This window comes from Malaclemys terrapin, chromosome 9 (assembly GCF_027887155.1).
Source record: "Malaclemys terrapin pileata isolate rMalTer1 chromosome 9, rMalTer1.hap1, whole genome shotgun sequence".
Lineage (NCBI taxonomy): Eukaryota > Metazoa > Chordata > Testudines > Emydidae > Malaclemys > Malaclemys terrapin.
Window position 1 is genome coordinate 60,806,230 of NC_071513.1, and position 115,686 is coordinate 60,921,915.

At 43.1% G+C, this 115,686-nt stretch overlaps 4 protein-coding genes across 5 annotated transcripts; 1 reads left to right on the forward strand and 3 right to left on the reverse strand.

The window, feature by feature from the left end:
• Window positions 1-3,496: 3,496 nt before the first annotated feature.
• MAP6D1 (MAP6 domain containing 1) lies at window positions 3,497-35,780 on the reverse strand. Its single transcript, XM_054039561.1, has 3 exons — window positions 35,211-35,780; window positions 11,339-11,456; window positions 3,497-5,784 (listed from the first exon to the last, which is right to left on the reverse strand). Exons 1-3 carry the CDS (start codon window positions 35,726-35,728, stop codon window positions 5,707-5,709), a joined length of 714 nt encoding a protein of 237 aa, XP_053895536.1. The 5' UTR covers window positions 35,729-35,780; the 3' UTR covers window positions 3,497-5,706.
• Window positions 35,781-39,537: 3,757 nt separating this feature from the next.
• On the reverse strand, window positions 39,538-61,531 carry PARL (presenilin associated rhomboid like). The gene is made up of 10 exons (XM_054039560.1): window positions 61,331-61,531; window positions 60,020-60,212; window positions 58,645-58,785; window positions 55,547-55,595; window positions 53,006-53,101; window positions 51,584-51,733; window positions 50,944-51,014; window positions 48,620-48,721; window positions 46,045-46,142; window positions 39,538-45,017 (listed from the first exon to the last, which is right to left on the reverse strand). Exons 1-10 carry the CDS (start codon window positions 61,399-61,401, stop codon window positions 44,903-44,905), a joined length of 1,086 nt encoding a protein of 361 aa, XP_053895535.1. The 5' UTR covers window positions 61,402-61,531; the 3' UTR covers window positions 39,538-44,902.
• An 8,625-nt stretch (window positions 61,532-70,156) lies between these two features.
• LOC128842729 (claudin-15-like) lies at window positions 70,157-103,847 on the forward strand. Of its 2 annotated transcripts, XM_054038871.1 has the most exons (6): window positions 70,157-70,246; window positions 70,683-70,947; window positions 95,042-95,206; window positions 95,377-95,458; window positions 102,354-102,464; window positions 103,673-103,847. In XM_054038871.1, exons 2-6 carry the CDS (start codon window positions 70,728-70,730, stop codon window positions 103,770-103,772), a joined length of 678 nt encoding a protein of 225 aa, XP_053894846.1. In that variant the 5' UTR covers window positions 70,157-70,246; window positions 70,683-70,727; the 3' UTR covers window positions 103,773-103,847. The 2 variants fall into 2 exon arrangements, with proteins under 2 accessions (XP_053894846.1, XP_053894847.1); XM_054038872.1 differs by lacking the exons at window positions 70,157-70,246; window positions 70,683-70,947 and adding an exon at window positions 81,467-81,795.
• A 2,932-nt stretch (window positions 103,848-106,779) lies between these two features.
• DUSP28 (dual specificity phosphatase 28) lies at window positions 106,780-109,723 on the reverse strand. The gene is made up of 2 exons (XM_054038873.1): window positions 109,228-109,723; window positions 106,780-106,931 (listed from the first exon to the last, which is right to left on the reverse strand). Exons 1-2 carry the CDS (start codon window positions 109,573-109,575, stop codon window positions 106,800-106,802), a joined length of 480 nt encoding a protein of 159 aa, XP_053894848.1. The 5' UTR covers window positions 109,576-109,723; the 3' UTR covers window positions 106,780-106,799.
• Window positions 109,724-115,686: the final 5,963 nt, after the last annotated feature.

Consider the following 115,686-nt stretch of genomic DNA (forward strand, 5'->3'; position numbering starts at 1 on the left):
GGGGTGTTGGCTGCCATTATAAAGCAATGACCACTGTAAAATTCCCATGTGGTAGTGTGCTTTCATGATGCAGGTGAGACCACAAGGTCTGTGAGGTAAAACTAAGCAGCTTTTTTCTTACGGGGAATGTGATACTCTGTAGTTAGTGTGGAAAAGGTGCTGGGATGTGTGGGTGGGTGGGTGGGGGGAGATAGAGCGCTAGATCTTCTATTATTTATATTACCACAGTGGCTAGGAGCCACAGGCCAGGACCCCAAATGCAACAAAAAGGCAGACAGTCTAAGTGACAATAGATGGATACAGACAGACCGGATAGTACAAGGAAAGAAGACAATATGGCCTAGATAGAACGGACAGACACCAGGTGGGGGAAGGAGTCGAACACACAAGTAGAGAGAACAATGTGGTGGTGGCGGCAAACTTTTTGTTTTGTGATTTTATTTATTTGCAGTGGGGGGAGGGGTGTTACTTAGGGGATTTGCTAAAGGGGAAGGTAAGGGGGAGAGAGCGAGGGAGGAAGGACAGCTGTGGAGTGAAGCTGAGGTAAAAAGGCAGAGAGGAAGGAGGGTTGAGCAAGCAGCAAAGGGTAGAGAACAGTGTAGCGTGGCCAGAGGTCCTAGCTCCCACTGCTTCTATTCCTACCAGCTGGAGTTTCTGGCTGGCTCCTCTCTGCGCTTCTCCCCCAAAAGCACGTGGTGGGGGGCGCTGCCTGGATCCTAGTGCCCTCAGAGTGGGGGGGTGGGTGTCTTCCTTGCACAATTCTGGGTTCAGAAAGGTTCTGGCAGAGGGGTGGCCCTGGCTGGGCCCCCTTCTACCCTCTCCCTATCAGCAGGAATCTCTGGCTGTCAAAGCTGTAGCCGAGGCTGCAAACCAATCTCAGGGATAATCCTGTGTTCACATACATCATTTTCTGAAACGATCACCAGTAGATTTGAGGAAAATCCCATAAACTGCCACGAATTCTGCAGCTCACTGTTTTTCCTTTTTGAAAAGGATTGTTACCCAACACACCTAGTATACAAATGCTGCAGCCTTGGAACATGTAAATAGTTCTGCCAGCGGCCTTAGGTCTGCATCTAAGCTTGAGAAACAATTGGGTTGGCTGTTGATTGTTATGAATGATTAAAAATCAGCTGGGAATGCACAGGAAAGAATTGCATTGATCCTGAGATGCTATGCTAGGATTCACTGCTTGTGCGTGTGCTCTCTCATTTGTGGGGGTAGTAGGGTTGTCAATTTTGGTGGGATGGACTCCTGGCGGTTTCATCACATGACATAATCTTTAATTAAAGATTAATCTTTAATTCCGGGAGACTCCAGGCTAATCCTGAAGAGTTGGCAACCCTAGGGAGTGGAGGGGTGGAACATTTGTCAGTGTTTGATTTAAGCGTGTACGCACTTTAGGGACATTGAGCCAGATTGAGCCCTCCTGCAGAAATAGCCCTAGGAGAGGACACGAGAGAGAAAAAAGCCATGAGGATCTAGTCATGGACTTTCCCACACATAGTTCCATCGGGAGAGGGGAGCGGAGGCTGTTCAGGGTTCTTCTCCTAGTGGCATGAGCCACACACACGCACCTCAGCCCCAAACTCTGCAGGTCCTGAGTACTTCCCTGACTAGGGATTCTGGTGCCTCTCCTCTGCTCTCTGGTTGAATTCTCCCCTCTCTCTCCAGATCACCTGCAGCTGTGCAGAGAGGAACAATATGGACCTTAAGATGGCTGACGTGAATGTGAATACTTGTGGCACCTTAGAGACTAACAAATTTATTAGAGCATAAGCTTTCGTGGACTACAGCCCACTTCTTCGGATGCATATAGAATGGAACATATATTGAGGAGATATATATATATACACACATACAGAGAGCATAAACAGGTGGGAGTTGTCTTACCAACTCTGAGAGGCCAATTAATTAAGAGAAAAAAAAAACAGGTTGGTCATTCAGTGACAGACCTGCGGGTGGCTATATTACAACAGAAAAACTTCAAAAACAGACTCCAACGAGAGACTGCTGAGCTAGAATTGATATGCAAACTAGACACAATCAACTCCGGTTTGAATAAGGACTGGGAATGGCTGAGCCATTACAAACATTGAATCTATCTCCCCTTGTAAGTATTCTCACACTTCTTATCACACTGTCTGTACTGGGCTAGCTTGATTATCACTTCAAAAGTTTTTTTTTTCTCTTAATTAATTGGCCTCTCAGAGTTGGTAAGACAACTCCCACCTGTTTATGCTCTCTGTATGTGTGTATATATATCTCCTCAATATATGTTCCATTCTATATGCATCCGAAGAAGTGGGCTGTAGTCCACGAAAGCTTATGCTCTAATAAATTTGTTAGTCTCTAAGGTGCCACAAGTACTCCTGTTCTTCTTTTTGCGGATACAGACTAACACGGCTGCTACTCTGAAACCTGTGAATGTGAATGTGGTCTCTCATAGCAAGTTGGTGAGACTTTCACCTCTCTCCTTTTTCAAAGAAACTTGATACATAAGATGTAAAGGTTGCATAGTTAAAAGAAGTCAAGAAATGCAGAAGTGATGTTCCTACTGCATGTGGACTTGGCCTTGCTGTACATATGCGGTATTTTTAGAACTGTGTTAAATATCTGCAATAAACTAGTATCCATAGCCAATGTAGGCAGATTAACAGACATCAGGGGATCTTAACTTCTGCATCTTCTGACTTTGAACTCTGCATCTGCAACATTTGCATTAACAAAACTAATTTTCAAGGTAATCAAAACTGGCAAAAAAAAATTAAACTTATTACTATTCCCATAGTGTTTGAACTGCCGAGTATTCCAGTGCTCATTCACCAGTAAATATTGTGAGGTATAAAGTATCTAAAGCAACTGAATTACATGGGAACATGTTACCTGAATATAATTGAACTTGAGTCTGAACTAACCAGGGTGTTTTTTTTTAAACAAATATACAATCATCTGATCAATTTTTAGCTCAATGCAGTTACAAAAAGGGCAGAGAACTAAGTCTGAATATTGCTTACTAGAAATTGTAACTTTTGTCCTTAGTGCTACTTCAGTGAGGTTGCTCTTGGGTGACTTGTAAAGTGATGATTTTGTTCCCACTGCCCATGTAAGTTGTGATGGCTTTTTTTTTTCTTTCTTTCTTTTCCCCTTGAGGATTTCTGAGGGGTTCTGATGATGTGGTGCAGGATTTTTTTTAATCTTTCCCAGTCTGATAAACTGCAGCATCCAAAGACAATGATAACATCGACTGAGTGATTCCACCTCTCTCAACCAGTCTAATACTCAGTGTCGTTGTTCTAGGAAGGCAGCTCAGTTCTATTATTTTGGACTTCTCTCTTTGTTTTGAGTGATTTAGGAGACAGCCTAGTGTGACTGTCTTCTGGACCAGTGTGTGTCTAAATACACAGCTACACAAAAATAGTTACAGATCTTTTTGTTGAAGGTCAATGTGCAATGCTATGTTTTACATCAAAATTAAGATTAGAAAAAGAACCAGTAGCCAAAATACATTTTATTAAATTAACTTTCAGTCCATTTGATAAAATACAAGCTTCATGTATTACCAGTTTGTTTACAACTGTTTTGTAGAAATATAGTAAATTAAGAAAAGAAACTGAGTAGGCAGTATGTGTTGGGTTTTTTTGCTAATAGTAAAATCCAAGAGTGAAATTAACTGAACTGTTGAAACTGAACTGTTAAAAACTTTATAAACAGATTAATCAAGCAGATTATACATTTTTTTGCCTTAGAAACATTTAACATGCAAAACATTTAGTGCAGTTTGGAATATTTCAATCAGTTTCCAGAAAAAATTATTATTCTCTCTCTTCTCCCCCCACCCCAATAAATAAATAAATAAATTATATATAATATCGATTTTTTTCTGCAAGTACTGATGTTAAATACTGCAAATTCATCAGACAATAAGTCCCAACATAAAATCTGAAGAGTGCAAGAAATTTCATCCCCCATCCCAAAGAAACCCACATTAATGGGCATATTAGCTTTACTCATGGTTGAGTCTTAGTGGCTCAATCGTACCAGTTTTAATGGAAGTGGCTCCCTTAAATCCCTATATAATGCATTGTACCTTCTAGGTAAATTTCAAATATAGTCCACCAGCCCCCAGTTCAAGAATCGCTTTTACGGAGATGACTGGCAATGTGAGTGTGTTTGTATAGTCCAAAGGATCATTAAACCAGCCTTTGACTTGAGCTGGGAAAAGGTTAAGAGAAAATTTCTGTAACTTCCCATTTTATCAAAGTCACTTTCATTACAGATGAATGAATAACTGATTACTGTTCAAGTTTGAGGGTAACAATTCCTTTCATTCTAATAGACAAATTTCTAACACACAAACTATAACTTTTTTCTCTGTGACATTTTCAGAAGAAAATTAGGAAAAATGTTAAATTAGAAATAGATGAATTATATTGCATAAACCCGTTAGATAAAAACTCTAAGTTTATCACAATCTTGATGAACGAGCAATAGGAAATGGTTTATTAAAACAGAATGAGTAAAAGTTAAATCCACATCAGTTATCTTTTAAAAAAGGTAATCTTTAGAATAATTAAATTTAAAATGGTCCATCTTTAAAAATGAAGGTATGACTTACATTCTACTTTTTTTTAAAATAGAGTATCCATGTAACATTCATCTCTGGTTATTTTTAGCACTAGCATTACCAATATACAGGCAATAATTCAAGATTTTCAAGGCAATATATTTTTCATCTTGCATAAGCAAAGAGTTAACATTTAATAAAAGTCTAAGTATATCCTTTTATTAAAGAATCTTCAGATTCCATTATGCAAAATCCATGTACGCTATATACATACACCTTAAGCATGACCATTACAATTTACATCCATAAACATTTTAGTTTCTGGCCCATACAATCCACAGTAGTTATCTGAGCTGACCTAGTGAGTTTGCTGTCAGCCAAGAGCCAAGTTGAGGCGTTGTTTGACAGGACTTTCTTGATTCTCTCTCATGCTATTGTTGTTTATTCTTCAGAAATTCAAACTCCACCTAAGGTGGCTTTCCAACTTTGAAATATTCAGCTTTCAGCCATGAAGCCCCAGTGACTTTTTGTCTGATTTTCTTTTAAAAAGAGTATCATCATGCCAAAAGACTTCTAAAACACCACTGAAATCAATGCCAGTCACGGATGCTACACCATTTGGTGTAGTATTTCAATGTATGTGTGAGATGCTTGCTTGTTTATTTCAAACTTTAAAAAAAAAAAAAAAAAAAAAAAGTTCAAAAGTCAGCTTGGGTCATTCACCAGCTCTTTCACTGACCTACTGTAGACAGGTCTGTTAGATAGCACTGTCTTTAGTTATTTCCATTTGTGATTCCCCCCCCCCCCCCCTTCGTCCCCCCAATGCAGCTAAGTGTAGTGGCATTATCTGCAATACTGTCTTTGCTGCCCAAAGTCAATCTCTTAATGTGATACCAGCTGGCATAGTAATGAGCCTGGTTCTACAAAAACTAGGTCATCCCTTGCAGTCTGTTTTGCCAGTTCCAAATCAAGTGCTTTGCGATTTGTGTATTCACAGATATTATGCATATATCATTACTCACTGTAGCTGCTTTTGATATTGTCTCTTTGATCTTAACACCCTGCATGAAAGTTGCATAGCAGGACATTTTTACAAACAACCCACATTTAAGCTGCCTGAACGTGAACTGGATCCAAGTTCACACGTTGAGGATACGGGAAGGAGCCTGGAAAACCGCAGAAGGGTTGGGGGAAAACTTGGTCTTCGCTTCTGGAATCTAAAGGGGGAAATAATATGCATTAGCACCACTTCTGGGTACAGTAATCATGTGGGTTCTTGGCCCAAATGTCTCTGGTCTCCTCTCCACTGTAAAATAAAACACGTCGGAGGACGGTGTCATACAATAGTCCCCTGACACAGGTTGGTCTGGAACTGTAGATGAGACTGAACCATTTTTATAGCACAGTTCCAGGGCACTGTAAAAAATCCGTTCAATCAGATCCACACTGCAAGACCAGAACAGTTTGGATGGGCTGCTTCGTTGTAACTGGGTCCTTCAACACAGTTAAAGGTTAAGGTGCAGGTAGGACTGGAGGTGCTGTCTACAATAGCAAGACAAGCATGTTTGAGTGATTCTTGCTGGCAGGTTGCTAATGGATTCCCAGTCAATGTGCACAGAGTGAACTGCTGACCCTTTCACAAATCCTTGCTAACATTTGTTTCACACAAACATAAAGGCAAAGACACCACGGGACTAGTGATTGATTAAAGTAAGAGACTGGAGGAGAGATCTGCATGGTGCAAAGTCTGAACTGCTTGGAGGACACGAACAAGAAACCTCTCTAAAAATGTCTGAGCTCAGTGCTTTATGGAATAGCAAGTGTACTGTATGTATTGCAATCTGGGCACATACATGCAGCATTCAGGAAGAAAAGTTAACTATACTGAATATTCTGTATGCTCTTCAAGTAGGGACTGTGAGAGAGATGGCAGAGATGACTCCAGAGCAAAATTCCTATTGACTTCAATGGAGCCAGGATTTCACCCTAAGTGTAGCACTGTGGTGAACAAATGGTACCTACTGACGCAGGGTAGCTAAAGAGCCTGTCTCTTAGCATAATAAGAGACTAACTGAATTTAAATGGAATTGTCTTTACTTGTGTCTTCTGCCCAGGCTTCAGAAGATAGTTATGCTTGAGGCCAGCTATGTAAGTTTTGTTTGGTCCTAATTACTCTAACAGTACTGCTGGAGGAGTGAGGAAGAGGAGCAAGGCCATAAGAACAGGACATGGAAAAAAGGAAATTAGCTATTGATCTGTTTTTTTTCCCCCCGCATTCCTCTGGGGATGAGTCTTAAATGTTGGTGAACAGAATAATATCACAAACAAAGCCACTGTGGAGATCAACAGCTGGAAAACCCTAGCTAAATCCTACGTACAGGTTATTGTAAAACAACTTGTGGAACTCATTGCTAGGAGATATTGTGAAGGTCAAAAGTATAACTGGGTTCAAAAAGGAGCTAGACAAGTTCATGGAGGATAGGGCCATCAATGATTTAGTTGGGGTTGGTCCTGTTTTGAGCAGGGGATTGGACTAGATGAACTCCTGAGGTCTCTTCCAACCCTAATCTTCTCTGATTCTATAACTGTTAGCCAAGATGGTCAGGGATGCAACCCCATTCTCTGGGTGTCCCTAAGCCTCTGACTGCCAGAAGCTGGGACTGGATGATGGGATGAATCACTCAATAATTGCCCTGTTCTGTTAATTCTTTCTGAAGCATCTGGCACAAGCCAGTAGACTAGATGTACCCATTGGTTTGACCCCATATGGCTGTTACCGAATCACACACGTGTAACCAAGCCGGGGCTTGGGCAAAAGGAAAAGCCTGAATGGTTTTTAAAGCTCTACTATGGCTGAGTAAACACGAGTGACTTCAAAATGTATCTTCACTCTGTCTGATCTAGCTGTTTCCAAGCAGCATCTTCATGCCAACCTATTGCTTTCCTCACAGTAATGCTGTTTGCTTTGCTGGGTATGATAGAAAAGCCTCTGTACTCTGCTGTTCTGGGAGACAGGGCCATTACTGCCAATATTTTGTGCCTTTGGTGGTTTCTCTCTATGCATATGTGTTTCAGATTTTATCTTTGCCTCAGATCAATAACTGAAGTTATTGATGCTGACTTCCCCTCTACCTGGGGGTGCTCACCCCCCCCCGTCCCAGGCCCTGCCCCCACTCCTCCCCTTCCTCTAAGCCCCCAGCCTGTCCCACCTTTTCCCGTCCCCGCTCTGCCCTTGACCCTGTTCCTGCTCCACCCTCGACCCCATCCTCGCTCTGCCCCTTTCCCCAAGGCCCCACCCTCACCCCTTCTCCACCCCTTTCCCCAAGTGTGCCCCAGCCCCGCTCCTCCCCCTCCTTCCCAGCGCCTCCTGCATGCTGTGGAACAGCTCATTGCAGGAGGCGCTGGGGAGGGGGGAGAGGGAGTTGATCAGCGTAGCCGCGGCGGGCGAGAGGCACTGGGGGAGAGGGAAGTTGACTGCCGGTGGGTATTAAGCACCCACTAATTTTTTTCCTGGAGCACCCATGCAGTTGGCGCCTATGACTGGAGTAAGTGCTGTTTTGAGTCTGTAACTGGTCTCTTCCACGGCAGCCCGTGGCATCCATAGGTCACGTGGAAGCACTGGAAGTTCTTTTTTGTTTCACTGCAACATTTTGGTCAGCTCTGTGCTCTGTTTGAGTATTATAACCTATGCTTGCAGGCAGGGAGATTCTAAGTGGTCTTTTCCCCCCTCTACAATCCTGCTGTCTCTGTCCATCTCTTTCCTCTTTCAGCAGGCCCAGAATTCTCCAGTTTAGCAACTTATGACCCTTTATCTTTGCATTCCATAAGAATGTCAACTCTTGTAATAATGTCTGGTGAGGATCACACAAGCTGTGGCCAAAGTTTAATATTCAAACACACCATGAGTTTTAACTCTGGTTTATGAAAGGCTCAAACAAGGCAAACTACTCTAATATTCATTTGGAGAGTTCTTTGTGGATTCCACATCCACTTGTTTTTGCTCTTCTTTAATCTCTTTGAGTCCTACTGCTGATACCACATCCCAGACATTGCTTCTCCCTTCCAAAAAAAGTTTGGCTGTATTGAAACACTTTGTACTTTGCTGAGAACAGGACTGACGCTAACACAACTTTATTTGACATTTTAGGCTGAGATCTTTTCAAGCCTGCTCAACTTCCCATGAAATGTTTTGGGAGTTGGTAAATTGTTTCAGCTTCAATCGGGTTCTCAGCAAAGCACAAGGTAGTCTAATTCAGCAAGGATCGGGATATGGAATCAGCTAATTAGTGGAAACTGGAAGTCCAAATCCTCCAGGTGGCTTTGAAAATCTTAGCCTTCGTATTGTGCACTGTTCTCTTCTCTTCTCTCTTGCTAGGGAAAATCAACAGTCTGTGGTGCTCAGCCGTAATGCTTTCTTCTCTTTTCCCCTCAATCATTGATAGCACAGCCCCTTGTGATGACAGTGCTTCCTGTGGTACCATGTGCCTGCTATTCTGACAGATTCTGTAGTCCAGGCTCCTTGTACTCCCATGTCCAATTTGACCTAAATTCTGCTGAAATGCCTGTTCATTCTGCAGCACCCCAGTGCAACAGACTGGAGATTCAGTGGCAGCTTCAAGTAAGTTTTTAAAGGGCTGGAGGCTGCTCTTGAATTAAATATGAAAATGAATAATGCAAGCAGTACCGTGTCCCTGGTGTGGACTTGATATTAAATTCAATTTTATGCTGTTCCTACATTTGTCATTTTCAATGTGCTACAGAATTTTGTACTGCAAACATATAACTGCACTGCAGGGATTGTCTGAAGCAAGCTGGAAGTTTAGCGGCTCAGAAAGGAGAAGGAGAAGGCAATTTGCGATTAAAGGATAAGCACATTAGCTGTATGTTCCTGTTAAAGTAATCCGCAGTGAAATGGTTAAGTGTTGACATTTAAATTGCCCCCATTTGATTTCTAAGTTCACATCCCCTGGAGATGAATGGGACAGTCACCACCAGGGAGACCCCACTGCAGTTATTTAATTGGGTTCACAGTTGGAAGGCTTTCTTTGCAATGATTAGGGCTAGAAACAAATGTATTTATTTACTTTTAATCAAAGTTGGAGAGCAATTCTGTGGCCAGGGCTGGATTCTGCAACGTTGCACAGCCATTTCTTCACCTAGCTTCCCAAATTACCCTTCTTCAAATGGCAGAAAGGGAGAGAGAGCCGTACAGAGATCTGCTTGGGTCCACTTTGTGTTTAAGATGATCAGATGTCACCGTGCCAGGGGACTCAGCAGAAGAGCAGACATAGATGTAAGCCCTGCCGCACTGCTTCGTGGCACCCCTACCACCTCTGCCAGGTTTAGATTTCTCTACATGCTGTTGCTGTATGGCCAGTGTCTCAAGTTTATGGCCAATGCTGGTTGTATTTGAATGCGACAGCAATGGATGAAATATGGATCTAGGCCTCCTACAGAAATAAAACACAGAGCAGATTTTTGAAGTTGAAATTTCTTTTTCCAAGCTCCTTGGCTTTTAATTCTAGTTCTAGTTGTTGGGGCTTCTCTAAGCTCAAGGCTTCGTGGAGGGAGGACTTTTTGGTGAACAGGAAAAAAGTAACTTCATCTTCTCCCATCTGTGAGATGGAAGGGATTCCAGCCTTAAAATGTATCATTTTAATACGTCTGCATCACTGGTCCTTCCCATTTTGCCGCACCACAGAAACCAGAGGAAACCTTCCTATACCCCTCAGAGCAAACGGGAGAGAGGGAAGTTGACGGCATGGGTTTGCCTTGCAGCAGTGTTGAGGCTGTCTTGCTGGTTAGACCATGTCCACCTACTGTTCAAGGTCGATGGTGCAGCTTGTGGCCAGCTTTGCAGCTTCAGCATTGCAGAAGGCTGCAGGGTAGGGTATTGCTCACATGTAATCCGTTCTCAGTTGGTGGGATGCTGTTTGCCTTGCACATTTAAGGAGAGACTTAGGAAAAGTCCCGAACAGAGAGAGAATATTTACTTGTAGGTTTTTCAGCATCCCTTGGAATTGCTTTGTCGGCAAGGAAGCTTAAGCTTGTTATATAGCATAGTACAGTGCCTTATAAACAGGATGAAAACGCTCAGGGAATCTAACACTTCTAGGATCCCAGCTTCTATGCATATTTACTCCCTGCTTAGAACAGGTATCTTGATATTGCTGGAGACTGAAGTCTCTATCTCTGTCGATAGATGCTCAGTTCTATTTATTTATTTATTTATTTGGTGGTGGCCCCAGTGGCCACAGTCACTCTCATGCATACCTACAAACATAGGTTTGTGCACACAATGCAGTGTTAATGTTAGGGTTGAGATTTTAAATGCACAAATCAGGAGGTTCAAAGTTAGAGGTGCGTCACAGCAACCCCTAACATTAACAGATAACACAATTAACATCATTATTAGCATAATTTGACCACACTGCACATGTACAGATGGTATTAAATTGATTGTATACAGTAACACAATACTTCGGACCAAGAAGATGTCTCAGTCAAGATTACTGTGGGAACCATAATTTTGAACTTCCTGACTCCTATGTAGTTTAAAATCTTGTCCTTAGCATTGAATTAAAAGTTATGAAGACCCTCTGCTAGGTATCTCTGAAAACAAGAGGTGACTGATGTGTATTGAGGGAAGAGCATTTGCTCAAGTCATGGTTTCATTTCTAACCACAATGCATTGGTAATATGTAAGGGGTATGGAATTTTCTTTGGGGTCTCTTCAAAAGGCCTCCAGGGTTTGTAAAAAAGTATAATTACCTTAAAATCTGCCCTGTAGCTAGTCTCTTGCACAAAATGATCTTCTGGAATAATGAAGCCTTGCTTTGTCTTTATGGGCTTTGACGGCTTGGCTCCAGTCCATGGACGATACTCCTGCCTGAAACGAGTTGGTAAAAACAAAAGGACCCAGAATACAGAATTAATGCAGTGTTCAGACAGCAGGCACCTCTGCTCAGTGTGAGAGCAAATAAATACAAAAGGCAAGTTTGGGAACTGCTTGCTTATAATTAGGGTGACCAGATGTCTCAAAATTAGGGGCTTTGTCTTATATAAGACTCCCCTCTGTCCTGATTTTTCACACTTGCTATCTGGTCACCCTACTTATAATTTCCAACACAGTTAAATCAAACCAGCCTGCTAAGTCCATTTTTACTCCAACACCTAATAAAAGTAGACTCTCAAGCCAGCTCTGCATGCTGTATTCCTTAGAAAGCTGATGCTCAATGAAGGGTATAAAACAGCCTAGACGGACTAGCTCTGACTGCACTAGTTTCATCCTGCACCTACTTGCTGGAGTTTTCATGCTCCCTTTTAGAGCTGCTTGCTGATTTCCTCCTGGACAAAAAATTGTTTTTCATGCCCTGAGCATCTTGATTCTAGACCTCAGCCCCATGGCGTTTCACTTGCTTTCAGTGAATGATTTTCTTAATGTTTCTTTATCTGGTTTTACCCCTCTTGGCTGCAGTCACATCTGCCAGTGTGCAGTGTTCTACCTACTCATGTGTCAGAGCTGCACTTCCTCTTTGCCCCATTATGGACTATCTGATGATTCAGCTGATATTTTCATGTGGCTGAGAGGTTGGAAAGCTCGGCTCATTAAGACTGAAGGAGAGGAAGGAAGAGATTGTGTGAGCCTGGAGTATGGCTGTGTTTGGTAAGATGGGTGCAGAGGCTGCCCTACCTTGCTTGCAGTGATCAAAAGTGGCTATCAGTGTCTGGCTTATCCAGTAACTTGGCCCTCCACCTTGGTCCTCTGCACCTTTGTCACAGGGTTAACGAGTGCTCTCAGGCCATTCTGGAGGCTGCAGAAGTAGCCAAATGTGTCTGCTTATTTGGGATAGGATTAAGGGAGTCTGCTGTGTGTCCCCTGCTGTAATAATGGGAGATCGCTGGCCTGTCCCAATTGTGCGTCTAACTGTGGAAAGGCAGCTAACGGTTTATAGGTGATTGGAACACTACATAACAATGAACAGTGATGGGAAAAGGTATGAACACGGACACAGACTGAATTAGCCCAAACAAAAAGGGCTACTGATATAACTCATGGACTGTGCTGAGATTGTGCCTGGTAAACAAAGGAGTGGGAAACTGGAAATCAGTGGACCAAAAATTGGCGGGTCATAAATTAAGCCTGATTGGTGAATAAAATAATGTGAGGATGGACTATTCTGCTCATCACCCCTTGCCTTGTGTGTCCTGATCAATACATTGCCAAAGTTGGGCATGGATTTTTTAGTGGTTTTTGCCATAATATTAAGCAGGCCAAGATGTCTGTACTCAAAACCTTGAGCCTTGCTGAACTATTTAAAGTTGTACAATGACATGGTCAAGGACTCTCTGGGCCCATTTATTCTATCAAAATCAATACAACAGTCATAAGCAAAAATTATGCTAACTGCTACTGCAGCAAAGGCTACAGTTCAGAGTCTTAAGCTGTGTCTGGACTTGGAGAATAGACTGTGTTTTAGCAGGGAGCCTAGGTCTGATCACAACCAGCCAACTCTTTTTTTTTCAACATGACTGCCCTTTTGATATTAGTTGGGAAGTGCTGTTTAACATACTGATAGTTAAAATACATTGCTAAAACTTTGTCTAGATTAGGATTTAAAGGTGTGTTTTTAGAACGTGTAGATTTATCTTGCTCAGCTAAGCATATGATTAAAATATAAACTGCCTGGTCTACACTAGACTTTTAAATCTAGACAGTCTTAAAACACTGCATGTTTTCCTAATCTCAGCATGCTATAAACCTCTAGGGCCCAAGATACTTCAGTGCTTTATTATCCTACATTTCATTGCCTGGCAGTTATTCAGATGAGGTAACTCTGCAATGAGTTCTTAAGTCTGTTCAGGACCAGCAGTGGGTCTCATTCAATAGAGGATCCTGAGGTATACAACTCCCTCCCAGGGAAGGCATACCTAGGTCTGTGGAATCTCTGTTTCCAAACCCTGCTTGAGTGTCCACACTGTCTTGTAAACTTAAGCTTCCAATTGCTGGACCCATGTCTCACAGCCGTGCTAATGCATCCATGCTGCACTACACAGACCTTCTGACTTGGGTACAGACTCAAGCTCTGACCAACCCCCCTAGTAAGGTCCTAGGACCCGAGTCCTGAGTGCATGCTGACCTGAGTCAGACTGATTTGTGTGTGGATGAAACTGGGGCTTGGGCTCAAACCTGAGTCAGAGCCCGAGTTTAGTGTGCACTGCATATGTCATCTATTTCAACTGGTCTGGTCTTGATGACTGGATTTGGGGCTTTTGCCTTGTTTTAGCACCTATTACCCACTCCACCTCTTTTCCACAGCCTTAACACCAGTTACCTAACAGGACTGCCCTGGTGGCAGATATTTCGATGATATCTGGCTGTGTGTTTGGGATGGCCTGTTCTCCTATAAGGGTATGTCTACACTACCCGCTGGATCGGCGGGCAGTGATCGATCCAGCAGGGATCGATTTATTGCGTCTAGTCTACACACGATAAATTGATCCCCGAGCACTCTCCCGTTGACTCCTGTACTCCACCACCATGAGAGGCGCAGGTGGAGTCGACGGGGGAGCGGCAGCAGTCGACTCACCGTGGTGAAGACACCACGGTAAGTCGATCTAAGTACGTCGACTTCAGCTACGTTATTCACATAGCTGAAATTGCGTAACTTAGATCGATTTTCCCCCCGCCCCCAGTGTAGACCAGGCCTTAGACTGTTGTTGGTCTGTATTTGGTGCTTTGTTACCTCTGGAGAGATCCCCTATAGAAGGCTTAAATATGTATCGTAAACAAATGCTATTAGCCAAGAACAGCCAGAACAAAACAGAACTTTCCCTAGGGAATCTCAAACATTTGTGAATGGCTAGCTGAATTCAAGCTCTGTACAGCTTTGTAGCCAGAGGGGAGGACATACTGGGCAAAGTACCAACGGGATCTTACTTAACCATTAATTATGTCACAATAGTTTCCAAGTACTTGAACCTGTTGTCTCACATAAGGCTGACTTGCCTTAAGGATACAGACTGCATTGATTCTTAACCTATCTATCCTAATGATGGCCCTATGCCATTACACCATAGAAGAGAAAAGGGGCTCAGTGTATTCCCAGCTTTGAATAAGTATCTGAGACTCCTCTTTCCAGGATCGAGTTTGTCTCATTACTTTATAATAAATCATCTGCTGATTTGGCATCTCTGAAGAAGTATGGCTTTGCATGGTGGTATCCTCAGTTTGGCTGGAAACCAAATAACTTGCCGCTCAGTCTGTACACCTAAGCCAATGTGATGGTATCTGGGCAACATTCTGTTTTCATCCATCAAATCAGAAAGGTGAGCAAAAAAATAGAATAACTATCCCATGCCTGGCGCTTTTCTATTGCTCAGACACTTATCGGACTCCAGAGGGGTTTTCCTCTGTAATTAGAATGAGGATTTTCAGACTATGTCCTTTGCTCACATTGGTGGGAAAGGTCTTCATGAGACCTGGGTGAACCTCTCTCTTACAGGTCCAACTGGCTTTAAGATGGCCCAGTCCCAAACAGTGGTTGATCCAAAAATTCCCTCCCTCATTCCCTCCCTGGCTGCCTTTTAAAGTAAATTCTGTCTGACTTTCAGCTTCCAGGACATACATTTGTTACTAGTTGTGCAGCCTAGGGGTAAACATGATGAGAAACAAACGTTTGTGTGCTAGCGATTACTGTCCTGTCAGTCAATGCAGGTTAAAATACAACTAAACATGCACTCTGATTAGAAGAACTGAGAGACTAAGTAAAAATATTGTTTCTATCTTTTCTCAGTTTATTTACCTTGTGCGATTGATAAAGCTATGTGTGGGTTGTTTTTTTCCTGTGATTGTACTTATGGGTTTTCCCCAGAGGAACAGGAAAAAGAAATACATTTTTAAAAATAGGCAAATGTGGATATAAAAAGACACCAATTAGCAGGGTGCTTTGCGTGAGCAGCTGTTGTACCTTTGTAATTTATTTTTTGCATTAGGTTAGATTTCAAGATGGCAGTGTCCTATTTGAAACCAAGCTGAGTGCAATGCTTTAACAGCCCACCTACTGACAGGCCCAGCTGCACGAAACGCATGTGATCAGTCTGTTTCAGTGACTGGAAATGTTCCGCTACAGTATATAAAAGAACAAGGCAAGTGCTAGGAAAGCACCATATCTAGAAAATAAAATAATAGTTTTGCCTGATGCAGGGCCGGCTCCAGGCACAATGAAGGAAGCAGGTGCCTGGGGCAGCACTCCGTATGTTACTGGGGTGGCACGTCCTGGTCTGCAGTGGCAATTTGGTGGCAGGTCCTTCGGTCTCGCTCTTCTTCGGCGGCACTTCGGCAGCAACTCAATCGCTCCACTTCTAGTCCTCGGCGGCACTTCGACAGCAGGTCAATCGCTCCGCTTTCGGCGGCGGCTCAATCAACTTTTTCTTTTTTTTTCACCACTTGGGGTGGCAAAAAAGCTGGAGCTGGCCCTGGCTTGATGATGAATGTGGAACAAATAGAGGAGAGTTGCTGAGGAGTTTTCATTTACTCCTGCTCTTTAAATCTGAATCTTTTGCTTCAGTGCTAAGAAAATAAAAGTTAATTTGCACTGCTTGCCTGTCTGTTCTTTCCCATCCATGTCTCTCCACTATGCAGCCACCTGTTATACCAGTCAGCTAAACAGGAAATAGAAGCTTGTGTAGTGACAATGATAAACTGGTTCCCCTGTACCGCAAAATAATTGGTTTCACTGTACTCACAAAAGAGTAGCTCATGTCTAGGCTTGGAAAGATTAGATTTTATTGGTAAATGTCATTAAATGTAGATTTCACTGTATGCACACAAACCAATGAAAAAATATTTCCATAGATGATGATAAAAATTTACAGAACGGCAAAGTAAAAAAAATGCTGCTTTGGAACTTATTAGCATTTCATTTGAGGGTATTTACCTTGTATATTTTGATATGTGATGTTGACAATTTATATTTTAATGGTTATAAAGCTTTAACTTTTAGACTCAACATCTACTGTTATTAAATATTTGTCTGACACCCACATAATTTGCCACAACTGTGAATATTTAAATCAGATAAAACTCAGAAAAAAATTCTTAAAACCCATAATGTCACAAAATTGCTAAATCAATAAAAATAAAAAATGCTTAGGAAAAAAACCCATGGATATTATACATCAAAACTATAAAAAATAAAAATCAAATTCTGTCAAGCCTATTCTTGTCTCATTGGTAATCAGGGCCGGCTCCAGGCACCAGCCGACCAAGCACGTGCTTGGGGCGGCACCTTGTAAGGGGCGGCCAATCTTGGGGTGGCAGGGGGCGCTCGGGGTTTTTTTTTGGTTCGGCAGGGCGGCGCTTGAGGTTTTTTTGTTGTTGTTTTTGTTTCGGCCGGGCGGCGCTCGGGGGGGTGGGTTGTTTTTGTTTCGGCGGTGCAGCACTCGGGGGTGGGGGTGTTTCGGCGGCGTGGCGCTCGGGGGCGCTGTTTCAGTGGCGTGGCGCTCGGGGGGAGGTGTTTCAGCAGAGCGGCGCAGTGCTGGGTGTGTGTGTTTTGGCAGTGCAACGCTGGGGGGGTGTTTCGGCGGCGCGGCACTCAGGAGGGGTGTTTCAGGGGGGCGGTGCTCTTTTTTTTTTTTTTTTTTTTTGCTTGGGGCGGCAAAAAAGTTAGAGCCGGCCCTGCATCTAATTATCTGAGCTATCCTGTGGTAGAACTACCTGATCTAGCATGAATGATTGCAAATCCAGACCAGGGTTTCCTCAAGCAAAGTTTGATTGACACACTCAAGAGAGCAGAAATCTACTGGCTAAGCCACTGCAATATGACAGTTGACATACACTCTCTGCAGCCTCTAGTCTGTTGGTTTTTTTTCCTAAATTAAACTGGAAACACTGACCTCCTGGTAGGTGATCTCTTGTGATCCGTAGGGATATTATTAATAGTCATGTTTATTACAGTAGTGCCGGGGACCCAACTCATTGTGCTTGGCACTGCACCATCACAGACTAGTAGACAGTCCCTGCCCCAAGAGTTTACAATTGAAATAGACACACCACACAAAGGGTAGGGGAATGGGTATAACATACAGTGCATGCTCAGCTCCCAGCTAGGATTAGAGCTGGTTGGAAAAAAGGAAGGACATTTTGCAAACACTTTTTGAAGCACCCTTCCCTTTCCTTTCCTTTTTTAAATACATTTGAAAATTGTTGAACTGCTTTAGTTAGGCTCTACAAGGAGGATGGCCATTAAATGGTTACTTGGCCATCTGCTTTTGAAAGGAGGTAGTGAAAGCAGTCCCTGTATTGTGTGTGTGCTCTCCAAGTTAGGCTGATTCTGTGTTATCACTTCACTCTTTTGTGTTTAACCCCCCAGCATACACTCAGAATCCCTGATAGTGGGCCATGGCAAACAAGCCATTCACAAATACCAAAATAATGGTCGCACCATCTAATTTTGCTGAGTGCAGCATTCTGCATAAAGTGCAGCTCATCACCTATAGACTCTGAAATGTATTTTCTAATAAAGTGTCAACCTTTCTGGGGCTACTACCAGCCAGACCTGCAAAGTAAACACCGGTGACAGCAATAATGGGGGAGGCAGGAAGCAGTGTCAGAGACAGTAACTTAAGCACAGATCCTCATTTAGGTGCCCAACTTCCATTGATTTCAATGGGAATTAGGCACCTAAATACCTCTGATGATCTGGGCCTTAGAATTGAAGCAGCTTTAACATCAGTAGTTTTATTCTCTGTTGTTTTGGAATAAGGGTGAGGTATTCAGAGCTCTATAAATGGAAATGACCCAAAACCATATTTGTAGGCTTTGCTAAAAACTTGTGTTTAGAGATAGAAAACTGGCTCTTAAGTTGATGGAGGCATTTCAAATAATTGGATTCACCTGTATAATGTAACAGCCTCCCTGCCATTCCTTGACATCTGAATTGCTGTCAGGAAGTGAAATTAAGGGTTGTTCCACAAAGGAGTTTCAGGAGACCAGTCTGGTGTTTTTCCAAATGGTTATCCAACAGGTGTTCTGGACAGATTGTAGATCGCGGGGCCGGCTCCAGGCACCAGCCCTCCAAGCATGTGATTGGGGCGGCGCTCACCCGGGGAGAGCGGGGCCGCGGCCGGGCGTGCCGCCCTCCCCCGGCGCTCTGGCCGGCCGGGGAGAGCGGGACCGCGGGCGGGCTCACCGCCCTTCCCCCGGCGCTCTGGCCGGCCGGGGAGAGCGGGGCCGCGGCCGGGCTCGCCGCCCTCCCATGCCGCGCTCCCCACGGGGGGCGGCAGGAGGCTTTTTTGCCTGGGGCGGCAAAAAAGCCAGAGCCAGCCCTGGTAGATCTGTCACAATTATCCCTCCATTCATCCTTTAATTTGGTTAGCACAAATTGTGGGAAGGGAATCTGCAAGACTCATCTAGTACTGTCATGATGTGTTAGTACATGAGGTGCCTGTGGAGGGAGCCCTGAATACATTTTGAAGGGGTGAAAGGCCCTCTATGGACTAAGGCCTACATCCAGGGAGGAAACCTCAAATAGAATCCTTCTGTTCTGGGACAGACGGACCTCGCTCTGGTGATTGAAAGGGCAATAAGATAGGCTAGCGGAGAGGGATCTAGAGTATATAATGTAAATAGAAACTGTTGTGGTTACATAAGGCTTGGTGTGAATTCCAATTTTAAGCCTGATTAGAAATATTTCAATAAACTGGTTAGTGCGTACCACTGCCACCTACTGGATAGAACAAGCACAGCTTGAGTCATAGGACTATGGTGCTAACACCTAGTAGACCTTTTATAGCTCGTGTGAAAGGGGTGGTTGCTTTTGGAAAAAGGGATTTGAGTTTTTCCCCTATTACTGTCATGAAGTTCTGATGGGGGGTGGAAGATGGAGTGATGAGTGAAATCATCTCTGCATTGGTATTTCAATATTTGGCTTAGATTAGGTCCTCTTACTTATCTGGTCCAAACCCTTCCATATCCAGTAGAACAATATATGCTGTCAGAATGGCTCTATGTGTAGGCAAGATTGGCCATTAATGCTGCTAGGAAGCAGGCTGTCTGTAGCCCACAAAGAAGTGGTATTATTAGTAGCTAGTTTCACTGTGTCCTGGGCAGTTTTGGAAGTCAGCTGTCACCAAGGCTAAGCTGTCACCTTTCTCACCTGGCAAATCCCATTTCACTTAACCTGGCCTGCTGGCAGAAGGAATAACAGGACTCAGCCAGGGCATAATTCTAACAGGGATTTGGAGCTGTGTCATACTGGAAATTCAGTGCTGCGTGTTGGACTTGGAATGATTTGAGAACCGAGTAAGGAAGAGATGACCGTTATGAAGCCAAATGAAAACTCAATAACCCCCACATTTAGGGATTTCCCAGGATGAGAACCTGCCAACTTCTATACCTGCTGCATAGCTCATCATCCCTTCTTGTCTTCGTGAGCAGTGTGTTTAGTGGCCATGCAACAGAATTTTTAACACTAGCTGACACAGCAAAGTCACCCTGGGAAGTGGCTGCATACCAGTGCACTTTTAGTAAACAGTCTGCAAGATTTCACCATATGTTTTTGAAATAATAAACAGGCTTTATCTGTGAGATACATAGGAAGGTTCTACCATTTGCTCTAAATGTAGGGTATCACGGAATTTCTTTATCATGTATAATAATCCACTGAAATACTATGTTAGATATTTATAATTACACATCTGCTTTTAGACACAGTGCCAATATCTGTATTTTAATCCTCTACTGTATGTACTGCCTGAAGGTTTACAAACTGATGCTGTGAAAACTATATGTCAAGTCTATTTTTGTTTTCACTCTTTTTGGGAGCAGAGCATTTTTAATATTACTGCTGGTTTAAAAAAAAGTAAATACAAAACGTTGAAATATTTTATGCATGGATTCTATTATTGTAATGTTGGGGTTGTCTTTTTTTAACATTGCTTTTCTGTAGCATCTGAAGCATAGATTTGACACATTACATTCCTATTACACCATTCACAGTTTACATTTGTTTTCAGTAGTATGCCAGGTACACTGTTCTTGTTTCACTGGTTACTTGGCATGAATAATTTACCAGTGTCATTCACAAATGTCGCATTAAAATTAGCATTGCTCAACTAAGGAACAAAGAGAAAAGATCATACCAGATGGGAGAATGTGACACTCTCAAATAGTTGAAATATGTCTGTTCTCTTCTGCATAGGATCTTACCCTGCCTCATCAATGTAATATCTGAGTGCCTTCCAGCAGAGCATTAAGTGACATGATTAGCATCTGTCACCTGTGGTTCATTCTCTCTCATCTTCTCCCCAGAGGAAGAATTGTGTAGGGGGTTCATGTACACACTGGTCTGTGTTTATATTAGCAACAGCAGGTTAAAGAAGTGCGCCTTGCACTTGGAGTGGAAGACGGCGAGGTCTGTGATGGTCCTTCATGTCTGGTGGGGGGAGTTAATTCCACAGTCTCAAACTGGTCCCTGAGAGAGCTCTATTTTCTGCTCAGATGAGCTTTGCCTTATGGTATAAATAGGAAATTCCATTGTGCCTGAGCAGCACAGCTGCGACCATGGTCTTCACCCTGGAGCTTAGGTGATCTTTGTGATATGCTGGCTTCAGGCCATTGAGCATCTTGAAGATAAGGACCAAGATCTTCCGCTCTGTGGAGAGCAGAGGATGGGATTGATGTGCTGGCAGTAGCTTGCGTTGCTTAGGAGACGTGCTGCAACATTCTGTACTAGTTGGCATTTCCTAAAGGCTGACGGTTTCACGTCCAGGTACACTGCATTGCTACAGTACAGACAGGAGGTGGACAAAGGCATGTATAACTGAGGTCAGGTTGTTGTCTGTTAGGATTGGATGCAGTCTCCTAGCCCATTGGTGATGATAGAAAATGTTACTCCTTGATGCTGCTGAAATCCAGGAGCACTCCTAAATTATAGACTTGCTAACATGCTCTCCTATCAAGGCTAATTCAAATACCTGTAAAATTCAAAGGGACTTGCCAAAATCTCTCTTAATTACACACACAAAAACCTATGTTAAAAGAACATTACTAAGATTGCAAAGTTGAACACTCAAAAGTTCGAGTGGGACTGTATGACAAAGTTGCTTGTGATGATGGGGGCAGGGCTCAGAAGCCTAGGGCTCACTTCTGGTTTATGTCTTATGTTCCTAAAAGCTCATGCTTCAGGGTTTTAGCTGGCTGCCTGTCGGGGTCTAGGATGACCAGACAGCAAGTGTGAAAAATTGGGACAGGTGGTGGGAGGTAATAGGACCCTATATAAGAAAAAGCCCCAAATATCAGAACTGTCCCTATAAAATTGGGACATCTGGTCACCCTACCGGGGTCAGAAAGGGATGTCCCTCCCACCACACGCTATATACCCAGGAAGTGTTTTTTAAATCTTCTTCCTCTGAAGCATCAGGCTGGACATAGGACATTGGGTGGAGTGGGCCAGTACTCTGAAGTGGCACCAAGCATTCTCTCTCTCAGGTGCTTGATTGGCTGGTTCTTGTTCACATAGTCAGGATCTAACTGATCATCCTATGTGGGGTTGACCTGGAATATTTCCCTAGGACAGATTGGCAGTGACCTTAGGGTTTTTTTGCCGCCTTCTGCAGAATGGAGTACAGGTCATTTGCCAGGATTATCTGGCTATAGCTCACTTAATCACTTACCTGCCTTTGTGGGGGGCTCAGGCACTGATATACCTCGGTCCCTCCTGTTCTCTCCCTGGGGCACATAATAGTCTAGTCTCCTGTGGGCTGTAACACGGGTCTCATTTTGGCTGTTGGGTTTAATGTGCGGCTACTGGGTGGTGTGGGTTGCCTGTGATATACAGGAGATCGGGGTAGTCAACAGGCAGACCGTGGGCCAAATCTGGAACCCCAGGTGCTTTTGAATGGACCCCGAAAGCTTTTTATTTACTTATTATTATTGTTTTTTATTGTTTTCTCTGGAGTCTGGTCCTTGACTGTACCCTGACCAAGAAATATGGACCTTGACAAAAAATAATTGACTAGGCTGGACTAGACTTACATAAATCCCAGGACCCTGCCTCATTCAGTGCAAAGGATGGATGGTGCTCACTTAATGAATAGCTATTCAGTATTTTGTTTTTGGCTCATTGTTCAATGTGTGGCCCTAGACCTTATTTATTGCACACTATTCAAACCCTGCTCTGATGACTCAAGTATTAATTCCCTCATAGACTTTTCTATGGCACTCATCACTATTGTAACATCACAAACATTAATTTATTTATTTTCATAACACCCCTTTGAGGTGAGGGGAGGATTATCCCCATTTTACAGATGGTGAACTGAGGCACAGAGAGATTAAAAGTGTCCACTAATTTTGAGTGCCCAATCTGTGACATCTAGGATGTGATTTTTCAGAGTATTATATAGCCCTTTGTATGTTCAAAGCAGAGCTCCCAGTTATTTCAGTTGCATCTCTTGAGTGCTCCGAACTTCCACAAATCAGTTCCCAGGGTCTCAAGTCTCAAGAAAATGAGGAACACACAATTAATGACCACTTATGAAAAGTTTGGTTTAAGTGACTTGCCCAACATCACATAGGAATTCTGTGGCAGAAGCAGGGAAAGAATCCAGTTCTCCAGCGCATCATCATTCAACTGCCTTAACTATGAGACCCTCTTTTCTCTTCCTGAAATCCCCTGCCTCCCTCAGTGTATACCTTCCAAATGCTGCAACAAATGAGATGAGGTCCTACAGACAACTGTCCACTTCACTACACAACCCTGATGCGTCCGCAAAACAGGTCCTTCCAGTGCACTGAAAGAGGCAGGTATCCTGTGGAAAAAACAGTATGTATGTGACAATGTAACACTGGTCTACAGTTTTTGAGAAGTCGTCTGCTTCAGAGATAAAATGTGCTATTTATTATGTATTTTGATGTGCTGAATTCAAATATGACAATTAAAACAACTGATTGGCTTCTGTTTCTAAGATATTTAAGTTTTTACATTTTATGTCTATGTATATTGTGTAGATAGTAGAGTTTTAATCATAAAATGTAAACCTAGGTCTTTTCATGTGTTTATGGTTGCTTTACATGATAATATTTCACCTGTCCTGTTTATGTAACACTTTAAAAATCAGCAAAGAGGTTATATAAATCAAATTTAGTATGAAACAAAAGGCAAAAAACTATTCTGTACATAGTTTAGTCCTATTCAGTGTCTACTCGGCGCTTCTTGGCTTGTCTCTTGTATTCATTAAATGGAGCATTTCTTGTAACTGTCCAGCAATAGTCTGCAAGCATTGATGGGCTCCATTTGCCCTGATAGCGTTTCTCCATTGTTGCAATGTCCTGGTGAAATCGCTCGCCGTGCTCGTCACTCACTGCTCTGCAGTTCGGTGGAAAAAAAATCTAGATGACAATGCAAAAAATGTATCTTTAGTGACATGTTGCAACCCAGGCTTTTGTATGCCTTGAGAAGGTTTTCCACCAACAACCTGTAGTTGTCTGCCTTGTTGTTTCCGAGAAAATTTATTGCCACTAACTGGAAGGCTTTCCATGCCGTCTTTTCCTTGCCACGCAGTGCATGGTCAAATGCATCATCTCAAAGAAGTTCACGAATATGAGGACCGACAAAGACACCTTCCTTTATCTTAGCTTCACTTAACCTTGGAAATTTTCCACGGAGGTACTTGGAAGCTGCTTGTGTTTTGTCAATGGCCTTGACAAAGTTCTTCATCAGACCCAGCTTGATGTGTAAGGGTGGTAACAAAATCTTCCTTGATTCAACAAGTGGTGGATGCTGAACACTTTTCCTCCCAGGCTCCAATGACTGTTGGAGTGGCCAATCTTTCTTGATGTAGTGGGAATCTCTTGCATGACTATCCCATTCGCAGAGAAAACAGCAGTACTTTGTGTATCCAGTCTGCAGACCAAGCAAGAGAGCAACAACCTTCAAATTGCCACAAAGCTGCCACTGATGTTGGTCCTAGTTTATGCAGCTCAAAAGTTGTTTCATGTTGTCATAGGTTTCCTTCATATGGACAGCATATGTGTGGGACCCACCTCTTGTCCTGATCTCCAATTTTGCAGCCAAAATAAAGGTGATAGGCTTTCTTAACCATAGTGGTTATACTGTGCTTTTGTGATGCAAAAGTCACTTCACCACAAACATAGCAGAAGGTATCTGCACTGTTCACACAAGTACGAGGCATCTCTGCTCACTTTGGCTAAACAGAAATGTGTCCCTTTGCAAAATCAAACACTGACAAATAAGAGAGCATGACACTGTATGATTTCTAGAGCTGATATAGGGCAATTTGTTCAGCGGAGTGATGTAAGCTTTGTTATGATTGCATCATCCATGACTTCTAGGAATAACATGATGCAATTCATATCATGTATGACGCAATACCAGCTTCAGATTGCATCATTCATTGTTTTGCCTAAAAAGCAAGTACTGTCCAAACCCAGTCATAGATTTATTCATAGATCCAGTCACAGGTGTATTTTAGTCATTTCTGGTTTAAATTGAGATCCCTTCCCTTTACAACTCACTTATCCTCCGCCATTCCCAAGTCAAGGGTCGTATATACTGACCCAATAGCATATCTTGAAAACTAGAGCCAATCAACAATTTTAAGCATCATTTTCATTCTCAGTGACCCAGAATTAGTAAAGTTTGACTACATTTATTTCAGAAGCATTTTGGCTCTAGAGCAGTGATTAGAGTCAACTGTATCAGAATGCATATGCACCAGGAGGGTCAAATTAAGGTTTCATGGACTACCTTAATTCTGGCATTTCCTAACTTTTGAGTGTTTGTCTTTGCAGCCTTAGTAATGTTCTTTTTTGTGTGTAATTTGCTAGGTTTTTAAAAAGGCAAACTGAAAACCAGAAATTCCATCATGTGGCAACATACTGATGATATTCAGTTCATCAGCAGGCTTGGAACCTTCATATCAACCGCACATATCTCTGCCTCTGGAGCTAATAGAATAACTGATAGCAATAGTAGATTATCTTCTACGTGGAGCAGCATTAGAGGGGGGAAGATACTTTGCCAGTGGGTTTCAGATGTTGGCTTGGGTTTCTTTCCCAAGCAAGGCCTGGGGATGGGAATGTGCTCCAGTCGGCACAGATTCTTCTGCCCATTCCCCCCAAGCTTCACCCCATCTCCTCCAATCTATCCCAGTCCTGTCTCTAGCCCCCCACTGGCTCCTTGTCCCAGTCCCATTCTCCTCACCTAGTCAGTCCCAGTCTCCTTGCCCAATAAATTGTAGTCTCAACCCTCCAGATTCCCCATCTTAGTCACTCTCAATCTCCCCCCATCTCCTGCTCCCAATCTTATTGCCTAGCCATTCCCAGGACTCTGCAGCGCAACCCCCATCTCATCCCCAGTCTCTTTGCCAAGCCAGTCCCAGGTCCTTCCTCTGCTCCCTGATCTGTCTCTTTTTCTCTCGCTGGCTTCCAATCACTTGTCCACATCCACATTCCCATCTCCATTCATTCCCGAGGCTCTCAACCAATCTCAGGGTCCACATTTCTCTCAGCACCTTGCCCCAGTTTCTTTGCCCAGATAATCCCAGATCTTCCCCCACATCCCAGTTCCTTGTCAGATCTGTTTCCTGTCCCTTCTGCCCCACTGGTTCTCAGTCTTCTTGCCCTGCCAGTCCCAATCTTCCCCTCCCCTGCTCCCAGACCTAGTCCGCTCACCCAGACAGTTGGTCTCAGCCCCCTGACTCCCAGTCCCAGTCTCCACCCCCCCATGCCAGCCTCTGCCCCCATGCTCCTTGTTCCAATCTACTCCCCCAGTCGGCTGTACAACTACTTAGGTCTAGCTTTTGTCCCCTCTGCATTTAATTCAGATGGCTTCCTCCTCCACACTGCTAGGATGTCAGCCGGGGGTTACTGACAGCATGTGTGATCAGGCTCCCTGCTCTCAGTTCTAATGCCCAGCCCCACACCAGCCTGGAGCAAATAGAAGCAGCTATTGCAGTGAGCGTCTGGCTTCGCCCTTCCAGCCCTAGGCTGGAGCATGCTCAGTCACTCTATGTGCAGTCTGATCAGACCTAGGAGCTATGAGAGGCTAGAGGATGCTCAGTGAGGAGAGAATCTTCAGAGATTTCAGCTGCTAAACTCTAGCAATTCTCTACTAAGCATGTGTGAACTTCAGTTTTTCAAAGGCTTATAATTGGGCCAAATGTGGGCAGATTTTCACAGGGTTGGCAAAAAGCACATCCCTGACAAAAAAAAAGACCATCTCCCTGCCTAATTTCAAGTCCCTGTTCCAAAGCATTGGGCCATTAGCACTTTCCAAAGAAAAGGTTGCCAGAATGTTTGTAACATTGAAAAAACAATGTATTTACCCCTAGCCTCATTCTCAGAAACGGCTGAACCAGCCTGGCTAACACATTCCCCCCCCCCCAAAAAAAAAAAAAATCAACCAGAGGCAGAAACCCAGCATGGAAAATTTCAGCCCAAATGGTTAAACTCTGGCAACCATAACCAAGGTATAAGCAACTGAAAACAGTGTCGGATAATGGGAGGTATCAGGCAACCTTAATAATAGGCAGTGGTGGTAGCAAACCCACCTATAATATGCTGGGACTCTGGGTAGCATCTTAAACGCTGCCCTCTTCTGGATAGAATGTCAGTCCAGCTCCAGTAAGAAATATCATGGTGCCTTATAGTGGTTGTAGCGTAGAGCTGCAATCTTCAAAGAAATCTAACCCTAAGGAAGGGAGGTTGGCTACAGAGAAAGGAGGAGTGATAAGGGAGGTGGGAAGAAGGAGAGGTGAAGGGAAAGAAGGAAAAGGAATAGCAGAGAAAGACGATAGTGGGAGGAAGAGAAAAGTGGATGGCAATAAAGGAAGGATGGTCCAGTGGTTGAGGCACTAGCCTAACACTCAGGAGACCTGAATTCAAGTCCCTGGGTAGCCACAGACATCCTTTGTGACCTAGATCATGTCAGTTAACCTCACTGTGTCTCAGTTCCCATCTGTAAAATGGGGATAATAGCACTTCCCTATCTATTCCATATAGGTTCTTATATTGCACTCATAGCCAGGGCCGGCTCTGGCATTTTTGCCGCCCCAGGCAAAAAAACCTCCCGCCGCCCTCCCTCTCTCCCCCGGAGCACAGCAGGGGAGGGCGCCAAGCCAGGCAGCGGGCCTGCTTTCCCCGACCGGCCGGAGCACCAAAGCCCAGCTGGGGCCCCGCTCTCCCCGACTGGCTGGAGTGCTGGAGGGAGGGCGGCGAGCCCAGCCAGGGCCCCGCTCTCCCCGACCGGCTGGAGTGCTGGGAGGAGGGCGGAGAGCCCGGCCAGGGCTCCGCTCTCCCCGGCGGCCAGAGCGCCGGGGAAGGGCAGCAAGCCCGCTGCGGATCCGCTCTCCCCGGCGGCCGGAGCGCCGCGGGGAGGGCGGCGAGCCCAGTCGCTGCCCCGCTCTCGGGCCGGAGCGTTGCGCCGCCCCCCTCCAGGTGCCGCCCCAAGCACATGCTTGGTGGGCTGGTGCCTGGAGCCGGCCCTGCTCATAGCTGTACTATCTGAGCACCTTCACAGGGGTATTGTGAGGCACTCAGACACTATGGTAACTGGGGCCATGTATGTTATATAGAAGTGGTTGAGAAGGGTTACCTTTATCACAACAGCATCATCCCACGGGTTACCAGGTAGTTTCCTTGAATTCACTCTTGGATGTTGGGTCAGCATGTGGATTTAGCTGCTGGGGAGCTACATTACCTCTCTCAGTTGATTGTATGAAAGGACTATGTGGGTGGATGACCCCTGCTGTTTGGTTTCTGTAATGGTTCTTTTATCCCCCCATGGCTAATCCAGGCCATAGTTTTGTGTGTAGAATAGGGAAGGGATCTGTTCCTCCCAACAGCATGCAATAGAATCCAGTTTTCCAACCTTTCCATGCTGCAGACCACTTTGTAACAGAAAGATCCTCTTGTGGCCATCTGCCCTCCCAGCGCCTTGCTGTGATCTGAAATCCTGTGCACCTAGACTGCTGGGAAGGTTTTCCAGATCACAGTCTGAGAACCCTTGCAACAGAGCACCGGAAAGCTTGCATCTTTGAAGCCCTCACTTTTGTGCTATTAGTATTAATGGCCCCATCCAGCAGAGGACTTAAGCAAGTAAAGCTAACTTTAAACATGGATTATAATGGGACTATTCATATTCTTATGTGTATTGCTTGATCAGGCTAAAATCCGCCCCCCCCTTCCCCCGCTACATTAATGCTGCTTCTCAGGTATCGGTCTTGATCACACAGTGTGTGTTTTTCCACTTAAAAGAAAATTTTCTATTTAACATGAAACAACCCCCACAGTTCACCTTGTTTACACCATACTGCAGGAGCAGTATTCAAATGCAGGGGAATAGCATAGTCAGTCAAACAATATGCTACCCCCCATGCATCCATAGTTACAGAGAAAAGCCCTTCCTCTTCATTCTATTCCATCCCATTTGCTGAAGAGCTTGTCACGTTGCTCTGTTCTGTGTGACCATGTGGCGACAGAATACTCTAAATACTCCCACATTAGAAGGCAGGGGTTCAGATACCCGAGGGGCCTTTAACTCTGACATTCCTGATGTATGTGTGATTAGTGCATCAGGCTTAGCCTTTCATTACTCTACTTCTCTGCATATAATTTCTGTTTTCTCCCATGATAAAAATATAAAAATTAAAAGGCAGGTCCTGCTCAGTGCTGATCACTTTACATAGGCAACAGTACATGCTGATACTGGGATCCCACACAGCCCTGCCCTCCCATGCATGAGTCTTCTCTGTGATGCTAGTTTGTGGATAAGTACCAACTCCAGGATGATGGAACATTTAGTTCCCATGATTTCTGTGGATTATTCTTTGTCTTCCAGTATCACCAAGAGGCTCTATGTGCTCGTTACTATACTTACATGGAGATAATCCCTGCTCCAAAGAGTTTATAATGTAAATAGATGAGATGGGGAATAGACACAGAGAGGCAAAATGACTTGCTCAAGGTCATACAGCAAAACTGGGACTGGGACTAGAACTCTTGTCTCCTGATTCCTAGGCCAACAGCTTAGGCACTGGACCACATGGCCTCCCCGACATAGAGAGTTACTTCCAAACTAAAAAGATGAGGGAAGTCCAGTACCTGACTAATGTAATGCGTATATTGGGTAGAATCCTGAAACTCCAAATCATTCCTGCTGCTAACCTCTGTCATTGCAGGACACTGTGGAGCTAAACAATAAATTCACATTGCTTTAAATGCCTGTAAAATGCAATCAAAATGCCATATTACAAAATAACTGATGTGTGAAAGACTCCACTGTGTCAATGTGGATTTAATGCCAGTGGGGGAAGTACTTTTACTGTGACAATAAGGACCCTCTTTAAACTGGAAGTCACCTCTGGGGAACAGTGGAAAGAGTAGACTTATAGGATGTGGTAGCCACAAAGATCTTTTCAAAATTGAAGCATGTCCCACTCCTGCCTTTTTGTGTGGTTTATATTGATCTGGCTTGAGCTACATGCTGCAAGTTCAATTTGATTTTGAGTTCATTTGGCTCCAATTGAAGTCAATGGAAAGACTCTCACAGAAGTCAGTCTGAGTTGGATTGGGCCTTTCCATTGATCATTGTTTCCATTGGTTGATTTGTTCTGCAAAATAGTAGGTCAGGATGACTTGGTTCATACTGTAAGGAAAAGAATACAGCCTGTGTTGGTATGGTGCTGAATTTCCTTCTGTACTCAGTAAGAGTCTGCTCCTAAAAATGTGGGGAGAGACATGGAAGCAGAATTTGCCGAGTGAAGTTCCTCAGGAGATGAAATAGTAGCATCGGCCAGGTGCACAAAAAAACAAACTGTAGAATATTTCATATTTACTGAAGGTTTATTGTCATATATTTGAAAAAAGTATGAAAACTAATCTACAGTGAAAATTCCACAAGTCCCATTGAAATGTGAAGCCAAAGTTTCAGAATCTTCAAAAATAACTAAAATTTCAAAATTTACAATAATAAACCAACCTGAAAACGCAGGGCACACTGAGTACAGGGAATAAAACAAGCTGAATCTGAACTCTTCTACAGTATCTGTTCAAATCAACTTTTCTTTCCTTGGGAGGGGTTCTCTCTCAATACTGAGCAGGCCCAGCCAGCTGCCTTCAGCTTCTGAGAGCTGACGGTCACTCCCCATGGCAATATGGTTGCTGGTTACTGACTTTGTCTTGTTCACTTTACAGCAGCCATCTGTGCTCGCCTTGTGAAGTCTGTTTCAGTTTGACCTTGTTTGGTACAGAGTTGTGCTAGAGCATCTATGATGGGGATGATTCAAAACAGTGTTCACTGTGGGTTGGGGGGAAGAGGAGAAAGAAGAGACCTATGGAAAGGGACCCTATTCTCTGAGTGGGGGAGAAGTGGGATTATTCCTGTCTGAGATCTCCAGCCCTTGAAGGAGAGAGAAGAACTTTGCTCAGAGACCCCCATCTTCAAAGCCGAGGAGGAGAGAGAGACCCTGGCCAGGAACCCATCCTTCAAATATGAGACAAGAGACAAACCCCACCCTGAGCCTAGGAAGAAAGTCCTCTTCTCTCCATTTCCCTGGGCAAACAGGAAAGAGAATCCCCTCCCTGTGAAGTGTCAGTGGCTCTCCTTTGATCCCTCCCACGCCAGGCCTGTACTTTCCCCTGGCTCCTCCAATCCTTGGCTCTTCCCATCATTTCCCCTCTTCTATGGGTGGCCTAGTGATCCTCAGTTCCCCCTCACTCCCATTGTCTATGTTTGGGCAGGAAATACTCACCTTTCCTGAACTCTTTGGGGAAGATAAGGTCCAGTGCCATCTAATCCACAAGGTCAGTCTTCATCAGGTGACCAGGTCACCGAGCTGCTTCCCCATTCAGCAGAAACAAGGAATATGTTCTGACTCAGCCCACTGTCGCTATGGCAGAGCTGTTCATACTTCACTACGAAAACACTAGTGTCATCGGCTTTCTGTAGCCTAGAGGAAACCTCACCCACTGGGATGAGCTGCTAGGCAGGCTTCCCTGGGCAGAGCCTACAAAACGCAGTAAAGCAAGAGCAGCCAGCAGGAGGCTGGATCCACTATAGCAGGATGGAGGAACAGGTGAGGGGTGCTGCCATGAAAATTAACCCTCTGAACTAAGATGGAGCAAGCCTGACCTTATCGTCCTCCCTAAAAGAAGAAAATGTAGGAGACCACCTGACCATGTTGGAGGTCAAGAGTTGGGAATGAGGCTTGCCAGCCATGCCCTGAAGACAATAGAGGGGAAGGAGTTAAAAGGCCACCAACCTGCCCTCAAACGACTATAAAAAGTATGTGGTGTAGGAGGCTGGAGAGTCATGGTGGTGAAAATAACCTAGCATCAGGGGATGGGGAGTATGGCAGAGGGGTTCCTCTATTCCAGGGGTAGCCAAACTGTGGCTTGTGAGCTACATGCGGATTTTTTATGGTTAAAGTGCAGCCTGCAAGCCCTGCCCCTGTTCCCCCCCCCCCATTCTCCACCCTACCAGACTGGGATGGGGCTGCTCAGGACCTCTGCCTTGCAGTGAGGTGGTGGGGTAGGGGCTTCTGTCCAGTGGGGAGGGGGATCTCGGGGTTTCAGCCCTGCGGGGCACACCTGCTGGGGCTCAAGGCTTCAACAGGAATGGGACTGAAGTCCCTAACCCCAGCTCCCGGCACGTGTGCCCCCGCTCTCAGACATCTGAACATTGTCATATGTGGCTCAGAGTGCCAGTAAGTTTGATCACCCTTGCTCTATTCCATGCAGACTCTCCTGACTGGGAGAAAAGGGGCATTTTTCAAAGCTTGAAGGAGATTCCACTACACCTCTACCCTGATATAACGCGACCCCATATAACATGAATTCGGATATGACGCGGTAAAGCAGTGCTCCGGGGGGGGCGGGGCTGCGCACTCCGGCGGATCAAAGCAAGTTCGATATAACGCGGTTTCACCTATAACGCGGTAAGATGTTTTGGCTCCCAAGGACAGCGTTATATCGGGGTAGAGGTGTATTTGTCTATGGATTGGACATGCTTCGACCATGGTTTTACAACCAATCACTGATAAAAAGCACTGCCCCAGTCAGAGTATAACAATCAGACTAGACCACTAGTCATTGACCCATCCAAGCTAATGAAGCCCAATCCTGTTAACTTTAAAAACCAGACATTCATAAACTAGTAAACTTTCTGCTGTCAAGCAACCGTTCATTCTCTCTCCTACTGTCATTTACTGTGACTCCTATAATTTATCTTCGAAAGCACTTAGCTATCTTTAATATGATCTGAATGTCTTATACCTAGTGACTTTAAAATGTGATCAGTTGTTATGCAGATGACAATTGGAGAAGATAGGGAAAATTATTGTAGCGGATGGAGGCTGAGCAGTGTTTCCCTGAGTAAAACTAATAAGAGGATATATAAACTTGCTGTAGGACTATATTGGTAAACAAATGTGCTGGTTAATGTATGGGTAGGTCTGTTTGTACCATTTGATCTCTAGTGAATAACCCTAGAACTGCTTAAACATTTCACAGGTTTTCATACGGATGCAACTACTACAGTAAGAGGCTATGGCTTTGGGGCAGTGTGCTCTATCACTGCAGCTGTCATGAAGTTCCTAGACATGGATTTCTTATAATATTGCTGTTTTGGGTTGCAGGTTAGTCTATCCCCCTTGCTCCCTGACTACCTACTGAGTCTTAAAATGTACACGCTTTTCTGCATTTGGAGGATGTTATTTGAGGGCCCTGCACAAGAATGAAGCAGTCAGATGGAAGGATGGTGTGAAAGGTACAAATGCACTGACCACTGGAAACACAGTGCGAAATCTGTGATTGTAGTGAGTGCTTACTATTCCCTTGGTTTTGGGGTCAGATAGAATAACCAGAAAGATATTTTAAAAAACAGAAATTAAAGATGGATGAGTTTCTAATTGGTCAACCTTGCCTATGTCATTTTATAGTGTTTGCTGGTCTTAGGCACTTTTTGTTCTGTTTCAAATTGCCTTTGTCTATTAACAATTGTCATTTTGCAGGGCCTTTTTTCTATATTATGTGCTAGGCTTTTTTTAATAAGCTAGGCTTTAATAAGGCTAGGCTGTTTTTAATAAGCAAGAAAAGATGCATGATTAAGGTCAACTGCTGCACAGTTTTTGTTAAAGACAATTTTTTTATATCCACATCTATGTTGTGACAGCTCTCCAGAGTATGGAGTGATAAGGTAACCAATATAAATGCACATGCTGGACTATAATCACTCCACAGGATTCAAATATTTTTGTCTTAAAGGTATTTAATGGCATATTTATCTAATCGGTTGTAACAGAAAGCGATATGTCTGGTGGGTAAATAACACAGTGAAAAATGTAAAAATACCTGTTACCCAGTTACAATAAGATGAATTGCTCTATCAATATACCTAAAAGGCATGTTTAAAAACTGCCATATGTGTGATTATTTGAGGCCATGAAACAGTTCCTCAGCGCCATTCTAGTGAACTTGGTACATTATTTAATAACCTACATTATTTTTAAAGGCTCATATACCCAGGGATAGACATGGAGAGAGAACTCCAGAGTAGAACAGAACTCAGAAGTAGCCAGTTTCATCTCTTGTTCCAGTAAATAAATGTTTATAATAATTCAGGAAAGACAAAAGGAAAATAAAACAATCATTTAAAATCATGTAAATATAGGTGGTTTGTGACATCATTTTAAATAATTGTGAACTTTCCTGACTTAAATATTAATGGCTTAAATATTAACAGTTTAAATATCACCTTTTAGACATATGCCACTTACATTCATGTTTCACAAATGTTTTGGGGATACAGCACGTGGCCCCCAAATTCACAGTAAATGCAGTGCCCCAGGGGTTACACAATTCCAACATTTGTTGATGTCATAATCCTAATGTAGTTCAGTGTACCCATTTTGTTGATGGTACCTATGGGTCCTGGTTATGCTCACTGTCCTATTGTATTTTACAGTACAGCACTTACGGTATTGCAATTGTAGTTGGCATTATGAGTTCTGCGTCTGTTTATTCTAGTGCTTTTTTTACTCCTGTTATTCTTTGGCAAAAGCCAAAATCAAATATGCACAGTGACTTGACTTGCAGTTATGGATGATCGTACCACACATACTGTACTGCCTCAAGACAGTGCTCATTAGCACTGCAAAATAAATAAATAAATGCAGGGCTGGCCGGGGTGCTGGAACAATTTTTATAGTGGGGGGTGCGGAGAGCCATTAAACCAAACTGTAAACCCTGTATCTGATGGAAACCACTTCAAGCCAAGGGGTGGTACTGCACCCCCAGCACCCTGTTCCAGCACCGATAGGGCTGGCAAAGCCTGGAAGAATGTGAGGGGAGATTACTAAAAAAACACCTGAGATTTTTCATGGCACATTTCCAAGAGCAACTAGAGATTCCGGATGCCGGATTTGAGCCACCTTGTAATGATCATCAGCCCTTTCTGAACAGCATCTCTCAGGGGTTTCAAGCCGGGCACCCTAAATCCCCGGCCACCTTGGAAAACTCTCCGGACCCCCATGTTTCCCCGACAGCCGTTCTGCAGCCCCCTTGCCGGGGAGGTGTGGGGCGGGAGGGAGCCCCCGGAACACTGGCCCCGCTCCAGCTTACCTATAGGAGGTGATGTTGGCAGCGCCGGGCGGGGAGCAGCTCAGCCTGCTGCTGGCCTCCGGCCGCTGGTCGCTGTCCCCGGCGGGCAGGACGTACACGGACCTGGGCGGGGCGGGGGGCCCGTCTCTCCTGCCCTCGCCGGCCCAGGGGTAGGCGTCTCGCTTCTGCAGGGGCCAGGCGCGGAAGTCCTGCCGGTACTGGGTCTCGGCGGCGAAGGGCTGGCTGTCGGGGGGCGCCGCCGGGCCCCGCTTGTGGCTCCCCCGCTTCCACGACCGCTTGATGGCCAGGTTGTCCTGCGAGGGGGAGGGCCCGGCCGGCAGCTGTCCGCCGCCTGCCCGGGAGCGGCCGTCCGCCGCCGCGCCCCGCCGGGGGCCACCCCGCGCCGGGCTCGCCCCCTCCTCGGGCTCCTCGATGTCGGAGTAGCTGTGGATGGTGAGCGGCACCGAGAGGTCGGACTTGTCCAGCTGGCTCCAGAAGCGGGCCAGGCAGCACACGCGGCTGATGCAGGGCCACGCCATGGAGCGGGCTGGGCGGCGGGCAGCGCTCGCCCGCTGCGGTGCGCTCCCAGCCGGCCTGGTGAGTAGTGTCAGCCCCGCCCCTGCCAGCCCCGCTGAGTGCCCCCACCCCCCGCTCGGGCTGACAGCCCGCACACGTGATCCCTGCCTGCCGCGGCTGCCAGGGAGCTCTGCAGCCCCCTTCTCTCCACCCTCCCATTGAGTCCCCAGCCCGCTGTGTCTGCCGAGGGCAAGGGAAAGCACCCTGCTGCATCCCCAGTATCTGCCAGGAGTGCCCGCCTGCCCTTCCCTTGCAGCGCCGTCTCCGAGTCACCATCACCAACCCCCGCAAAAAGATCCCCTCAAGCTTTAACCCCGATTTTAATCAATAGGACCCCCTCCGCCCCTTGCATCCGTCTCCCCTAACACTCAATCGGCACCAAAATGCAAACAATCCCAGACATCAGTGTAAGGAGGAGTGAGTGCTTCCATCCGTCCTCATTCACTATTACTGCTTCCTTGCAGTGTTAGGTTGGGTATAATAATCTGTAGTTACACGGTTATATGATTTATAACTATGATAATATGCATGAAATAATATGGAGAATAAATAATAGCTGGGCTTACAATAAGAGCCATTTCTTGTTAATCCAGGGTCTTTGCTGCCATGCTACACTATAAAAAGAACCACTTCTGCCATAGAGATCACTGGACATGGAATAGTAAAATTAATAATATAGCCGTTAGCCCACCACTTTTTTCTTTCATCTTTGGACTGGCTTCTATCCTTTCCTAATTTACAATGTGTTTCAGTGAAATATTTAAGAATAGGTTTTTTATTCATAGTATATGTAACTTGTTTGCATTTTATATTTTTGATACTTGCCTATGAACCAGATCTAAACATGTAATGTATTATACTTCGTATGCAGCAGTTTACATGATTTAGGGCTTGCTAGTGACTGTAAATTACATCCCTGAATGCAACTCCACTGAAGCTGATGGAATTACATCAGGGATGTAATCTGGTCTTTTTAGAATTTAACATCTTATGTAATAAGTGGCTACAGGCCATAATATTATGCTACAATTTATGATACAGAATCTTTTGTAATGATATACTCAATCATTATAGTTCACCACACTATATCAAATACAAGGCTGTAAAATTCTGACACTTATAGGGCTAGGTTCAAGTATCTATGTACTATAAAATCATATAGTTAAAGGCTAACAGGGCAGGAACCTCATTTTAGGAAGCAATAATCTATTTCTAAGTGGATATCCAAAGAGGTCAAATCAGTGATGCATAGGCGTGCAGTGAAACTTTAGGAATAGAAAATTTACCATATCAGATGAAACCCTTAGTTTATCTTGTGACAGGATCCCCAGGGTACAGCCTAGGACTGTGGGACTGCTGTGCCCCCTTAACTCTCTCCAGCCTGGGCTGTCTCTTACAATGTCTTGCTAGTGACAAGCAGCAAACCCCTCCAGGTGCTGTTATCACTCAGCACAGCACCATGTGGAGCCCCACACCCAGCTAGATTGCATGAATGCTCTGGAGCCACTCATGAATCACACAGAGAAAGGCACCAGCCAAATCCTCCCAGCCCCCAGCCTTGTACCTCAGGAATATACCATCTTGCCCAGCTCAAGATGAGCAGTGCAAATTTATTAACTGGTTCACCACTTCATCACTGGAAAGTGGCTATACACAAACCTTTGCAAACCTGAGCAGATTTACCACACACTTCAGGCAAACTCACTAGTAAAGATAAACAGTAAAAGAAGTTTATTGATTACAAAAGATAGATTTGAAGTGACTATAAGTGATAGGCAAAAAGTCAGAGTTAGTTACCAAAAGAAAAGAAAATGTAAGCACGCAGTCTAAACTCTCAACCCTATTAGACCGGGCAACATCTAGATTAAGCAGTTTTTCTTACCCTACTGGATATTGCAGTCCTTAATATACAAGTTATCCCTTAAACCTGGGCCAGTCTCCTCTGTTGGAATCTTTAGTCTTTTGACTGTCTTTGTTGTTTGCAGCATAGTTGGGGGAAGGAGAAAGGCCCAGTGTGGGGCCCGTGTTCTATTTTATATCCTTAGTCCATGGTTGGAGAACACAAGTCCAGGCACGTCTGGTGGGCATTGCTTAGTTCCCAGCCAAGGTTGAGCAATTCCCCTCGTGTGGTCTAGGGTTGCCAACTCTTTGATTGAAGCTATTCTGGGAAATTCCCTCCCCCCGCCCCAATGTGATAGGGTGACCAGATGTCCCATTTTTAAAGGGAAAGTCCCATTTTAAAGCCCTCCTGCAGATGTCCTGACTTTTTCTTAAAAACAGGCAAATTGTCCTGTATTTTCTGTCTCCCTACCCCCTGCATCAGTACTGATGGGTCCTGCTGCTGGCTGGATCCCTGCTTGCCAGCCACTTGCCCACCAGCGGTGAATGGGGGTCTAGTGGCCGACGATGGGGGCTGGGTGTGCAAGGCTGGTGGTGGGGTGAAGATGCAACGCACATGGCCAGACGCTCCCCAATGTTGGTCCGTCAGTTCAGCCCCCGCTGTGTGCCAGCTCTCAGCCAGCAGGGCCTGCCCCCCATCCCGTTTCCGGATGGCACTGGCTGCACGCTGTGAGCTGTGGTGACTGATGAGTGAGGGCAGGTGCCGGGCAGCAGCCAGTTACGTTTTGCCTCTGCTGCCCACCCATCAGCTCTTTATGTGTTCCCCCTCTCACTGTCCTCTCCCTGTTTTGCTCCTTTGCTCTTCCCCCCAAACTCCGCTGCTCCTACATATCCCCCCAGCAGGGCGTGCCCCGCTCCCAGCACAGTTCAGAGAACCAGCCCCTAGTAGAAGTTCTCAGCTCACCAACGACCTGGCCAGCAGGCTCCTTCCTTCCCCCACTGCCTCTGGCTGGGCAGGCACCCTGGGAAAGCCCAAGATTCTGTGGGCTGGGGCGCTGGCCAGGAGGAGCCAAGCCCTGCATGTGCCAAAGCCCCACACAGCGCTGGCACGGGGCAGCCTCTCTGCCCCTTAGCTAAGCTCTGGAATGGCAGGGGCAGGGCGGGGGAAAATGATTTCCAGTCTGTTCATGCCCTGAACCTGCAGGTTCCATAGTAGCCCCCAGGGCAGGGGCTTAGCACCTTCTTTGCCCGCCCTTTCCCCCAGGTCCTGCCCCCAGGGAGCAAAGGGCTGCTCCATCCTCTAGGCACCCTCCTCTGCTGAGCCATGTGTCTGGCTGGGTTCACTGAAGCCCCTGCAGTCAGGTTCCCTGGGCCCTGGTGCACAATGCATCCTTAGGGCTTAACCCCTTCCTACCCATGCTCTAGCCAGGGAACAGGAGGCAGCTGGGTTATGCTGGTGGCCAGCAGCAGCCTGGAGGTGTTAGCTGCCTTCTAACATTGTGCAGGCGGGAAGAGAAAAGCTGCTTCTAGCCACAGGGGGAAGAGATGAGCTCTGCAAAGACACAAGCCAAGTCATCTCTCCCCCCCCTTCCTCTCCTTTGGCTGGAAGCAGCTCCCATCCCTCCCCTCCCGCACAGTGACGAAAGGCTGCTGCTGGCCACATTCTGGTGTGAACCCTGGCAGAAATCTGGGGGGGGGGGCATGTGACCCTGTATGGCCCCCCCACATGTTGCCTCTGGAAGACACAGCGCCAGGTACCAGGACAGGCGGATCCATCCGGGGAGCCCAGCCTGGCATGGAGGGCAGAGACCACTGGGCACAGAGGGTCGGGTTGGTCAGTCACCCCCGCTGTGTGAGAGAGGTGTACAGGAGTGTGTCACCCCTTCCCGAGTGAACTCTAAAGCCGTAAAGATAAGAAGGTAACTAAAAAGAATCTAGCTACTCAGTATTTCTTTATTACAGGGGATCAGTCAACTTGATGTTAATTTGAACATTTGTACAATTGCCATTGAACTCGCTTAAATATAAGTAATTTTACCAGTTGTCCCTTATTCAGCATAGGGAAATAAGGTCACCCTACAACATGATATAATGTCATTTTCTTAAAATAGCCTACTAAACTCGCCCAGATTGCTTTCAATAGTCACCGGGAGATTGATGCCAATTCCAGGAGACTCCAGGCCAATCCTGGAGGGTTGGCACCTGAGTGTAGCCTTATGCAGGTGAGTCATTGAATTGTAGCTCTCTTGCAGGACAATGGCTGTTGATGGGTTGTTTGACACCCACCTGGGTGTTGATTACTTTCCTTGGCATTATCTCTGGAGAGCTAGTATCTGGGCACGTCCCAAACCCATAGCATATTTTAGTGACAACCATACCACACATTCTCATAACTTCATATGCATTAATGATATACATATTTATATAGAAAAATGACTTTCAGCAGATCATAATCTTTCCCCTGATACCTCACACGGCCTACTTTATATGCACTATCACAATTCTATATAAATGAGGAATATGGGGACTACAGGGCGCTCCCCCAAGGTATAGAATGTCACGTATCCATTAATATTTATATTACACCACCATCTGGAGGCTGTAATCAAGATTAGGGCTAGATTGTGCTGGGCACTATACAAATATAGAGGTAGACACCATCTCTCTCTACAATCTAGTCTAGTATTCTGTGTGTCGCCTCTCAAAATGCAAATGTGCACAGAGGAATGCCTTCCTGACCCCCGAGGCAATCCTCTCACACCCTACAGAGTGATATTTGGGTCAAGATTTTCAGACATGACTAGTGATTCTGATTGCTTCCATTTTTGGTCACCCAATTTACAACACTTTAAAGAAGCCTGATGGAAGTGTTATGTAGCCTCCCTCTGAACAATTAGGTCCCTGTGAGGCATCTCAAGTTAGGTAACCAAAAATGGAATCAACCAAAATCAAAGTCACATCTGATAAATCTGACCCCATTTACATCAGTATAGGTATAAGTACAAATGCTATTGACTTACTGAAATATAAACAACGCATATTACTAATGAATTTCCTGGTGCTGGGGTCTAAAACTAATACTTACTATTCTGTGTGTAATGACTTTAAAAATAAATAGCATTCGGTCTCAAATACAGAGTACTTTATCCTGCTAAATGGGTTTTACAATGAGGATGCAGAAAACAGGACATCCATTTTATTGTATATTTTCACTGGCATACTACAAATGATGCTCTGATCCCTATTGCTAGGCCTGGCTTAGAAAAATGCGTGAGAGAATCTAACATCTCCTCTGCCCTCATTGTGCCTGACACTTCCTAGCACCGAGTTCAGCTTTGACATTGTGCATCTCAGAGAGCACCTACACCATCAGCCAATGCTTTGAGCTGCTGCTCAGCGCTGAGTCTGTCAGCTGGCATTGGCACAAAGGGTATCACACAGAACACGAGAAACCAGAAGACGTTAGATTAGAGTTAAAAGTTGACAGCATTTGGAAGCAATTCCTCATCACTAGAAGATGGCAAACACTATAACTGTAAGGCAAATCAGACTAAGAAGCATCAATTGCTGAGGGAAAATGTCTCATAAAACTGTTTTATGATTTTACTATTAATGACATATGAACTATTTCATTAAAGATACATGCATGTTTTCAGGCATGATGCTCTTTAAACCTGTCATAGCCATGGCAGATTTTTTAAAAAGCATTTACATTTTCTAAAACCCCTTAACAATGTTCAACATAAACTAGTTTGTGCTCCTACATGATTAACGATGACTTTTTTTATAGTTATTGCCATTGTTTCCTTAGGCATAACACTGTCTGGTGTCTCTGCTGAACATCCCTGTAACTATTACATTTCATTTTTATTTGCAGTAAGCCATTTTAGAAAGGAAATAAGTCTTCCCTTTTGGTGCTTGAATTCAAAATAACTTCTATGCTATTTTAAGGTGTAACTATATACTAGATTTTGTGTGTGCGTACATGCACAAGCACCTATACTCACATACATGCCAAATTTTGAAGGAGGGATTTCTTTGCCAGAATGGTTGTTTGCTTACACTAGTGACTTGTCATAACTTTGGGCCATTTCTTCATTTAACTTAATCCAGTATTGTGTCATGTACTCCAATTTTTAAGAGTATTTTTGAATACAGGACAATTATGGTTTCCTGTGACAGGACCTCAGATACAGAAGGCAGGCAGGGATGCACTGCGTGGCGAAATAAAAGTGTTCATAGACCTTGCTCAGAGGAAATCAGTTTCATACCACCTTAAATTGGAGAATCTCACAGGCTTTTACAAGCATTAATAGTTCAGACTCTGGGCAGCCCCTGGGAAGTAGATAAGTGTTATTAACCCTAATCTTACAGATGGTGAAACTTAAACACAAAGAGACCCAAATGCGGCCTCTGATTTTGGGTACCAAACTTGACACCCTGGGATTGGTTTTCAGGAGAGTTGAGCATCTGCAAATCTAGTTGAAGTCAATGGGAGCTGCAGGTACTTCACCCTTCTGCAAATCAGGCCCCAGGTGGCTCAGTGCCTGTCTGCAGCATTTTTGCAGGTGAAGAGGGCATAGAAATACTATAATGGAGGCAGCAAGTCTAGTGGTTAGGGAGCAGTGTTCTATTCTCTGCTCTGCAAATGACTTAGGGCCTGATATTTATAAGCGCTGGCACCCAAAACTCCATTTAGAGCTGTGGGCACTCAGTTTCTCTGAAAAGATCAAGTCTTCATGGTATAAGTTTCGGCATTACTGTTTACCCCCACATAACTGATTTTCTGTATCTATAACTATAATACAAGGCTAGGTTTCTCCTTAGAGGTACTATTGCTCTCTACTGGATGGAACAGGTATGTCTGCAGCCTGAAAAGTGTGTATGATTTAATATAAATTAACAGAGAACCCTAGGAAGAGTAGAAAAAGGAGGAATAAACAAGGGGAGTAAAGGAAGAGTACACACAGAAAAGTGAACTCTCTCTGAGTCAAGTGAGTCAATAGTACCAGTGCGAGAAACATTCACTAGATCCCAACTACTACATTAGACTAAACTATCTTTTTCTGAGAGTTTAGAGTTAAGGTTAACTTTTTTTTTTAATCCTCAAAATAGTCATTGTTTATATTGTGATGAAAAATACACCAACCTGTGTTTTATAACAGTAAGCACCAAAGACTAAGTGGGTGTTAGCAGCATAGGTTGGTAAGGAGTTGACATCAGTTTTGTGCTCCACCTTTGATTACATTTGGTGCTATTTAGCACCATCTTTAGTTTACCACATGAAAAGCAGACATTACATGTATTTTCTACAACGCCTCATTACAAAGTAAAAATGTGTATGTTTTATTTATGCTTATTATAGTCACAAAGACACTTTCATTCCAGTGTAACCCATCTAGTAAAGCTAGGTAACTGGTTTATTAGGGCCTCGATCCTGCAAATTACTTCTCCCAGACAGACCTCTGTGCTCCATTGCAATTAGGGCTGCTGGCAGGGGTGCACCTGGCATGGCTACAATTGCAGGATTGGGGCCCACATTAGTCATTTGCAAAACAAAAATCCCCCACACAGATCACCAGTTTAGTGCCGCATAGTATTTACATAATAGGAACCATTTTGATGCTTGTATCAAACCCCAGATCAATCTCAAATTCATCCAGTTATCAAAGAGTGCCTGTGATGAGAAAAACAGCACAGAAGTTTCTGCTGCAGCTTCACGTTCTCATCTTCTCCATCCATTGGCGAGCTCAGAGCCATACGCTACTATTTTAGAATCCTCTAAATAATGCTAAATGAAACTATTGGGCAGGAAAGTGTTTTTGGTGTTTTTTTTTTTTTTTTTTTTTTTAAATGAATGAAGTTTACTGGGAGAGAAATGCTGAAGGTGGAATGTCTCCTGTGATAACTCGTGGCAAAAATATCCAAACTAACATGAAACCCATTGTTCTAATTACATGCAACAGAACAAAGAAAAAATTCTCCACTGACAAATTCTAAATGCATCCTTTGATCATGTCTTGGAGGTAGAAAGAACTGAAAGCTAGAATACATTGAATAAGAGCCTGCCATCAGAGCATGAGCCAGACTCTTAACATTATTAATGTAGTTTTGCTAGGTGTCAATGCTACTGTACAACTAACATTTAAATGAAGGCCAGTATTTTTCATAGATTCATAGAACTTACAGCGAGAAGGGACCATTAGATAACCTAGTCCAGTGGTTCCCAAACTTTAACAACCCACAAACCCTTTTCACGAAAATATCAAATCTCGCGAACCTCTCCTAAAAATGAATTAATTTCCAGGTAGTTTCTCCCTTACCTGAGCATAAATTATAGAAGCAGTGATCTTAGAAATAATTTGTTTTTTTATGACATGCTTATTACACACTATTTAATATTATATTAAATATAATTACATTATTAATTTTATTACATTATGAAAACAGTAATACTCTTCAAGATTTCACTTTTGTAGCTCATATCACTTTGATTAAGCCTCCTACATGTTTCATCAAGGAGTACCAGATGTGAAACAGCATCAAGGTATTTAAGAAACCGACTCAAAGCAAAAGTTCCTCCCACAAGCATTCGGGTCTTGAGCAGTTCAGGCAAACAACGCACAACTACAACAAAGCTTAAACTTGTTCTGCCAGGAAGTGATAATCATGGGGCTTGGGCTGTCAGCTCCCGGGGTCCCTACGGACAGCTCTGTCCGTCATTACAGAATTTTTTTCTGAGAACTCCGATACATTTCACAAACCCCAGTTTGGGAACCACTGATCTAGTCTGACCTCCTTTATATTACAGGCCATTAAATTTCACCCCCCTATGCCTGTACTGAGTCTAATATCTTATTTGTCTAAAGCATATCTTCCAAAAAGGCATCCAGCCTTGATTTGAAGATATCAAGAGGGTGGATTCACCTTCCCTTGGTAGTTTGTTTCAATGGTTAATCACCAACACTGTTAAAAAAAATTTTGCTTTATTTCTTATTTGAATGTGCCCGGTTTCAGCTTCCAGCCACTTAAGTGAAAATATTTCTTCTTGTCAAATAGTTTTTAAAAATGTGATGCACACGTTTACTTCATAAACCAATCAGATATAAACTTTATTTTTTCAACTTTGTCAGTTCATTCTCTACTGAACTGCATTTATTTGCAACTGTAGTTTACATTAGAAACTACACATCCTAAGTGGTTTTCTGTGGAGTTGCAAAAACAATTCCAGAACCAATTCACTTCCATATCTTCAAGTAGCACACTGTTTTCTGCACAAGCAGGCTGTAAAATTAGAATCAGTGAGATCCTCCACCTCCTTTTCCTCGGCTCTTAGACCTCATTTCATGCCAAGCCTTCACCAGTGGTTCTCTGTTCTTCCATATGAGTTCATGGCCATAAGTTACATACCAGCTGAAAACAAAAACAAAACTTCAACTGATAGATCATGCGAAGCTAAAGTTAAGAATGAGATAGAACACTGAAGGATGATAACTGGAATATCTGTTAGACAGCGTAATAGATGGGATAACCCAGAAGAAGCAGTAATAGACATGAATAGGGTAAGTTTTTAAAAGAAATTTGATAAGCTTTTGGAAGAAAACACTGACAACTTTAGGTAAGCTTTCTGGTTCCATTTACTCCGAATAACTTACTCAGTTCTATACTTCCACTTGCCCCCATGTAGTTGAACAGTAGTTAGCACCTCAAATTTCTATCTTCTGTAGCCAAAAAATTTGCACCAATTACTACTCCACTTAAAAGAATATTAGAGTATAGTATATATTGCTTATGTCAATGCATTCCAACTATATTGCTGCAGAGGTATTTCCCGATAGGCAGATGAACTCAGAAAAAAATCTAGAATAGAGTCACTTCATTTGAAGCAAACTGCCTCCTCTAACTGGATGGATGCAGAAGTAATCCATTGGAAGTAACTTTTCTGGCATAACACAGACATTTAAATGAACATCAGCACCAGGGATCAGCAGAAGGCTATGGTGAGGTTAGGGACCATGAAAGAAAAAAAAGTTGAGAACTCTGGAGCTAGACAATACTATAGCTCTATCAGAGCAAAGAAAGAGACAGACAGATTAGGTAATTAGTTCAACACCACACAATGCCAAATCGTTTGTTTCCTACATTTTCTAGTGCTTCAACCCAATTAGCAATAACCTTTGAAGGCTTCATACATGGAGACAATGCAGCCAAACAAAATTACTAGCTTTTCAATGGAATTTGACCTAACAGATCTCACAGTTGCTCACTAACCCACCCAAACTGATAAGAGATACACTGAGACATGGGAAGTTTTACTGAGCTGCACAGCTGAAAAGATGTTTTCATTAGTCCAGTGAGCCCTCCATTAAACTAATGCACCAGAAGGTTTTAAATATTGTTTGTACACAATCGATAAAGTTAATAGATAACAAAAACTTACATTCCAAATAGAGCTCCCCCAAGATGTGCTGCATGGTCAAAAAATTTCCAACCCAGAACAAGTCCTGCCGTGTCCATTGCAATAATGGCTTTTAAAGCCTAAAAATGAACAAAGCATTGTGTGAGCAGAATCTGCAGCAGTCTCTAATATCCAGCAGTAGGAACACTTCATATTTACCATTAAGCAAACATTTAAATGATGGAACATTCCCCATGACATGCAACAATACTTACTACATAAGGATTTCTCTGGAGACAGGCCTAGACTCTAGTCCTGCTCTTTTCTCACCAGACAATATACATGAAGATTACTTCTACCAGAAGCCACAGAAGAAAGGAGGCTACGAATGTGGCAGTAAATATAATGTATTTAAAATACTCTACAACCTAAAATGTGCTTTTATTACATTTTAAAAACATATCAGCTCTATTGCAATGTCAAGCCAGAAAAGGAGGTAAATCGATGGTAAAAAGGAACACTATATACAGACCACTCCAATTAAGGAAGTGTAGCAAATATCTCATTCACAAGTCAGTTCTATATAAGCCATAATCATTTTATGCAGTAACAGCCTAGATTTGTGTCTGTATTCCCAAACACTGCCCCCTCCAACCATGTAGGTATACACCTCTGCCTCTACTAGATGGAAGGTGTAGGACAGCATCCTCAACTTCTCACCCACTAAATATCTACGACTAGTACCAATGCTGGATGAAATATCAGACCTATTTAAGAATAGGAGATCAGGATATCCTAGAATGGTTAAGTACTACTGTATAAGCAGAAGTACTGATAAAGTATGTCACCCTTTAGTGGATGCAGTTTACTAACTATAAGTCCTAAGACTTATACAAGTGTGCATGTTTCTTGGGTTATACACTAGCAGTAATATGGAGCAACAGTTTGCATATTTACCATAGTATTAACTAGAATAATTAGCACCTAATTACATGTACTCAGGATTACAGGAGTTACATTCTCACATTTGGACTATTATGGTTAGAGGGTTTGTTTGGGGGTTTTTTGTGGCCAAAGTGTAATTAAAGAAACAGTGGTTGAGGTGATATCTTTTATTGGACCAATTTCTGTTCGTGAAAGATAAGCTTTCAAGCTTACACAGAGCTGCGTTGAGCAGGCATGGTCACCTAGAAAGATGCATTGAGACCACTGTATGCGTCACTGAGCAAACAGGAAAGGACTTTCAAAATTGCCAAGAAACTTAAGGGGCGGGGATGACGGTTGGTCACCTGAGGGCAGGCTAGTAGAGTTCAAACTGATGACCAGAGAGGCAAAACCAGGCATTGTGGGACACCTCCCAGAGACCAACTGCAGCGCTGTAATCGACCAGGGTGTCTACACTGGCTTTCTGCGATGCTGTAGCCCCGGCGCAGAAAGCTCTATGCCTCTCAACAGGGTGGTTTTTTTTACAGCACTGCAACTGCTCAGTTTCTGTGCACTAAGTGGCTTGGCACTGTGCACACCTCGAGAGTTACAATGCAGAAAGCTGCTTTGGTGCGCAGAAACTTGCCAGTGTAGACAAGGCCTAAGCAATGCTTTGAAATTTAAAACTGACAGAATCTCAGTAAACTCATTCCTGTACAACACATATTTTAAATCCAGTTGTCTTAAAATGGGTTAAAACAAAGCAATTAAGCTATCATACTAAAACAATGTTCAGTAGCATACAAAAAAGATGACTACGCATGTTAACTCAGGAGTCAAGATATATGACTGAGTTTCTAAAATATATACATTTTTAAAAGCGGGCAAAGGAATCAAAGAATGAGAATATTAAGAATGTGCCACAAAAGCCCCAGTGATCTATTCCTGTTCCTAAAACTTATGTTCTTATAAGCAGCAGTAGGAAGCGTCTAAAGCAGGAGACAAGCATCTACAGCAATGCAATTAGAAATGATTTTTTTCTGGAAAATTAAATTCTCAAATCTGCCTCTGCCTTTCCAGATTTCCTCTCCTCCTTATTCGCCCCCGAGTTATTTTTCACACAGTTAATTTAAAGTTGCCTGAAATAAGTAACCAGGTCCTGCAGTTTATCCCTAACAAACATAGCCCGTACACTATGTGCCACACTTTGAATGACAAGAGGTTCCCACAGTGCACGTACACAATTTTGTTGTACTTCCTCACAGGCATCGAGTTCCCTTTCCCTACCCCCATCTCCTGTAACTTTAAGAATTGGGTGTGAAATACATCTCCAGGAAGCAATCTAGAAGTTAAGCTCTAAACAATTTAAAAAAAAAGAGACAAGCAATGGAAAACAAGCCTGATTCTTGTTTGCTCTACACCACGTCTAGTCATTATACTAGAATAGAGTCAGTGCAGAACTCTACCATATGAGAACGACAACATTTTATGCCCACTTTGCATTGGTGTAAATGACTACATAAAGTTCAGAGCAACAGCAAATCAGGCCCTAAGATTTCAAGCCATGACCATGTATTTAAATAAAAATTAGATATTGTTTGTATATTCATATTAAAAGGAGACAGATACTGTTGGAGTGTAAGGAAAGGAAAATATTTAAAGTATATAATTTCTGATATTCAAAGGCACTTACATTTCCTGCTGTAAATGTGAACATTGGAAGAAGTATGATGGCTAGTTTTGCTTCTGGCATCTTCGTACATACTGCTGCAAGGACAGTCATTATAGCTCCTGACTGAAAATACATTAAAATACATGAAAGTGAGCTGAGATATTACACAAGGGAAATTTATTTTTCTGTATGTGAACCTATTTTGCTTGCTGCCTTTCTTTTCCAATGCAGCCCTATGACAAGTCCCAAAGCACAAAATAGTATGGTAAGTTTAGTATAGAAATAAATCAAGGAATCATTGCTTTATTTTGAGATCTGAATGTATAAAAGCTGAAAGAATTGCTTCCTATGTCCTCACTGTCTGACCTCTAAAAAACAAGTGAACAAGTTGTAACCTTTTCTGAAAACCATGCTATTTGTAACAATCATAAATAACTGATGTGAATATAGTGCCTTTCATCCCAATGAATTTTAGAAATATATATGTAGCAATGCTGAAATGTAACTGTAGCTAAGGTGAAAGCAACCACTCAGTTTAAAGCATGCTGGACATCAGCAGATGACAACTTTTTTGGCCAAGGAAACTGGAGCAAACCCCTCCTCTAACAACATAAGCCCATAGGATCTTCCAAGTCCATGCATGGACAGGATCTTAAACTGTATGCAAGTTTGTGTGGTAATATCAACACCTGGTCAGTGAGAAAGTTACTCTATAGCAAATACAAATGACTTGCAGGATAAGTGAACCGTACGTGTATGGCATTAATTGAAATTCAACTTATCAACTGCAGCTCTAGTTGTCCAACAAGTTCCTCCCTCCATTTGAAAAACAAAACATGTTTTTTTAAAAAAGCCAAAACATGATATAAATAAAACCTCCAAAAAAACATAAATCTTGATCCAGCAGCAAGTTCACTTTACCCTTACTATAAGTTGAGTGCCTTAAAACATCCCAAAGCTTTGATAGCAGGTATTTTTATTTAGAAAAAATGTAAGCAGAACAGAAAATAAACATACCACTCCTGCCAACTTCAGAAATTCTATAAATTGAGCGTGCTCAAGCAAAAGTTCTATATTTTTGGGAAGGAAGTTGATGGGAAACATTTCACCAGCATTACTTGTTAATGTCTACTGTCCCTGATCATATGATCTCTTGTGATCTCTTCAAAAATAGGGTTACCATACGTCCGGATTTTCCCGGACATGTCCGGCTTTTTGGGCTCCACATCCCCGTCCGGGGGGAAAGCCCAAAAAGCCGGACATGTCCGGGAAAATCGGGGGGGGGGGGGCGGGCTGGAGGCCGGGACGGGACGGCGGAGCGGTGCGGTGCCGGGCCTCGGGGGCTCCGGCGGGGCCGGGCCGGGGCCTCGGGGGCTCCGGCGGGGCCGGGCCGGGGCCTCGGGGGCTCCGGCGGGGCCGGGCCGGGGCCTCGGGGGCTCCGGCGGGGCCGGGCCGGGGCCTCGGGGGCTCCGGCGGGGCCGGGCCGGGGCCTCGGGGGCTCCGGCGGGGCCGGGCCGGGGCCTCGGGGGCTCCGGCGGGGCCGGGCCGGGGCCTCGGGGGCTCCGGCGGGGCCGGGCCGGGGCCTCGGGGGCTCCGGCGGGGCCGGGCCGGGGCCTCGGGCGGCTCGGGGGCTGGGCCGGCGGTGCCAGGCCGGGCCGGGGGCTCGGGGGACGGGCCGGCAGTGCCGGGGGCCAGGCTGGGGACCGGCGGTGCGGTGCCGGGGGGCCGGGCCGGGGACCGCAGTGCTGGGCAGGCCGGGGGTGGTCGGCCGGGGGCCGGGGCCAGCCTGGGCCGCGCCTCCTCCCCCCCACACTCCCCCTTACCTGCTTCAGGCTTCCCGCGACTCAAATGTTCGCATGAAGCAGGGGAGGGGGCGGAGACTTTGGGGGGGCGGAGTTGGGGCGGGGGTGGGGGCGGGGCCGTGGAGTGTCCTCCTTTGGGAGGCACAAAATATGGTAACCCTATTCAAAAAGCATACAATTTTCAATAATTAGAGCATAATTATGCATTACAGCCTCATGTAACAACCTTAATAAAACAGTGAGTTCAGTTCTACAACTTATCTGCTCAGTGACAAGAGATCCTGCTGTTAAGCACTAGTTTACAACCCATTAGCATTTAGCAGCATTGGTTCTGGGCTGCTGTACCAAGGGCTTGGAAGAATGGCCCAGTTCTTGCACAGGAATTATTGTTTGATTACTCTCAATGCTGGTAACTTCTGCCTGCCTTCCCAAGCCAACATATCCCTGATTTTTAAGAAAGCTGTGGAATACAGTGCTTTGAAACTGGTTTTAATGATGCTACAAGATATAGTATTTGGGGATTTTAAAACGTATGCTACTTACAGCTCCAAGTGATGGTCCAAATCTTCCAGTAGTTACTTTACTGACATAACTGACAAATGTGGAGATAACACCTAAAAAAGGTGAAATTACTGTTAGAAACCATATCAGGAATGTAAGTGAGGGGCAGGAGGCACCAAAACATTGCCTGAATGTTTGCATGAGGTATCTTGCACACTAACTTTTTAACTTAATTTTTTGAGGCAGTAGACATGGAGACTAGAAACAGTTGTAGTTTTGTCTGTCATCTCAGGGATGTCCTAAGACAATTGTTAAAAACTAATAGTTCAGTGATGGGGCATGACTTTAAATACAAGGCTTGCACTTTGACAGCCTAAAATCAAACATTCCAATGTGATTAGTGCTCTGTTCTGCAGCAGTTCTTTGGGAGCAGGGACCATCTTTTTGTTCTTTGTTCAGTGCCTCGCACAATGGGGGCCTGGTCCATGACTAGGGCTCCTAGGTACCATGGTAATACACATAAATCATTAAAATAAGCACCGTGGTTGGTGTACAACAGCCTATGGGAATGAAGAATCAGTGTCTGCAGCCAGGGAAAAATATGTTAATCTCTCTCTCACTTCCTACCTGCATAAGTATGGTCATGACATTTCTTTAAAGTATTAATTTTTTGAAAAATTACCTGCAGAAAGGTACACTGCTATGAACTGCTCACGTCCCAAAAGAGACACTATACTTGAAGAAAAACTCCACAGCACATACATATTTGCAGCCATGTGGAACAAAGAGAAATGACTAAATGTAGAGAGCAGCATGGGAGAGCAAAGGACTCCTATAAGAAGAAAACTAGTGGTTACTGAAGAACAAATACAGGCCATTTTAGTATTTTTATTTTCATTTGTGTGCATAAGGACTTACAGCATAAGCAAGAGAAAATATAGTTATCAGACTTCTTAAATATTTCATAAGCTTTAAACATGTAAAAGGCGAGCAGTGTAATGAGCATCAGATTCAGTGTGGTGACTGCCGAAGCATGCAACATCTTCTAAGAAATCTGTCACCCATGTGAAATAGTACATTAAAGATTTCCTTGTGGAGAGATTACATGGATTTTTCAAAAGCTTCCACACCATTCTTTGGAGAGTGGAAAAGCCACTTTTTTTCCCCCCCATTATGAGGGTTTTGTCCAATTATAACTGCTTAGGTTAAAGTATGAAGGAGAATCTTAGCTTTCATTTTAAAAAATGTCTAGTCCTATTCAGTGCAGTGGTAAAGGTAAATAGATAGAATCCAATCTCTAGTTCAAAGTCTGAAAATTTCAGAGGACCCTAAATCAACTGGAAGTCCAACTCCCATTGAAATTCAGTTAGTTGCCTAATTCCCTTAGGCTTTCCAAATCCCTGCCTAAAGGCACAAACATCTGGGTTCCACTTCTACAGCAGGAGTGAGGGGATGGGAGGTACCAGAAGAGCCCCCTCCCTCATGTGTCCTCCATACCCCTGTCTCTGTTTTGGAAATGGACCCCAACTGCTTGTGCCTTTAGAGCCTACAGTTAACATTTTCAAGGCTAATTTACCTTGAATGAAAGCTGAGATTCTTCTTCATGTGGAGAAAAGGCCAGCTCTGTGGCAAGGGACTGGTAGGAATCCTCTCATGCTCATTGACGAGTATATAATTGTTATATAGTGATAAGTGAATGCACACCATTCTGCATGTCTGGTGGTGCCCGTCTCCCCTGCACTCAGGCCTCTAATTCCTATCTGCGGGGAATATTAATGTTCAAAAATAAAGAGCAACTTCAAAACAGCTTTTTTAAGAACCATAAAAATAGTTTGTTTCCTCCCAAAAGACCAGGAAGAGTAACAATCAGGACAGAGCTAGGACTTCATTCCACTATGAGAGAAAACCCCCTTTGCAAAGACATAAGCCATTTGTTGTTCAGCGTGGCACACTTGAAGATACTGGACCTCAAAATCTTGACATTATGATCTCTAGCAAAGCTATTTTGGAAAAAAAAAATATAAGTTTCTATAAATTTACCCCTCCCCAAGGCCCACCTGTTGAATTGGACGGATGGACATATACCCACACACAGTATACTTACTAGATGCTGGATTAGATGTGAAGTAAGTAATCATTGTCCGCTGCATAAAAGGGATTCTCCATAAACAGAACACAAAGACATTTGCAGCTATGATACCTAATAAGAAAAAATCCAATTTAGAGACAAAGTATGAATATAACATGCAAGAACAAAGCACTTGGTAGCAAAGTTTCAGTAATTCAGAACCACATTTACAACAATATCTACGTTTTTTCTTTGCTACTCCTATATAAAAATGGCAATTTTCATTTTCTGATGATTTTAAGAAAAATGAACTGGAATTCAGAAATCTTTACACGATGAAAACCCTTTTAACAGAAGTCACATTTTGTATCTAAACTAGTGTTCCTTTAGTTCCACAAAATACACACATGTATAATGTCCAGTGAGTCACTTTCAAGAAATCTGCAACCAATCTGCTACAACTAATCTTCCAAGAAATCTGCAACTACAAATTTGTCTTTGTGATTTACAAATTGTTGTTTACTTGCTAAGTTTTAATTCTGATCATATTCTAATTTAGATAAGAATGTAAATGATTGAGAGCAGACTGATGAAAGTTTACATCCTTGCATGTTTCCAAGTATTTGCTGACACCTAAAACCAAATTAAAATATAGCTTTGGCTCTGGAAAGCACATAAAACTGTTTTTAAAGATCTGAATGGTTTATATTATAAAGCTGGCATTCCTGGGGGTGGGGAGGGAGAGAGAGATCATTTCTTTCCTTGTAAAAATTTAGATTCCTTATTTTCATGACTTATTTGAAAGACTCCTGCTGAACTCAAACCAGAAAAATATTTTCAAGGCTATTTATATCTGAAATTCTCTATTTAGAATCTGTATAATCTACTTTCTCTGAGCTGCTTTTAGCTTTAAGAGAGCGCCTATCCTATGCTACAGTGCTTTCTTATTAACCAAAGATTTCATTACGTACTCAACACCACCAAATTATAGAAGACCCCAACAAGGAATTTTTGCAAAATAATTCCATATTTGTTCTGGTGCAACATGGCAGATAAACATGTTTGAAAGGTTTCGATGTATATCAGTTAAATTTACATGTAATATAAATAAGGCCCTATTTAATTTGCAATATTGTGGAAATTGCGAATTCCACAGTATTAGGCTTCCATCGCAATTTTGACAACGGGAGCCCTGGGTGGCCGCTGACAGTGGAAAATCACGGAACAGTAACAATGGGCTTTATTAGTGCAAATAATAAGGTCTTATTACTTTTCTGCAATTTTCCATGACTTGTCCGCAACTCAGCTGCAATTTTTTGACAATCATCCTGCAATTCAAATAGGGCCTTAAATATAAATATTAACCACATATTGAGAATCACCACAGAGACTATGCATGATTAATTTTCACCTAATTTTTCCAAATACAATATTGGCACCACTTTCTTTAGACATAAGAAAAGCTTAAGTTGGATGTATAAAAACACAAAATATTGTATAAAACCAGTTGATCGGACCTTATATTTAGCTGGAATTCTTTAATGTGTCTATCACTGCCCTAGACATTCAAGACTTAAGTGCAATTTATTTTTATACTACCGAGCAATCCTTTAAAATGAGGCAGAAAGTGGTTGAAACCAATTTAAATATTTTGTCCTTAAAAAATTACTTTTTCTATATAAATATATGTTTTATGACAAACAAAAACACTGGTTATTTAGGCTCCAATATGCTTAGTAGAAATCGGCTCAGGTACTCAAATATTTTTACATACAGCATACATAACACGGAGCATGTTCTAGATTAAATGCTGTAAATTAGCTATTTCTCATCTATTTTTCTCTTTAATCTGAATAGCTATGTGAGATGTCTATTAATGGGATTTCAATAATTCTGTATTAAGCAGATTCCATGCAACTCCTGTTAAATATAAATACCTGTGTATTATATAACAAAATCTGATACACAACAAGATAGCTACCTCCTGTTTGCAACATTGTGTATGCAGTCACAGGAAGTAGTGATTTATGCTGCAACGCATCATTTACAAAATTACAACATGTTTCCATAGTTTCTGGTTATGGATGACAAAGAATATTTCCAGAAAAAGGAAAAGATAGCCATTTTACGCAGTAGTACATAGTAAATCTATCTCTCATGAGAAAGCTGTCAACTTGAAGGACAACCAGTATTCAACACAGTTTGTGCTGGTAGTAATAGCACTGCTTTTCAGGCTCTGGCAAGGTTGTAGAAATTCTTTACTATGCTGCTTCTGAGGGTCCCTCATGCCCAATTTTTACTGTACTTCTATACATGTAGCGGAAGGAAGATTCTGACTAATATTGCACAATATTCAAAACGAGTGGAGATTTCATTTAACGTACAAGAAATATGTTCTGTGAGAAGGAATGGGTAGCAGATGCATATGGGGAATGAAAATAGCATGTACGTACACAGATTTGCTTTGTTTCTTACAATCGATAAGCATGGTATGAAAGCCATCTATTGTGACATACTGTACCTGTTTGCCATAATTCTCTTCCTGTGAATGTCTAATACTTGTAAGCTAACACAAACCTGTCACAGTCCGCTGACCCTCACTCAGGCTATTCCACCACTTGTTAACCTGAAAGAGAATAAGTAGTATTCACTGACTTCCCAAAATAGCCCAGATCTCAGAACTATTTGAAAATCACATAAGGTTCCACTTAAATAAATAAATACATAAAAATCAAGTTCTTTTTAACAGAAGGATTGAGTTAATATATGCTTCTAATATTCAGTTAGACTTAAAATAGCTTTTTTATAAAAAAGTTACATTTCCTGTTCATATATTTTTTAAAATCTCCTCTTTCAGTTAAATATCCTGTTACAGAAAAAGATCCAATCCTTACATGGTATTAAACGGCAGAGCTCCATTGAATTCCAAAGATTGATATCAGTTTATACCAATGAAGATCTTGTGTATTTATGTGTATCTCCTAGGCCAGGGGTGGGCAAACTTTGTGGCCTGAGGGTCACATTGGGGGTTCTGAAACTGTATGGAGGGCCAGGTAGGGAAGGTTGTGCCTCCCCAAACAGCCTGGCCCCTGACCCCTACCCGCCCCTCCCACTTTCTACCCCGACTGCCCCCTCCTGGCCCATCCAACCCCCCCGGCTCCTTGTCCCCTGACTTCCCCCTCCCGGGACTCCCCGCCCCTAACCACCCTCTCCCGGGACCCCACCATCTATCCAATCCCCTTCCTCCCTATCCCGACCCCTATTCACACCCCCAACCCCTGACATGCCTCCCAGGACTCCCACACCTATCCAATCCCCCCCGTGTTCCCCGTCCCCTGACCGCTCCCATCCGGAACCTCCGCTCCATCCAACTGCTCCCTGTGCCCTGACTGCCCCCAGGATCCTCTGCCCCTTATCCAACCCCATTGCTACCTGCCCCCTTACCATGCCACTCAGAGCACCAGGACTGGCAGCCGCGCCAGCCGGCCAGAGCCAGTCTTACTGCCGCTCAGTCTAGAGCACCAGGGCAGGCCGGCAGTTCTCACAGCCGCGCTGCCCGGCAGGAGCTCGCAGCTCACTGCCCAGACTGCTGGCAGCACGGGGAGCTGAGGCTGCGGGGGAGGAGGAATAGCAGGAGAGGGGCTGGGGGCTAGGCTGGCTGGGAGCTAGAGGCCTGGGCAGGAGGGTCCCGCGGGCCACAGTTTGCACACCTCTGTTCTAGGCAGAGACTCTTACTGACAGCTATTTGTGGTCTCACATCACCCACCTTTGAGAGTCCACCTTTGTGCCAGAGGTCATTTTTTACAGAGGCAGCTCACAGGATGTGGCATTCACTCCCCCTTGTATCCAGCTCAGCCCATCCCTCCTCCACCTTTAAGAAACCCCCTAGAAAAATGTATTATGACCACAGGCAGCTCTTAGATGTGCTTTTTTCCCCTCTGTCTCCTTCTAATAGTCCCTTTTAAATATTTTTTTTAAAACTGTTGGTTTAATTATACTTAGTTTTATAACACTCCAAGGTGCTATATAAATTATTTCTATAGGTTGGACAAAAAGTAACCAAATAAGATTTCAGTGAATTGTTCATTTCAAAGTCATCACTCCATCTCTCCCCACTTCCTTAATTATCTGGCATAGGATCTAGATAAAACCATATCAATATTTTCTACCCATCATGTCCTCCAGTATGGCCATTATGCAAACATGATTTTGTGTAATACAAAAAGCCTACATGCCTTTACTAACTAGGACTGGATGCTGAATTTAGGAGGATACTTTTATTACCGGAGATGGGAGCTGGAGATTTTTTTTAAAATGTATTAGCAATGACATGGTAATTTTGTTTATTATATTTTAGATAGCTAATTAGAATCCAGCAAGCCTTTCCAGTCAGAGAATTTAGTACTAAACTTGTTTTCTTCACAATTTCTAAATACTCTTAAGGGCCAGCTTTGATCTTACACGTGATTCATATAAGCACAGATGACGAGACATGCATTTGGACAGGAGCACTACAGTGTATTCAACTCACATCATGGACACAGAGGGTTCCTCTGCATCCTGCTCAGGGCACAGTGCCTCTGCAGCTGGACACTCACCCCTACTAATAGTGGAAGAAACAGACCAGGACTAGGAATCAGATCTGCTCTACTGCTTGCCAGGGAACCAACCTCTCCGTGGACATAATGTACAGAACCCATTTCTTATATTTTAAATGAAAATATTACAGCAAAGTGCAAGTGATTATGGTATCCAGTGTTGCCAACTGATAAAATTATCATAAGCCTAGCAATTTTTGGTCTTTGTCTTAAAGTCACAAATTCTGAAGTCAGGTGTTTACTTAGGATTTTTTTTTAAATGTTCATTTATAAAGTTTCTAGTCCTTATAATTGCAAAGAAAAGCTTGAAAACATGAAACTTGAAGACAAGAATCTCATATTTTTTTTTTTTTAATTTCATGATTTTTAAGCCAATGATTTTTGAACACTGAGGGTTGGCAATACTATGCCTTCTAACATGATAAAAAAGTGAGTGGCATTTTAAGATATATTAGACATACCAAGAACTATTGGTCTCCCTTTCTTTTTTTTTTGGGGGGGGGGGAGAGGAGCAAGAAGGGGGCTGCTATTTCATCTCTTCAGTATCTATTTGAAAGCAGTGCCAAATGTTTACTTTTCATCTGTGCTAATTGTAAATCAACTTCCTTTCGAACTAACATATAGCACACTGTAAGCTGGAAGCCTGTTTCCCCAGCCCAGAAAGGACTAATACCACTGTTCAGGCCCTTCCTTCAGGGTCCAGTTTCATTCTTTAAATACAAAATTCAGAGTAACACACACAGTTATCCTTCTGATCAAAACAGTTTTGCCATACATCACTAATTAGAAAAGTTGTTAAAGTGCCAAGAATTTGATACTATAAAATAAAAGACAGACAAGTATCTATTACTGTACTCAACCAATACTAGTGGCACCAATATGCATGCCTGATTTTTAGTTTGTTTTATACAGTACTGACCACATAGCAGTCTTCCAAGGTTACATTACTGAGGTGGGTCAAGCATCATATTCAGTAAAACACTAAACACACTATTCATATGCAATACATGTTATTATAGTCCTATAGTCACTGTACTGACCACATTTAAATGCACAAGATAGTTATGTTCTGTGTACCTGCTTTCTGAAGTCCCCATTTTTCTGAGGTCGTAACTTATCCATCCAGTCTGCTCGAGCATCATCGAAATAGTTCTGAACCCGGGATTTTAGGTATTCATACTGCCAAATAGCAGCTGATCCAAATGCACAGCCTGTAAACTATGTAACATTAGATGCATTCAAAATCAAAGTCTAATATGGAAGACAAATCCTTATATAATTTTAGGTAAAAATATAGCATGTGCTCCTACTGCACTTACATATTAATACTATTATAAACATTCAAAGAGTGAGGTTCTCACTGAATTATGTAGCAATATTGATTGTATTACATCCGATGAAGTGGGCTATAGCCCACGAAAGCTTATGCTCAAATAAACTGGTTAGTCTCTAAGGTGCCACAAGTACTCCTGTTCTTTTTGCGGATACAGACTAACATGGCTGCTACTCTGAAACAATATTTAATAAGAGCCTTCTTTTATGGTTATTTTGCCAGACATTGCAGGTTATTGCCTAACTGCCAGTTTGTGGCAGGATTAGACAATACCGTGCCACAAAAATCAGGACTCTTGTTGCAAAATTTAGGGTCAGTGTGCTAAACCCTCTGCTCCTTTCTATTTGTTAGGAGAGGTCTTCATTCCCTTTCTTTCAGGCTGGAGGGAGAAGGGAAACAGGTACCAGAGGATGGGACACTGACTGGGATGCAACAGGAAAGGGACTCTGAATGCATCCAATGAAGTGGGTTTTAGCCCACGAAAGCTTATGCTCAAATAAATTTGTTAGTCTCTAAGGTGCCACAAGTACTCCTCGTTCTTTTGACCTTCAGGGATGATTTAGAAAGGTTGTAGAGTATATGAAAACAGCTAGCAGTTTGTTTAGCTTCAGGCTGATTTTTTTTAACCTTATGTGGGAGAGGGAGAAGTACTGGCAACACTCAGGGCTCAATAAGAAGCTAGCTGAATAGTATATGTATGGGAAACGTATTCAAGAATATTCTCTCCCTTGGAAATCAATGGCAGCTCCCTTAGGACTGGCAAGCAAGACACTGTGCAGATTAGAAAAATACAGGACTATTTAAGCAGGCATTCCCAGATTAAATGGGGTAACAATTTGGTAATACTCCTTCTGGAAGAAATTCAACAAACCCACTGAAGATAGTGAGTTAAGATAGAAAAAAGTATGTTCTGAGAAAACTGTTTTAAAAAATTAAGAAAAGGTACCTTGATGGTGACAGGTGTACAGCCTCATGCAGTAAGTTTCTGGGATTTAATTGCATTATTTTTAATGGAATACTCTTGCTTATCATGCACAAGTTATAGTGCAGTCACCTGCACAAGTAACTCCGCATCAATGCGACTTCTAATACATGTAACATGATGGCACAAACAATTACCCCAATTGTAAAAAAGAATGGCTTCACAAGATGCTTCAGCGAAGGGGAAGAAGTATAAAAGATTGTTTCCTGTACTGGAGGAGACAGACTGCTTTTGTATGTTTTGGAGCCACTTTCTTGGTCTGGTTTTCGAGGTTCAGTCTTTTGGGGCGCTCTTTTGAATCCATTTCTCTGCTGTGTGTATAAAGTAAACCTGGGGAAAAGAAGAAATGTGCGCCATAGACAACGTCAATGTTGACTCACTATTTCAATTTAAAACCAGACTGCCTTATTATCTAGACATGACAGAAACTTTTTGGTAGGGTGGGGGAGATAGACCAGCGAACTTCCTTATACAACTGTAAAAGTGCATGTTCTTCACCTGCAGCTACAGAATTTCCTTGCTTCAGGATTTACTTTGCCTTTCACAGAATAGGGAAACTAGCTATTGTGTGTTTCATACTCTCATTTTCCAGTCTAGCTTGCATAAGGATATGAAAATACAATAATCATGGTATCAGCATACTAGCGAAAAGTGCTGGCAACATGGTGCAACTCTACCTGATCTTCATTGTGTTAGGAAACTAACTCAGACAATTCACTTCCCAAGGCTGAGGAGCTGCTGGGCAGCAGCTTAAATTTCAGGCCTGGAAATGGCCAAGTTAATTTTCTGTTACTTCAAGTGTAATCTTAGTGCATTACCCTGTTATCAAGTAATATGGTTAAAATAACACCACTGGATGGCAGTGTGCTCGAGTTAATGCTGAAGGAATTTCAACTGTGGGAATTTCCTCATTTTAATGCTCGATCTTAGTACTGCATTTCCACCTGGGGACTTATACCATTACAGACAGTGCTCTCACTCGGTTAAATGCCCCCGGAGGGATCTCAACCTGCCCTAGCCAAGGGGCGCCAGATGCGTGCTGGAGACCCATAGGCCCAACACTGGTTCTACACAGCCGGGCTCCACTCCCTGGTGTGATTTTCAACATTTCCTCTGAAACGCGCCCCTGGCCGAGCCCGGCCATTCAGCGGCCGGCTGGAGAGGCAGGGCCCGGCCAAGGCACAGGGCAGGGGGAGACGGGCAGAGCCCAGCCTGGGTCTCGCCGGTTAAAGCCCTCCGCTCGGAGCCGGGGCGCTGCTCACACGGCACCGTGACTGTGCAGAGCCTGAGGGGTGGTAACAGCCCGCAAGGTGCTGGGGCCCTTCCCACCCACCAGCAGCCATCGGGGGCACGCCCCCGTCCCCTGTGCCTAGCACCGGACCCCCCTCCCGGCTCATCGCACCGGCCTCAGCGGGGACCCCGTCCCGGGCGGGCCGCTCCCCCCGTACCTGTGCCCCCGGCAGCAGCGGCCGCTCAGCACCTCTCGGCTGCAGAGCCGGGCCCAGCAGCTCCACGCCATGTTCCGACCCTGGCCCGCCCGCACCTCAAGCGCTTCCGGAGCACCCGGCAGCCCCGGCCGCCATCTAACCGGGGCGTCACAAGGGGACAGGGGAGGGCTGGATCCCGGGCATCCTACAGTGCGGGGGAGAACAGCCCACCTCACGCACACATGCCCGGCCGTAGCCGGGACAGGGCTGGGCCTGGCCGGCAACTACCAGTCCCGTAGAGACTGCACGGTCACTCCCCGGACGCCATCTTGAGAAGGATATTTCTGGTACTCCGGTCAACAACAGCCGCCATGTTGAGAAGGATATAGGCCGCATCCCACTTTAAGCGCCATGTTGAGAAGGATATAGGCCACATCCCACTTTAGGCGCCATGATGAGAGGGTCATCGCCTATGTTTCCCAGCTCGACCACGGCCATGTTGAGAAGGGCATTTCCGGTATTCCCAGAACAGCCTGGGCCGCCATGTTGAGAAAGTCGTTACCACGTGACCACAGAGCTCCCCCCCCCCCTTTGCCCTCCATGTTGAGAGGGGCATTTTCGAAGACTGATCTTACCTCCTCCCCGCCTTGATGCCTAACTGAAAAGCTGTTTCAAAGATCAGAGGGGTAGCCCTGTTAGTCTGAATCTGTAAAAAGCAACAGAGGGTCCTGTGGCACCTTTGAGACTAACAGAAGTATACTTCTGTTAGTCTCAAAGGTGCCACAGGACCCTCTGTTGCTTGTTTCAAAGCTGGCGGCCATGAGAAGGCGCACAGGGCTGTGGTGTCTGTGGGCCCCCTGGGGAGGGCTGGAGGAGATCCCACTGGGTCTGCTGCTGATGGGTGCTGACCCTGGGGGCTGAGGGTAGCAGCTGCTGTAGGGCTGGGGGAGGCAGAAGCCCAGCAGCAGGAGGCCTTGGGCCTGGGGGAGCCCCATGGCAGCTCCTACATTCTCCCCTAGGCCCTGCAGACCTGTGTAGGGCAGGGCCCCCAGAGGATTCCGGGGGCGTGGGGCAAAGCCGGGGAGCTGCGGTGCTTGTACTCACCTGGCGGCGGTCCAGGTCTTCGGCGGCGGGGGGCCCTTCAGTCGCTCCGCGTCTTTGGCAGCACTGAAGGGCCCCTCTGCCGCCGAAATGCAGCCAAAAACCTGGACCGCCGCCGGGCCAGGGCTTCCAGGGACCCTGTGGGGTCTGGGGCAAATTGCCCCACTTGCCCCCCTGGCCCCGGGCGGCCCTGGTGCAGGGCCGTCCTTAGGCATACGCAGCATATGCAGCTGCATAGGGCACCATGAAATTTGGGGCACCAAATTGCCTCAAATTTCATGGTGCCCTGGGCAGCTGCGTGTGCTGCATATGCGGCAGCACCAGCCCCGGCAACCAGCCCTATCCCTCGGCCGGCCCCCACACAGGCTGCGCCCACTGCAAGGGGCAGGGCCATCTTGCCCTTCCCCCTGCTCCGCGCCCAGCCTGCCCCCATTCCACCTCTTCCCCCAGCAACCCTGCACTCATTGGCAGCAGCGGGAAGCAGAGCAACCCGGCCCCAGCCCGCTCCACTCCGCCAGCTCCCAGCTGCGGCGCTCTGCTTCCCGCCGCCGGTGAGTGTGGAGAGATTGGGGAAAGGACGCCCCCCGCACTCGCCAGCTGCAGGAAGCGGAGCCCTGCTGCTGGGAGCTGGCAGAGTAGAGCTGGCTGGAGCCATGTTGCTCCGCTTTCCGCCGCCAGCGAGTGTGGGGGGGTGTCCTTTCCCCAACTTCTCCACACTCACCAGCGGCGGGAAGCGGAGTGCTGCAGCTTGGAGTGCTGTGGCTTGGAGCTGGCGGAGTAGAGCGAGCTGGGGCCGGGCTGCTCTGCTTTCCGCTGCTGCCGGTGAGTGCAGGGGGGACCCTTTCCCCTAAGCCCCCTCCCCCGAGCAACACGGCCGGGGCCGGGGCAAGGGAAGCGGAGCAGACTACTCCTGTCTCCCCGCTAATTCCCCAGGCCACTCTGGGCCTGTGGGGCCCCCCAAAGTGCTCCCCCCCCACCGCTCCTGCCTCCCAGACCCTGGGGGGGGGGGAGGCCTGGGCCCCCACACAGCCCCCCCCCATGGGGGGGCTGCATAGGGCACCCAAATGGCTAGGGATGGCCCTGGACCCATGGGGCTTGTAATCTGAGGGGGCTTGGCTTCTGCAGCAAGGCCCAGGGCATGAAAGCCTGGCTGGCATAGCTAGACTAGTAGGGAATCGATTTATATCGGAAAACATTGATTTCACCGAGTGCACATGCAAGCTCCGGGAAAAATATTTCCATCAGTAACAATCAAAATGTACAGCTCAGACATGGAAAGAAAAATGCTGTTTGAGAACGTATTAGAGGTTAATTCAGCAGTGTATTATCGCCTAGGCCAGCCAATTTTCATGGTCGGCAAATTTATAATAGTAGCATTTTTGTAATCGTGGCATCAGTGACGCCACGATTATACCAATCATAGTGCGTATTGAAACCACCAGTGACAGCGCAACGCCATTTAGTAAACATACTTGCAAGAATCCTAAACGTTAATAATATGACCGAAAGGAAGAAATTAAGTGGTTCTCAGTTTTGGATCCATGCGTGGTCCTGCGCTATAAGCAAAATCGCGCTATACAGATGCGTGTTCAAGTGAGGGTCCGCTATACTTCTAATTTTATTTATAATAAAACTTGTAAATGTTCAATTATTTTAATGATATTTAGATTCATTTTAATTCAAATGAATTTGTAAAAAAACTAAAACAAGTTCATATGGGGCCGGGTGCGGGAATTATTTCAGGGCCTCGGGTGGCAAAATCATTAATCCGCCACTGGATTGATTTAAGGATTTTTACTTTGTATATGTTGACATGTGATGGTGACAATTTTTGTAGCAAATCTTTAACTTTTTGACTCTCGATAGCTGTCATTAAATAATTGTTGTCTGACTTCCCCATAATTTCTTGCACTGTGAAAATGTAAATTGATAAAAAAAATTGTGAAAAAATCTTTAAAATACATATTGATATCCATCAAAATTATAAATAAATAAAAATCAAATTCTGCTAAGCATGAGACGGAGGCTTGATATACTCTCGCAGTTTTTTATCCTGGGGCTCACAGTAGTTTTTATATATAAACCCAGCTCCTGAAATCTTGTGATTATGTGACAAGCTCATTTTTCATTCATAAAACAAAAAGCAGCTTCTGACAGCTCTATTGTGAAGAAAAGCTTGAAAACATGACTCAAGTGAAAGAATATAAACTATAATTAAATAAATATACCTTATTTTAAATCTCATGTTTTTTTAAACCAGTCTCATTGGTTTTTAGACCTAACTTGCATTTTTTTATTGCTTGGTGTTAGCAATACTGAGGGAGAGACTCAGTGACGGTGTGAGGTTTGGGAAGAAGGAACTGGACTGCAATGGGAAGTGGCAGAGTCTGAGATGGCTTTTATAGTGCTTACAGGTCCAAATCAGGGACCAAGGCAGTGTACAGGCAAGTAAAACAGTCCCTGCCTGGCCCCAGAGAACTCACAATATAGGACTGACAAATGCAATAGATGGATAAACAGAGACGTGAATGTAGGGTGATGGGCAAAGTAATGGTAAAGATGAATGTCATTTGCATATATTAGTAGTTTGATCATAGGAATCACAAGTGGTCACCGGCCAAATAAAAGTATTTTCAGTATCCCCATCAAGTGTAGGGATGGGGGCAGGAAAACAGTCCACTTGCAGATTGTGGGGAATTAATTACACCTCTACCCTGATATAATGCGACCCGATATAACACGAATTCTGATATAACGCGGTAAAGCAGTGCTCCGGGGGGGGGGGGGGGGGGCTGCACACTCCAGCGGATCAAAGCAAGTTCGATAGAATGTGGCTTCACCTATAACGCAGTAAGATTTTTTGGTTCCTGAGGACAGTGTTATATCGAGGTAGAGGTGTAAGATTTGTTTCCTTTTTTGAATTTGCATCTTATTTAACTGGATGGGGATTTTGTCTGCTAAGATGAATACTAGACAGTGACCTGAAGCAACCTCCTTAAGATTGCTGTGTGATTCTGCTTTGTGTGTTCATATATTGCTTTTTGTTTTAAATCTTTATTTTATCTCTTTCTAATCTGCACTGGTGGTCATGGGTCATCCTCAGAATTTGCTTGAATTAAGCAAGGAGCAGGTTTCAGGCCACATATTTCTGTTGTAAAAACATTTATTGCAATACTTTTAGAAGTGAAAGCAACATTGTAGTCAGTACTGTTCATTTATATACCTCCCCTACCCCTCGTTCAACAATACAGCTAATTTGGTAAAAAGAATACAAGAGAATTGAGTTTCATAATGTGAAGAGTCTTGCACAGCTCATATTTCCTCTTGTTTCATGGTGTGGTTTCCCCATCCCCAATAACATTTGGAAGCCTTTCCAGGGTCTTACCAGAATTCACTAACTTATTTTCCAGCCTTAATATTTTTCTTTTAGAACCTTTCCTGTCATGTCTGCAATCCACTTAAATTTTTTCGTTAGGAAGTTTCTTTCTAATCTCAAGAATGTTCTTTGCCCTCCTATAAGGCTTGAAAAACCTTTTAATAAAGTTGTAGTTCTTAATTTGATATGGTCAGCAGAGTTACCCTTGCTAGATGATTGGACTCTTCCCTTGATTTTATTGTCAGAACATTATGCCAAAGTCTTGTTTGGACAGTCCCAGAACATGTTTAATTATTAGAGAGACAGGGTGGGTGAGGTAATAACTTTTATCAGACCAACTTCTGTTGTTGGAAGGACCAAGCTTTTGAGCTTTATCCAGTAAAAGATATTAACTCACCCATCTTGTCTCATATCCTGGGACCAACACAGCTACAAGAACACTGTAAACAGTGCTTAATTATTCAATTATTAGCATTTGTAAATGTCTCCATTGCAAATGTCTTCATAACTTAATTTTAGGGCTGTCAAACAAGCACTTTTCACAGAAATTTTTATATAATTAAAAGTACAAGAGCAACAACAAATCAGCCATCAAATCTGGCAATCTTGTCACTGAAAAGCTAGAGCGCTTGGAGACTGAGCTACCTTGTCACTTTTGGAAATGGCTTTCATAGCAACATTGCATCATAATAGCAAGGCAGGGAAGCGATGATGTGAAGATGACTCTTCAAGAAGGGTTAGAACAAGAGTGATGAGAGTCAAAAACCAGTCCTTTGATTTCAAATGTAATTGATTAGAGTGGCATCTGTTGAACTTGCAGACATTTGAATTTCTGCAGCCTTTCCAATGATTGAGAATATTTAATACTTATAGTGGATTAAACTTTATCTACTATCTCTTAAACAAAACCTCATTAGAATGCTGCAGATGAAAAATTAAATATTTGAAAGATAGGAAACTCTGGCTTTGTTTCCTAACCTACTGCCTACTATAAGAGACCTCTATATTTCCAGTAAGGGCTATAGATCTTTACTATCTCCTTCCATATTACATATTAATCTGTGACCAACCATCTGACTCCTAAACATTGGTTGGAGACAAGACACTCCTCTTACTTACTCATTCTTCAGGATTTACAAATATCAGCATCCCATTCTTAGGATAGCTTTAACCCCCACACAACTATCTTTTTCTCTGCACTGGTCCAAAGAGCTAAACATCTTTCATCTGATACCTCACATACCTCGCCACTCAGAGAACCGAATCTGTTTCATCCACCTTATATCTATCCACCCTGCTAATATGACTGATACTAGATCCTCCAGATTCAGACCAGACATGCACTTTTACTCTACTCAGTCTACAAATATTGTTTGGAGCTGATGGTATCACATCCATCCAACATGGAGTACTAATACTTATAGTCACTGACGTGAAAAGGTTCTTAAAATTGTACTTACATCCCTATTAGGAGAAGGCTGGATGTGAATATGGGGTTAGAGTTCAGGTTGTTTGTGGAACCTAAACTCAGAATTTCCTGACTTTCAAACATCTTGTGTTTTGAAATACTGCATTCCAATGAAGGAGGATATATGTCCAACTTTGAGTAGACTTAAAAATGTTGGGTAGGGCATTATATAAAGTTTTAATCTTATGATCCTTACGATCAAGCATTAATAGTGATTACCTGGATCCATAGCTATGTAGCCTACAAAACCCATTAATCTGGGTTATTAGTCTGTTTGTTTGGTGTAAAGTCTGTTTGATCTCATTGCATCTATTAAGCTTATAATTTGTTGCAAATTATCTTAATGGATCACTAAATATATTTATTTTAATAGATTACAAAATTTAGAAGTGTTTGGAAGAAAAATGTTCCCCTCTGAAATGTAGGGCTGAGCCTTTTTAGTGGAATAGAAATATTTTAAAAACAGAATGAGCCTGATCCTGGTTTCCTTGTGCAACCAAACTTCCAATGAGTGAATGGGATTTGAGTACATAATTATGAGCCAGAACCTGAATTTTTTATCTATATAAGACAGTGTGAATCTATAGTGCACTGGCTTGCTGCACAGTAACATAACAAATTCTTCCTTGGAAAATTATTATTGGGGAGTAGGGCTGTCAAACCCACCCCCTGTTAAGCATGTTAAACAATATCATGTTTAACATCATATATTGTTTAACAAAATCATGCTGTTAAACAATAATAGAATACCATTTATTTAAATATTTTTGGATGTTTTCTACATTTTTAAACATATTGATTTCAGTTACAACACAGAATACAATGTGTACAGTGCTCACTTTATATTTATTTTTATTACAAATATTTGCACTGTAAAAAACAAAAAATAGTATTTTTCAGTTCACCTAATATGAGTACTGTAGTGCAATCTCTTTATCATGAAAGTTGGACTTACAAATGTAGAATATGTACAAAAAGGCATTCAAAAATAAAACAGTGTAAAACTTTAGAGCCTACAAGTCCACTCAGTCCTACTTTTTGTTCAGCCAATCACTCAGACAAACAAGTTTGTTTACATTTGCAGGAGATAATGCAGCCTGCTTCTTGTTTACAGTGTCACCTGAAAGTGAGAACAGACGTTCGCATGGCACTGTTGTAACTGGTGTCGCAAGATATTTACATGCCAGATGCACTAAAGGTTCATATGTCCCTTCATGCTTCAACCACCATTCCAGAGGACATGCGTCCATGCTGATAACGGGTTCTGCTTAATAACAGTCCAAAGCAGTGCAGAGCGACGCATGTTCATTTTCATCATTTGAGTCAGATGCCACCAGCAAAAGGTTGATTTTCTTTTTTGGTGGTTTGGGTTCTGTAGTTTCCGCATCAGAGTGTTGCTCTTTTAAGACTTCTGAAAGCATGCTCCACACCTGGTCCCTTTCAGATTTTGGAAGGCACTTCAGATTCTTAAACCTTGGGTTGAGTGATGTAGCTATCTTTAGAAATCTCACATTGGTACTTTCTTTGCGTTTTGTCAAATCTGCAGTGAAAGTGTTCTTGAAACGAACAACATGCTGGGTCATCATCGGAAACTGCTATAACATGAAATATAGGTCAGAATGCAGGTAAAAGAGAGCAAGAAACATACAGTTTTCCCACAAATTTAATTAATGCCTTATTTTTTTAATGAGCATCATCAGCATGAAAGTGTGTCTTCTGAAATGCTGGTTGAAGCATGAAGGAGCATTCGAATGTTTAGCATATCTGGCACGTAAATACTTGCAATGCTGGCTACAAAAGTGCCATGCAAACGCCTATTCTCACTTTCAGATGACATTGTAAATAAGAAGCAGGCAGCATTATATCCCATAAATGTAAACAAACTTGTTTGTCTTAGTGATTGGCTGAATGAGAAGTAGGACTGAGTGGACTTGTAGTTTCTAAAGTTTTACATTGTTTTGTTTTTGATTGTAGTTATATAACAAAAAACAATCTACATTTGTAAGGTGCATTCAGGGCCGCCTAGAGCAGGTTTGGGCCCCGGTGAAAAAAAATTTTTGGGCCCCCCAGCAAGGGCGGACCGGCTAAACAGGGCCGACGAGGGGGGGGGAAGCAGGGCTCGGAAATTTTTCAGGCCCCCCAGCAAGGGCGGACCGGCTAAACAGGGGCGACGGGGGGGGGGGGGGGCCGGGCCCCCTTCTGGCCCGTCGGGCCCCGGTTATTTGTACTGGCTCCCTCCTCCCCCTCGTCAGCCCTAGTTGCGCTTTCATGATAAAGAGATTGCACTAAAGTACTTTGTATGAGGTGAATTAAAAATACTATTTCTTTTGTTTATAATTTTTACAGTGCAAATATTCATAATAAAAATAATAATATAAAGTGAGCATTGTACACTTTGTATTCTGTGTTTTAATTGAAATCAATATATTTGAAAATGTAGAAAAATATCCAAAATATTTAATACATTTCAATTGGTATTCTAATGTTTAACTGTATGATTAAAACTGTGATTAATCGTGATTAATTTTTAAAATTGCAATGAATTTTTTTCAAGTTAGTCGTGTGAGTTAACTGTGATTAATCTATAGCCCTATTAAGGCATATTAAACATATTTTTCGGTCTTTTAATGCAATTTAACAGCAAGAAACAAAGGGAAGCTGACACCATGTGAGCAATCAGCTCTTATCAGGCCACCCTCAAGTGATCCCCAGAATAGTTTGAAAACCTCTTGCAATTAGCTTCTCTAGCATTATGATTGATTTTAATTTGTTTAATTTAATTTGTTTATATTACTGAAGCCAGCCTGTAGTGTAATACTATGAACTCTTATCCACCAGTCAATGATCTGGCAGTGAGGCCTTGATTTTTAGTACAGGGGGAAAGGTCCTAATACAGTGCAAACTTTGTGTTTGACCAAACTGAGCCTCACAAAGTGCTGACATTACTGTCTAGCAGAAAGGCAACTGAAATAAGCAGAAAACATCTGTAAACGTAAGTGTCGACATTATTTTGTTTGAAATTTGAATCTATGTAGTGTAATGTGATAAAGTATAAATTGATTCAGTTAAATTATTTTTATTCTTGTATTTGATTGCTTTAGCTTAAAAAACAAACTGAGTTTGTAAACTAGTGAAATAGAATTGTTGTAACAAGAGACACATTGCAAACTCCAAGTATTAGAGTATCTGTTTTTTATGGTAAACATATAAAGATGTAGAAACCTAACAATATGGAACAAACGTCATGGTATAGTTAGAATACTTTTACTTGATTTCTAAAGAAATGATTAAACTTTAACTATCAGGTATACTGTAAAATAATTTTGCTGATCTTTTCACTGTTAGCTTGCAGTTTACATGAAGCATAGGCAATGTGACTAATGTAAATATAATCTGATCTATTGCATGTATTTAAACTATTTTAATAGGTTTCTGATATCTGAATTTTGGGGGGCTACTTTGAAAAGCAAGAAATGGGATCATCATCTTTACAAATCTCTGCATTGCTTCTGGCTTTGGCGGGGCTCATCATTTTACTTGTTACAACTGTGTCCAACAAATGGAAAATTTCCAGCACTGCAACAGCAGTTATTACTGCAAACTGGATTTACGAAGGCCTCTGGATGAACTGTGCAGCTACTGCCTTGGGTTCGGTTCAGTGCAAGAAATTTTTCTCCCTGCTGAGTTTAGACAGTAAGTGTATGGTTTACGTACATAAAATACTAGGGTGCAATTCACCTCCCCTTTTGGGTACGGGGTTAGACAGGTTAGGGGACAGAATTCACTATGGACAGGCCAACCCAGCCCCTTTATGGCCACTACAGTAGCCTATGATCTAGAGTAGCAGCAGCCCCTCTTCTAGCTTCCCACCCCCCCTGTTGCTGTGGAACCCTGGTTCCCTCTTTCTTCAGCTGCATGCATGGAGACCCTGCAGTGCATAGAGAATGGTGCTCCTGAGCATCCAGTCTACCTGTAGTATAAATATCCTAGCTCTTTGCATGGAAGTGAATTTCACCCTTACAGTTCGGAAAAAATACAATCTCCAATAGTTTACTTAGTTTTTGTTCTTAATTATAAACATATCACACCTGAATGTTTTTGAGATGTTCATTCACATGTTGGCTTGGGATATAACTTTGCTGGTACTCCAGAACTTTGTGTCATAATCAGATCACTCAAATATTTTTTCTATTTGTCAGAATAAACATTATTTTCAAGAAGGAACACACGTACTAATTCCATTGTATGGATCGACCTAGAAAAAAAATCTTGACTTTAAATATCTAACTTCAGATTGACAGAATTGTTTACTTGAAACTAGGATTTGCTGAAAGTAATTTCATTTCTGGTTAGTGTCACATATCAAAGTGCTCCTAGAATTTTGATTACTCAGAGGTGACAGTTTCAGTATGAACAAATTTAAAAATGTTTCTGAGTGTACAACTATTTAGGACAAAACATGATAGTGTGAGAATTTAGCACCAACTGTAGCAACAGAAGAATTGTTACATCTAGGGATTGAAAAATACTCTGGTTTGAATTATTCTGGGTTTTCAGTATTACTTCCTGGAGCCAGTTCCAAAAACCCCTGCTAGACTGACATACTTATAAGTTCTTACCTCACAAACAATTATAAATACAGTAGAAACAATTGCTGTATACTATTGAAAGGTTGGCACTTTGCGGCTGTTCTGTGGGATACAGCTGTTTTCAATTGGTTAGCACAAGATGAGATATTGCCTTTTTAATACTACAATGTTCCAATTACCCTCTTTTCCCTACTTCTTGAATCTTCCAACCACTGTATTAGTTTCTTATTTGAAAGGTACAAGCCAGTGTTTTATTCCATCTGAAAGTGGAAAAAAATGATGCAAAGATGCCTTATTGGTGGGATTGTACAAAGTTTTCAGGATCAGTAAAGCTTTCTGAGCACAATATGTTCACTGACATCAGACCATAGAACTAGTCTGGCGTCCTGCTTCCTGTAGTGCCCAATGCCTGATGCTTTTAAAACAAAATGATCCTCTTCTGTAATACATCTAGCCAACAGCACAGGAATTCTTCTTAACTAGCTTATCCCATCTTTAAATAAAATGTTCGATTTTTCCTAGGAATTGCATTTACTACAAATTTCTGCATTTAGTACTTGCACTTACACCGCTACCTCGATATAACACGACCAGATATAACACGAATTCGGATATAATGCGGTAAAGCAGTGCTCCGGGGGGGCGGGGCTGCGCACTCCGGTGGATCAAAGCAAGTTCAATATAACGCAGTAAGATTTTTTGGCTCCTGAGGACAGCGTTATATCGAGGTAGAGGTGTATTTGGGATTTCTTATATGGCTGTGACATCACTGGCAGCCAGCTAGAAAGCTCCATCTGTGCTTAAAGTTTCAGGAAATCTCAATGCATTTGTAACATATTTTGGAGTAATTTTCAGTAATCATCTGCCTGCATAGACCACTTGTAATGGAAAGTAACTAGGGTGAGAACTAATAGTTCAGCATTTTCTTCCTGCACCTGTTTGATTTTCAGTTCCTCTCCCTTTTCACGTGAGGAAATGTACTTTAACAGATAAGAGCTATAAAGGTGACTTCTGCTCTTCTTCCGTTACCGTGTTAGTGACCACCATACAAATCTGTTGTTGCTCAGTAAATTAGATGTTTGTGTGATTTAGAAGGAATTTTGGTGACCTTTTAATAATTGTCCTTGATCCCACCGCAATCCTTTGTACATTTTTAAACGTTAAAGTTCCTCAGTATTCAGCTTATTTTTTTCATGATTGTCCAGAGCTATTTATTTGGGTCTAAATATAGTGAACAGTATGCAATATTTTGTTTCTTTGTTCCATTTGCTTGATGTGTCGAAATGTTAAAAGATAGTTTGAGTTGCTGATAAATATCTGTTGTAAAACTTGTATAGTCTTCAGGGGCTCAGACTAAGGATTAAAAATTCTTGATTTGCAATACAAATTTTTGAAGGCACATTAAGCCTAATGCTTCAGATTTTAAACCAACCTCTAGAGATTAGGATTAGACCTCATGTGGGGCAAGGGAAGGCAGATTATCCTATATCTGTATATGTGGGATTTTTTTACACCTTGCTCTGTGTTACTGTCAGAGATTATCTGGTTTGAAAACTTGCTCTGGAAGGAAACTCCTCAATGACAATCTCAATATGGGAGTAAGCTTCTACTGTTTTAGTTAGTTTAAACTACTTAATAAAAGAAGGAAAGGCTTCATTCCACTTGACAAAGATAAAACTACCTGAAATGCTAAGAAACCCAGAGATGTCAAAATGTGTTTATTAGATGTCTAATAAGATGTGCTTTGTCTACATGTCTGTGGGTATATTATACCATTTAATTAACATCTGAAATTGCCCTTTTACAAGAGGCAAAGGGACATGCCCAAACATGTCCCACTCTCACCCAAACTGTAACAATATGAAAGTGCTAGCAGACACTTTCAGGCAGTGTGCTGTTTCCTGGGGAAACTGTTTGGAAGTGACATCTATTGAGGATCTGTCTAAGAGGCCATAAGCCACAATAAAGTGGCATCCGAAGAAGTGGGCTGTAGTCCACGAAAGCTTATGCTCTAATAAATTTGTTAGTCTCTAAGGTGCCACAAGTACTCCTGTTCTTCTTTTTAATAAAGCTGGAGTTTGTTAATTAACCCTGTGTCAGAATGAGATCTTATATGGCAGATGATCCAGACACAATAAAGTGTAAAACATGGTGGCAGTCGTAATAAAGTCCTAGACAGCAGGAGACACCATTGAGAGTGTGATGCTGGCAGACCAGATGCTAGCTCATACCAAGGCCCAGGGCTTCACTGAACACTTACAAATACATATCTGGAAACCAGTCTGGCTTACCTGTGGGTTAGTATAGTTACACTAGATATTAATATAAGAATGTGTTTAGATTTTATGGAATGCCTGTAGGATGCTGCATATATTAATCCTACTTATAATATCTGTATCCCATGGTATAAAGTTATATTGAGTGTTTGTATTTTAAACATCTGTAATTGTGCAACTCATTAAACAGGAAAAGATGCATTAATTAAGGTAAAGTGCTTGACCTGTATACAAGAAGGCAAATGAAACATTGTGCAGCATCATAGGACAGAGACTTTGTTGATTGCATTTCTCACTCCCTCCAGGAAGGGGAGTCCTGCACATGAATTTACCCCATCAGCTTGGATTCTGGGTTGAAAGGAGGATAAAAATCCATGATAAGGAGAATCTGGGTCTCGTTATGCTGTCTGGACTGTTGAGGGGCAAAGATTCCTAAGCATAAGCAAGAGATCCCCAGGCTGGTTGGCATGGGTCAGCCCTAAAGAACATATAGAGCTGCTTATTATAGAAGCTTATACTACCTTTTAAAATTGAAGACTAACACATTTGTGTATGTTTCCTGTTTTAACCTTATACATTACTCTCTGAGTTATTTTCTTAGTTAATAAATCTTTAGTTAGTTTAATACAGTATTGGCTACAGGTGTGTCTTTGGTTTGAGATCTGAGTACAGCTGACCTGGCGTAAGTGACTGGTCCTTTAGGACTGGGAGTAACCTGAATATTGATGTGATTTTTTAGGTGTAAAGTGACCATCTATAACATGGTCCAGCTTGCCTGGGCGGCAAGATAGACTAGAATACCCCAGGGGGTCTGTCTGTTGTAGTGCTGTAGGAGTTCATGTTTGTTACTGGGTTGGTGAAATCTAGTGATAGAATATACCACAAGTTGGGGTTTCTGACCTGCTTTTTAATAGTCTGCCCTGAGGTTAGCACTCAGTCATGAGCCACTCATTTCAACGTGACAGAGAGCTGCACTGTGTAGAGCAGAATACTTCTGTGAGTACACAGTTTGTTTTACAAGACAAGGCTGATAACAGAAAATGGAGGAGCTGAAACCTCGAGGGACATTAAACTTGCAAGCTAAGCATTTAGCTCCTGCATGGAAGAGCTAGAAAGAGGAATTTAATCTCTATATAGATATTGCTATGGCAGCTAAAGAGGATGCTGTGAAAATAAAACTGTTTTGTTACCAGATTGTAGAAAGGGGGAGAGAGAGAATTCAGACTCTGTGCATGGAAATTCCCCAACTTCAACACACCTTAGTAATGAGCTGTTTTGATACTCACTGTAACTCTAGGAAAAATGAAACTGTGGAAAGATGTAATTTCTTTTCTTGGGATCAAGCAGCTGCGGAGGCTATAGCATTGATTTAAAAGTGCTAGCAGCCAGCTGCAATTTTGGAAATATTAAAGACTCATTGATAAAAGACCAGATAATGTGTGGGATATGAGACTCACAAGTACAAGAGTGGTTGCTGAGGGTAGTTGACTTAACTTTGGGGAAAAGCTTGGAGGTACATAGGGATGCCGAGCTATCCAGAAAGGGGATTAGAATTCTGGAAGGCAGTCAGCAGAAACTGCCCAGGCAATACATAAAAAGAAATCAAAACCAGATATAACATCAGTAGGTGACAGCAGTACAGACACATGCAAATACTGTGGGAGAAAACGTATAATACAGAAAGAAAAGTGTCCGGCTTATGAGAAAAAAATGCCATATCTGTGAGAAATTTAATCATTTTGCAGCCAAGTGTTTGTCCAGAAAAAAGAAAATCAAATCCAAGGTACAGACAGTAACTGAAGAAAGCAACAGTGACTATGAGGACATTTTATGGGTGGCTGAAGAGCTGTAAACAGTGCAGAAAGACACTAGTAAGTACCAGAAACAAGGCCCCGCCTTTACCCTATGTCCGCTGGAGCCCTGAGCATTTGACTCCCACCCCCATCCACTGGAGCCCTGAGTGCTCACCCCCCGCAGCCAGAGGAGCCTTGGTCAAACTACCCGGGCCACCAGCCGGCCCCAGTGCCGGGCTGCCTGCCGCCCCCAGCACTGGGTCAGCCTTAGCGCCAGCCGCCAGCACTGGGCTGGGCACCAGTTGGGGGAGATGGTGGAGCTTGGGCGGGGCCTGGGCTTGGCTTAGGGGAGGTTAGCTTCCCCTGGCCTATTATACCCACAGCCCATGCAGAAGAAGTTACATGCAGTCATGTTACTTGGGAAGGAAGTGGTACAATTTCAATTAGATAGTGGCACAAGTTTTAAAATTATCCAGATTGGTCTGGTAAAACCAGACATATGGTTGGAGGGGACCAATCAGCTGTTAACAGTGTAAAACCATACCACATTAAAGCCCATGGGGAAATGTAAAATTAAATTAAGAAATCCAAGGAACAAAATGAAATACTGACTGGACTTTGTGGTCATGGATGATGAGACAGCAGTATCACTTCTGGGCATCAAGACTGTCCAAGCCATGAACCTAATAAAAGTTCCAGAACATAATGAAAGTGGATAGCAGGGTGACTGAAGATACCTTGGATGGTATTACCTGGGACCTGGAGATGACACAGAGGGAATATAGAGATGTGTTTCAGAGAGACAGAGGGCTAAATGGAGACTGACACCCAAATAGAGACTGACACCCAATGCTTAATTTGTGCAACGGCTTGCCAGGACTGAGCCCTGGAATCTCTTGGCTTGGTTGTTCATAGCCCTGGCACCTCTGGGCTTGCCACGTCAGTTATGAAAGTAAAAAAATTGTTTGAGCCCCATTACCTCATTGCTTGAGCCCCGGCACCTCTTTCATTACAAATTAAGCACCGCTGACACTAGTGTGAAGCCAGTTAAATTGCCAAAAATAAAAGTATCCATTGCATTACTACAGTTGCTGAAAGAGGAACTGCAGAGCCTATAGAATCATGGAATTATACAGCCTGTAGAGAAGAGTACAAACTGGATAAGCAGTCTTGTGGTGGTAAGAAAGCCATCTGGAAACTGAGGGCAAGTCTACACTATGTGCTACATTGGCAGAGCTGCACCGATGCAGCTGCGCTGCTGTAGCACATCTGGTGAAGACACACTGTGCTGCCAGGAGAGCGCTCTACTACCAGCATAATTATTCCATGTCTGTGAGAGGTGGAAGCTATGCTGGCAAAAGAGTCTCCTGCCAACATAGCGCTGATGTGGACAGCACTTAAGTCTATGTAACTTGTGTCACTCATGGGAGTGTCTTTTTCATACTCCTGAGCTATGTAAGTTACATCAACTTAAGCAGTAGTGTAGATCAGCCCTGAGAATATGCATAGACTCAAAGCCTTTAAACAAGTTTTGAAATAGCACCATTTCCCTCTGCGTACAATTGAGGAGGTACTACCAGATCTGTCTAAAGTGAGACATTTTACAGTACGTGATGTAGAATCCAAGCTTACTTGACAACCTGCGCAACTCCATTTGGGCAATACCAGTGGTATGGTATGCCAAGGATGCCAATGGGAATCATTCCAGAGCAGATTGACCCAAGCATGACGGGAATCCAGCAATAGCAGACAATGTGCTGCTAGTAAGAGAGGGTGACAATCCAGAATAAGCACAATGAGATCATGACTACAAATTACTACAGTTTTTACAGAGATGAAGAGAAAAAAATACTAAATTGAACTTAGACAAGCTCAGGTTGAGAGTAACCGAGGTGTCATATATTGGACATTTGTTGACCCCCAAAGGCCTAAAAATAGACCCAAAGACAGTGAGGGCAATGAGAGAAATCCCAAGACCCAGCGATGTTAAAGGAGTACAAAGATTTCTGGGAATGGTCAATTATTTAGCAAAGTTTTGCAACCATCTCTCTAAGAGCTTGGAGATCCTGAGGCAGCTGACAAGTTGAGACACGCTGTGGGAGTGTACGGACCAACGTGAGCAAGCATTCCAGAAAGTAAAAGATGATTGGGAAGACTCCTATTTTGAAATATTACAATGCAGAGGAACACCTGCTGCTGCAATGTGATGCATCCAAGTCAAGTCTAGGGGTTACCAGGCTGCAAGGGCGGTGGGAATCTGGTGCATTAAAAAGCAAAGCATTGTACGTGACAGAGAAGGGCTGTGCTCAAATTGAAAAAGAGTTAGCAATTCTCTTTGGAATGGAAAAATTTCACCAGTACACATACGTGGACATACAATCTGACCATAAACCTCTCAAAAGCATTTGGAGAAAGACATTACTGAGGGCTTGTCTACACTTAGAGTAATGCAGTGGAGCAGCTGCACCACTGTAGCACATAGTGAAGACACTACGTACACCAATGGGAGAGCTTCTCCTATCACTGTAGGTACTTCATCTTCCCGACAGGTGGTAGCTATGTTGACAGAAGAGCTCTCCCATCAACATAGCACTGTCTACACTAGGGGTTGTGGCAGTATGTTAGTAGAACTATGTCACTCAGGGGTGTGGATTTTGTGAGCGATATAGTTCTACTAACATTAGTTGATAGTGTACACCAAGCCTCAGTGCACCAAAAAGCTTACAATGGATGATGATGCAACTGCAGAGCTACCACATACAAGTATTGCCCTGGCAGAAATTTGGTGTTGGTGGACACCTTGAGCTGTGCATACCTGCCAGAACCCAGCAAGGAGGGGTCCGTAGAGGCAGAGGTGGTGACAGTAAATATGGTACAGTATTTATCTATCTCGGAAGATAGACTGAGAAAGATACTGAGAGGTACGGAGCAAGACAGAATGCTAGAGACATTGAAACTCATGATCTTACAAGGATGGCCAGCGACAACAGACCAAGTACCTAAAGAGGTAACACCATTCTTTCAGATAAGAGATGCGTTGTGCATACAGAATGGCATTATGTTTTGGGGAGAAAGAGTAGTTATTCCAGCAGCTTTTTCGAATGAAATTTTCACATCTGGGTATTGAAGGTTGCTTAAGGCGAGCCAGAGAGACTGTATAATGGCCAGGAATGAATGAGCAGTTATGGATGGTCATGGTAAAGTGATGTATGCAGATCTTGGGAAGACACAACAAAGCATAAAACACAAACTACCCTCTCAAGCACATGTTTGAAGAGATAAGTCTTGCACTGTGCTCTAAAGGTTAAGGTTCAGATCTCTGAGCATCAAGGAAAGCAAAATGACTCAAGGCCCTTTCATTAAACCCAAGTGATCACTGCCGCTAATATAAAAAGTGCCTAACTGAATTCAGCTGTGGCAAAGATGTGTGAGGAGAGGTAGTCTGTCAGGTAGTGAGGATTAAAGCCAATGTAGGGATAAATGACCCTGAAGTTCTCCCTCTTCTTTTTTGGCAAAAACAGCAAGTTCTTCAAAAGGGATATAAGTACTGCTATAATATGCTGATCTAAAGTACCATTACTTTAAAATTGCAGAGACCCCCTGAGGCAGAAGTGCAGGATTTGGTAGGATTCTCTTGAGAAGTGAAATTGTTACCACAATTTTTGACCCATACCTTACGAGGAGCAAATCCTCATGGCCATCTCAGAGCTTTAAGATTGCCTTTCAAGTGCAAAGGCACAGGTGAGCACAGCAAATACTGCAGGAAGGCATTTAGGGTATGTCCACACAACAATTAAATACCCGCAGCTAGCCTGTGTCAGCTGACTTAGTCTACAATGCAGTTTTACAACCCATTAGCCCAAGTTCCACAAGCCCAAGTCAGCTGACATGGGCCAGCCACGGGTGTTTAATTGCTGTGCAGACATACCTTTAGAGTCCCAAATCTGCTCTTGTCTAAGTCAACAGCAAAACTCCCATTGATTTTTATGGTAGCAGAAACAGGCATATAGTGTTCTAACATCCCTTTGCAACCAAATCCACCCTTCTACAGCCTAGCCACAAAATGGCTGGAGAGGTTTGACGAGCATATCTAAAAGAGCAGACGCATCTGGTTTACTAAGAATTTGTGGCACTTGTGATGTCCTTTTGGGAGTCTGTATGTAAACTTTACATAATGCCATCACTTTATAACTGTATTATATCAAGGTGCATTTCTATATAATTCTAACACAACATAAGGATCTAATTCAGGGATCGGCAACCTTTGGCAGGTGGCTTGCCAGGGTAAGCACCCTGGCGGGCTGGGCCGGTTTGTTTACCTGCCGCGTCTGCAGGTTGGCCGATCGCGGCTCCCCCTGGCTGCGGTTCGCCGCTCCAGGCCAACGGGGGCTGCGGGAAGTGGTGGCCAGCACATCCCTTGGCCCATGCCGCTTCCCGCAGCCCCCATTGGCCTGGAGCGGCGAACCGCAGCCGGGGGAACCGCAATCGGCCGAACCTGCGGACCTGGCAGGGAAACAAATCGGCCTGGACCGCCAGGGTGCTTATCCTGGCGAGCTGCGTGCCAAAGGTTGCCGATCCCTAATCTAGTTTGTAAAGAAATTTTGCTTTCTTTTCAAGGTGAGGTAGAAGCAGTTTACCACCTGTAAAAGATGGTTAACCCTATTGATATTTGCAAGCAGCTTAAGTTACTAAAGTCATTAAGTGCCAGTGCACATTTCTTCTGTGGAGCTAGCCTGGGATATGATTATACCCTTAGTCACTAGAACTCTAAAAAAATAACAACTTGTGACAAACTGAAACTTTTAATAAATTGATATTGCTATCCATATAACTGTTTTCAAATTGTGATTCAATCCTCCTGAGACTTTGTCTTATTTTGCTGTGATTCCATTAAACTTGTGTTGTCATACTTTCATTTTCCAGTGTGAGTGGGATGCGGGTTCATGAGGATATATCACTTTAACTAGAGATCAATAGTCTGTAAAATATTAATGTTTACCTTTTATTCACTAACTTAACATCCTTTGAAATACTCAATATAGTAATACAGTAGCTGTCTATCTTAACTAAAATATATTTTATGATGGGATGATTTATTGTTGTGCATAATAAAGTTCCAAAAGTACATAAAGTGCTGTGTGTATAAAACAAAGTTCCAAATTGTTGAATTTACAATCTAATTTTGTCTTAAAGCAAATAATATAAGAACACTAAACTTTCAAAGCAGCAATAAAATTCCAAGTAATAGTAGCCTTATGTAAACCCGTGATTGATAAAAATAAGATAGAGATTTATGAACATCACAAAAATTTACCAATCTCAAACACTTCACAAGAGGAGTGATAGTCAGAACACTGGTTAGACTTTCTGACTCTGGATGCATGATGGGCTCACTCTGTAACTTTTAATCACAAAAAATGTTAAATAGAATTTGTAAGTTTATCAAACTATTTCAATTAATATCTTTCCCATAAATTGCTCCCAGATATTACAGTCATGCACGAAAAGCCTTATCACTCTGTGGGTTGAGCAAAGAGCAAAGGTAGCTTCATTTTGGAGTGAAACCAGAGATAGAACAGCACGTAGTCTTCTGAAGGGAGCAATATTTGTACACACTTCATTTTAATAAAAGATAGACATAGTTGAGTGTATTAATATTCACAAACATGTCTGCTGCTTTGGAAATCACTGGCTTTCTGCTGAGCTTGTGTGGGTGGCTAATTGTGGGAGCCACTTTATCGAATAGTTACTGGAAAATCTCCACCATACATGGGAATGTGATTACAACTTCTAGCTTGTTTGAAAATCTGTGGAAAAGCTGTGCGGAAGATAGCACTGGAGTCTCCAACTGCAGAAAATTCGATTCTATATTGGCACTGCCTGGTACGTCTCTATTTTTGTGCAATATTTTTTATATAATAGAAGAATTTGTTGGAAAGAAGTAATGTCAGTTATAAAAAATCTAACCCTATATCCTGTCTAGTAGTAATGGAAGATAAAGGTGTGATGAATTGGGACTATGTCTGTACAATTTATGAATTCTGTATGAGATTATTAACCCTATATGTCTGTATCAGGCTGTAAACTTCTGAATGTGCAGCCTTTGCTTCCTCTATTGTCTGTTTGACCTTGTCTACACTGCCACTTTACAGCGCTGCAACTTTCTCGCTCAGGGGTGTGAAAAAACACCCCCCTAAACGCTGTAAATTTCAGCGCCATTAAGTGGCAGTGTAGACAGTGCACGAGCACTGGTAGCTCCTCCCCACGTGGGGGTGGGTTTTTTACAGCACTGGGTGCTCTCTCCCAGTGCTGGTGCCGCGACTACACATTGCTAGTGAAGATATACCCTTTGTCTCCATGTTGGGTTGAAAATTCCGAAGGTGGATGGCAAAAGAATAATAATAGAGGGTAGTTGACTCTTAAGTACCCAATCGTTGGAAATCTATTCCCTCTAGACAAAAGACTGGTGGTTCCTTTCCAAAGTAACTGAGTTAGCAGGGGGAAAGTCACCTTGGCAACAGAGTCATCTGATGGGTTTGTGCTCATGTGGGGAAGCTGACAAAGATGTCACCTGATACAGGGAATTGAAGTTTTTAAAAAGATAGAGGCTGGTCTGCTGGGGGATGTGTGTGGGGGAGGACATTTTCTTCAGTCCATGAGGGAAAGACCACTCACTATATAATATTTTGGGACACCCTGCCTGCCTTCTGGGGCCCAGATGGTTCCCCAAGGACTCACAAAGGAAGGGTGAGCTAGAAATTGAGGGACATAGTAGGTTCAGGTGTTTATTGTTTTGTATGATCTTTACTCTGTGCTTTACATGATTAAGTATAAAAGAGAATAAAGGTGTTAGACTGTGCTCTGTGCGTGTGTTTTAACTGCTTTACAGCTGTTGCATGCTCCTGAGAGAGTTAAACTATAAAATAGAAGTGGAGTTCTGGGAGAGGTTGTGTTTAAGTAACTGGGGTATTCAGGGGTCAGTGCCGGTTGTGGGGCAGAGGGCAGGTTGGCTGAAGACCCCCATTTCTGAGAAGGGGTACAGACTCAGAATCAGTGCCTAGGAAATGTGCCAGAGAAGCCAGGAGAGGAACTAATGCTGCAGTCTGCTGAGGCTTTGGAAGCTTCATACCTTAGGGGATCCAGAGCACAGAGGCTTGGATTCTCCTTACATCAGTCCTAGTGAGTGAGCAGGAGGGGGCACTCATTGGGAACTGTGACAAAAGGTAAAATAGATATTTTTGGTCAATAATGGCTTCTCAGACTTTTGCAATAAAAAAGTCTATAAAGAAGCAGAATGTGTCAAATAAAGCACATTAGAAAAAGCTATAAAAATAATATATATCAACTCACTTAATCAGGCAAATATTCTTTTAATATGCATTTTAAACATAATGTAATCTGCTTTCTGACATCCTGTGGAAAGATAACTGGGTATTGTACCATTTCTAGCCTTAATGTGTCTTACAGTGTTTCTTTATTTTTTTCGGAGAGATATTTTATAGGCATAATCTAAATATTTGACATTAGTATACTGCATTGGGAGCTTTTTAATATAAATAGGTATGAAATAGCATTTATGTCAAACTGCCTATTCAGACTAATACATTGTGTTGTGAGAGAAATTAAAAAAGCTATTAAATATTATTTAAATTAATCTGTGTATTAGAAGTAGCGGGTTCTTTTCTGATTGGATTTGGTTTTAAACTTCCGAAATCTGAATTGCCGTGTATCTGAGTTAAATATGTAAATCTTCAACAAAATCTTTCTTTGTATTGTTCTAAAGTTTTAATTATGTAGTAACAACATTCATTATATTGTAAACTGCAGACATAAACCAGGTAGATTTATGTACTCTAAGGGTACATCTACACTACAGCGGGGAGTCGATTTAAGATACGCAAATTCAGCTACGTGAATAGCGTAGCTGAATTCGACGTATTGCAGCCGACTTACCCCGTTGTGAGGACGGCGGCAAAATCGACTTCTGCCGCTTTTTGTCGGCGGCGCTTACTACCACCTCTGCTGGTGGAGTTAGAGCGCCGATTCGGGGATCGATTGTCGCGTCCCGATGGGACGTGATAAATCGATCCCTGAGAGGTCGATTTCTACCCGCCGATTCAGGCGGGTAGTATAGACCAGACCTAAGGCAGCCTAAAGGCTTCTACACATGGAGTTATTCTGGAATATTCCAGAATAACTCCATGTGTGGACACTTATATTCTGGAATAAGATTGCCTTTTTCTGGTTTAGCTTCCAAAGTGGATTAAGTTAATTTGGAAAAAGGCAGTCTTATTCTGGAATACGAGTCTGTGGCCTGGTCTACACTACGGGTTTAGGTCGACTTTAGCAGCGTTAAACCGAATTAAGCCTGGACACGTCCACACAACGAGGCCCTTTCTTTCGAATTAAAGGGCCCTTTAAACCGGTTTCTTTACACCACCTCCGACGAGGGGATTAGCGATAAAACCGGCCTTTGCGGGTCGGAATTGGGGTAGTGTGGACGGAATTCGATGTTATTGGCCTCCGGGAGCTATCCCACAGTGCTTCATTGTGACCGCTCTGGACAGCGCTCTCAACTCAGATGCACTGACCAGGTAGACAGGAAAAGACCCGCGAAGGTTTGAATTTCATTTCCTGTTTGCCCAGCGTGGAGAGCACAGGTGACCACGCAGAGCTCATCAGCACAGGTAACCGTCATGGAGTCCTCCCAGGATCGCAAAAGAGCTCCAGCATGGACCGAACGGGAGGTACGAGATCTGCTCGCCATATGGGGAGATGAAGCAGTGATAGCTGAACTCCGTAGCAGTAAAAGAAATGGAAAAGTATTAGAAAAGATCTCCAAGGCCATGAAGGACCGAGGCCATAACAGGGACACACAGCAGTGCCGCGTGAAAATTAAGGAGCTAAGGCAAGCCTACCACAAAGCCAGAGAAGCAAACGGAAGGTCCGGGGCAGAGCCGCAAACTTGCCGCTACTACGCGGAGCTGCATGCGATCCTAGGGGGTGCAGCCACCACTACCCCAACCGTGTGCTATGACTCTCTCACTGGAGAAACACACAGGGAAGACGGTTCGGGGAACGAGGAAGATGACGATGGAGGTACTGTAGGTAGCTCACAGCAGCAAGGAAGCGGAGAAACCGGTTTCCCCAACAGCCAGGATATGTTTGTGACCCTGGACCTGGAACCAGTAACCCCCGAACTCACCCAAGACCCTCAGGGCACACAGGAGACCTCTGGTGAGTGTAACTTTGTAAATATTTGTAAACATTACAAAAAAAAAGCAAGCAAGTCTGTTAACGTGTATGGGGATGGGGCGGAAATCCTCCAGGGACATCTCCAGAAAGCTCTCCTGGTTGAAATGGGGTGATTTTATTAAGGGGGACATTCAGAGGCGCCCGTTCCTGCTCTTCTGACCAGAAATGTTCCCCGCTGTTAACCACGCGGTGGGGGGGAGGGGTGAAGTGATCATCCCAGAGAATCGTGTGTGTGTGTGTGGGGGGGGGTGGTTTACTTGTGTTTGTGCCGCATGTTAACCGGGAAACCGCAGCCCCCTCCTTTTACATTGAAACCCCATTTTAAATGGACAACCCAATTCATCCTTGATATGGGAAATGCGCTGCTGTTTGCAACCTTTCCCGCATGTTAAGAAGGTTAAAAAAGCCAAAACACTGTGGCCTACGATGGCTGCCTGCAAGCCGAAATATGCGACCTTGTAATGAAAGAGTGTACCCATTGTTCCCTAAAATGTGTCCTTTTTAACCACCTCTCCCTTCTCCTCCACCAGCTGCAAATGTTTCTCCTTCGCAGAGGCTCGTGAACATTAGAAAGAGAAAACGTAAGACGAGGGACGAGATGTTCACGGAGCTGCAGATGTCCGCCCAGGCTGATAGAGCACAGCAGAATGCGTGGAGGCAGTCAATGACGGAGATGAGAAAAGCCCAATATGAACGAGAGGAGAGGTGGCGGGCTGAATCGCGGGAAGAACAGAGCAAGTGGCGGGCTGAAGACGATAGGTGGCGTCAGCTTGCAGACAGACGGCAAGAGGCAATGCTCCGTCTGCTGGAGCATCAAAGTGATATGCTCGAGCGTATGGTTGAGTTGCAGGAAAGGCAGCAGGAGCAGAGACCGCCGCTACAGCCCCTGTGTAACCAACAGCCCTCCTCCCCAAGTTCCATAGCCTCCTCACCCAGACGCCCAAGAACACGGTGGGGGGGCCTCCGTCCACCCAGTCACTCCACCCCAGATGATCGCCAAAGCATCAGAAGGCTGGCCTTCAATAAGAGTTAAAGTTTTAAAATGCAGTGTGTCCTTTTCCATCCCTCCTCCCCCACCCATCCCAGGCTACCTTGGCAATTATCCCCCTACCTCTGTAAGGAACTAATAAAGAATGCATGAATGTGAAAAAACAATGACTTTATTGCCTCTGCAAGGGGGAGGGGAGGGTGGGGTGGGGTGGTTGGTTTACAGGGAAGTAGAGTGAACCGGGTCGGGGGGGGGGGGTTGGAGGGTTCATCAAGGAGAAACAAACAGAAGTTTCACACAGTAGCCTGGCCAGTCACAAAACTCGTTTTCAAAGCTTCTCTGATGCGCACCGCGCCCTGCTGTGCTCCTCTAACCGCCCTGGTGTCTGGCTGCGCGTAATCAGCGGCCAGGCGAGTTGCCTCAACCTCCCACCCCGCCATAAAGGTCTCCCCCTTACTCTCACAGATATTGTGGAGCGCACAGCAAGCAGCAATAACAATAGGGATATTCTTTTCGCTGAGGTCTGAGCGAGTCAGTAAGCTGCGCCAGCGCGCTTTTAAACGTCCAAATGCACATTCCACCACCATTCGGCACTTGCTCAGCCTGTAGTTGAACAGGTCCTGACTCCTGTCCAGGCTGCCTGTGTACGGCTTCATGAGCCATGGCATTAAGGGGTAGGCTGGGTCCCCAAGGATCACGATAGGCATTTCAACATCCCCAATGGTCACTTTCTGGTCCGGGAAGAAAGTCCCTTCCTCCAGCTTTCGAAACAGAGCAGAGTTCCTGAAGACGCGAGCATCATGTACCTTTCCCGGCCATCCCACGTTGATGTTGGTGAAACGTCCCTTGTGATCCACCAGGGCTTGCAGCAGCATTGAAAAGTACCCCTTGCGGTTTACGTAGTCGGTGGCTTGGTGCTCCGGTGACAAGATAGGGATATGGGTTCCGTCTATGGCCCCGCCACAGTTTGGGAATCCCATTTCAGCAAAACCATCCACTATTGACTGCACGTTGCCCAGAGTCACTACCCTTGCTATCACCAGGTCTTTCATTGCCCTGGCAAATTGGATCACAGCAGCCCCCACCGTAGATTTGCCCACTCCAAATTGATTCCCGACTGACCGGTAGCTGTCTGGCGTTGCAAGCTTCCACAGGGCTATCGCCACTCGCTTCTCAACTGTGAGGGCTGCTCTCATCTTGGTATTCTGGCGCTTCAGGGCAGGGGAAAGCAAGTCACAAAGTTCCATGAAAGTGGCCTTACGCATGCGAAAGTTTCGCAGCCACTGGGAATCGTCCCATACCTGCAGCACGATGCGATCCCACCAGTCTGTGCTTGTTTCCCGGGCCCAGAATCGGCGTTCCACGGTATCAACCTGCCCCAGTGACACCATGATTTCCACATTGCTGGGGCCTGTGCCTTGTGAGAGGTCTATGGCCATGTCAATTTCCTCATCACTCTCGTCGCCGTGCTGCAATCGCCTCCTCGCCTGGTCCGGGTTTCGCCTTGGCATGTTCTGGCTCTGCATATACTCCAGGACAATGCGCGTGGTGTTCATAGTGCTCATAATTGCCGCGGTGATCTGAGCGGGCTCCATGATCCCAGTGCTAGCTATGGCGCCTGGTCAGAAAAAAGGCGCGAAAGTAGTATCTGATGGACCAGGAGAAGGAGGGCGGGAGGGAGGGAGGGAGGGAGGGAGGGCCAAGTGACGACATGGCGTACAGGTACAGGAACAGGGAGAAACACAAACAACTGTCACACAGAATGGTCCCCCCAAAGATTAAACTGGAAACCCTGGGCTTAGCAGGCCGTTGATTTCACGGAGGAAGGGGAAGCAAATGAACACAGAATAAATCTATTTTTTACATCTTAAGGTGGCAGCCAACGCTGCAGCATGAGTGACAGCCATACCAGTATGATGATGATGGGTACCAATCATAATATACCATCATCTGCCAAAAGGCAAGGGGCTGCTGCTGTGTAGCAATGCAGCCCCATGTCTGCCAGCCCCACGTCCGCCAGCACCCAGCATCGCCCTCGGCCTCTTCTGGGTGCTTAGCAGACAATATTGGGCAATTGGCAGAAAATAGTACATTATGACTGGTAACCGTCATCATCGAGACAGTAGCATGTCTGCCCAGGTGGCCATGATTGACAGCCACTCCAGTACGACGACGACGGGTACCAGTCATAATATACCATCGCCTGGAAGGGGCTGGTGCAATGCAGCCCTACGGCTGCCAGCCCCACGGCTATCACTCATGCTACACCGTCTACTGCCAAAAGGCAGTTAGCAGCTGCTGCTGTGTAGCAATGCAGTCCCACGTCTGCCGGCACCCAGAGGACATATGGTGACGGTGAGCTCAGCTGTGCTGAGCGGGCTCCATGTTGTCTGCACAGGTAACCCAGGTAACCCAGGTAAAAAGGCGCGAATCTATTGTCTGCCGTTGCTGTGACGGGGGAGGGAGGGGCCTGACGACATGTACCCAGAACCGCCCGCGACACTGTTTTGCATCATCCGGGCATTGGGATCTCAACCCAGAATTCAAAGAAAAGGCGTGAACCGCTTCGCGGCTCGAGCTGTGGCGCAAACGTAGTATCTGACGGCCTAGGGGAAGGAGGGAGGGGGGCCGAGTGACGACATGGCGTACAGGCACAGGGAATTAAAATAAAGAACGGTGGCTGTGCATCAGGGAGAGACACAAACAACTGTCACAGACTGGTCCCCCCCAAAGATTAAACTGAAAACCCTGGGTTTAGCAGGCCGTTGATTTGACGGAGGGAGGGGGAAGCAAATGAATACAGAGAAAATCTATTTTTTACATCTTAAGACGACGGTGCAGCGTGACTGATAGCCCTCGGCATCTTTCTGGGTGCTTGGCAGCAAATACGGGGCGGTGTATGACGATGGTCTTCAGGCCTATTGCACGAGCTGCTGCTCAGGGAAGACTCTGCTAATGTGCGATGACCCGACTTGTAATAGGCCGGCTAACAGTCATAATACACCATTTACTGCCAAAAGGCAAGCCCCACGGCTGCCAGCACCCAGATCGCCGATGAAGGCTACCAGTCTACTGCACCGTCTACCGCCAAAAGGCAGTTAGCAGCTGCTGCTGTGTAGCAATGCAGTCCCACGTCTGCCGGCACCAAGAGGATATATGGTGACGGTGAGCTCAGCTGTGCTGAGCGGGCTCCATGTTGTCTGCACAGGTAACCCAGGTAACTAACCCAGATAAAAGGGCGCGAATCTATTGTCTGCCGTTGCTGTGACGGGGGAGGGAGGGGCCTGACGACATGTACCCAGAACCGCCCGCGACACTGTTTTGCATCATCCGGGCATTGGGATCTCAACCCAGAATTCCAAGGGGCGGCGGAGACTGCGGGAACTGTGGGATAGCTGTGGGATAGCTACCCATAGTGCAATGCTCCGGAAGTCGACGCTAGCCTCGTACTGTGGACGCGGTCTGCCGACTAGAGCACCTAGAGCATTTTATTGTGTGGACATACACAATCGGCTGTATACAACCGATTTCAATAAAACCGGCTTCTATAAATTCGAACTAATTTCGTAGTGTAGACATACCCTCTGTATTTGAAGTTATTCCACAGTAGCTACTCCACTTTAAATTCACACTCTACTTTAAACCAAAATAAATTTCATGTGTGGACAAGCCCTAAAACATACATTCTAATCTGGAAAAGATTTTAATTACATTTTAAGAATTTAAGTTACAGTACACTAAAGATAAAAGGTAACTGCTAGGGGAGATTTATAATTTCCTTAAACTATTTTTCTCTCAGAAGCAGGTTTAAAATGATTTGCGTAGGTTTCTTTTTACCCCTCTACCCCAATATAACACGACCCGATATAACATGAATTCGGATATAACGTGGCAAAGCAGCGCTCCGGGGGGGCAGGGGCTGCGCACTCCAGCAGATCAAAGCGATATAAGTCGGTTTCACATATAACGCAGTAAGATTTTTTGGCTCCCGAGGACAGCGTTATATCGGGGTAGAGGTGTATTTCTTTAGCGTGAGAGGAACATAAAATGTGGTGTGAATAAACTTCTTGCATTCTACAATAACAATTAGGATAATATCCATCTGTTTTCTCTCTGCAGGCTGCTTATTTGAGCATGGATTGTGTTATTATATAAATCCACCACTGGACTGGGCCTCATAATTTAGAGCTTTTGGCTCCACATAGCATTTTATTAGTAATTATTTATATGGCACTATAAATTTACACAGTGATGATACCAGTGGGAATTTTTTTAGAATTCCCTACCCAGTAACACAAGAGTGTTTCACTGATAAGAAGGTAAGAGAGCCTTTTGGAAGATGTGGCTTTAAAGAAATTCAGAGGAGGCAGACAAGAATATCAGGAGTGAGGATACAAAGGCAAAAGTGGGAGGAGGGAAAGGGAACCGAAGAGGATTTGATAGAGGATGAGAGCATAGTAGGGAGTGAGAGGTGGGGGTGGGGGTGTTCTAAGGGAGAAATGAGAGCAGACATATAGGAAATGTATAGGTAGGGCTTTAAAGGTGAGAACTTGAATCTTAAATTTGATGCAGTAAGAGGAAGTGAATGAATATATTCAGAGGATGGCTCTATGGTTAGACCAGCAGGAAGGGAACATTTCTTAAGCAGAGGGATGTTGGATAGCCTGGAGGGTGTAGAGTTTGCAATATTTGAGAGAAGAAAAGAGATGAAGATAGTAAGGAAAAAGTGGATTTTCCTATAACAGAGGAAAAAAGCAATAGAACTTGGAGCCACTGGATTTACGGAAGAAGAGAAGAGTCAAAGATAAGAGTTGCAAGCCTGGGAGACAGGAAGGATAGTAAAAAGAAGAACAGGAGTACTTGTGGCACCTTAGAGACTAACAAATTTATTAGAGCATAAGCTTTCGTGGACTACAGCCCACTTCTTCGGATGCATCCGAAGAAGTGGGCTGTAGTCCACGAAAGCTTATGCTCTAATAAATTTGTTAGTCTCTAAGGTGCCACAAGTACTCCTGTTCTTCTTTTTGCGGATACAGACTAACACGGCTGTTACTCTGAAACTTGAGGAAGGATAGTGTAGTTGTTATGGTGACAGATCAGGAAGGTGGAGAAAAAAGGTTTGGAAGAAATAAGTAGCTCAATTTTGGAGTTTGAGAGAGCAGCAGGACATCCAGAGAATTCCTGAAGGAGCTGGAAGCATAAGATCGCACAGATGAGGGTCAGGGTTCAGCTCCAATGTAGAGGTTATTCAGGAATCATCTGCGCAGAAATGTAACTGAAACAATGAAAATGAATGAGATCAGAGGTAGAAAGGAAAGACATCTTTGGTGATGGGCTGTTAGAGCATGGTTTTAAACAGACGCAGGAGGGATCTCTTGAAGGTCTCTGCATTGGCAGCCCTAGCTGGTTAGAGTGCCCTCTGATATCAGATGTAGCTCCCTTTAAATCAGGTTTAAAACCTTTTTGAGATCAGTAGGACTTTACTTAGTATATTAATTTTGATTTAATTTTTACCTTTTCATCTATTGTATAAGATGCCTTGAGCTTCTTTGGACACGAATACAATTATTTTTAAAGTATGAAACTTTAGAATGAAAGGAGTGTTATACAGGGTTTGAGGATTGTTCAGGAAACAAAACTGTGGAGATAAGATATCACCCAGTCAGGTGCCTAAAAGTTATGACAGCCAAAGTTTATCTGAGCAACTGTACATGGGCAATTCACAGCACAGTCGATGAAATAGTCAGTATCGAGAACAAACTAAATTTAACAATCTGACCACAGTTGATGCATAGACAAAGGGCAGGATATGGCCCAGAATCTGTATTTCTATAATACAACTCCCTGTAGTCAAAGATATCCAGATCCCTTTAACACAGATAAGGGGTTTGAATTGAATATCTTATTTTAGGCACTGCTAATTCAGAGTGCGGTGCAAAGGAGACCAACTGTATTAAATTACTTATGTATTTAGCACCTGTGTTACAGCTGTAGATCAAGCATTTGTCACTAAGCAGTTAATCAGCTGCCAATTTCTATTTGTATTGGCACTTTAAACTCTAGTTTTATTATCCTTGAGTTAAGATTCAAAGTCTCTGCTTCAGATTAGTGAAGTTAATCAAGGCTTCATATAAGGAATATACTTATGGAATATATAATACAGTAGAACCTCAGAGTTAAGAACACCTCGGGAACGGAGGTTGTTCGTAACTGTGAACAAAATGTTACGGTTGTTCTTTCAAAAGTTTACAACTAAACATTGACTTAATACAGCTTTGAAATTACTATGCAGAGGAAAAATGTGGCTTTCCCTTTATTTTTTTAGTAGTTTATGTTTAACAGAGTACTGTACTGTATTTGCTTTTTTTTTTTTTTTTGGTCTCTGCTGCTTCCTGATTGCGTACTTCTGGTTCCAAATGAGGTGTGTGATTGACTGGTCAGTTTGTAATTCTGGTGCTCATAATTCTGAGGTGCTATTGTAGATAGTTTGTATCGCATCAAAGGAGGAGATTGAAGTAGGTAAAGAATGAACAATGCCCTGGAAAAAGAAAACTGAACAAGGAAAATAGAAAAACAAACTGAAGAGCAGATTGATGAAAAACAAGAAAGATGAGATGATGGGTCCAAGAGATAAGCTACTGGACAAAATCAGTGCAGACAGAGAATCTTAGAAGGCAAACATCAAACAATATTGCATGGAAAGAGAATGAGCTGCTCAACGAAAGGCCTAAGGATGCAGAAACTTGTTTTGCAGTATCTAAAAGGAGGATCCCAGGACCTCAAATTGGGTGATGAAGCCCCAGAAGGTGAAACTGACCAGCTTGTTTTCTTCAACCACCTCCTACAACTACTCTATTTTTGATATTCAGATTCACATTCCTTTGGGATCTTGTATGTGAAAGCACTTTGGACTAAAACAAAAATTGAATTTAATACGTTTTTGGCAAAATAAATTGAGATTCAGCTATCGCCACTGACTATTTCTTTACATACTGATCATCAGGCCTTAAAACAAGACAGGAATTAAATTGCCCTTTGTGGTGTTAAAGTATAACAAATACAATTCATACACAAAGGATGCATAAGCCTTAACCTACTGGGCTTCCTTTTGTGAGTCTTAAATTTTAAAAACAGGATTGGCTTGAAGGTTCAAATATTTAGCCGACAAGATTGGCTGGAAAACAAAACAAATTTTAATCAGTAACTATTATTTGCTATATACACAACCTCAAAGTGGTTCATTCTGAATGGTTTGTGCACCATATATATTATCTAACCTTAAACATAAGTAACATATTTTCATCTAGAGTCAGTATGATGTAATGGTTAGAGTGGGGGACTGGGACTCAGATAGTCACGGAGTATCTGGGCCTCAGTTTTCCTATCTATAAAATGGGAATAATACTTAGATTTCTCAAGGTCTTTGACAGATGCCATTTATGTGCAAATTGTTGCTACTTTCTACAAAGCTGGAAGTGGAAAAACTATAGCCAAGCAAATGTTAAGCAATAACTAGGATATTGAACGGATGTCAGAAGGTCAGAGACTAAATATAAATTGAGTTGAAAAACAATAAAACTATTGTGTAAATAGAACATTGGCAATGAAACAGATTGAGGTGGCGCAATTAGCTCTGTGCCATCTCTGCTGTAGAATCATGTGCTGCAATTACTATTGATTGGTAAATTAGCTTAGTTCGTAACCTGATTAATAAATACCTTCTATAAAAAAAAATTGAGAGTAACCCCTCCTGTTGTGGAATTAACTCTAGGAGCTCCATAGTTAAGGTTGTTGAGATTATTATAATGTGGTAAGGGGTGTAGTAGTAAATCGCTTTGTTAGAAAATAATGTAATCATTAAACTTTACATCAGTTACCCAAAAGGTGTGATTTAATACTCTGGCGAGTTACAATTAATCCTGCTTAATACTTTAGGAGTTTGAAAGAACTAAATCTTAACATCCTTTGAGCATTGTCCATATGGATCCCTATCTTTGGTGTTACACACATCCGTGCCATGCAACCCTAAACTTTCCAGAAAGCTGTGACTGTTCAGGCTGTGCACTCACCCATTTTATATGCCTCCAAAGGCCAGGTTAGCTGAAAATCAGGGCTAAAACTATTCATTTTATGGAAAATGATTTTTTGCCCTTTTATTGCTTGTGATTTCTTTCCTCAAGAAAGCTTGAAATAGATGTTTTATAAAATATTTATTTCCTCAAACACTTATACCCTTTAATATTCTGGAGTTTTTAGCTCAGTAGTTCAGGCATTTATTGCTTGTGGTTCGGAACTGGATTAAGGTGGGCAACTTGGAGGCACTTGGCAAGTTTTTTTTAAAAGGGAAGTTCAATTTGCAAGAATCTTTTTTTGAGATTTCAAGCCCAAATACCTTGGACAATGGACATCTGATAAATGCATCAGAGAATTTAAACACGAAGAGCCAGATTTCCAAGGTCTCCTCTAAATTAGTACCTACTCTTTTTCATGCATCATTTTTAATGGACACAAAAACTCACATTTGGCCTTACAACAAGCAATGGTTCATATAGTTCTGGTGATCAGATAACCAACTCACTAATTTGGATGTAATTTTTCAGGTTTACAAAAACCTTTGTCGGGTGTTATTGAAACCATTAACCCCATCACTACTAGTTAGTCCAGTTCAGCATTAAAATTTGCGACCTCATTAATTTCTTTACTGCATAAACATTCTGACTTTTAGATGCTTCTGTAAACCAAATAGCTATACCTTGTAAACTTCACTCATCATTAATTCTGATAATTATTTGACATTTTCTTTGATGAACATGTACTTTCAAAATTGAATTTTATTAAATTACTTGTGCAGGAACTGATTTTTTTTGTCCTGCTTTTCTAATGCAGCTTACATACAAGCATGTCGTGCCCTGATGATCATTTCCATCGTCTTGGGTCTCTTGGCTACTGTGCTGTCATTGTTTGGTTTAAAGTGCACACAAGTTGGGATGAGTAATGAAAACACAAAAGTAAAGATTTCTGTAACGGGGGGAGCGATCTTCATTTTAGCAGGTAAGATACCAACATTGTGCATTGAGACTGAACTTAGGACACCATTGGTGCTCAATACTGCTTTCATGATTAGCAAACTAAGTGAAATGTACATCTGTTTTCATAATTTAAAGCTGTAGAACTATTTAATGGTTTATTTAAGTATGTGCATTTTGAATTTTTCTCCATAGGACTCTCTTCCATGGTGGCTGTTTCTTGGTATGCTGCAAGGATTACTGCTCAGTTTTTTGACCCACTGTATGGTGGAACGAAGTAAGTAAATGGACCTGTTGTACCAAATTGGTGAATATTTTTAAGATAGCATCAGTAATTTCAGTGGGCAGTATCCTGTAAGGGTTTTCCAGGACCCCGTAGTCTGTACTGATCAAGTTATCCCATCCTGCTTAAAGAAAAGTTTATCAACAACTCAGCCTTTGAAATCCTCTTTCCCACAGGATGGAGGAATTATTGCTGGTTGGGAGGACTGGGGTATGTCCTCACTTTCAAGGAGTCAAGGAATGTGCAAGGCATACCAGCCTCAAATTCTCAGTCATGGCGCATTGGCACAGAGTGTACATCCCTCTGTTCTATTGGCAGGATCTCCTGTCACTAATGTGCCATTGCATCGGCTGTCTGTAACCCTTTTGGGGCTCTTAGAATGCAGAACCAAAGTTAATGTGACATGGAGCATTTACCAGCAAGAAATCCTCCAGATTCACAGGTGTGCTTGCTCCAAAATGGCTTCTTCTTTGTTCCTTCATGCTCCCTGAAATTCAGAGCCTCTCCTATGTGGCCGCACAGAGATTTCTGAGGGAAGGTGGAACACACAGAATAGGTGGTGCTGTGGGAAGGACTTGGCTTTATTAGTAATTATTTGTATTACCATAGCACCTAGGAGTCCTAGTCAGGGACCGGGACCTCATTATGCCAGGTGCTATACAAACTCAGAACATAAATACAGTCCCTGCCCCACAGATCTTACAATCTAAGTAGAATGGATACAACTTAAACTGCGTTTGGAACATCTTGGAGGCCTATTCACAGAATGGCAGTAACAGCTTTGGAGGATATGACAATGATGGACATTTTGGTATCCTGTTCTTCTGTCTAGAGAATACACAGTGCAATGATATGTGCCCTCAGACTAAATGGATTTTGGTTAAGAGTGTCTTAAAAATAGCCACCACCAAATTCGAGTATAAACCATATTACATAATAGAGTGACTTCTGCCCACCCCAAGATCCCTTTGTCTGAATGGAATATAAATTACAAAGTAAGAACTTGAAAGTAATATATTGCCTTTTCAGAACAATATTAACAGTTTAAAATCCAGAAACATCCAGGAAAAATTCCAGGACCAATCTTACCTTTGCTCCATATCCCCACCCTTCCTCTGTCTCTAGGCTTAAAAGCTTACTTGTTGAGTATGGCAATAACCCATTGTGACGAGTTGGATCACAGAAACCCCCTTGGGAGCTGCCATCCGATGTGCCCAGACCACTTCTACCCCTGCCTTCCCTGCCAGCTCAGGACTCCAGCACCCTGTCTTGCTGAGCCAGACACTCCCGTCTGCTCCAACAAAGACCCAGGATCTGAATTACTTTCCCCAAAGCAGCAGGTTTAACTGAAAGCAGCTAACAGAAGTGTCCTTGTCTTTAACACTCAGATGCCCAACTCCCAATGGGGTCTAAACCCAAATAAATCCGTTTTACCCTGTATAAAGCTTATACAGGGTAAACTCATAAATTGTTCGCCCTCTATAACACTGATAGAGAGATATGCACAGCTGTTTGCTCCCCCAGGTATTAATACATACTCTGAGTTAATTAATAAGTAAAACGTGATTTTATTAAATACAGAAAGTAGGATTTAAGTGGTTCCAAGTAGTAACAGACAGAACAAAGTAAGTCACCAAGCAAAATAAAATAAAATGCACAAATCTATGCCTAATCAAACTGAATACAGATAAGATCCTCACCAGTTCCAGAATGCTCCCTTTTACAGACTAATCTCCTTTAGCCTGGGTCCAGCAATCACTCACACCCCTTGCAGTCACTGTCCTTTGTTCCAATTTCTTTCAGGTATCCTGGGGGTGGAGAGGCTCTCTTTAGCCAGCTGAAGACAAAATGGAGGGGTCTCCCAGGGGTTTAAATAGACTTTCTCTTGTAGGTGGAGACCCACTCCTCACTCACTCCAGCAAAGTCCAGCTCCAAGATGGAGTTTAGGAGTCACCTGGGCCAGTCACATGTCCATGCATGACTCACAGTTTTTACAGGTAGCATCCATTGTTTACATCGGGCTTGGCAACCTTTCAGAAGTGGTGTGCCGAGTCTTCATTTATTCACTCTAATTTAAGATTTCGCGTGCCAGTAATACATTTTAACGTTTTTAGAAGGTCTCTTTCTATAAGTCTATAATATATAACTAAACTATTGTTGTATTTAAAGTAAATAAGGTTTTTAAAATGTTTAAGAAGCTTTATTTAAAATTAAATTAAAATGCAGAGCCCCCCGGACCGGTAGCCAATGTGAGTGCCATTGAAAATCAGCTTGTGTGCCGCTTTCGGCACGCGTACCATAGGTTGCCTACCCCTGGTTTACATGCTACCTTGAACGTCCTCAAGTAGACTTCTTATGTGGATTGGAGCATTCAAAGATCCATTGTCCTTTAAGTGTTTCTTGATTAGGTACTTAATTTCAACATTCCTTTCTCCAGGAACTGACCAAATGCTCTACTAAGGTTATTTAGAAGTCAAGCCAGTACACAGACAACATTCATAACATTCATAACATTGAATACAAAATGATGCATGCAAATAGGATTACTACATTCAGTAGGTCATAACCTTTATGGAGATATGTTACATGGCATATGTAGCATAAAACACATTCTAAGCCTTATGGGAGGTACCGTCACACCCATGTCCATCTTTCCAGGCTATATTGTATACAGAACTATCTCCACTACCCATTGGGAAATGTTAAAGTGGATAAAGGGCAGATCTTTGGGATTCACACTTTGCAATGGACAGGGCCCAAATTTGTCAGCTCATAGTATAGAGCTGTTGGTGGATGTTTTAGCCAGCTGCCTTGGTGACTGAACTGAAGGAAAGGGGAGGGCATTTGGAAGCTGGCTGGTGCATGTTTCTGAGACATTAGGAATCTATCAAGCATGGCCTATACACTGCTGCTCCTCTGAGCTTTGGGAACCTTTTAGAAAAGCAATATCTGTTAAGGTTGCATGAATGCCTCCTTGTAGCACTGGCTATTTGGAGCTGAAGCTGTAAGAAGGTGGGCAGTACTTGGCAACCTCTGTTCTTTTATTTCTTGGCTAGCTGTGGGTATATGTTGTGTTCCTGTCATCCCAATTCAGTTTAATCTATGAATTTCATTACACTCCTCTTTCTTCTTTCTTCCATTTCATGAATAAAGCTGTTACATAAAACAGATCCTAGCAGATACCTGTGGGAAAACCCCATCTCCCTAAACATTTCATTCCCTCCCTCCCACCTCATACTCGGGGGCAGGGGTTTCCCTCCGCGGGCTGCTTCTGCCTGCAAGCACCGTCCCCGCTGCTCCCATTGGTCGGGAACAGGGAGCTGTGGCCAATGGGAGCTGCGGGGGTGATGCTTGCAGAGAGGGGCAGTGCGTGAAGCCACATGTCCCCGCCCCTCCACGCCCCCAGGAGCTGCAGGGACACATTGGCCCCTTCCAGGAGTGGCGTGGGGCCAGGGCAGGCAGGGAGCCTGGCTTAGCGGCAGCTATGCTGTGCCACAGACCGGGAGCCGCCGGAGATAAGTGCTGCCTGGTGGGATGCCACACCCCAACCCCCAGCTGTGAGCCCCCTCCCAGAGCCAGCACCCTGTACCTCCTCCTGGACGCCAACACTCTGTCCCAGCCCAGAGCCCCTTCCTGCACCCAAATTCCCTCTCAGAGCCCACATCCCACACCCATCCTGCACCCCAACATTCTGCCCCTGCCTGGAGTTCCCCCTACACCCAAACTCCCTCGCAGAACTTGCACCCCTCACCCCCTCCTGCACCCCAACCCCCTCTCCAGGCTCAGCCCAGAGCCCCCTCCCAGACAGTGAACCTCTTGGCCCCAACCCAAAGCCTGCACCCCCTTCCAAACCCCTAACCCAGCCTGGTGAAAGTGAGTGAGAGTGGGGGAGAGCGAGCAACGGAGGGGGGGGGATGGAGTGGGGCGTGGCCTCAGGGAAGGGGTGGGGTAGATCCTGGGTTGCCCTTAAATTCAAAAAGTGATCTTGCGTGTAAAAAGGCTGGAGACCACTGCTTTAGAAGATTCTCGCCCATCCCTTTATAACACTATGTTGGGGTTCCACCGGGCTCTGTCCTTGGTTCTGTTCTCTTCTCCCTCTACACCTTATTTCTGGGTAATCACTCTCACAAACACAAATTCAAATACAATCTCTATGCTGACTACTCACAGTGCTATCTGTACTCTGGACCTGTCTCCCTCTGTCCAAACTAAACTCTCAGCTTGTGTCTGACATCTCCTCGGGAATGTCTAGCTGTCAGTTCAAGCCCAACCTGGCTAAACCAGAACTCCTAATTTCCTCCCTGAAATCCTTCCTGCTGTCTCCTGTCTTGTACACTGTAGACAACACCACCATCCTGCCAGTCACTCTCATCTGTAATCTGGGCGTCATCTTCAACTTGGATCTCTCTCTAGGTCCTCACATCCTGGCTGTGTCTAAATCTTGCAGATTTTTTCAGTATAACGCCACTAGGATACAGCCTTTCCTATCCATCCATACAGTTCAACTATCATCCTGCTCTTATTATCTTGCATCCCAATTACTGCAACATTCTTCTCTTTGGCCTTGACAAATGCAATCTTTCCCCATTCATATCCATTCAGAATGCTTCTGCAAAGACCATTCTCCTTACCCATCACTTTGACCATGTCACCCCACTCTTTGCATGGTTCTGACTCATCACTTTCCATGCCTATCCCCAACCTGTCTATCGCCTCTCATTCATTATTGAAAGATCAGCTCCTAATTCCAATCTGCAGCCATAGCTCACTTGTTGAATTTTCAAACAAGCACTTTTGTGCTTTCTCCCATGCCGTCCCTTACCCTTGGGAGAAGCTCCTCATAAACAACCACAAAGCTACAGTAGAACCTCAAAGATACGAACATTAGAGTTACGGACTGACCAGTCAACAGGATACCAAGTGAAAGCGGGAGTAACCAATCAGGCAGTAACAGAGACCAACAACAACAACAACAACAAATACTGTACTGTGCCTGTATTGCATCTTAAAGGTAGGCACATCTGAGCTGTCTGTCCTCACCCCCACGCATGGGGTAGCCACTAAAAGCAAGACATTGGGGCTGCCAGCCCAAGGCAGCCAGAGCCAGCTAGTAGAGCAGGAGCAGCACTAGGGTGACCAGATGTCCCAAATTTATAGGGACAGTCCTGATTTTGGGGTCTTTTTCTTAGATAGGATCCTATTACCCCCTGTCCCAATTTTTCAAACTCGCTGTCTGGTCACCCTAAGCAGCACTGGGGTCTGCACCATTTTCACTCCTTCCCCCACTCCCCTGGAGGGCGTTACACACCCTGCCTGGAGGGGGAAAGCTAGCAAACTCATGCTGGTGCTGAGTAGGGAGCTCAGCTGCTGCTGAAACCTGGCCTGGAGTGTCAGCTGCTGGATCTGGAGTCCGACCTGCGCTTTGTTCAGAGTTACAAACATTTCAGAGTTATGGACAACCTCCATTCCCAAGGGGTCCATATCTCTGAGGTTCTACTGTACTTCATTATCCTCCTTCAAATTCCTCCTTCAAACTCTCCTTTGCCCTGATGCCTACAAAAACATGACAGCCGTTAGGCTGCTGGTGTGCTGAGACCACAGCCTGTCGTGCTGACCAATATTGTCTCATTGTTTCCTTGTACTCAACTGTTTGTCTATATCCATCTGTTGTTTTATATTTTAATTGTAAGCTCTTTGGGGCAGGGACTGTCTTTTTTTCTGTGTTTGTACAACATCTGGCACAGTGGGGCCCTGATCCATGACTGGGATTCCTAGGTACTGCGATCATACAAATAATAACATTAAGATCTCCATTAAAAAAAGAAGGGTGATGGGTTTGTATCTGGCCTTGTGAAAGACTGACTAAACCAGTCATTCTTGACTATTTATTACTGATATTCTGGGTTAGTCCTCCTTACTGTTACCACTTGCTGGTAATACCAGGTTAGATATGAAAAATCTGGACATGAAGAGAACTCCAGATGACTACATAGAGCTAAGCTCTTCAGGAAGTCCACCAGCTGTTATTAGAATATAGGGAGAAGTATAAGGGTGAAACAATCTTGGAAAAGCTAAGGTTAGAACTGGATGAGAATTTGCATTCAGACCTGGTATGAACAGACAGAAGTTCCTTTGCTAGAAGGAAACTAAGTTTTCTACATTACAGCAAGGGTACCATATCTACAATATGCATCTATAACATTGCTGTCTTTGAGATTTTTAAGGTTGCTACTTTCAGATCAGTTCACACTTTTAACTAAACGTTTTCTTGGTAGGAGTGCTAGATCAGACACTAATTGCTTAGCTGTTTAATAGTCTCCTATAGTGGGGATCTGTATTGGTAATTCTGTGTAGGAGAATATTATTACGCTGAAGAGATAATACTGAGATCTTCAGATGTAAGTGGATAAGTGCAGTAAACCTTTTTTCCTGTTTTATCTTCAAGCTGTTGCTCCATTTATTCTGTTCTCAGACACTGTAAATATATGTCCTTTATGACCAACTCTTCGGTATTTCTAAGCAATTACCTATCCCCCTTTATCTCCAGGTTGCTTATTAATTTTTGTTCTTTAAATCCCTGATTCAGCAAAGCACTTAAGCATATGCTTAAGAGGTTTGTTGATTAGAGATACAAATGCTTACATTATTGGCCACATCATCTATTATGTAACATTTAATTGGGAACTGAAACTGCCTGGTTTATAATTCTCTGCATTCTTTACCAATAATGATGCTAGCTTTTTATACAATTAGCACATCTTATAGCTAGTACAGTGTAAAATGTATTACTGCTTCATATAAAATATATAATAATATCATGGAGAAAGCTTTAAATCTTCTATGTGTGATCCTGTTGTATGATGCTTCCATAAAATCCTTCATATTCCAGGTATGAACTAGGAGATGCACTGTACTTAGGCTGGGCTGGATCGATTCTGTCTATGCTTGGTGGGATCTTCTTGACTTGTTCATGCAAAGGGGGAAAAAGAGGAAAGCACAGGTAGCTCTTTATCTTAAAGATCAAAATAAATTATATACTTCAATCAGTGCCAATTTATGTATAGAAAGTGGGTTTGTTCCCAATTATTCACTTCTGTATTGTGTAGATGCAAAAACTAGAGGCTAGGACTGTCAATTCAACACTGAATCTTGCCATAAACTTGTGATGTAAACATGTATATACTCTTTACGCCTACCCTTCTGACCTCTGACACTGGCTTGTTAAAATTTGAAATAATCAGCTTTATATTTTTTATAATTATGGGCAGTGTTGGTGCTTCTAATGAATGTACAATGGAATTGTGCAGTCAAAGAGCAGAGCTTCCTTTGTATTGGTAAAATTGCAATACAGATCTTTAACTTTTTTTTGTATTATGGCAATAGTGCTATAATTTTCTAATCATATATTTTTTACTACCATTAAAATAATCTAATTCCATTTATCTTGCAGAAAATAAAATCATTTTCCCCCCAAAGCAAGTGATACAGCTTAAGAAATTCTGAGATTTTTCTTGTTTCTTGTAGAAAGGTTTGTTTAGCAATATGTCAGAAAAACTAAGATTTCTGGCCGAACTACTTATCCTTTTTCATTGGAAAAACATAATCTTTATTTAAAACAAGTCAGATGTGCAGCAGTTGTCTGGGAAAAGGTTGCAGTTGTCAGAAACAGCAAAGGTCTGTGCACCCTTGAAATGTCCAAGGAATACTAGGACCAAGTACATCTAAACCACATTTATTTTAAAAAAAGAAGATGCACAGAAGGAAGAAGCATGTTGTATGATGCTTTACTTAAACATTAGAAAAAGCTGTGTGAAAACAGCCAATGAGGGACAGTATTACGTTGAGCATGATATACTATTGCATATTGAGCCTGGTCCAAAGCCACTGAAGTTGATGGACAAAATTCTATTGACTTAATAAGGCTTTGGATCTGACCCATAATGCACTGACTCACTAATTTTCAACATGATTTTAGTAAATCCTTCAGTAAAACCTAGTGCAGAATTTAAAGCTCTGTACTAAGGGTGAGATACCAACAGCGTGGACCCAAGATAATTTTCCACTACATTCTTTATCGTATTGATTTGTGTTAAAATTTGCAACTAGCATAAATAAAGATTCCTGCTTAGATCAGTTAAACTAATTTTGTCAAAAAGCATTTGGATGCATAGTACTTAATAATTTACAGTTCGTTTTTCTTAATTACAGCGACCGCAAGTATGACTACTCCGCTGGCCAGGCAGCTCGTCAGCCACGCATTTACACCAAAAATTCAGATACAGTCAGAACAGCCAAAGATTATGTGTAAACTCTTCTTTTATTTTGTAATTGTTTGTACGTTAACATCTTGTCAATCCAAATAAAAAGAGAAACTAATTTTTGAGTGTTCTAGTTCAGGCTGCAATCTTTATCTCGGTATTGAGGTTGTTATATGTTTTAGTACTTCCTTCTGGGAATATTTTGAAAATGGAAACAGTTAAGTTTCTGGAAAGATATTGCCACATGGAGATATTCTGTTCATTGACAAATCAAGCAAAACGAAGCCATAATGTATGGTGTACCCTGACAACAAACCAAGACTAATTGTTAATCTATTTTTGACTGGCTCAAACAGTGAAACTGACATGCTGCAACTAATCACAACCTAATAAAAATACAGTGTTGTAAAATTTACTGTAATTTTATTAATCCTTCAGCTTCTTATTTTTTAAAAGATGTTTTAGCTTTTAAGAGTAAATAAGAATTAACCCTTGAGTGATTTGCAGTTCTTAATTAAAGTTGTTATGGACAGTATTAATGAAACATTAATTTTATTATATTTGCACTTAAAGACATATGTTTTATTGATGTTCACATTATGTCTAATACAGAGGTTCTCAAACTGGGGGGCTGCACCCACCTCGGGTGTCTGGAATGTATTTGGGGTGGGGTGAGAAGCTTTAGGGGGAAAAAAATTACTGTGCACATTTTACCCACAACGATGAATAACTAGCAAAGCTGATTATTCCAGACATATCAGGTCTTCAGATGGTGCTCTGCATTTACCTGTAGATGGCTCTGTGCATTTTGATGGATTTCTGTTAAGTTTCAATAGCATTATAAAAAGTCATGGCCATCTGTACATTAATCTGTTTGCTATGACGTGATGTGCACATTTAATTGTAAAAACAACGAGGAGTCCAGTGGCACCTTAAAGTCTAACAGATTTATTTGGGCATAAGCTTTCGTGGGTAAAAAACCCGAAGGTGCCACCGGACTCTTTGCTGTTTTTGTGGATACAGACTAACCCAGCTACCCCTCTGATATTTAATTGTAAGCATGGACCACAATCGCAGCTTTGCTTTTGCTCTTCTTACAATGGATCACTGGCTCATTCGTGCAACAGAAAAAACCCCAACTCAGGTGAAAAACAAAGAAGCCAAAATTGATTCAAGTGAAGCACTGCTGCCACATACATTGGTATAGGTACTTGTGTGGCATGAGTGGGGGCGGGGTGGTGGGTCACATAAGCTACTATAGGCACAAAGAAGGGTGGGGGTGCAATCAAATAAGTTTGAGAACCACTGGTCTAGTATGTGGAATTTGTAGTGGAACTTTAAAAAAAAATTGCAGAACACAACACACTAAAATCCTTTTCCAGTGGATGGCAAATATACAAATAGAATAATATACAAGGAATACTGCAAACAGTCAGGAATGGAGAAGCCATCTGATAAAGGGATTCATTATCTATCTGATGCCTTAGTCCCAAATCATTGATTATTTTTTTGCTTATTGTTTTGTGGATTAAAAAAAAATCCATTTACATTTGAAACTGAAAAAACCCATTGTATTAGAATTGTCTAATTCAAAATATTCCAAGGTGGTTCTGGTCTGCAGTAATTTTATGGTTGTAACTTTCGGTCATTAGCATTTTCATCTCAAGTTACTCTGCTGCTGGGAACACCCTTTGTATTGTATAAGCATTTAGTCATTGAAGATTAGCTAACCTTTGTAAAAATTACATTGGTTTGCTGAGCAATGCCAAATGAAATTTCACATTGACAATTTTACAGCTTTCATAATTATTTTTTAAATTTCAAATGTATTAAAACAGTTCAACAAAATAATCCTCTACTTTTGTCTGATGTTGAGCCCCATGATTAAATTTAAATGCAGCCTGAGTTGTAAATTCTATCTGTCTCCAATGTACCCAGATAACATATTTCCTATTAAATCGTATAAGGGCTCTTAGCAGAAACATTGTTTTGCATGTGTGATACAGAATGTTCTTTTACACCCTGATGATCTATTCAGTAAGTCAGTTTGGGGACTGTTAAATCTCATTTGGCTTAGTAAATGGTAATAGAATGGATGGAGATTACGTTATAATGCCAGGTTCTTCCCCTTTGTTTTAATATTGTGATGGATATTTCAGTACTGCTGAAACCAAGGGAAAACTAAGCTAATTCAGGCATAGAATGAGCAGTAGCTGTGTAAGCTTCCCACACAGAACTCTGCCAGTATTCAGCCTGTGGTCTGCAGTGCCCCTCTATTCTAGTTCTAGACCTACTCATAAACAAGTAGGTGAGGGTTGTCAAACTTATTTTGTGGAGAGGCCAAATTGCACTCTTAATTATTGCCCAATGGATGGGGTACAGATTCGAACTATATACTGTTCTAGGCACAGTAGTTCTCCCACTAATATCATTGGGAGCTTTGTACCAAGATCAAGAGTAGAATATAGCCTGTATTTAGTAATGAAAAGTTTTTATTCAGTATCCTATTGTCATATTTAGCATCACTCAAAGGGAAAACATGCTCACCATTAGGACTGCACCACTATTTTTTCCCTTTGTTTTTCTTCCTTCCCTATCCTTTATGTTTGTCTCTCTTCCCTGTTCATTTCTCTTCCTTGCTTCACTCTGCACCGTTTTCCCTGCTGCAATTTCTGCCACCTGCGGGCTGCTCTCCTACCCCAATTCCATCTGCTAAAATGATCAACAGTTAAATACTTAGAGTCTTCATTAGGCTGTAAAGTTAGCACCTCAGTGAGCTGAATGAGGAAATTCACACCTCATGTCATTGTTGTAGGTTGTTTACAGGATCGGGGAAAATAATACTGCTTTGGTTACACTCTGTTCACATTTGGAAGATTATCTTTGTACCCATAAAGTTTAGAATTTTTTTAAAAGTCTGCTTAATCTGCAGAATCTGAATGTCATGCAAACCTCAAAAATACATTGAGAAGGCTGGATGTTTTATGTTCTTCTAGTTGGTTTTGCAGCCCTGCTAGGCCTTTTAGAAGCAATTGTGTTTAAAACTTTGAAAAAGAAAATTTTAATCAGAATTATATTTATTTGGAAGAAATCATTTTTTCAGAAGAATGACCCAACTGATGCTGCGTCTGTAAATGTTCTTCATATCTCTGCAGCTGAGTCCAGAATCCTGCATTGGGCTCTACTCCTGGTCTGGCAGTCTTCACAGTCTAGAAAAAGTGACAAACATTGCATGTGTAGTAGAAATTGTGCAGGAAATCAGGCAAGATATTCCCCCTCCTCTGCCCCCATGACTTCTGAGAAAGTTGATTTTGATATTTCTATGTGAGAATAACCGTGAAATGTCCTGGTTTTGTATATTTTTGCATATGCCAAAGAATACATGTATCATTTTTTGAGTAATCTGATCTGTTGTATCTGGGGAAGTGAGGGTTAGTCCAGTTCCTAGTGAAGTGGCATCAACATGACAATCATCTTAATTAGTAACTTTTCTGGTAGGTCTAATAGAAAGGCCAAGAGTGAAAGCACATATAGACTGAGCCCCACTTGGTGGGCACTCCAAATCAAAGTTGAGGCATTATTAGTAGGGCATTATTATTATCTAAGGTACTGTTTATCAGGAACAATAAATATTGTCTCTGTGCAATGTTTGGCTATTACATAGATAACATTGCTATGAAGGGTTTCAGAGTAGCAGCCGTGTTAGTCTGTATCCGCAAAAAGAAGAACAGGAGTACTTGTGGCACCTTAGAGACTAACAAATTTATTAGAGCATAAGCCTTCGTGGACTACAGCCCACTTCTTCGGGCATCCGAAGAAGTGGGCTGTAGTCCACGAAAGCTTATGCTCTAATAAATTCTGAAGAAGTGGGCTGTAGTCCACGAAAGCTTATGCTCTAATAAATTTGTTAGTCTCTAAGGTGCCACAAGTACTCCTGTTCTTCTTTTTGCGGATACAGACTAACACGGCTGCTACTCTGAAACCTGTCATTATGCAAGGCACTGCATTTAGCCGTATGGAGTGGAAATCCATCAACCTCATGATATGCATCCGAAGAAGTGGGCTGTAGTCCACGAAAGCTTATGCTCTAATAAATTTGTTAGTCTCTAAGGTGCCACAAGTACTCCTGTTCTTCTTATTGCTATGAAGGAGATCAGGATTAACACTGCCAAGTGATATCTACACAGATTTGCTTGATTTTTTTCACTGAGTGGCTTTCTGTCTGCACCTCATTTTATGTTCATTTGCCATGGATTTGCAAATGCACTCAGGAATGTTCACAGAAACAGCCAACTTTCTGCGAATATTCTGCTGTGTTTTCTTAAAGAACATTTGACTTTGTAATTGTATTTGTTCCAGAAACCTAATTTTAAAAGCTTCCCTTGTCTAGTCAGGGACCAGAAATTTAGCATGGGATTGTGTCCAATCATAACAGCTCAAATTTGGAATGCCGAATATTCTTAAACTGCTTACAAACCACAGTCCAATAATATTCACAGGATTTCAAGTGAATACATTTGAAAATGTTCAGACAATTTGTGAATAAAATTGGAAAAGATAAAAAAAGCATGATTTGCCCTGCTTTAATATATAAATAAAATGGGCTAAGGTAGGGTTACCATATGTCCGGATTTTCCCGGACATGTCCGGCTTTTGGGGGCTCAAATCCCCGTCCGGGGGGAAATCCCCAAAAGCCGGGCATGTCCGGGAAAATCGGGAGGCTCGGCCGGGGCCTCTTTGTGCGGGGCCGGGGGCATGGTGCCGGGCCGGGCCCGCGGGGCTGGGAGCCGGGCCGGGGTCGGGGAGCCGGGCCGGGCCCACGGGGCTGGGAGCCGGGCCGGGGTCGGGGAGCCGGGCCGGGATCGGGGAGCCGGGCCGGGCCCGCGGGGCTGGGGGCCGGGCCGGGGTCGGGGGGCCGGGCCCGCGGGTCGGGGAGCCGGGCCGGGGTCGGGGGGCCGGGGGTCGGGGGGGGGGGAGCCGGGGGGTGCGCCGGGCCGCCGGGGGTGGTCGGCCGGGGCCGGCACCCCAGGGCCCGAGCCGACCCAGGCTGGAGCCGCCGGGGGAGCCAGCCTGGGCTGGGCCGCGCCTCCTCCTCCCCACACCCCCCCTTACCTGCTTCAGGCTTCAGGGGAGGGGGCGGAGACTTTGGGAGGGGGCGGAGTTGGGGCGGGGGCGTGGGCGGGGCTGGGGGCGTGGGCGGGGCCCCCGGGAGTGTCCTCCATTAGGAGGGACAAAATATGGTAACCCTAGCTAAGGACACTAAAATGCATCTATAAAACTCCGTCAGATTTTGTCAGGATTATCAATAATGGCACTCATATGTGTCCAAGTTAGTTAATTTAAATAGTTTTATCTCCAGCTGCTTATTTTTTTCAGATAGGAATGCTATCTCCTATATTGTTTGTTTCTTGTAGTCTTAGGAATTGGGTCATTATTCATAACATAATTTGAAATGAATTTCTTATCAAACATAAGAGGCATAACTTTCAACCATGAGTACAGTACCTCAAAGGCATCCTTGAGAGTGAGATTTTGGTGTTTCATCAGATAGGCAGTGCAGATCGCTGCAGATCTACTGCGGCCATTTTTACAGTAAACTAAGCATTTTCCACCACTTTGTTCTGTGTCCTCTATGGCATTGTTGCACTGTTCAAAATACTTATACAAGTCCTCCAAAGGATCATCAAAAACAGGAACGCGCAGGCTTCGGACGTGGTGAAGACCTGGGAATGGCTGCTGCCTGGAGACATTAATACAGAATGTAACTCCCTCTTGAGTGAGGAGTTCTTTGTTGCAAGCTGCTCTAGAATTACTGATTAGCAAAGAGTCCGTGATCTTACAGAGCTGTAACATTGGCAACAAAGGGTGCAGTGTCACCACTGCCCTCTGATGCTTTCATAGGCTGATTTTGATGAGAAGCATTAAGGACTGTAGCAGAACACAAAATGATACTTAAACCCTATTAATTGAAAGTGCAGTTTGTTTCCTGCAGCACTTTGGCTTGTTTCTGCTGTCCTGTTCCTTAGCCATCTGTGCTGTGCTATATTTATTCTACACTTACTGTACCAGAACTAAAGGATTCCTTCAGGTCCTAGTGCTATAGTGTGATAGAAACATTTGAGAAATTAAAACACATGTCAGAGCCCACGGAGCAATTGTAGAACAGTTTAGAAATTTGAATAGCACCAATTTCTGCAACAATTTTGCAGCTTCTCAACACAAAAATAAATTAACCTGCCTCAGGACTACTGCTTATTCAGAAAGTAATACTCTCGTAACCCCTGAAATATTGGAATAAAATGGAACTTGAAGCAAATAGAATATATTCCACCAAATCCAAAGCAGTGGATTGTTTTTAGGCGCTTGGAGTATTTTCTAAAATGCTAATGTTCATAGAAAATGGCACACCCATTTTGCCCAGCACAGCATTCTGAAGTTTGCAGAATGTTTGTGGATGAAAGTTTTCAATCACTCTGCACTTTTTGTGGCTAAAAAGTGAGCAAAGAAATATAATGAAAGGTACTATAATAATGCAAGATATCATATATTATTGTAAAAGGTGATGGATTGAAAAGTGAAGAGACTAGGAGACAATAATTTGAGTTCTACTCCTGCCCAACCCGCTTGTTTGCCATGCAACCTTGGAAAATACTTGACCTCTCCGTCTCAGTTTCTCCATCAGATGCATAAAATACTTATTTACCTATCTCCCATGAGTATTACAAGTATTAATTAATGTTGGTATGATTCTTTGTAAAAACTATTACTTCTTCTTCGAGTGCTTGTTCATGTCCATTCCAATCAGGTGTGTGCACACGCGTGCACGTTGACCAGAAGATTTTTCCCCTAGCAGCATCCGTTGGGTTGGCCTGAGTGCCCCCTGGAGTCGCGCCTTCATGGCGCCTATTATATAGCCCTGCCAACCCGCCCCTCCTTCAGTTTCTTCTTACCACCAGTGATGGTGGCTGGAACTTCCCTTAGCTCTTGCTCAGCAAGTTCGTTTTTTATCTGGTTGTATATAGTTAGTTCCTTAGTATTAGTAGAGTTATTAGTGTCTTAATATAGAGTTTGTTGGGGGTTCCCCCCACACTCTGGTTCCCGGAGCCGTGGTATGCTGCGGTCCCCAGGTTCAGGGGTGAAAGTAAGTCCAGTGACTTACCGGTACGCTGGGGCCAGCTGTGGCTCCCAGAAAGGGTGGGGCCTAGGGTGGAAGGGGCGTGGCTGAGAGAGTCAGAGCCAGCCCCAGCCCACCCTGTAAGGTAAGTACTACTTTACAACATCCCCTGGCAATGAGTTCCACAGGTTGACTGTGCATTCTGTAAAGTAGCACTTCCTTATATTTGTTTTAAACCTGGTACATATTAGTTTCATTGGTGAGCCCTGGTTCTTGTGTTATGTGAAGGGGTAAATTATATTTCCCAGTTCTCCAGAGCAGCATTCAACTACTTTAACCATGAGACCCTCCTTCCCCTTCCTGCAGTCCTCTGCCTCATTCACTACTTCTGCAACAAATGAGGCAGAGGGCTTCCAGGCAACAGTCTCCTTCATTACACAATGGTGATTCATCCTCAGAGCAAGCTCATCCTGTGCACTGAATGAGGCAGGGGTCCTGTGGAAAAAATAGTATGCGATCATGTAATTAAAGACTGTATCATAATGCATACGCACAAGGGGCTGAATTCAGGTTGTACAGGCAATTTTATAATTTATATAATTCTATAATTTCCTCACTTTTGGGTGCTTCACTCTGCAACCTTAATAATGTTCTTTTAGCTTTTGTGTGTGTAATTTCTGTTTTTTTTTTTTTAAAAAGCAAACTGTAAAAAACAAATTCCATCATGTGGCATCATATTGACATCCCTGTGGGTCATCGGCCTGGTTGGAACGGTTAGATCTACCATGCATGGTTAAAACTTATTTTTCCTAAGTCTCATTCTTGGAAATGTCTGAACTGTTTTGACTGAAGCTTTCCCCAAAAAATTCAGGCTGAGGCAGACACCTGACATGTAGAATTTTGGCCCAGATGGTTGAAGTTTGGCAAAGTTATAAGCAATTGAAAACAGGATCTTATAATGGGAATTGTTGTGCAACCTTAAAAACAGGTGGCATTACCGGCCCCGCCTATAGTATTTTATGATCTTTAACATTTTGTAAATAATGCCCACATATTAAGGTGATTGGTGCTCTAACATTAAATAAGTCAACATAGTTAATAAACTGCTTTGGGAGGCGTGAAAGGTGCAATATATTATGGAATCTGATAGGCAGAGATATTGGTTAAAAATAAAAGAATATATTAATATATTACAGGGTAGAAGCACCAAAAAGAGTTTCTATATATTTAAATGTATGAGCAGACTAACAGAAGTCTTTAGCCGAATGAAATAAATGATTGTTTACAGAGACAATATGTGGAATCTGTTAATCTCTCTGAACATAAGCACTTTCCTACATGACATCTGTCTAAAGCTCCAGAAATAGGAACAAGACTAAAATGATTATCTCTTTCATATATATTCAAATATTCCCTTCATTCTTGAGTGACAACCCTCCCCCCCCCCACATATGCAACATTGACAGAGTAATTTTGAGGGAGGTGGAAATGAGATTTTAAAAAAATAGTGGGTCCTTTTTTGTGTCATAGTTTTTGAACAATTAGGGTACACTTGGGTAATATTTTCAAGCTTTTCTCAACAACCATGAAGGATAGAAACTTACTTTTCTATTTAAACTTATGCTAAAATTCTCACCTAATCACATGCCTCCAGGAACTGGGGCTTTAAGAAAAATGCCAAATATCATGAGAGTTGGCCAAACTGTCAAAAATTATCATGAGTCTGTTATTAGAGCCTGCTTATTTTGGCTCTCTGAGCTCAGTCATTCCTGATCTTTGTTTTAGTTATTAGGCCCAGGAGAGTAGGATGAGGAATGGTTTCTTATTTTATAAAAATATTTTAAAAACAACAAATAGATGGTTCCTGTATGAACACTGGTTTGAATTCACTCTTGAAGCTCTGCTGCTATTCAAACACAGCTCTCACTCCACTCTTTTTTTAAGTCAACAGAGCCACCTTGAGTAAATTATAATCTTTTTGGAACATGGACATTGTTGGCTTGAGGTTCATTTACTCAGCAGATGAATCTAATAAATATTTATTAAGACAAAACTCATATTACTCAGATCAGTTGCTCAGAAGTGGGAAGCTCATCAGGACGATCTCATCACAGTTACTGTCGGCACCGGACAGTACAGCTTCAGCTTCCTTTTGTTACACAAAACTTATAAATAATTTTTTTTATCTTTTCTTATACATATGTATTAGTCTCTGATTTCCATGTTAACTCTTCTCCCCCGTCAGTACAGTTTTAGTGTTAGTTCAAACCGGTCTGTTCTAGCTTTTTAGTTACTTTCTCACAAACATGATTACTCTGCAGTTTCTTACACATGCAGAACATTAAACATGATTATTCTGCAATTGCTTACACATACACCATTCTGCATATGCTTATGCTGTTAAATGTAAGACTCTTAAAATCCGCAGCAGGCCTGAATTTGCCTTCGCTCCCAACACTCCCCACACCTTGAAGAAGCTGTGGAATCCTTTCTAAGTCGTCATCAAAGTCTGTATTTCAGATACATCTCTTCTTTCTCAACTGCCTGACCAACCTCCTAACCTTCCAAATCACCACTTAACACCACTACTAGTATGGCTTGGAGAATAACAAAGCCCATTGATTCCATGAATGGTCCCCAATATTGTACACTAACTTCCACCATGGGCCATTTCCCAGTGTATCTTTGTCACTTTGAATACTTCGACTTCCCTGTCTCAAGGTCAAGAAATGTTCTGGACATCTGCTCATTAAGGCCTGCACATGTAAACATAATGGTGGCATGACTTGGCCTAACTGTAGCACAGAATCTAGGGCAGCGCCAATCAGAGGGGCATCAGCTGATATATTATGGACCTCATGCTGGGGAACTGGAAAAATTATCTTTTCCTCTAGTCAAGTAACCTTTCTTGGAACTAAGCAGAACATTGCCCAGTCATAATAATATGTTTGTGTCCCATATTGGAAGTGTCCGACCCAAGAGGTTACACAATATTTGCCTTATCCAGCCCTTGAAACCTTGGCTTGACCTTGTTCCTATTGTCTCAGCTGTATCGTGCAATTTAAGGTTTCTTCATCTTAAGGGAACACACATGCTGGCAATGCACTTTGCAGTACATCACAATGACATAACCAGGTACCATGCCTCTTGGAACAACATGAGGTACCTGGAGCTTTCCAGACTCCCCCACCTTTCCTTACCAGAATCTGAGGATGAGTGACATATACCTTTAAGATGTAACCTGCCATGATAGGTTCCTGTGTACCTAAGGACTGAGGCCTGTGGGCATTGATACTGCTAGTACCATAGGAAGAATCCATGTTTCATCAAGCTAGCCCCTTTTCGCAGCATAATAGATCCTTTAGTAGTGCCTAGTAACCCAGCATCAATCTACTCCTTTTATTTTTGTCCATTGTTCTAGCATCTTATTTGTTATGAACCTAGGCACTTCCCCATCTGAATTTCCTTTAGTCCTTCCATGTAGGTCCTGTATTAGGAAGCTGCTAATTGATACATTAGGATGGTTGATGATTTTTCCCATTTCATTGATTGCTGCTTCCACTTCCCTAAACGGCTGTCCTGTTATCCTAGCATCCCGAACATCCTTTAAATCCTCCCCTATATCCTCATTCTGTTGTTTGTTTTACTTTGTTACCAGGTTTTGTAATAGAACTTTCATTTGTGATTTTTCTTCCCACAATATTGTGATAGCCATATGATTCCTTGCTGAAGTTCTCGATGCCCCAACTCCTAATACTGTTCTTATACCTTTATCTCTCTTCCCCGACTCTTTCCCTTCTCAGGCAACCAAATTTCCTCCAATTCCATCCCATCCATTGACTGTCTGAAATTTTGCACCCCTTTTGCTATCATTTGCATTTAGAAGTGTATAACATTTTGCATGACAGAGCTGCTGTGGTAATATAAAATTGGTTAATTCAATACTACAGGTATCATTTGATATTGTGCATTGTTATACATAATCTGATGTTCACAATTTATCACTAGTCCATAGCCAAGTCCTGCTTCTGTTTCTGGGCATGGTTTACCATCTTGCTTCAATTCCAGAGTAGGAAGCATAGTTACTCTAGTATGTTTAGGAGTGGTAGTGGTACTCTGCCAGTCCTTAATCACATTCAGAGAGAAGGTCAAAGTCTCAGTCATTTTCCTGGCATGGTAAGTGGATTCATGGGTAGTAGTTCGATGATCTGCTAAAGTTACTGTAATATTTCCTGCATGTGTTAGCTGCACGCTATAAATGGTTAGGTTAGCCATTACCATCTCATTTAAACACACGGCCTCTTTTAGGTCCCCCAGTCCAAGTCCCTGCTCCTGCGAGTTGCTTGTGCTGCAGGATCCTCCACCTTGGCTGCAGTCCAGTTTGTACCAGAACACTGTAGGCTTTCCTGCATGATTACCTGGGAATCATAGGCTAGGGTGGCAGTTTCCTCTCAGGTACTATCACTGTCTTGTACCTCTGCTGTATCCCGAACTCCATTGACCCCCAACGCAGTATATATTATGCCTCTCATTGTGATCAATGCCTGAAACAAAACGAATATCCTCACTTCCCTCTTTTTACATCAGTAGATTCACTTTTGTCCTTTGCTCTGCATGGTTTCAGCTGCATAGCATGCAACCATTGATTCACCTCCCCTTTTTCATTCTATACCCAAAACAGGTATACTGATGGACTAGCCTTGTCCATTGTATATTAGGGATCTTCCCAACTGGCTTTTGGAAAGAGCTGTTTATCAGAGACATATGAAACAAGTACCTGATTTCCGACTTCATACTCCTTATCAGAAGCTTGGCCATCAAAATATCTTTTCATTTTTCATTGGATTTCC

Bases quoted from the DNA above. Each gene is read 5' to 3' on its own strand.
- MAP6D1 (XM_054039561.1), bottom strand. From the start codon at position 35,728: ATGGCGTGGCCCTGCATCAGCCGCGTGTGCTGCCTGGCCCGCTTCTGG. The intron at 11,457-35,210 runs GTAAGCTGGAGC...AACTCGTTTCAG, and splicing joins GCCAACATCACCTCCTATAG to GCAGGAGTATCGTCCATGGA. The intron at 5,785-11,338 runs GTAATTATACTT...TTCCCCCTTTAG, and splicing joins GCTACAGGGCAGATTTTAAG to ATTCCAGAAGCGAAGACCAA.
- PARL (XM_054039560.1), bottom strand. From the start codon at position 61,401: ATGGCGTGGAGCTGCTGGGCCCGGCTCTGCAGCCGAGAGGTGCTGAGC. The intron at 55,596-58,644 runs GTACACAGAACA...ATTCTCTTTCAG, and splicing joins ATGGGGACTTCAGAAAGCAG to GTTAACAAGTGGTGGAATAG. The intron at 45,018-46,044 runs GTAAGTTTTTGT...TTTTGTTTTCAG, and splicing joins GGGGGAGCTCTATTTGGAAT to CTGGTATGTAACTTATGGCC.
- DUSP28 (XM_054038873.1), bottom strand. From the start codon at position 109,575: ATGTTACAGCTCTGTAAGATCACGGACTCTTTGCTAATCAGTAATTCT. The intron at 106,932-109,227 runs GTACTGTACTCA...CACTTTTTCTAG, and splicing joins CTCTCAAGGATGCCTTTGAG to ACTGTGAAGACTGCCAGACC.
- LOC128842729 (XM_054038871.1), top strand. From the start codon at position 70,728: ATGGGATCATCATCTTTACAAATCTCTGCATTGCTTCTGGCTTTGGCG. The intron at 70,948-95,041 runs GTAAGTGTATGG...TTTCTAATGCAG, and splicing joins CTCCCTGCTGAGTTTAGACA to CTTACATACAAGCATGTCGT. The intron at 102,465-103,672 runs GTAGCTCTTTAT...TCTTAATTACAG, and splicing joins GGAAAAAGAGGAAAGCACAG to CGACCGCAAGTATGACTACT.